Source organism: Puccinia triticina, chromosome 14A (assembly GCF_026914185.1).
Source record: "Puccinia triticina chromosome 14A, complete sequence".
NCBI classification, from domain to species: domain Eukaryota; kingdom Fungi; phylum Basidiomycota; class Pucciniomycetes; order Pucciniales; family Pucciniaceae; genus Puccinia; species Puccinia triticina.
In genome coordinates this window covers 3758554-3902732 of record NC_070571.1, presented here as the reverse complement: position 1 = coordinate 3902732, position 144179 = coordinate 3758554, and the positions used below count along the sequence as shown (strand labels likewise).

The window sequence follows — 144179 nt, the reverse complement described above, 5'->3', positions numbered from 1 at the left end:
TTTGTCCGATCTGTTGCGACTGCGTAACCCTTGAACGGCCTGCGGTGGCTCATCTTTTATCAGCTAAGGAAAGCAATCACCTCTAGCGCCAGCACCTGTAGCCGGGCCCAACGAGTGCGAGCTTACCAAAGCCTCCCAGTGAGACAGCCCCGGGGCCGCAGGGTCTCTGTCTCACAGAGCAGCTTACCTGCAAAAACCTGTAAAATCTGGCCTGAGGGCCCCACAAATATCAGCCTGTATCAGGCTCTTTTTCACTTCTTTTTTCATTTGTTGTAAATCAACTGTCAGCCCGCTGAGGTTACCCCTCTGGACTCAAGAAGTGCTTGTGAGTGCGCTTCTTTAGGCCTTGTAGCTGCCAATATAAGGCCTGATCCTTGCATTTGAAGTTTCCAAACACCAAGGCAACAAAACCAAATTGAGAGAAAAAAAAATCATAAATACATGTGGCTTTAAATCAAAATCTGCTTCAATACTAGCTTAACAAAGCCACTCAAACAGAGGTCTGGGGGACCCGCGCGGAGCGCTCTCTGTAGGAGAGGCTTATGTGTCATCTCTCAATTCAAGCATGAGCAGAAAGTATCTGCTACACTAAAAGGAAAAAAAGATGGAGTAAAAATGAATAGACAGAATTGTAAGTACTGTCCTTGTGAAGGTCAAGGATCTGAGCCACTCAGCTGTCTTGTAGCCAGAAAACTGTTTCCTGGAGTCCCAAACCAGTGGACCCTCATTTGCAAAACTTGTGCATTCTTCAATTTTCCAAAAGATCATTCAAGGTCAACAGATAGTGATAGAGAAAGTCTGAGTAGGCCAAATTGTGGGCACAGTAATGTAGCATAATGTACAATCAGGGAAGACCTATGGAGATGCTGGGTGAAGAGCTATAAAAAATTTCAAAACCTCCCAGCCAAATGGACTTTCTTCTCCCGCGTAAAATTTGCAATAATATGCAAGTCCTTCCCTGCGGGAGCTGCTTTGCCGCCAGCAACAGCGCCCACCAGGGGGGACTTGTGTTAAGTTAGGTTTCAATAGGCAGTGGAATACTGCATTCTTGCTTACATCAGCTGACCTGCATCAAAAAAAGAGACCTTTTTCTCACCTCTCTCCAGGCCATGAAACAAGAGCTATCCCGCAGTGACTGCCGCCATTTTGAAGAGGGGAAGCGCGCCTTTTGACTGTTGCGGGGATGGGAGGCATTTCCTGTGGGAAGTGGGTTCTTTGGGGGTACAAAGTTGGCCACCCGCAAAAAATTCAAACTGTATGTTGGGCTCTCATGCCAAAAAACAGGGATTGCATGTAAGTCCCTCCCTGACAGGAGGTTTCACTTCATGCAAGGCGCTTCGCGCCGCGTCCCCCGGCAGGCAAGGGACTTGTGCTAAGTTTGCAAAGGGAATACCCGTCACCTTCCCAACGGGTCTAGGCCAGGGGAAGCCTCCTCATGCCTATATGGCTACATCACCACTTGATTTATTTTGAATCAGCATGTTTTCTTGCACTGCAAGAAAACTCTAGAAACTGCCAGCAGTTGAAATGTGGCATACTCCAGGGTAACTGCCATTGTAACTCCACATATAGTACATCAAGCGCGTCTGGGCACATGCCCCAGTCCCGCGCGGCCAAGCGCCACCGGGGTTTTGGGGGGGTGCCCAAAGGGCATGATCAGGGAGGTCAGGCGGGTGGCGGATCTTGGCACATGCCCAAGTCCCGCTTGGCCAACCCCAAGCGCTGGGCAGATGGGATCATCGCGGTAACATATCTAGACTGATGTGTGTACTGCCCATCGGATGTGTCAATATTGAGGGCCAATACACTGCTAGTCTTGGGGAGGAGAGCCCCCATTGAGGAAAGAAATACCCCTTCTCAATGGTTGGTCTGCAAACCGGTCATTGAGAGGGAAAGACGACTCCCTTCTCAATGGTCAATATGTCCCTGTATTGTTCATTAAGAAGGGAAAGTCTTGATGACCGGTCTGTAGACCAACCATAAAGGAGTGGAACTTCTCTCCTCGATGGCGGGCATCTTTGGCAGGCGTGGCACCCTTGCTTGCCCTTGGCCCAGCGGGGCTTTGTGCCGAACCCCGCCAACTTGGCCAAGTGCCAAGCGGGGGTTTTGGGTGTGTCACGCATGCTTTGGGCTCGGCCAAGCGGGCTTGGGCTTTTCACCCCCAAAATTGTGCATGTGCCCAGACGGGCTTGATGCACTATAATTACATCATGCCCTTTCATGCACAGTCACTGTGCACATTGCAGTGCCTGTGCATTCACCCTTGGTTGAAATAAACTTTGAGGAAGGCTTGAGTATCACCTCAAGCTTCCTTTGAGCTTCTGCATCTCAACTGCTAGCAGTTTCCAGAGTTTTTCTTGTAGTTGTGAAGCCCCCGCGTACCGCAAGGTTTCACAAGGACAATCACAGGCGCATTTCCCGTTTGACTATATCATCCGGCCCCTCTTCCACCTTCCTAGCCGGTAGAGATCCCTGCGCCCATATCTCTCCCGGCTAGGTAAGCCGTTTCCTCCCTTTTGCCCTTTTCCTCATTCCCAGTTGTTTCTCCTCTTCCCCGATTGTTCATGTATTTACTGAGAGATCCCTGCGCCCATATCTCTCCCGGCTAGGTTTTTCCTTCCACCCTGAGCAATAAATAGCCCCGTGAACCAGACTTCCCTCAAGGTTCACCCTCTGCGCCCCTACTCGGACAGACAGTGAAGGACCCCAAATTGGAGTCCTTACAGTAGTGTTGGCTTAAAGGTCAGGAATAGGTCTGGATTGACCTGTCCACCCTGCATTTCACGGTGGAGACAGTTCAACACTGGCAATGGGTCAGAACTACGTTGGTCTGATCCACCCAACCCACATGTCAAGCAAGCACAGCTGAAAAATTGTGTTGGCATTAAAGCTGGGTCATTTAAGTGGCATGGATTGCCAAGCCAACCCCATTTGGCCCTGGTGAGCAGGCCAACAGTGTCATTGGGTTGGGAATTCCTGATTGACTCCGTTGGCTTGATTGCCTGTCAAAACCAAGTCCAACAGGACTCAGCAGCGGAAAAAGGCTTCATCAAATGAGAAAACCAACACCGCCAGCTGGTTGGAGCCACATTGATCCTCAGTCAAGATTGGTCCACCATACGGGTCAGCAAAACAATTGGCCAATCTGATCAGCACTTTTCTTTTACCAAACCAACTAGAAGTATCTCTTTTGCTGTATGAAAGAGCCTACACAGGATCAAAGTTTTAGAAAAAAAAAGTTGAAATGAGAGAACATCTCAAAAAATAGCATCATATTTGGCAAGGATACTAAAATGTGCAATATTTTGGTGGGTATATACATCAAACAGCGCTGACCCTATAAGGGAAATGAGCGCAGAGGCTCGCTGTTGGCCTTTGGGTTCATCTTTGTTTGGATAACTAGGTTCAAATACCATGGTAGCTGTGTTTTTGCCCCAGCAGTGGATGGCCAGCCAACAGCTGATCTTCCTTAGGCCCGCTGTTGCAAGATACAACAATGGCCGGCATTTTGCAGGGCGGCTGTCAGATGATACACCAACATCTGCCCTTCTGTAGGCCCGCTGTTGGAAGATACACAAACATCTGCCCTCCTGTAGGTCCACTGTTTGAAGATCCACCAACATCAGGCATTCTGTAGGTCTTCTTTCAGAAGGTACACCAACAAAAAACCCCAATACATCCTGCGATTGGCGTGAGGGACTTGCGGGCTATCACCCCCATTTGCAGAGACTAGAATCTACATTTGAGTGGGTGCCATTGCAGGAGAATTATCTGCTCTCCTTGAATGTGAAAAAAACACATACCAAAAAACAACAGACCAAAAAAGGACAGAAAACAACATAATTGCAACACAACCCCCAAAGGAAAAGAAAAAATAAAACAGCTGTTGGAGCAGAGAGGACTCAGAGCTGAAAAACTTCAGTGTTGAGCTTCTCTTCTTGAGGATCTTGCCGACTGGCAAACATCTGAATCTTTAGGCTGAGCCTTGAATATCCCTCTCTGCCTTTTTTATCTTGAGGAACCCAATATTCTTGATCCTGAATTACGCAATGGTGTGAACAACACACCGTGTAAGCTCTCAACAAGGAGAGCTTCTCTGTGCAAGACAAGGACAAGGAGCAAGGGCGAGGGAAGTTTCTAGAACCTCAGTCTGTTATTGCAGAAGGGGGCTAGTTTGGGGGAAGTCTCAGTACTTCCCTCCTATATACAACTTAGAAGAGCGGCCGGAGAAAGAGAAGAAGGAAAGGAGGGGGGCTGCTCTGTAAGCCCCCCCTCATAGGGTGTCACACAAGAGTCACAAGATACTGAGTGGGATCCATATAGTCACCACTCCCCCGCCTCCTACCTAGGTTGACAGAGATTCTTCTCTCCTTGCTAGGTATGTCTACACCCTTTTTCCTTCTCATCATTTATTCTTCCTTCTCTGTTATCCATTAAATTGATGTACTTACAGAGAGATTCTTCTCTCCTTGCTAGCTTGTCCCCTTAGAAATACAAGATACTTGGGCCTTGAACTCTAGAGACGAGTCTCTGTGCCCCCCTTCCAGCCCTTTAGTAAAGAGTTCCAGTTGGACTCTTACATGCTCACCTAGTTTGGGGGAAGTCTCAGTACTTCCCTGCTGAACTAGGGTGGGACTGAGTAGGTGGTTGGTGTCGGTCCGTGAAACCTGGGTGTAACACTCTGTGAGTTTGCGGGAGCCGCGGCTCACACACCGCTACAGATCATAAAATCAACAGAGCTTGACAGTTGTATTGTTGTTACAATGGATTCATATTTGATTGGTAGAGATCAGAATTGATTGGATGCATCCCAGTTTAGCTGGAATAGGCAAAAACAGGACAATCATGCTAGAAGTGACACAATACATCAGAAAGAAGACTTTTTGTACATGGATAGAAAAAATGCTTCAATAATAGAAGGGAATCTACACATGCATAGAGTGAACTTAAACAGGTCATGTGACTTCAATGCTCCTAATTTAGGTTGATTGAATTCAACTTCAGCTTTCAACCGCTAGTTTTTTCTTCTGGCATCAGTTAATGCTTTGGGTCTTGCTGCTGATTGAAATGGGAAAGCTGATGTTTCTATGAGCATCCTTGCATTTTTTTGATCTGTTGCTTGTACTACAACTGTCCTGCCAGGCTTTCAAGGTAATTGAATGTTACTTCCAATTCAATATACTAATGTAAACAAAATTAAATTTGGCTTACTGCTGTAACACATTGAGTTGTTAGTGCGGTAAGTATGCTCTGTAAATTGTTTGTATTTCTGTTCCATCAAGAGTGATCAAAAAAATCCAAATTCAGCACTAGAAATTTAGTTTATGATTAATTCTTAATATTTAAATCAAATACTGACAATTTAAAATTAGCTTGATTTGATGTTTTTATATGGACCTATATAATTGTGTAATCATTTAATGTGCAAATTGGATTCAGATATTTGCAATGAATATGTAAAATTTACATAAAGTGAGATATATTTTGGAGTTGGTCTTGATCAAGCTTTACTTACACCACATCCACCTGCACCACCTTTAATTTCGCCAGAGGCTTGTGTTGTTAGATCCAGATTAGCAAGGGCCCTAATTATCAAAAGGAATAATCAATGGGATTAAAATCAACCACAAAAAAATTGGATTATTAAGATCAACTAACTTTGTGCAATCTGCTGCATTAATCAAACAGCCTCCTGGTAATGGGGGTCCACACAGGGGAGTTTGAAGAATCACTTGCGAACCAAAGAAAATATCACTAGCTGAGGTTTGGCTAATACTGACTTGGAATGTTTGTACTATGGGTGCCACTTTGGGTGGTTGGCTGGGGCCTTTGATGATCCAAGGCTAAAAAAATACCAACTCTGATCAGATAAACAAATAACAAAACAACTAGGTATGGTAATAAGGAAATTGCACACAAGTGGTTTAGCACATATACCCAAATCAAAAATGTCATTGATGGCTTTTAAAACATCTTTCTTGGGGGCAGCACTGTTGGTGGTTAGGCGGTTTGGGTCTACATCACTACATATTGGCTGACTATTCATTTTCTGAAGTGGCCAACTTACCCTGTGCTTGGTATGGCGTCAATTTGTATCTGGCAAAGAATCATAACCATTCTTAGTTTGATTGTGAATCTCTGTTGATTGAATAGTGAACCTACCAGGCAAGTTCCAAAGCTAGAAGTAATTTTGGGCTCGTTTGTAGAAATTGTGTCATCAATAAAAAATAAAATTGTGCCACCGGCCCTATGTTAAATACATGTGTAAAATATGTGCAAAATCAGTTGAGAGTGAATAAAAGGATGATGCAACGGTTCATGTGAGCGGAGATGGCCATGATATTTCGAAACGGAGTTACCGGAAGGGCAAAATCCAAGAAACCTACTTGGTGCAATCCAGTTTGACCACATTGGGTGTGGAGCACGGAGCACCAGCACCGCTGGATAGAGAGATGTGGGCCGCTAAGCTGATCAAAAAGGAGAAGATCTTGAAACTATTCATGTTATTGATAATGCATTCGAATTTGGTGATGGTGAGATATCGCGAGACGGGGGGCATAAGGGCAGGCATTATATAATCGTCATCCCCTCCAGCACAAATACATAAGTATCAAAGGGGTGCTCTCTGCTGGTGTTCGTTGCCATCCTCCTCCGAAAGAGGCCTACGTCAGTTATCAGAGCGGGGGTAGTTGTCACGAATAAATCAATTAATTAATTATAGCTACCTCCACCCGATATGAAGTAAACAAAGCATCATTCTGATTGCACATCTCGGATGCCAGCAGCCGAACCAACGTCTGTCGACGCATACACAACCAATGCCATGACAATCCACGGCATTCTTCATTCTTTGCTATCGAAACCTACCTCCGGTTTGACGAGATGAAGGGTTACAAACAGCCTGATTCAAGGTAGCCATGGAGTTCGATGAAATGGCAGCGCTTTTCAGAGGCGCATACATAGCAGTGAAAACAAACAAATATTGTGATCGAGAGTCGATTTCGAACTCACGTAACCAATTAGTTCCCTCCTACCTCGGGCGTTGATACAGGCTGAGGCCAGGGTGGTTTCGCTCGCACGTGCGTGGCAGAGAATCAGCCGTGCTTGAACGATGGTCATCAGCCTAGCTTAACACAAGCCCCTCGTTTCAGAGGGAGGGGGGTGAAACACCGCCGGGCGCCTCTCGCGGAGCGACCCTCTGAAAGAGGGGCTTGTGGGGTATCCCTGACTTTTGGCGTGAGCGGTTTTCAAATTTGGGTGGGAGGAATTTGCCTCCGCTTGTTCCCTATCTTGCAGAGGGAATTTCCCGAGGCCTGTTACACCAATTGAAAGGCCTACATCCGGCCCTTCCCATGCCCAAGCATGGATAAAATCCAGCAAACCATCCGGTGGCCATGGCCCTTTGAAGTTTTACATTTTTGAGACGAGTGACCGGCAGATTGTTCAGGGCTTGCACTGTATGAAGCCCGCCAGTCGGATGCATTCCATCCTTGCATGAATTGCGGCCGTCAATGATCTGAAGAAAAAAACTGATGGGCTGTATCTTCTAGAGTACAGCTCCATGTGGATTCCCATTCCTTCCTGCTCCGAGCTGAGCTCCAGCTTTCAAGAGCTTTCAAGTCTCAGGAAAGTGATATTTTTCTAAAGAATGTTTAATAAAAAAAATACCAGCAGGAAGGCAAGATGCCCGCCTGCTGGGAAATGTGCATCTCATCCGAGGGGGAGCTCAGATGAAGACGCCATCCACGGTTGAAGTGAATATTACCCAAAATACAGCGAAAATGGGAAATCTCTCACCCCAGGACGGGCACTTAAGTTGCAAGCCCCTCTTCCAGAGGCTCGCTTCGCGAGGCGCCCCCGGCGCGCCGGTCCTTCGGCCCCTGGAACGAGGGGATTGTGTTAGGCTAGGTCATCAGTGGATGGCTGCTGTTCAGCCTTTGCCTGGCGTTCCTACAACCATGATTGTCCCGCTGCACCTTGGACAGCCGCGCCCGCCAAAAATGATGCCCCCTGACCACATCCCGGTGCATAATGCAGTCGGTCAACCTGAATCTGGAAACCGGCTGCGGTATGAAGGCGTAGGGACTCCTCCCAGCCGAAAAGGATGTAATCTTGTCGACAGGAAGGAATGCATCTCGCTTGACGCCGGCTGTACATTGTTCCCGGTCAGCAAGACTGTACAAGTCGCGTCGGCCAGGTTGTCCCGGTCGGCAAGGTTGTCCCGGTCGAAAAGGTTGTCCAGGTCAACAAGGTTGTTCCAGACAACAAGCTTGTACATCCATAACCTTCTACATAGTCGACCGAACGTACGTCATTCCTTTCGGTCAGCCACCTGCATCAATTACTCCAGTGGACGTTGTTTTTGCCTAATGTTAGGTACCAGTATGTAGCCATAATGTAAGCTGGAGGTTACTGCTGGGGCGAACTTAACTGAGCATCCGCATCCGTGACTAAGTTAGCCCGAGCTAAGGCACTTAGCCACGCCGGTCATCCGCATCGGGTCGGGATAAGACCCGGCTAACATATTGTGATTCCAGGAATGCTTGGACAGATGTTTGAGCTGTGAACTCAAAATCATGGAATCCTGACATTTGAGTTCAGGTTTTCAGCCTTCCTGCTGGGCAACAATAGGGGGCTGACATGCCAAGTTTGCAGCTGTGTTGGTTGCAAAACCAAAATTTTACCAGTGCTGTGGCTCAAAGACCATAACTTTAGCCCACTGAAAATCTTGAATTGTTCAAGCTTAAGCAGAATCACAAGATCAAAAAGCTAGAATCCTGGCTAGCTGGAGCTAAGGCCCCATTTGGCGCCGATATAATTGGTGAAATAATCACGGGTGAAATAATCCGTGGCATTTTGATTATTTCACCCAAAATAAAATGTAATTCAATATATCACTGGCGTTTGTCAGTACATCAAAATAAACCCAGCCAGCCAACCACCCACCTCTTGATCAACCAAGAAAGCAAATGGATGAACTTGCCCTCCACTTGATGACCACCCACCCGGTCATCGAGTGGCTATAGCCTATGACCCACCTCACCCACTCAAATGACCCAGTTGGCCATTGAGTGGATGTATTGTAGTCCACCCAATGAACAGGACGGTCATCAAGTGGACTTATATCCACTTGATGGCCCGGTTGGTCGTTGAGTGGAGTATGTTCCACTCAACAACCGCCCGGTGTAAGACTCAAAAGGTGTTGTGAGACCCTTTTGCTGAATGGCAAAAGGTATGGATGAGGTGCAAGCTCTGCCTTTCTGTATATCAGAAAACAAGACCACCAAGGTAAGCTTGGCAATTTATTTTGTGATAGGATATGTTTGGGGATGAGATATATAAGAGGATTGTTTGTTGATGTCCGAGGTTGATGGGGTTACTGATGTATGAGTTAGGTAACGGTGACTTGATGTCTCAAGTGGGGCTTGAACCTAGGTCCTTGGCCTGGAGATATATAAGTTCAGAAAGTGAGGAGTGCTGAGGGTGAGAGGGAGCTAAGCTCAACCAGGAGTGGAACCGGGGACTGGTTACTGGTGAAAGGTGTGTGACTGAGTGGTGATATAAATTCCAAAATAAAGTGTGAAAGATATGTGAAACTGAGTGGTGATATTAACTGATAACTGTGATATGGATAGAGGATAATATGAGTGGTGATAAGTGAGTAGGGAATATAGACTGCTGGATGGCATGAGGATCTGAGGGGAAATGTCCCTTGATGGGATGAGGAGAAAACAACTTGCAGGCAGAGGCCTCCTTATATAGACAATGATGAGGGAATTTAGCTCCAGGGGAGCAGCTTTGAGGGAATTTGGCTGGTGGGGAAGTACAACTGAGGGAATTTAGCTAGACTATCTACAATGTGTCCCTTTGATATGCAAACAAGATCATATATATTCATACAAGGATTTTCCAAGACCATAGGTATGCAAATGAGAAACAAACATATGCAAAGAGAAAATAGGAGGTGAGGACTGATAAAAGGAAGGAAGAAAAGTAATTCATGTGCCGTATGCATTATGCCAAGTATGGTAGCCAAGAGTTGAGTCTGTGTGTGAACCCACTCGGACTGGTGCGTGAAAGGGGTGATTTGTGTATCTTCTGATCCGGTAGAGATATGAGGGTGGTTTCAGTGGGTGACTAGGGGTTATTTTGGTCCTAGATTCCATTTCTGATGTCCATTTGGCTGTGTCTTGAGGTGTTTTGTGAGTACACATAAAAGTTTGAATTTTTCTCCTACAAACACAGGAATAATGACCACATTGGGTCACTGAGTGGATACCTACTCCACTTGATGACCAACCGGGCCATAAAGTGGAGTATTTATCCACTCAATGACCAACCGGGCTATTGAGTGGATAATTCCATTCAATGGCCCGGTTGGTCATCGAGCAAGTGGAGTGTTGTATCCACTCAATGACCAACCGGGCCATCAAGTGGATATATAAGTCCACTCAATCACCAACTGTTGGTCATTGAGTGGATACATTGAGCTAGTGGAGTTCTGTATCCACTCGATGAGGTGGGGAGTTGCTGTGAGCCCCACCTTTGGGGGTCTCACAGGATCCTCTCACAAGACCTTCACATAGCCTTTCACAAGATTACATAAGCCTATTGTACTTAGTCTCAGTTCCTCTCTTCCCTAGTCCAGTAGAGAACCTTGGATCCCTTCTCTCTACTGGCTAGGTAAGCCTTTTTCCTTCTCCTCTCTCATCAATCTAGTTGTACTTACAGAGAACCTTGGATCCCTTCTCTCTACTGGCTAGTCCCCAAAATCCAGTATATGTTGGCACTAGAATCACTTCCAGGCTCTTCAGCCTATCCCTCGTGCCTCCTTTTGACCCATCAGTGAAGACCCCTATTTAGGAGTCTTACGCAAGCGGTGGGTCTGATTTAGCTGCTGATATATCGGCATGTAGGAACTGTAATTACAAATTATTTCACATTTTGGATATATTGGTTTGCCAAAAGCCATCGGCATTTTACCAATATAATTGTGAAATATTTGTGAAATATGTCACTGATTATATTGGTGCCAAACGGGGCCTAAATCTAGCCGCGCAAGTCCCTGTCTTGCCTGAGGCTTTGCCGGAGGGACTTATGACTAATCTGCAATGTTTGCATGAGAGATACGGATAATTGACCACCCTGATTGTTATAATCCTCACTGCTTATTCAATTCTCAACCCCCACTCCCCATTTTTACTGAATGGCATCAATATCAGGATAATTAACATGTATTTTATATTTCTTGCATGTAGCTCAGGCCCCGTTTGGAGCCAATATAATTGCGTGATATAATGTGGAAACTTGTGATATCTGATCAAGTTTTGGCGGACCTGATCAGATATCACATAGGATGTCATGCAAAAAAACTCATATATTGCCTGGTTTATATTGGCTCCAAATGGGGCCTCAGCCATCTATAAAAAATTATTTCAAAAATCAGAATAAAAACAAAATAATTGTGATGTTCATTGCATCACTCCATCTCATCTTGATTTCATTTGTATTTGTGTAGCGCACAGACCCAACCATCTAGAAAATTGACCTTGAGATGGCTGCCCATAGGTGATTATTTTCTGATCCGGTGGGAGTTGTAGAGCCTGTAAAATGAAGATGTGTTTGTTCAGAGTTGAACTCACAACCTCAGCTATGTTGAGACACATACTAGAGTGCTGCCTTTACCAACTAGGCTACAGACCCTTCTGGCTGCCAGCTGGGTGGTTGGATGGTAGTGCTCATGGGTCAATCCAACAGTCCTCCATACTGTGGTGATACATCATGGTAGCAGACTAACAGACAACTCAACAGAAGTTGCAAGAATTTTGAGGAAATGGATGATTTAAAAAGAAAAAATAAGGATGAAGATGCATGCAAGGGAGTCTGAAATTATATCAAAAGGAGGGGCAGATGCAGGCGTACCATCCACCAGAAACTTAGAAGGTTTCAGATTTTCAAGGTTGAGTTCTGATGGCTCAAAGCAAAACACCACCAAATCAAAAATATCTCTCACGTGAACATTGCAGATTAGTCATAAGTCCCTCCAGCAAAGCCTCAGGGGGGAGGGGGACTTAGTTAAGTTTGCTGCTGGGGAGTGTTGCAGCGCAGCCCAAAGGAGTGAGAACTATTACTGGTTTCTTACAAGGACAAAGCTGCAAGGTGTTGAGGGTTGAGGAAGGTGAATGGTTGAGGATTTAAGGGTTATCTGGTTCCAGTGTCAAGTTTTCAATAAGGTAATCTGATCTGATTTCAATGATGGTGTCTGTCTCTGATGATATTTCTCAATGATAAAGGTGATGATTGATAGTACGTTTCACTTACTATTCTGATGCAAGCTTGAGGGAAAAAGGGAACAACAACTGATGAGTGTAATCTTTATAAATGATCTAGTACATTGGGGTAAATAATAATCAAGTGAAATAGTGGGGCAATGCCTTCTCTGTAAAACTGGTTGGGATCTGTGTCTGGGGTTATTCTGTACTCGGGAAGGACATTTAGTTGGGGTAATTCCACTACTACAACTAGCTGCGGTTTTACTAGAATATTCTTCAGGCTAGACTATGTACTCTTCATTTGGGGTGACTAGACTGGATGAGGTAATAGTAATCATTATGTTAGATGCTGATGAGTTTATTTATCTAGGAGTGATTTTAGCCTTCTTGATTATCTATTTATCTGTACTATGTATAAAGATGATCTTGTATAAGAAATAGAGAGAATATGTTGTGAAATGATGCGTTTGTGACTGTTTTTGTGATATGTAGTCATGATGTAACAGATGGTGAATAAAAGAGCAAAATAAGAGAAATATTTTAGCCAGGCATATGTAATAAAGATGGGACACAGGATACCTTTACCTGTAGATTCTGACTCTGATATAATAAGGAGTGATTTTCTACATATATGGGCTTGAAATCCTATGTATAGGTTGGACTGATCTCACCACACCAGTTGCCTGGAAGACCTGCCTGCCGCGGGTATTTTTGATGGGTATCTGGGCACCTGGTGCTTTTTTGTCCAAAATCCCGTACACAGCACCCACACGTGGGTACCCAACACTGCGTGGCGGGTCCACTTGGCAATCTCTAGGGTGTACTTGGCTTGATGGTTGTTCATCTGGAGTAAAAACCTCACTCAAGTCTCAATGGCTGGGTTGAGTTTGTCAGCCTTATGGTCATCACAGCTGGCCTGAATTCTCCCTTTATCAGTTTTTCTACTAAACTATCTTATATATTTTTATGTTTAAGTTTTAGCCTATTTTTTTAACTTCAGATTATGTTTTCTCACACAATTTTAGCCCTAGTACACCCTAGGCACCTTCCAATAGCTCAACTCCTTCATAGAGTTTGTTTTTCCTCAATGAACACGCATGCCCCCATAACATAGGCAAAAGAGAGCGCACCAACCACTTGCACATCTGTAATTATGTAAGCAAACTGGAAATTTTTGAATTCAGGTTTCCCCATGCAGCTGGAGGATACACAGAATTCAGACAACCTGAACCACACCCCCAGATAAACCAGGATCACCCATGAGAGGATACCATGCTCCCAGTATACCTACTGTCACAGGCACTTAGGATATTGACATTAAGTAAAATCTTTCTCTGAAACTTGCTTATCTCAGATTGAAACTCTGTGTCTCTTGGTTGTTTCTCTCTCAATCTATCTCTCAACCCCATTAAAGATCAAAGGTTACACTCTTGATCAACATAGACTTAGTCTAAAACTTAGGGCGGATTAGTTCTGCTAACTCTGTAGTCCCATCACCATTTCCTTGGTGTGAGTGAGGTTTGTTGTAATCTTTTGTCTTGCACAACTAGGCCTCAAACTTTTCCAGGTTGTTGAGTAGGTTCCTCACATAGCTGAGTTGATATTAAGACCACCTGCAGGTCATCTCTTTCTCTTTTTCCCCCAACTTCTATTTGTATTTTGTATCCCAGAAATACAAGATAGAATTACAACCCATTTTTTATTGTGTCATTTTTTCACTTTAGAGAAAAAGGCTCACAGAGTTACCCCCCTTGATTACTGGTGCAGACCATTCATTCAGAGGAGGTGTCATTCCCCTTGATGATTGGTCTAGAGTTTTTCCTCTCAATGACTGCAACAGGCACTGGTCATCAAGGAGATTGTTTCTTGAAGAACAGGTTTTGTCCCGGTGTAGTGGTAAATTTGGGTTGGGGACTCAAAATGTCCGCTTGGAGTTGCAGAGGTTGTAGACTATGGTTCCACAAGGCTGGCGCGGAGGATATTCTTTGAGGCGGAGCGTGGGTCAATTGCATGCAACGCTGTGACGGAGCTGGACTTGACTTAAGCAGGCCAGCGCGGACTGGCTAGTAGCGGCGGTGATTGGGGGAAGTTGTGGCAGCCAAAGCAGGCTACGTCAGCGGGAGTAGCTGAGACAGAGAAGGCGTGTGGGATCACAATATTGTAGGCTATACAGGGGCGGGGAAGCTATGGCAAGAGGAGTCCAACGGTGGGTGATGAGGTGTGGTGTAGCCAACAGAATATCTGTGTGAGAGCGGAGTGGACATACAAAATGCGTGAGTGTGGGAGTGTGGCTTGGTGGATTGCTTGCCTGAGAGGCATGCAGAGGATTAATTTTTTCTTTCTCTCATGTTTTGCCTTTTCTACAGAGGTGGAAGGGAGTTTTTCCATCCAGTACTTGTACGGACATCCTTTCTGATTATTATTATTTTATTTTTCCTACACGGATTCTTTAGGCGCGCAGCTCTTTATTTTACTTTTGGCGTTGTTTTCTTGACTTGCGGAGTAGTTTACTTTAATTTTCCAGTGGATGTTACTGCACTTATGTCCCGGTCATAAAGAGGGTTAATTCCTCCCAATGACCAGGATCTTTCCTGGTCTTCAAGAGGAGTCATTCCCCTTGATGAGCAGGATCTGTCCAGTCATTGAGAGGGTTGATTACTCCCGGTAATCAAGAGGGTTGATTCCTCCCAATGACCAGGATCTTTCCTTTTCATTGAGAGGGCTGATTGTGACCGCAAGAGCGGGTACCAAGGTGCTGGGAAGATCTGCCTGACCGCGGTATTTTTGGCTGGCATCCAGGTACCCTGTTGGAGTGCGCAGGTAACCGCTGGCGGGTGCGGGTGCAGGTGCAAGTGTCCAGTTTGAGGGGAAATTCATGCAGTTACCCACCACGGGTACTCGGGTGCGAAGTGCCAGCTCTAACTCAGAACATTTCTTAAAATATTCAGCCCACTATAACTCTAATTTATTTTTGATATTGGGACTGAAAAAATCAGGTAGTAAAGCAATATGACCACAAACTTGCAGAACAGGGTTGTGGCATGAAAAATTTCTAGGTTGCAATTCCTCAGCCCAAATGAAGGGCTACACCTTTCTTAGCTTGGATGCATCTTTTGTTGGTTAAGATTCATTATTTTTGGAAGTTTGAGTGAATCCATTCCCAGTCTACGTGGGATGGTCTCAACCCAGGCACCCAAGCAGGAAGTGGCATCATACATCAGAAAGAAAAAACCTATTTTTAAATATATAGAAAAGCCGTTTGAATAACAGAAGGGAATTGGTACATTCATAGAACAATTTGTCAGAGCTCGCTTGGAGCTTTTCACTGGACCGTTGGGCAGAGGCTCAAAAGGGGGCGGAGCTCAAGGCTTGGACAGTTCTAGTTCCAATGGTACTGCATTTCAGGAGCTAGCACAGTAGAGAGATGAAAGGGGTCCGGGATCTCTCTTGAGTAAGTACAACTAGAAGGGAAACATGAAGAGGAAGAGAGATGAGAAGGAGAAGACTTACCTAGCACAGTAGAGAGATGAAAGGGGTCCGGGATCTCTACTGGCTCGGAAGGGGCAAGGGGGAACTCAGACTAAGTACTGATGGTTGTGACAGGACTTGTGAAAGGCATTGTAAGACCCCCAAAAGAGGGGATTTTGTTCTAGACCTAGATCCTATTTTTGTTTGGCTGCTGTTTTGCTGTTGAAAGCTGATGTTTCTATGTACATCCTTGCATTTTTTTGATCTGTTGCTTGCAATACAACAATCCTGCCGGGCTTTTGGGACAATTGAGTGTTACTTCCTGTTTAATTGATCTATGCAGAATCAGATGGAACAAAATTTGACTCACTGTTCCACTACATGCAGTTGTTAGTGTGGCAAGTTTGCTCTGCAACTGGGTTACATCTCTGTTCCATCCAATGTGATAAAGATGTCCCAATCCAGAACTATAAAGTTAGCTTTGACACCAAAATGTATTTGATATATAAATCAAGCACTGACAAGTTAAAATCGAGTTGATTGGATGTTTTAATATGGACCTATGTAATTGTTTGATCATTTCATGGAGTAGTTTGATTGAGAAATCAATCATTAAAATGCAAAATTCCCTCACTGTGAGATAAATTTGGAATTTCTCTTGATTCAGAATACTTACATCACATCCACGGGCACCATTTCTAATTTCCCCGTTTTTTTGTTTTTTCAGATCCAGAAGCCGAAGGGCCCTATTTATTCAAAGGAAGGAATGATGAGATTTCAACCAACTGAAGACCTTTTTCATTCTTCTGAATAGTGAGATCAACCAACTCTGAGCAATCATTTGCATCAATTAACTTTGGTGACACTGAGGTCCCACAAATAGGAATTCCAATCCTTACTAGCGGACCAAAGAAATTATCTTTGGGATCTGTTTGAGTAATCTTTATCTTGAATGTTTGTACTGGTTGGGACACTGTTAACGGTGTACTGGGCGGATTGCTGGGTCCTGCGGTGAACCATGGCTAGAAAAATAAATATCAAATCTGATCAGATATTCAAGTAAAAATAATGAGCCAGTTTTAGTAATGAAAGGGCATACAAGCTTGCCGGCACATGTTGGGTTTTTCAAATCAAAAATCCCCATTACAGATTGAATAATGTCTTGCCTGGTGGCAGCACTGGCAGTGGTTGGTAGTTTTTAATCTATGTCATTATAAAATTACTACTTCCAATCTAAACTTGGCCAAGTGAGTTTTACTCACCCTGAACTTGGTATAGCTGTGATTTTTATCTGATTAAAAATCCAAAACATTCTAATTATTAGTCTTTTGAATTGATATTAATTGGGTAGTCATATTTTAGAAAGAAAAAGAAACCTTGCATCCTCCCTGGCTGACGACAATTGTTGGCTCATTTTGAGAGACTGTATCGTCAGTAAAAGTTAAAAAACTGGCAGCGGCTCTATTTTTTTCAGAAAGAAATGTTCAAGATCAACGGAGGGTAAGTAAAGAAACTGAAATGCTAATGAGACCTGGTGAGAAGGGAAAAATCTGAACAGCCTACAATGTACAATCCCTACGGGTCACTGCAGGTGTAGAGCACTGAGAAAATATGCCGCTGAAGAGAGAGAAATGGACCAATAAGCTGGTCAGATTGAAGAAGTTGTTGGAAGTGATCATTTTTGTTTTTATTCTGATGTACTGAAGTTTAATGGGGATGGCAGGATATTGTGAGATGTGGAATCAGTGTACTCGTCCTCAGATACCCTTGCTTATCAACTGAATCAAGAGGATTCTTACTGCGAGGGGAGCGTTACCATATTGTTCCTCTGGTAGATGCCAACAATATCGGAGAGGTTACATGAGTGAAACCAAGTGAGTACCCAACATCGAGTGGACAAAATAGCCTTTCAATTGCAGGTCTCGGATGCCAGCAGCCGAACAGCTATCTCCACTCCCATGAAAACCCACAGCCTCCTTCTTATAAAGAAACAGGACAAAAATCGGTTAATGTCCGCGACTGGTTGATGAGTGCAAGAGAGATATAAGATTGCATGTGAGAGAGAAAAGGAATACAAGAAGATAGATATGATAAAAAGAGATAAAGAGAAACAGACCTATAAAGAAACAGGACAAAAATCGGTTAATGTCCGCGACTGGTTGATGAGTGCAAGAGAGATGAGGAAATCATCAACCAGCCGCGGGTTAGACTATATATACACAAAGTTATGGACTACTGAGATATGATAAAAGATGAAACGTAGATGAGAAAAAATAGATGAGAAACAAAGTAGATGAGAAGATAGAAGTATAGATGTAGATCTAAACAAAGTTCGCTATGTTGTTAACCCATAAACTCTACAGCCCTCCCCAACATAAAGAACTTTAACTGGCCACAAAAATAATAAAGAAAAAATAAGAAAAAAAACAAAAAAATCGAGAGAGAAAAAAATAAAAAATGGCAGAGGGATAGAGAGAGAGGAAAAAAAACAGAAGGGAATCAGGCAGGGGAGTCCGTGAAGTCACAGATGTTGAGATCAGAACAGCTGGCTAGATGTTTTGCGGCGCCGAGTCGTTGTGGAACTACTCTTGGGATGAATAGAGCTGGAGAGGGAATGGTGCTTTAATGGGCTGCCTCTCTGGGAACAAGAAAAAGAATATAAGAGTGTGGACTCTTATGGAAAGGTGTGGCTATAGAGGATTCTTGAGGTTTGTCTAAGGGTTTACTTTCTACTAATCTAATAGCAAGTTAAAGGTAATGTAAAGTCTGTCCAACCTGATATATTTGGCATAGACTTATCAAGCTTGTCCACTCTGATTTAATGGCATAAGCTAGGCTAGTGAATGGTGACCAGTGATCTGAATTACTTTGACAGGATCTGATGGGGAATAAATGAAGAGGAAAACAACCCAGTTTATATACACAAGAAAGAGGAGCCATGAGGAAACAAGGATAACCTGCAGGGAAGCATAGAACATTCTACTTCTATAGGATGAAACAGCCATGTGGTCAGAGTAGTGGTTCAAGGAGTCACATGATGGTGTAATAGTGGGTGGGGATGATGCCATCTTCTGGGGGCTATGGTGCAATCTTCCTAGTTGGAGGAGGGGATATGTGAGACATAAAAGGGGTAGAATATTCTATGATCTAAGATAGGAGGAGTTATGAGTTTCAGGAAGTGTTTCAGGAAGAAGTAATCTAAGGATCTAAGATAGGAGGAGTCAGGTGTTTCATGAAGTGTTTCAGGAAGTAAAAATCTAGGTGGGGTTTGGGGCTATGTCTAGCATAATGTGTATCATGTTGGGTTTGGAGGGTGAAGGGTTTCAAGGGTGCTTATACATCTTTGAGCACATGGTTCTAAGGAAACACTAGAAGAAGGGGGTAACATGTGATCTGGGTAGATGTTTGAGACTAGGGAGAGGGTTTATCCAAGAGAGGGGGAGTGTGGGAAGAGGAAATACTATTATCCAGGTATGACCATTGAGTGGGGATGTTGAGGGGCTTGGGCTTTGCTGACAAGGGGGCCAGAGGTATGGGATTTATTCTGGGTCAGCCTAAATGCACTCCAAAAATTTACTTCATGCACTCCACATTTTTGGCTTTGGGAAATGGGTACTCCAAAAATATTGGAGTGCTGTGATTTTGCACTCCAAATTCATGGAGTCTCCATATGGGCACTCCATTTATGTTGGAGTACAGGCCAGGGTAAGCCAAAACTTACCAAAATAAGGGAGTGCAGCTAGATACACTCCAAAAAAAATGGAGTATACACCCAAGCACTCACTTTTTGAGCAAAAGGTTTTGGCTATGCACTCCAGTTGGCACAATTTCAACTGGAGTGCATTGGAGTACACTCCATTCCACTCTTTTGTGGAGTGCCCACCCGGCCCCAGACCGGCCATCAAGAGGAGTACAGACCCCACTTGATGACCAGTCATCAAGATGAAAGGTCAGCAAGCGGAGGACACATCCTGCTGGTTGACCGGTCATCGGGTGGGGTACGCATCCCTCGATGACCGGCCATCAAGTGCACATCCCACTTGATGACCGGTCAACCAGTGGGGTGTGTGCTCCGCTTGATGACCGGCCATCAAGTGCACATCCCACTCGATGAACGGTCAACCAGCGGGATGTTTAACCCACTCGATGACCGGCCATCGAGCGGAGTGCACGCCTCGCTTGATGACCGGCCATCGAGTGCACATCCCACTCGATGAACGGTCAACCAGTGGGATGTTTAACCCACTCAATGACCGGCCATCGAGCGGAGTGCACGCCTCGCTTGATGACCGGCCATCAAGTGCACATCCCACTCGATGAACGGTCAACCAGCGGGATGTTTAACCCACTCGATGACCGGCCATCGAGCGGAGTGCACGCCTCGCTTGATGACCGGCCATTGAGTGCACATCCCACTCGAATCCGATGACCGGTCAACCAGCGGGATGTGTACCCCACTCGATGGCCGGTCATTGAGCGAGGCGTGTACTCCTCTCGATGGCCCGCCATCGAGTGCACATCCCACTCAATGACCGGTCAAACCATCCCAGTCGATGACCGGTCAACCAGCGGGGTGTGTGCTCTGCTCAATGACCGGCCATCGAGTGGGGTACACATCCCGCTGGTTGACCGGTCATCAAGCGGAGCACACCCCGCTGGTTGACCGGCGAGTGTGATGTGCACTTGATTGGCGATCATCAAGTGAGGTAGGTGAGAGTGAGGTGTGTTCTCCGCTCAATGCCGGCGATTGGGCGGAATACACATCTCGCTCGATGACCGGCCATCGAGTGTGAACATCACACTCAATGGCTGGTCAGCAAACAAGGTGTGTACTCCGCTTGATGACCGGTCATTGGGGTACACATCCCACTCAATGACTGGTCATCAAGCGTGTGCTCTGCCCGATGACCGGCCATCGAGTGGAATGTGTCTGTCGATGGCCAGCCATTGAGCAGTATGGTCACTCTAGGAGTGCACATCCCACTCCACGACTAACCATAGAGTGGGGTGTGTACCTCACATGACGAGATGACTGGTCAATTGGAGGGGCGTGCTCCAATAGATGGTTGGTCATTGATTGGGGTGTGTACCTACACACTTGATGGCTGGCATCTAGTGTACTCCACTGGATGCTGGAGTGTGCAGGGGGCACTCCTTTTTCAGGGAGTAAAACATCAGAAAGGGAGTGCTGGGTCCATGCACTCCAATTGTATGGAGTGAACTATTGGGACACTCATTAAATTTGGTGGCAAATGGAGTGCATGGTGGCTTACTCCAATTTCTTTGGCTTGCTGGGGCCCACACTCCAACTTTCTTGGAGTGCATGCTCCATGAACTCACTTTTGGAGTGCATGAAGTAAATTTATGGAGTGCATTTAGGCTGACCCTTTATTCTTGAGGTATGACAGCCTTGTGATTGATGGTTGCTGGTTTTCTGGGTAGATCAGGATTGGCTTACCACATCGTTTGGTGAATATGTCGGCGAGTTGGAATTTGTTGGAGATCCAGACGAGTTTGACTTGATATTTCCTGACGAAGTCGTTGATGAAGTAAAATGCTCGTTGAAGGTATCCGGTTTTCTTGCGGGAGGCGTTATCCGTTGCGACCAACACGGCTGCTTGGTTGTCGCACAAAATCTCGTAGTTTCCTACGGGACAGGTGTCGTCCAGTATCAACTTGATGTTGGCCAGGGTTTGGGTAGTGATGGAGAGCGCCACGTATTCGGCAGCGCAGGTCGACATTGCCACGACCATCTGTCTCTTGGACCCCCAGGTGATGGGGTTACCGTAGTGCTGGAGAAAGTAACTGGTCGTGGATCGCTCATGTTCACCGCCCCAACCTGCATTGACAAACAGGCGGACGGCGTCGTGGCCGGGGGAAAACGTGATCGATCGTCGGGGATGTTTCCTGACATACCCTACAAGGTGGTCGAGAGCCTCCCAGTGTTCCCGAGATGGTCGGCTGCTGTACCGTGCCAGTAGATTGACTGCGTAGGCAATATCAGGGCGAGTCCCGCATGCTAAGTACATGAGTGACCCGAGCACAGATCGGAATGCAGTGGGATCTACTGGATCCTTGGTTGATGAAACGAGGGGTTTGTCTGGCAGCGTGGTGTTCTGATGGACCGTTCGTCGTTGATAGTCAGTCGCGATCTGCCGTGCTAAGAGGTGCTGTTCCAGGAGGATTGAGTCCGACAGGTGGCGGACGTTTATCCCAACAATTTGGTCTACGTCCGTCTTCCATTTTACTTCCAGGTGCTCAGTAAGTTGTTGTTGGAGTGTTTCCAGAGCGGTCGGGGAATTACTGGCCACCAAGCCGTCGTCGATGTGCATCCAAATGAATATCGAGACATTGTCCTTCCGGTAGACATACAAGGACGACTCAACCTGTGACGCCTCAAAACCAATCCGTCCAAGAATATTTTTGAAGTGCAACCACCAGCAGCGACCCGCCTGTTTTGTACCGTACAACGCTTTCTTTAGGCGAAGGACCTTTCCTTTCAGTTCTGGGCGCAGTTCCGTAGGTGGCTTGACGTATACCTCCTTGTCGATGGGGCTATAGAGATAAGCGGAACTAACGTCGAACGAGTGGACCGTGAAGTGGTGTTGGATCAAGATGGAGATGAGGAGGCGAAGTGTTGCTAGGGAAGCAGTCGGAGCAAAAGTGTCGCCGCAATCGATACCGGGTCGTTGGTTGAAACCGCGAGCTACATATCGGGCCTTGAATTTCACTATGGTTCCTCGCGTGTCACGTTTGAGCGCGAAAACCCAACGTGCTCCGATGACTCGAATTCCCTTTTGGGGTTCTGTTACTTCCCATACGGCCAATTTCTCGAGTTGGGACAATTCCTGCTCGGCAGCCGTGCGCCATGATGAAGACTGAGGGCTGGCTAGGGCGGTGTGGATGGAAGTAGGGATGTCGATATCGGATTGCATGGTGATGGAGTCAGCCGCTTCTTGCTGAACAGCTGCCTCAGTTTTGGTGTCTTCGTTTCCGAGGGTAAGATTGTTGATGATGAATTGAAGGTCGTTTTTTGAGGTGGGGATTGGGGGCAGTGGGAGTCGTTGAAAATCCGGGAATACCGCGTTGGCTGACTGGATGAAAGCGTTGAGAGCCTTGTTATAGAATATCCACCCTTTTTCAGAAGGTGGATATCCCACAAGGAAGCACTCGTCCGCCCTTGTATCAAATTTGCCGGACTGTTTTTCAGTAGGTTTGAACACGAGCGCCCAAGCTCTGAACGGATAGATGTAATCTGGGACTTGTGTTTTGCCGTAGAGGATTTCGATGGGGGTCTTGGGGGAAATGCGAGAATGTGGAAGGCGGTTGTGGATGTATACCGCGACTTGCTGAGCATAGCTCCAGAATTTCATAGGGAGAGTTCCCTGCTGGGGCATGACTCTCGACATGTTGTTGATCGTGCGGTTTACTCTTTCGGCTTCGCCGTTTTCTTCGGGGTGATAGGGGGACGAATGTGTCAGTGTGACACCACGATCTTCCAGGATTTGGGCAAGTTTCTTTGACAGGAATTCGCCGCCATTATCGCATCGGAGGAAACGAGGATACTTTCCAAGTCGAGTTTTGATAGCGTCAAGCCAGACTTTCAGCCGTTCCGTCACGTCGGATTTGTTCTTGAGCGGGGCCAGGAGTGTGTACATTGATGCGTGGTCTCGGAGAGTAAGAGAAAATTGGTTGCCGTGTATGTCGTCTTTGAATGGACCCATTACGTCTGAGACCAGTAAATCCAGGACCTCATTCTTTGGAATGGAAGATGGGGGTAAGAATCGTTTGCCGGTGGCCTTCAATGCAACGCACTTTTCGCAGAAAAATGATCGCCAGTCTTTGACAAACTCGGTTCCCAGGAATCGATCCAGGAAAATTTTTACCATTTTATTGCTTGCATGTCCGAGTCGTTCGTGCCATCGTACAGCTTCCATGCTCGGTTGATTTGTCATTGATGCAAGGGTGATTTCGTTTGGGGGATTTTTTGGGGTTGGGGATCTGGTGATGAGGTTCCAACATGGGTTTGAGAAAGTGGTTTGGAATACTCAATCGTTGTGTATGAGTGACATTGAGCAGTCTTTGTCGAAAACCGGACGGAAGCCATAAGTGACAAGGAAGCCGAGAGATAGAATTACATAAGGAATTGTCGGATTGTGGTAGACATTCTTTATCCAAATCGTTCCGTTAGGAGTGGGTATCTTCAGACTACCAATACCCGTAAGTGTCATGGCGGTTTTCCGAGAAGCCAGAAGTACAGGGAAGGGGTTGGTTAGTCTCCGTTCAAACGTGAAGAAAGGAGAGTTACTGCTTACGCATGCGGAAGCTCCAGAATCCACCAATACCGTGTCATTGTGTGGCGCCGTAGTATCGATGGCTTGCACTCTGACCGGTGCTGGTTTGGATGTGGCTTGGGCATTCGCAGCGGGAGTGGTGTTTGTTGAAAATTTTCCCACGTTCAATTTGCCATCCTGGATGTCGCGAGCCAGGGTCCGGCAATTCAAGGCCCAATGTCCTGAGCGACTACAGTAGTTGCATTCGGCACCTTTTTCCGCCATCTGAGTTGGAGTAGGGGCCGTATTCTTGAACGCTAAAGCGTTTGCGAGGGCCTTGGTGCCAAAGGTGTTTGTTCGTGGGGCCTGGGTCTGCCGTTGAGGTCGGCTAGTTTGTTGATTACTTGGTTGGCTGGCTTGCATATGATTTATAAGGATTGGGTTGTCAGAGGTTCCAGTGTGAAGCTCTCCCTCGACTTGGGTGATTTGTGCGCACACCGTGTCGAGTGTAGGGATTGTGGTTGATGTGTTGAGGCGGTGGTTGAGATTGTTCCTGAACGCGTTTTCATCGACGTCGACCGGAGGTCGAATGACTGACTGTAAGATTAGGCCAAAAAATTCTTTGGTCGTGATCTTCTTTTGTTGAAATTCCAAGTAGAATTCTTGGAATTGCGCGAGGAGTTTGTCGTTGGATGGTTGCCGTTCGGACAAATAGAAATCCCGCAGTTGGTTGATCAAGGCCAGTTTGTTCTGGCGGTCGTTTCGCTTGCACCGTGCTTCAAGCTTCTCAAAAATGGCCTTCGGCTGGCGGAGTGAGTTGACGATCCCCTGCAGCTTCTTCTCAACAGATCCTCGGAGCAATATCACCACTGCTGGTTCTTGTTCGTCATCGACCAGGATCCAATTTGTTGGTTTCGACAGAAAGTTTTCACGTCTGAACACAAAGTCGAGTGTCGTGTTGACTTGTCGTTCCCATGCCGAGTAGTTTTCGCCGGTGAATTTTAGGTATTCGACGTCCGAGTGTATCGAGCGGTGCAACGCCATGGGGTCCTTCATAAACTGCTTTTGATGCAGGGAGTATGTCGGTGCCGAAATGACGGTCGATGGTTCTTGCTTAAAGTGCGGTGGTTTTTCTCGATTCGTTTTGATATGGTCGGTGATTTTATTGACGGCGTCGATGATGCTGTCAATTTTCCCTTCAAGCTTAGTTTGTTTGAAGTCGAGTCCACCAATCAGATCGCGAGTCTTGTGATTGCTGAGCTGGAGTGCTCGGAAGTTTGAGTCGGCATTGCTGAATTGCTTAACAATGTGATCGTTTGTCAGGTCCTCGGCGTTGGTTTGGCTGATGGATGCTAGGTTTGCCAACGGGGAGCTGGATCTCTCTGGTGGTGCAGTCAATTTTCCTTTTGAGGTTGAGCCCTGGCGTTTGGACATGGTTAGCGGTGGCTTGAGCTGGCTTTTAACCTATAAAGAAACAGGACAAAAATCGGTTAATGTCCGCGACTGGTTGATGAGTGCAAGAGAGATATAAGATTGCATGTGAGAGAGAAAAGGAATACAAGAAGATAGATATGATAAAAAGAGATAAAGAGAAACAGACCTATAAAGAAACAGGACAAAAATCGGTTAATGTCCGCGACTGGTTGATGAGTGCAAGAGAGATGAGGAAATCATCAACCAGCCGCGGGTTAGACTATATATACACAAAGTTATGGACTACTGAGATATGATAAAAGATGAAACGTAGATGAGAAAAAATAGATGAGAAACAAAGTAGATGAGAAGATAGAAGTATAGATGTAGATCTAAACAAAGTTCGCTATGTTGTTAACCCATAAACTCTACACTTCTGTCCTGCCTCGGGCGTTGCTACAGGCGAGGGTGGTTTCGCTCGCACACGCGTGGCAGACAATCAGCCGTGCTGGACCGATGATCATCAGCGGATAGCTGCTGTTCAGCCTTCGCTTGGCGTTCCTGCAACGGGGTGGGGGATCCAAATGTAGATTGTCCCGTTGCAATTTGGACGGCCGCGCCCCCCAAAATCGAAGCACCCTGACCACATCCGGCTGCGGGGTGCAAAATACGGTCAGTCAATCTGATGGGAATTGATCCTAGCATGAAAGCGCATTTACTCCTCCTAGTTGATATGGTTGTATAATCTCATTGGCCGGGAGGGTGCATATAACCTTGCCGGTGGGTCACCGCGTAGTACAAAAGTTGTACCCGGTCAACTACGTGGGCTCTCCATACAACTCTAGCTGACCGGAAGGCTAAGAACTCGCCAGTAGGGTCAGGGGTGAGATTTCCGCCGTTCAACGATGCTCATGTACCGCCCTGTCGGTCGGGAGGAATTGCGGGTCAACGAGGTTGTAGTGTCACGCCGGCTGGGAGCAATTCATTCCGGTCAACGACAGTTGAGTACAGTCTCGTTGACCGAGATCAAATATGCATGATCTCGGTCGTTGTGCATTTCTCCCGGTCAACGAATGTATGCGCCAAACCGATGCGACTTTTCATTATGCATACGCAGCAAATGTGTCAATTCTCACTTGCACCAAAAACATACAAAACCTTGACCTAACCTCAGAATTCCCCCGGCAACAAAAACAACTCAACCCGCCCAAAGCATATTAATCTTTTCCTCACACATTTACATTATCATACTTGTGAGGAAGAGACTAATCATTAAACTCTTGTGCGCGTCCCTCAACCAAACCAATCAACCAAAACTCAAAAATAAAATCACTGCATGTATTCCAGGTGAGTGTGTGTTAAGAGATATTGTCTTTGTTGTCCAAACTGTCATCTCATTGTATCTTTCATCATTAAGGTGTGTGTGTGCTAAGAGCTATTGTCTTCCTTGTCCAAATTGTCATCTCATTGTATCTTTCATCATTAAGGTCTTTGCCTTTGAGTTCCCAATTGAACTCTGTCCAAAATTTACAAACCAGGTCATATGATCTGTGTTACGATCAGAATGCGCCTGGTATGGTCAAAAAACCAAAAGCCAATCAGAATGTGTCCAGTATGGTTGGAGGACCAAAAGCCAACCAGAATGCTTGCGGTATGGTTTAAGGACTGGGATCATTCCAATCACAATTTGGGTTAAACCCAAACCCAAAAGATAGGGTTTGCATCAGAATAAAGTCAAAATTGATGCAACTTCATTGCTGGAAATTCAGACCAGAATCTCATTCCGGTTTTTTTCCAGGATTTTTCCTGGAACACTTTTTTATATGACCGACCAATCAAGCCTCACAAATGCAGGCTCATATAAACAAATCACACCTTAAATTGTATGGCTTGTCTAGCATAGTTGTCAAGGAGCTCCAGTGGGGGTGGATCAGCAACATGGTGCTGGTGTGAGCCTGATTCTCTATAGTGACAGCAGGACACAAGAAAATGGGGGGCAATATTTGGATTTCTTTGGATAAAGAAAATACAAATATTAGAGAGAGAGAGAGAGAGAAAGAGAGAGAGAAACTGAGCAGATCCAAGATGAGCAGATATTCAAGATTATTCTGGTGGGTACTAACTTCCACTGGCAATGCTACCTCCTTAAGGGAGTGCTGCCAAGCTGTGCTAGAGAGTGCAACAGCCTCCTCTCACCAAAGAAACGTGGAGGGCTCCTGGATTAGACAAGTTTAATCCAGCCACAATTTTTTAGACTTCCCCCTGGATAGCCAAGGTTCTTTAAAGGGAAACCTATGTGGTTTTTTTCTTACAAAAACCACAGAAAAAGAAGGATGTGAAGCAGCAGAATCCTTAGGTTATGAGGTCAAGATTTAAGTGGACCTGTGATCAAAGATTGGGCAGAAGCAAGCAAAGAGAGAGCAATCAAGGAGACACAGAGTGGTACCTCTGAGATAAACAAGGTTCAGTGAAAGAGGTTACTTACTGTCAATATCCTAGGCGCCTGTGACGGTGGGTATACTGGGAGTGTTGTAAACTCTTTGGTGGTGATCTGGGTTGTGGTTCTGGTTGTCTGAAGTCTGTAGATCCTCCTCAGGCAAGGTGGATCCTGACTTCAAGAATTTTCACAGTTTGCTTACGTAATTACATATCTACATGTGGTTTGGTGTGCCTGGTAGCGCCTACATGTCACAACTGCGCATGCGCGCCACACCTCAAGAACTCAGGGAAGGAGTAGAGATACAAATAAATGGTAAGTTGTAACTAGAGTTAAAATTGCATGAGGAAACAGAATATGAAGTCAAAACAAGTTTATCTCTTAGATGAAAAATATATGAAGCAATTCATATTTAAAAAGGTAGAAAAGGAAGACTTTAGGTCAGCTGTGTTGACTCTAAGGCTGACAGCTGGTTTGAGCCCCCCTTTTGGCTTGATGATTTATTTGGCCCTCAATTTGAGCCAATCACCACCTGTGACAGCCTGGAACCATTCCAAATAGCATTTGAAAGAAATTTGGAAGGGTGTTGGCAATCCGCAATATTTTTGGATTGACCTGAATTAAAACTACAGGAAACTTCCAGTGGAAACCCTTTGTATTACGTTTGCCCCTTGCAGGCAGACACCTCAAAATGATATTGGTTGCCAATCAAAATCATTTCAGTGAACTTCACCCATGGTGTACTCACATGATGACCGGTGTATTGATTTATATTCACAAGCTTGATAGAATTTCCACTCAGTGATAGCGCGGGCAGGAATGCACAAGCGGCTGAGTTCAGAGTGCATTTGGTAACATAAGCACTGAGGATGATGGCAGAAAAGCACAACAGGAAAAGCTTACGGAATAGCATGGATTGGGGACCACAGAGTTTGGATTGGGTGGCAGACTGGAGCAGAAGGCCAGAGCTGGACTGCGACAGACCAAAAACGGGGACTGATAGAAGCAGTGTGTCAGCAGGTGAGCCAGGGTTGCTGAAGTGGGTTCCTACAGCGGGCAGAGGCGCTGGTTATAGACTGAATGACGGGGGCTAGACAGAGGATGTGGGGGGTCAAGCGTTGGAGAGGAGTGGAGCCTGTGGGTGTGATGTGCAGAAGTTGGGTGGACATGGCGGAATAGTGCGGGAAAGTTTCAAATTGCAGGATGGGGTGGGAACGGAGAGGGAAGTGCGTGGAGTGTTAAAATTTTCTCTTCTCTTTTCCTTTTCATCATCTTACTTACTACTCATCACATTGTACTTACATCAACGGAAGTACTAGAGTATTGGAAGAGTTTTACGTGACCCTTATTTTGCTTACTTGCTTCATTGCTACTGCGGACTTTGTTCTTGCGGATTGCGGGTTCTTAACCTGTAGATCAGGCTCATTGCGGAGCGCTGAAGGCTAGCAGAAAATAGCAGTGCGGAGCCAAGACATTGATAATCAATCAAGCCCAGAAACTGCCTTTTCAAAGTTTCATTATCTGATTTCTCCATTGTGTAATCAAAGCAACAAACCATCCAACTTCCTCCTGAGGGGGAGCAGTGCTGTAATTTCATAAAATGCCTGATATATTTTTGAACTTTTGATTTTAAACAGCCACCTGACATATCCTGTTCAGTTATCCTAGCCAATTTCAGCTTTGTAACTTGACCTGCATGTATATGTCAGTGCAGTGGGTGAGAATATGGTATTTTGGGGTTCAGAGCATTTTTTCACCACTCTTGCGCTTGAAGAACTTGGAAAACCAGGAATGGGATGATGAGGGAATGTGTTTAGTATGAAGCTGAAGCTGCATGACTCTCCTCTATCTTTTGGCATAAGACTCCATACAAAAAATATATGATTTGGAGGTGTAAAAACTGATGCAAAAATGAACACTGGCATTGAATCTGATTCTCTTTTCCTGCCACCCCAACTTTCACTCCTTAGGTGTAAGTCCCTAATGTGGAGTGCCTTTAAGGTTCCAAGGAGCTCTGACTGGTGTTGAAATGGAAGAGACTTGGCAAAAAGGGCCTGTAAGGTTTCAAGTAACTCTCACTAGTGTTGGCATGGAAGAGACTTCACATGACTTAGTTAGCTAAGTTTGAACTTTGGTCTATACCTGCTGTTGATCAGGGTTTTAGAATTGACCCTAGTTATAGGGAAGGTGCAATTTCCTGCGCTAGATACATATACCATTTGTCACAGTAAAGTACAGAAATTCATCATGGATATAAGTACATGGTAAAATTTTGCAAGCTAATCAAAAAAAAAAAAAAAAAAAAAAAAAAAGGATTACATGAGAAAATCCTGGCGTTTACAATTTTTTGCTTTGTCTCCAAAATATTTTATATACAAGAAAGATTGATATTGGGAATATGGAAGCAATCTTTTAAAAAAGAAAAGGGAATTTTCTTTCAATTTGTGTTTCAATTGATTGAGCTTACATAGATAGATTGAGATCAAGTATTTCAAAAAAGATTTTTCATGAATTTTGAGCAGGATTGAAAGCTGTTTCAATAATTGTTCTTGAATTTTTTCCAAGACTACCACCTTTAATTATCAACCTACCATTCTGACAAGATCATCAAATGTCAATCTCCCTTCATCTATGAATCTAGCATTAGGGTATCCCAGTTAACCTGGAATTAACTCAACCTATTGAAAATTAAATGAGCTGACTCAATAAATTTCAAATTCAAAGTGGCCCTTTGAGTTGAATTTGTTTGGTTCAACTCAAATAAAGTCAAATAGGTTGGGTAAATCCCAGATTAACTCAGAAAACCTCAACCTAGCCAGGTTTTCCAGAAATGCTTAAAATAAATGTTACTTACTGTTTTCTGGCAAGTGGATGACAATGTTCTCAAGTTGGCTATCAAATCCTGATTGTTTCTACTCCAGAGGAAAAAAGGGGCAGAAAATTTCACTGCTATTAGTATGAAATGAAATTAAAAATTGTGTGGAAAGACTTGGTCAAATACTGACAGATTTAAATCCAAGTTGTTATCTGATTTGAAAGCAAACTATTATATGAACAGGTTATCATTGCCAATTTTAAATCAATGGGCACAACACTAAATTTTCTTTGGTGAATTTATTTTTGGGAAAAATTGACTTACACGACATGTTGATCCAAGAACAAGTGAACTCTGAATAATTGATATTCCTGGTTGAGCAAGTGGGACAGAAATTGTACCACCTTGGCTTTTGATCATTCCCGCAAGTACACTGATTGTTTAACCAGAAAGAATAATCAGTTGCAAACCAACCACAGATGTAATTTTTCTGGAAAATGAAAAACAAACTCTAAACAATCACGTGGTTTAATCAAACCTTTTATTGTTGGAAGAATGCTGTTTTTTACATCACAGGTTGGAACTCCAAGTTTCACATTTTTACCAAGTGCAATTGCATCCTCAGGTGAAATAAGATCAACAGTAACTTTAAAGTTATCATTCTCATTGGATCCAGACTAAAAAGATCAAATTAAAAATCTGTTCAGATACTTAGCTATGTAAATTAAAAATGACAAGGAAGAAATGCCATACAAGTTTTTGAGGACACTTGCCAAAAGTTTGAAAAATGGCCTTTTCTATGTCGGTCCTCTTGGGGAGACTGGCAAGCAAGGAAAGGTGGAGCTCTATCAATGTGTGTAGTCAAAATCCTGATATATTATTTAGGAAGAGGCAAAGTTATTCACCTTGAGGCAAATGTTTGGATCTTGATCTGATGAAAAGAAAATTTTACTAATTGGATAATGCATAATTTCAAAAAAAGGAACCCAGAAGACTCATGAACTTACAAGGCAGTTTCCAGAACCAACTTTAATTAATATTTCACCTTTAGTTACCACATCCTTAGTATACTGAATGCTATTTAAAGCCCTGTTTTGGAAAAATATTTGATTCATTTAAAAGAATAAAGAATGTGTAAGCCAAGCTGCCTATGAGTACTTTGGTGATTTGGCATACTCGTTACACTCCTTGCGAACCACTTTATTTGAACCACATTTAGGCTCGCAGCGGTATCGGGAGCTATGTCCCAATAAGATCATAAGAATCAAGAAGAATTTAGGAGAAATCATTTTTGTGTTCCTAGGATGTATACGAATATATTTGCAAAGGCGAGATGTGAAAAAGAGACAAGGAAAAAAGTATTATCCTTGCAAGCGAGCGGCCCGGCTAAATAGTCTGCCTCTTCAACACGCGAGTCAAGCTGGGTGTGGAAGCTCGAAGCGGTGCTCCCAACATTTTGTTACCTTGGTTCTCCAGCGAAGGCCTTGCAGGGGAAAATGAATTAACTGAGTGATCCGATGGCCCACAATCTGCGGTGCAATCGAAGTCGACTTCCAAGTTTCCTTGCTGCCTCCCGAAATCGAATGAAAAAAGCCCCTTTTGATTACTTGCTCTCGGGCCCAATTCCTGTTCAACGGCATCTCTTTTATCCATGTCCTCCTGTGGCCACGACAACCGACGGCAGCTCCCAAGAGCTTTTGTCTTTGAACTTGACGCTCGACTCGCACTTAGACGGCTACAAGTTATGCCATCCCCTGACGACCCGCGGTGAAACTCTCTTGTCACCAGGGGATCTATGTGAAGACCCACCTACTCAGCTTATCTGAAATGGCAAGATAAACGGGAGAGTCGGGCCGGCATCGGAGAAATTCGCACATACCCGCCGCGACTTTGAGACAGCCGGGTCCGGGTCGGGTCAAGCCTAAGGCCAATTCGAGCATCTGTCGTTCTCGGGTTGGTGATCCGAGCCGTGAGTAGCGCAGGACCCGCCCATGGTTTTCTACGACGCCAGCACCCGCCCATGGTTTTCTACGACACCAGCTCCCGCACATGGCACACGTTGGTGGGTACCTGAAAACCTGTTGGGGCAAAGGGGCTAGGTACCCGCCGGCCGGCGCCCAGTGCCACCTTGAGAGCTCCGATGGGTGCGGTTACCCGATCCGCGGTTTGCCGTTCCGAACCAAGACTGCGCCGCGCTCGTGGGACACGATCGCATTGTACAACGTTGCACTACACCTTCGCGACGCCAATTTACAACGGCGAGGTGATCTACGTAGCCTTGTTAGGAGGGACGAGGAGTCGCACTTCTGAACATCAAGATGATCCACTCCCCGGCTGGGCGTTCGCTGGTTAGACAGGTGTGGTGACCGCCGGACCCCCTTCGGGGCGGCGTTCTCCTTCTGTGGGGCTTCCAGACTACCTCTGGTCAGTGTGTGGGTAGTCCCGAGAGCTACTCTGGTAGGTCCCCAAGGCTACCCCGTATGGGCTGAGGGTGAGGGGGGGTCTTTCCTTCTCCTCCTTCTCTCTGTACTCAGGAGTGGGGGGGGGGGGGGGGGGGGGGGGGGGGGGGAAGCTGTTTAGGGAAGTGGTGCTTTCCTCTTACAGTGAAACCTGCCTCTTTAGGCGGTTTATCTCACGCGTCAGCGTGGATCCTTCTTGAAAAGGCCGGAGCCCGCACCCATAACTCAGGGGGGGGGGGGGGGGGGAAATCCTGAGCCTGGCTCCGCGCCTATGCCTATCCCTCAGCAGTTGGACCCGCCTGTCCACGTTTTCTTACGCCAGTTAGACTGTATAGCTTTTCATTATGTTCTGCAATCATCAATTCATTGCTCCACTTGAACTATCAGGTCTTCTGGGTCACGTGGGACCTCTATGATAAGTTGGTCCTGCACCCTGTGACCGTCGCGTCATCCTCTGGAGAGCGTGTCTGCGCGGTTTTCTGCGGATACTACTTGTTTGGCCACTAAATTTATCTGGTATTTGATTAGTATCTTCTGAATTATTTTCCATTCTGAATCCACAAAGCAATCTCCAGACTTCCTTCCGGAGGATGACTGATTCTGTAGCCGGGCTACAGATGTTGGACGGGTTACCACCCGTTCCAGAGGCGAGAGGCAGGAGGCACAACCCGCCTCCCTTGCTTAGTTTGGACTAGGTCCGGAGATAGGCTAGCGCCTTGTTTCTTTTCATCTCGCTACAGCCGCAGGGTTCTGTCCTGTACAGCTGTAGATGTGGTTTGTGCCCCTGTATTCAGGGCAGTTGTTATTTTGTTTTGTTCTTGAGGCCACTATATAAAGTTTCCTCTCTTTGGTTGTAGGGTTTCTTTCCCCAGTTCCCTTTTCATTTCAGAATCCTAGGCTATCTGCCAGTATTTCCTCCTTCATCTTTGCGCACCTATTCCGCTGAGCCTCTGTCACCTGAAGAGCCCCGCTTCAATTCCGTGGTTGAGTTGTTGGTCCACACAATGAACATCTTGCTACCCTGAGCACCCAGCTTGATGAGCATCAGCAGACCTAGTCGTACGGTGTGGTAGACGGAGAAGTGGAAAAATAAAAAGTTTTTTTATGCCACATAATTACTCAACTAGGCCTCAAGATACAACCAAGTGGAGCCCAGAAATGGATTCTACGGCCAATCTCACCCCTAGTCACCACTGGAAGCACCCCTGGGCCCCCTCTAGTGTGGAAGTTACACCTCATGGACACCTATCACACGGCCAGCCCCAGTAACCCAGCTTTCACCTGCCTCAACCCAAGTTTCACAGTAGCACACTTATACATATCACAGGATACAAACATAAATTTCCCTGTCAGGCTACACTCATTACATATCAGCTAAATACACTCCTTTATATACATAGTATGACATCATTTACCCTGTTTCTGCAGCCTCAGACTTTGTGTATACACTAATTATCCCTGTATGACAGCTCATGCAGTCAACTGTCACCTTTTGCATGCTTTAGAATGTTCTGTTGTATGTTTTGAAATCATGTATGCACCCCTGGCATGTTTAGAATGTTCTGTTGTATATTCTGACACCATTCATGCGCCCCTGAGGGGTTATGACATCATTTGTATCTACTCCCACCAGCTAAAATCCCTCACACTGTTGTCTAGATTAGCTGAAACCCTAACCCACAAGCCCCCTCTGAGGCTCCCCTTTTGTCTGTAAAAGGAGCTCTCTCAACCCCCAGTGGTCTGCTCCCCAGTTCCTCACCCAGAACTCAAAAGGCACCCAACACTCATCCACACTCAAATCCTAAAAACCTTATAACAATAACTCAACCCTTATAACAATTCAACCCTTATAACAAAGTAATTAAAACACTTACACATTGCCAGTCAAACAGATTTCATCTGGAACAGACCAGACCTATCACTTAATAAAACTTGCCAAGCAGAGCTTGGTGGGTCTTGTTGACTGATAACAGAAGGGCAGAGCTTGCAACTCCATCATACCCTTCACCATTCAGCAAAAGGGTTTCATTACCACTTTTGAGTCTTACAACGGCTATAGTTTCTAGTCTTGCCATGAGTTCCTTTTTCTAGTCCAAGGTCAGGCCCTTTTCCAGCAGTTCTGTTGACCGCAATCTGAACTGTGCTCACTCACGGCCAATCAGAACCCCTATCCCAAATTTAGTAGACGCATCTCCTACCCAACTGACTTCTGTTGGGTCTGGGTTTGCAATGAGCCTGGTTGCTTAGAAGTCCTTCAGGGATGTTAGCCATTTGTTCAAGTCTTTGTTGAAATCTCCGGGTACAGGTCTGTGAAAACGTCTGTCCTGCCACTCAATCATCCATTTGTACCAGCTACAGATGTAACAGCGTAGTTGTGGTAGCACGTAAGCCACATGATTCAGCCAACCTGCTAATATCTTGACTTCCCTGTAGCCAAACTTTGTCCCCCGTTCAAGAAAGGCCTGAATCTGGTTGATCCTCTTGTTGAGCTTATCTGCCGGTAGTTGGACCGTCTTGTGCCAGCCGTTCCATATGAACCCAAGGTATTTCTGTTCCTCTAAGAACGGAGAGAATATTTCCTTGTTTGTTTTCATGCCTAGTTGGTCTGAGTGTTTCACAACGTCAACCATCTTCAGGTCCAAGGGTGTACTTTTGACAAACAAGTTGTACTCCACCCACCAAAAGATGTCGAGCACCTTGAATTCCTTCAGCATTAACGTCTTCCATGCATCAGCTGGCCGGCCAAATGACCCACATCCGGCGACCCCACCAAAGGTTATTCTTGTATCTAGCAGAATTTGTTGTCAAAGTTCCTTGTTGAAACTTGCCTTGACTTGTGACATGTGCTTTCTGTCCGCACTCTTAGTCTGCGCCGCATCAAGTACCGTCAACCATTGGCGTTACTCATTGCCTAAAACCTAATCTCAGAAGTCTATTTGTCTCCCGCTTCTCCAGAACAATCAAGATTATCGACATCAAATCCTCTCTTCAGGACCAATTTGCATCAGTCCAATATTACACTTGTTGATCCTCTTCAACCTGCGCTCTTTCTCCAAACAAGATCAAGACCTCAAGAATCCTCAAGACATCAACCACTGTCTCTCAACAAGTCTCCAAAAGCTTTGACTCAGACTGCCTTTGTAGCTTTCCACTTGGTGAGAAATGCAACTCTGCGTTTCCGGATTTGCTCTACGATCTCATCCAATTCTCCTTTGGCTTACTCCTTTCCTCTTACTCATTAGTTGACCGTCTTCAGATCTCAGCGCTCCTCTTCTTGTTTCTTATACTGTTGTCCCTAACTTCCGGCGTCTGCCTTTCCCGCTACCGCTCCACTCTCCTCATGTGTCCCCTCAATCTTTCCCTCTGTCCTTGCGATCTCTACTGCGGTCGCGACTCCTGTTGTTGTAGCCGCCATCCAAGTGGTTGCCTTCATAACCTTGAGTTTGGCTTTGCCTGCCTCTGCTTGGTCCTTGATCGCCTGGTTATTGCGCCCTGTTCAAGGATTCTTGCTGTCTTGCTTGGTTATTGTTTCCCTGCTTCTGGTTTATGCTGGGGTTCAGAATCAGATGGTTGGCGGCCTTGGCAGGGTCCTGGGCCGTAACTGGATCCCATGTCTTCCTCTTGCCGCCCTTTGCGTACGGGTTTTTGGTAAAGTCAATTTTTTCAAACTTCCTTGTTCGAGCAATGATTTTCTGGACTATCTACTTGTTGCTGATGGAGATCCGCCCGTTGGGCATGAAAACATGGTGGCAAAATGTTAATGTTGTATTGGAGCCCCGTCATGAACCCGTGTTGGGTGACGAGCTGATCGCAAATCTTCTGGTGGGCTTTGTTGGAATTTCACTTGTTCCCCTCTCCCTTCTTTACCTTATGTCACAATCCTGTCACTTCCTTTTCAAAAATCTGTCCGCTATGCATGTGTTTTTTTTATTCATAATGTGTCTCTCTAACTTGCACCCACAAGTCAAACACATTGTATCTAGTCTATTTAAAAAAAAACTCAGACTAGAAGAAAAGAAACCATCAGTCCTGACCATCTTGATCCCTTGTGCGCACTTGAGCCCGCACTCTGTCTCATCTGCGAAGGCACTTAAGCCCCTTCGAGTGAGTTATCTGGTCCTATTTTCAGACTTTGTCTGTTCTCAGCTAAGCCGACTTTTCCCCTTTCTGCTCTGCCTTGCTTCACCTCTGGTTAAAAATCCTTCACAATTAACAGTTGAAAGCAACTACCTTCCTTGCCCTCTCACAATTCAACATCTCTCTTCCCCAACTCACCATGACCTCCGAAACCATCATCCGTGATTCCAAAATCCTCCTCAACAATGAAAACTACACACTCTGACTCATACCAATTGAAGCCAAACTCCACAAGATGCAAGTTTTGAACATTTTCACTGGTCTCGTCAGCGCCCCAGATCTGGAGAAAGACAAGGACAACGCCAAGCTCTACATCAAGTTGAATGGCAATGCATATGCAGAAATTGTGTCCTATCTAAGTCAAGAAGTCCTTGCCTAAGTCAGCGCAGCACTTCCAATCACCAACAAATTCAATGGCCTCAAACTCTGGCAGCTTCTTAAAGCCAAGTTCACCAGCAACAACCTCACTGCAAAAACCACAGCCGTCAAAGAGTTCTTGGCTATTGAATGTGACTCATTCTTGTTGTTCTTGCCTCTTGTTTGGACGGCAAACCAGAAAATTATCCTCTTGTCTCTTGCTCTTGATGACCAAGTGAAGACCATACTGATGCTCGACAAACTCCCTCAAGACTTCCATTCCTTCAAGACCAACATCTTGATGAATTTTGAATCTAGTCCTTTCAATCAAGTCCTCAAAAAACTCTAGTACTTTACTCGAGGACTTTGCAGCTCAGAATCAGTTGAAAAATGTGAAGAAAACGACCCCACTTCACACTCTTTACACTCAGTCTTCCAATCCCAAAATCTCCTGTCCTCATTGCAAGAGAGGTTTTTGAGCCTGTTTGTTCTGTCTCAAGAGTGGCCATTCCAAATCAAACTGTTTCCAAAAGCATCCGGACAAGAAGCATCAAAAGACCCCCGCGCCCTCAAACAAATCTCACTCCGCACATCTCACCCAATACACAAAAGAAGGTGAAGAAAAATTTGAATACTTGCAACAGAAATACCCCCATCTACATCTCTGACTCATTGGTTGATTGTCATCAAGTTCAGGAGGCATGTTGGAATTTCACTTGTTCCCCTCTCCCTTCTTTCCCTTATGTCACAATCCTGTCACTTCCTTCTCAAAAATCTGTCCGCTATGCATGTGTTTTTCTTATTCATAATGTGTCTCTCTGACTCGCGCCCACAAGTCAAACACATTGTATCTAGTCTATTTAAAAAAAACCTTAGACTAGAAGAAAAGAAACCATCAGTCCTATCCCTTGTGCACACTTGAGCCCGCACTCTGTCTCATCTGCAAAGGCACTTAAGCCCCTTTGAGTGAGTTATCTGGTCCTATTTTCAGACTTTGTCTGTTCTCAGCTAAGCCAACTTTTCCCCTTTCCGCTCCGCCTTGCTTCGCCTCTGGTTAAAAATCCTTCAGGCTTGAACCCACCCTGCACATTTAACGTAGATGCAGACCTTTATCAAGGCGGCCTGGAAACCCTGATGGTTGATGGACCATTTGACATACCTCTGGGTATACTCGCATGGGTATGGGTACCCGGTGTACTGATATTTGTTGGTGTTGTTGTTGTCCGCCTTGGAGCGCTTTTCCGCGTAATGGATGATGGCTTTGTCTTGCCAGACTTCATTAAAGATCGTCAGGGGCAACGGGCTCCTCAGCTCCCGCAGGTTGCGTTCGAAAAATGGTGTGAAGCCGACGTCACCGCTTGTCGGTCTTGCTGCGTCATCGAAGACCACACCAGAAGGCATGGTGTCCACCGGGCCAATGGTTGGAATTGTGTCCCCGGTCTGGGCGTCCGTGGGATTCAATGTGGGGTTCACGGTGATCGGCCTATTAGGGGGGTTCACGTAAGGCTGATTTCAAAAATCAGCAACCAAAACCAGCAGATGCAGCTTTTGAAAATTGTGAGAAAGCAAAAAGGTTTGGCTGGGCAGCTCCCCTTGGGAAGCAATCTGCAAGTCATAAACCTTACTCACAGGTGCATGAGCAGACGAAATCAGCATTGCTTTTTTTGCAACGTGAACCCCCCTATTGCCGCTGGATAGCCTCCTGACGTTCTCTGACAAGCGCTTGACTGGGTCGGTCAGAGTTGTTGGTGGTCCACCGCGGGTTCGGTCCTCCCTAGATTCTCGCTGATCTTAAAGAACATCAACGCCAGGTCGGCGTTCCCTGCGGCTTCTGCTGCTAGCGCACGATCGACCATCAAGGACACCTTTGTCTGCACCCCGCGGCCTCTGGGGTTTGGGGTTGTTGTGGGTTCAACAATTCGATCTCGTCGTGGTCGACGAGAAGGGCAGCTAGGTTGTGGTAGCAACATGCACTCAGTTATTCCTCTAGGTCGGCGTATTCCTATCGGAAACTTACCAGCTTCCGCACCTTTTGCCTTTGGTCTCTGCGACTTATCCCCCAGCAAGTCTTGGTAGAGCGTTGCTATTGGGGGGGCGCCGCTGGTCAACGGACCTTCCTCAGGAATGGTGCGATCGTCCCGGGGCGTGTTTGATCCTGTTGGTGTCTTGGAGGTTGACCTTGTTGAGCGGTCCGTCGGGGGGATGGCCTTCTTAGGGGGTTTGTTCTTCCCCTTCTTGGTCTGGCTTGCTTCCTCGTCGCTTTGTTGGTGGGGTGGTTTCAGGGCCTCCTGGTCTTGTTGTTGGGTGAGCGGATCTTGCTGTGTTTTGTAAGAATATAGACAACTAAGATTTATTTTGGTGATTAGAAACTACTTTGACTCATGTGACAATATGTAAAAAGAAGATAAAAAGGTTGTGTAAACAATTTGATTTATGGAAGCAGTAATCACCTAAGAGCAGGCAAGTTTGCCGTGCTATCTTTTATGTCTGGGTTATGAGAGTGGACTGTGAAGTCTAAGGAAAAGGGATCGGCTAGATGAGATAGAGAACGAAATGACAAATGTCTATTGCAACATTTTAGCTTGTTGCCCATGATCATGCATATGACTATGCTAAGAGGAAGTACCTCTTCTATTCTGCACGCTGGTGATAACGTCCTGAAGCTATGGAGACAACAAGTCAATATCGTTGGATCTGGATAATGTGCAACACCTGGATTTAGCTACTATTTGTAGTACATGCTATTGCCAGTTAATTCTGACTGAATGACTTACTCGTAGTTCGGTGAACTTATGCAAGTGCTTAAGTTGTTTAGGATGCTTGATATTCTTTGAGCGAGAGAGCTATGAAGGCAAGTGGCGATTGATTAGCTGTCTTTGCCTTCCAGCTCTTCACTGTCTCTTAAATACTTACAGATTGGAAGATCCAGAATCTGTGTCTGCTCTGATGTTGCTGGGAGTCTTGTTCTTGTATTGCGCCCTAGGATTCTTGTTGCTTGCTTCACCTGTTGTAGAAGCAGTAAGACAACAGGGGTTAGCAACTAGTGCCTATTTCTAGGGAGATGAAACTCTGGGGCTTACGAGGCAGTGCATCAAAGCTAGAATCTTTCCTGCGCCTCTTTGCGCCTTGCGCTGCAGGTGCTGTAATCTGACAGGCTGGGTTGCCTTGAGCAGCTATGCTTGAGGCAGAGGAAGGTGCTTTGGTTACACCTATGGCTTGTAGAGATCTTCTTATCGTGCATCGTCCGACGGGTTTTGTGAGGAAGTCGGCGAAGTTGTTGATTGTGCGGATGTAATGAAGAACAATGAGATTGGATGTGACAAGTTCGCGGACAAAATGAAGTCGTATGTTCATGTGTTTGGTGCGGAATCCGTTTTGGGATATCTCACTTTTGGCGAGATCAATCGCTCCTTGATTGTCAACTCCCACGTAGAGCTGATGCGGATTGTAGCTGAGGTTGATTTCTTTGACGAGGCTGGCGATCCATGCAAGCTCTCTCCCAAGGTCAGAGAGTGGCTTGTACTCCGCTTCCGTGGATGAGAGGGAAACGGTCGATTGCCTGCATGCCTTCCAGGAGATGAGTTGAGATCTTGTGAGGACTGCATAGCCCGTTGCCAATTGTCTTGTGTCTGGGCAGTTGCCTCAGTCGGAGTCAACATGCGCCCGAATTTCTAGGCTGGGTGATTTAGTGAACACAAGGCCCACATGTTTCGTGCCGAGAAGGTAGCGAAACACTTGCTGCGCCGCGTGGAAATGGTGAATCCCAGGTTTTTCAAGGTGTTGGGATAGGACACTAACGGCATAGGAAATATTGGGACGCGTGAGGACGCTGAGATAGTTCAGGGAGCCGATGAGAGCTCGGTAGTTGACATTCAGCTTGGATAGTTCTTCGATTTCATCTGGAGTAGCTGCCTTGAGATGAGTCTTGGGATTCATTGGACAGGAAGCCGGTCTAGCTAAGTCGAGGCCAAATTCAATCAATTTTTGTTCAATGTATTGAGTTTGATGTATATGCAGATGATTGTTGGATTGTTCGATGTTCATGCCAAGGAGAAAAGAGGCTTGACCAAGATACTTGATCTCAAATTCTCGTTCCATCTTGGATTTGAAGACAGAAGGATCGCTGCTGATGATGACTATGTCATCTACACGGCAGTAAAGCCACGTCGCCGGGGATGCAAGCCAGTAGAAAACACACGGATCGGATATCGAGGCTGAGAAGCCGATCTTCAGAAGGTAGGCGCTCAGTCTTTTGTACCATACAAGAGATGCCTGTTTAAGCCCATAGATGGCTTTCTTGAGTTCAAAGATGGTCCCGGTGGGGCAATTGTAGCCCTGCGGAGGGATAAGAGTGACAGTGTCTTCGAGCGGGCAAGTGAGGAAAGCACTGCAAACGTCCAGTTGATGGATCTGAAGGTCACAGTTGACGGCGAAAGAAAGGAGGATACGAAGGGAAGCCGCTTTGCCAGTGGGGGCATACTTGAGCTCAAAATTCACGCCAAAGGTTTGTCTGAAGCCTTGAGCGCATATTCGCGCCTTATATTCAACGACTTGATTGTCGGGTCCGAGCTTCTTCCTGTAGGCCCAGGTCGAGGCAATTGGATTGTCCGAAGGTCTTCTTTTTTGTTCAATCCAGACTTGATATTTGCGCATGTTGTTTATTTCCTTTAACTCCGCTTCGATCCACTTCAGTTTTTCTTCACTCTTCATAGCTTGATGATGTGACTTAGGATCTGACAAGATGGCGACATAACAGACAGGTCTGCGGGTTTGCTTGCCTTGTACGATGTTGTCTTCCGTGATGTTGCTGACAATGTTTTCAGCCGGGGAGAAGTCTTGCACGTATACCCATCTTTTGCCGGTTTTGGGACTAACTGGGTGTGGATCAACTGGGTCTTCTTCGAATGAATCGTCTTGGCCCTTGGATTGCTCCGAGTCTTCATGACAGGGATCTGGCGACTCATCAAATGGTAGGATCGGATCAGACGTGAAAACTGGCATTGTCTGTTCTGCCTTGGATAACGTGTTGAGGCTTTGATTAAGAGCCGGGCAGGTTGGAAATACATTTTCTTCAAATTGAGCTTGTTGAGTGATCACGATGGTTTTGTCTTCATGCCGGAGGATTCGGTATGCAGAGAAATCATTGGCATAGCCAAGCAGAGTGCCTTCCCATGATATGGGGTCAAATTTGTGTTCCCGCTTGCTCTTGTCTTTGAGGATCCATGCTCGGCATCCAAACGGTTTGAAGAAGCATACATTCGGCCTAAGCTTGAGTAAGAGTGTTATTGGTGGGACTCGGGATTTGGATAGAGATGGAAGGGAGTTGGTTATTGACGCCGCTGTTGTTACGGCCTCCCCCCACCATTCGGCGGCGAGGTTAGATTGCAGAAGAATACATCTCGTCATCTCGATGACAGTTCGATTAGCACGTTCTGCTATTCCGTTATGTTGCGGAGTGTAGGGAGGCGATATGGTGTGTTGAATTCCTTCTTGACGCAAGATTTCTCCGAGTGAGTTGCTACAGAATTCACCACCGCCATCGGTGACTATCTTCTTGATGGCACTGCCGGTTTGCTTCTCAAATTTTATCTTGAAATCAAGAATCGCAGCTGCAGCATCAGACTTGGCTTTTAGAAGACTGATGTGTATATACCCCGTATGTTGATTGACAATCGTCAGGAAGTATCTACATCCGCTGTTGGTGGCTGGTCTGATTGGTCCCACGATGTCTCCATGGATGACTTCAAGCAAGGAGTCGGTGGGGGTGAATTTTCCCTTGAATGATAGCTTAACCATCTTGCCTTGCATACAGGCCAAGCACGCAACTCTTTCATTTGAAAGGTCTTGATTTTGCTGATTGAGGACTGCTTTGATGCAAGCCGCGCTGGCATGGCCAAGCCTTTGATGCCAAGCTGTGAAGGTGTCTGCTGGAGCTAGAACGGTCGTGCTGAGCGCAGTGTAGTTCAGTCGCTTCACTCCCTCAACTTGGAAAAGATTGTGATCGGCATTGATGTTGAGGCTGTGATTTCCGTTGAGAGTGACGCGCATCTTTCCATTCTTGCTGGTGATATCCGCTTTTTCACGAATGAGCTGGGCAAACGACATGAGGTTGGTTGACAGGTTGGGAACGAAGAGCGCTTCTCAAAGGATGATTGTTGAATTGTTTTTGAACTCCAATTTTACAGTTCCTTTCCTTGTTGCGACCAGACCCAAGGACTCCTTTCCTGCTCCGGTGACAATTGCAACAGTTGTGGCTGTTGAGTTGGTGAAAAAGTCGATGGAGTTGAACATATGTTGACTTGCTCCTGAGTCAAGGATGATGGCGTCCTTTTTTGGCCTGTTCTGATGAGGTCTGGTACGCGTAGCTTTGCGAGCTTTCCGCATTCGCACTGGACTGACTTGTGGTGGTATTCAAGTTGGTTGCCCTCTTTTTGGTCGGGCAAAGTTCGGGATGCAACGTCCAACACATGTTTTCATTGTGTGCTGCATCGGGGTTGTGTCTTCCTCCTTTGCACGCCACAAACGGCCTTTTTCTGGGGTTTGCTGTTGTGGTGAGAGCCGTTCCTGATGGCGGATCCGAGTTGGGCGCTCCAGCACTGGTCTTCATTCTGGTCACTTGCTTGTGATTAGCGATTAATCTGAGCTTGTCGAGAAGTAAAAAGGGGTTTGACAGAGTTTCCATTTCACCCAAGATTCTCTCCATCACGATTGGCCTCTTTTTGGTGATGGTTTCAATGATGCTGACAGAAATGAGTTTGTTCATTACGTTGAGACCGATAGTGCTGATTTCGGCGAGAGCTGCCTCTACTTTGATGATGTATCGAAGTAGATCGTTGTTGTAAGCGATGCGAAGGTACTGCGACCAGACTCGATAGATTCCGTAAATTGTGGCGGTGGCGTAATTGGTTTTTTAAGCAATTCCAAATCTTATGTGGGTCACGACCACAGTGCTCGTGAGGCTGGTGAGGATTTCCGGGACAATCTTTGAGTTTAGGATGAGCCAGGCTTCAAGCTTTTGTTCCTTGGTCTTCTCATCTGTCGAGTCCTTGGTGCTGTTCTCCACGACTGGCCAAAGCTTTTTGAACTCCAGATACGCGCTCATAGCATTCTGCCAGTTGGCATAGTTGCTGCCGTTGAAGGTCGGGATGACAATGATGTCTTTTTCTTCCTTCGTGGATTTTGTGGTGGTGGCGGCAGTGCCCGGAGTTGGGATAATGGCTGGTGGAAGAGATCCTTGGCGTGTGGCTGACAGCATTTTTCGATCCTGCTCTTTAGTTGCTGATGATGAGGTCGTTGAGCGTTCAAGACTGTAAATCTGTAAGAATATAGACAACTAAGATTTATTTTGGTGATTAGAAACTACTTTGACTCATGTGACAATATGTACAAAGAAGAGAAAAAGGTTGTGTAAACAATTTGATTTATGGAAGCAGTAATCACCTAAGAGCAGGCAAGTTTGCCGTGCTATCTTTTATGTCTGGGTTATGAGAGTGGACTGTGAAGTCTAAGGAAAAGGGATCGGCTAGATGAGATAGAGAACGAAATGACAAATGTCTATTGCAACATGTTAGCTTGTTGCCCATGATCATGCATATGACTATGCTAAGAGGAAGTACCTCTTCTATTCTGCACGCTGGTGATAACTTCCTGAAGCTATGGAGACAACGAGTCAATATTGTTGGATCTGGATAATGTGCAACATCTGGATTTAGCTACTATTCGTAGTACATGCTATTGCCAGTTAATTCTGACTGAATGACTTACTCGTAGTTCGGTGAACTTATGCAAGTGCTTAAGTCGTTTGGGATGCTTGATATTCTTTGAGCGAGAGAGCTATGAAGGCAAGTGGCAATTGATTAGCTGTCTTTGCCTTCCAGCTCTTCACTGTCTCTTAAATACTCACAGATTGGAAGATCCAGAATCTGTGTCTGCTCTGATGTTGCTGGGAGTCTTGTTCTTGTATTGCGCCCTAGGAGTCTTGTCGCTTGCTTCACCTGTTGTAGAAGCAGTAAGACAACGGGGGTTAGCAACTAGTGCCTATTTCTAGGGAGATGAAACTCTGGGGCTTACGAGGCAGTGCATCGAAGCTAGAATCTTCCCTGCGCCTCTTTGCGCCTTGCGCTGCAGGTGCTGTAATCTGACATGTTTGGGTCGGCTCCCCTTCCGGTTCTGGTTGTTGGCGACTTCCGGTCATCGACGATCTGGCGAGGCTTGCGAGGATAATCGGTTGGCCATTGCGCAAAATTTTCCTCTTTGCGGTTTGGCGACAGCGAAAGGTTGCTGGTCCTGCGATGAGTCCTTGGCGCTGGGTCCTAGAACTTCTAGGTTCAGCTGCCGGGACTTTGGGGCTGATAGCGGGCTCACTGGTCGCCGCTGAAGAGCTGAGATATCAGGATATGGCGAGAATGATGTGGAAAACTCCCCCGAGGGGAAATATATATTTCTAGAGGACTACTATTTATAGATGAATGTATGTACATAGTTGGGTTGGGGAGAAAACAAAACCCATAAATACATAATCTGTAGTAAAATAGCATGTGAAATATAATGCAAAAGTGATGTGTCACAACAGCCGCTCCATGGACCGGCCCACATCCGCTACGCTCCTGTAAGCTACCAAGGCTTCCAACTTGAAAAATCTCGGTTTGGGTACGCTCGAGTTCAACCAAAAGACTCCTCAGCGACTTGTGCCCCCCCCCCCCCCACACACACACACAGATCCGACTGATGATGAATAAGCCTAACAAGATGAAGACCCTGACTTGAAAACCTCCCAGACGGGCTCCCATCAGAACGAAGATATACCTGTAAGCTGTATTGAAACAACAATCACATTGTGGATGCAAAAGAGCAGCTGATAACATTGTACCTTCTCTTCTTATTGGGTAGCACCAATCACTACTAATTATCATAACTCTTGTTTCAGAAGCAGTCAAAGACGTCGACCAAGGTGGGCTACCCACCTTGGGGTGTACATGCATTTTGATCCACTTTTTTATAATTTTGCTACTTTGGAAACAAAAGTTATGGGAATTTGGTTGATGATAGTGACTTCCTCCAGCCCAATAGGACAGAAGTCTTTAGCCTACAGTGCTGAGATTCATTATATGCTACAAAACATGATTTCAGATATTGTGAGAGCCTATGCAGACATTTATGCTAGGGATGAATTAGAATATACAAGCAATCTTTGAATTAATGGAAAAGAAATTTTGTTGTATGTAATTAATGGTCCAATTGATTTAGTTTACATGAGATCATGATTCTTAAGGCAGGTGACTGATGGATTTTAAACTTAATTGAAAGCTGTTTCAAGGTAGATCCTTGAATTTTTTCCAAAACTTCCACCTGTCTTTACCACCCTACCGTTCTGTCAAGACCATTGGATGTCAATTTGTACTTATCTATGTGGATTAAATCATATCTTACTTACCTGTTGCTTGCAAGTGTTTGTTAATGTTGTCAGCATTCCTTGCAATTCTGCAATACCTCTACTCCACAGATGCACAAGGATAGATCGATTCAGTGCTCCTACCACAGGGAGAACCTGACAATTATGTAAAGAATTTCAATCAAATACTGACAGTGTAATAGGTAAACCATTGACTGCTTTCACAAAAACCTAGTTATGTGAACACATTGTCATTTTTTATAAGAATGAGAAATCAATTTGAAAATTGAGCATATGCTTCATATGGTATATTTTTTTGGAAAGTTAGACTTACATGACATGTTCCAGATCTGGAAGAAAGTAATCCTGGGTTTTCTGGGGTTCCTTGTTGAACCAATGGAATTCCAGAGCCTGGTGGGTTTGTCTTCATTCGATTAATAGCCCTAATAGTTTAACAAGAAGGAACAAGGAGATGTAAACCAAATGCTGTAGTTTTTTTTTTTTTTTCAAATAAAAAGCAACAAACGCTACACAATCCTTAGGAACAATCAATCTTTTTTCTATGCTACCATCTTTTCTTTTGACTCCGCAGGCTGCAGCTCCAAGTTTCACCTGGGTACCAAATGCAGGATCTTCAAGCGACATCTGCTGAACATAAAGTCTGAAGTGTGCCGGCTGAAAATTGTATCCACTGCCAGACTAAAAACATTGAATCTTAACTCTGGTCAGTACTTGGCTAAACAATTCAAAGATGCTGGGTAATGAAGGTCCATACCAAGGAGTTTCCACGACAAAAAGTGGAAAGGTCATCTAGGGCCTTTTGTATGTCTGCCTTGAAGCTTGCACTGGTAGGGAGGGAATTCGAAGCAACATCAATAAATCAATAAATTCTGATTGCTAAGGGTGCAAATTGGTTGGATGAGGGAGACAACTAACCCTGAACCAGTCGACTCAATATCAACCTGAAGGAAAGAGAAAATTGATCTCATGACATTAGTATGGCTGTTCATTGGATCACACAGTCATTTTTACAGATTTAAAAAATAACACAATGAAAAAATTCATTCACTCACAAGGCAGTTTCCAACACCAAAACTAACCTTTGTTTCGCCTGCAGTAATCCCAATACCACTATATTGAACTTGGTTGAGAGCCCTGTTCCAAACAAATATTTGGTTAAATCAACACGAAGGAAGTAAGCCAGAACACCAGTGGGTGAGCCAGAATGGTGAGGATTGATAAAATTGAGTCACAGGACGGATAAAATTGGCATGGGACTGAGCATACGTTTGACAATTGACGGGATTCACTGGCTCTGTATAGCAACCCATGGTGCTGCTGCGCGAAGGAGAGCTGAGGGCTAGCAAGCTGATCGCGATGAAGAAGATTTTACAGGAAGTCATTTTTGCTGTTCCTACAAAGTAGTAATTACTTGGGTAAATGGTTAGAATCAAGATGTGACGAAATAGGGTAAGGAAAAACGTATTATCAGGGCCAACTAGTCAGGCTAGCCTTCCGCTTGAGCTGAGTCAAGGTGATTGAAACTCGAACACTGGTGCTCACAGCAGTTTGTTGTCATGGTCCTCTAGCAAAGGCGTAGAAAGGGAGAATAGATCCACCGAGTGACCGAATTGCCTTCAAGCTGGCCTGCAATCGAGGTCGACTTCCAAGGTTCCAGACTGGTTGCTGCGGCCACCGGCCCAAAACTGATTGTGATTGAATAGTCTGAGACCCGGGCCCCAGCAGCCGACGGAACTTTCTTTCCCAACCTCCCCATACCGGAACAACCCATGGCAGCAACATCCGAGTTTTGTTATCGAAATCGACGCCCGAGTCCGGGCGACGAATTGTGGTGTAATCCGATGCGGTAGCACTTAGCCGGTCTTCCGGCGATTGAGATTGAGAGAAGAATCGAGCGATCAGAGGCAGTGTCGCGCAAACTTTGCGGAACCCGCTCCTGAAACCCCGTCAGGCAAAGAGAAACTTGACTTGATTGCTTGATATCGGCTCCCAGCAAGCCAGACGGCACTTATTTGTATCTTCCAATTCCGCAACACCCAGTGAAAAACCCTCTTGTCATTGGGGGATCCAACCATGAATCTTGGAAATCAAGCATGAGTTTAGATCAACTGATCTTAAGTTTCCTAATACTAAATAGCGGGGGACTTGGCTAAGTTTGCTGCAGGGTCCGGTGTAGGGTCCGGCATGCAAAAGAGGTAAGTCCATCGGGGCACTGCTCGCAGCAGAGACCGCTTGCTTTGAGAGTATCCACCGAGTAGCATAAAATGAGACCAGAAGTACAAGGAGCTAGGGATACTGTATAGATCTAGGTTAGGCGAGACAGAGGATCCTCCTCGTCCAAATTGCTCAATCCGTTTGCCACCTAGCATAAAAAATATACATTGCAGACGACAGGAAACAAACTAAAGTACGGGCGGAAAAGAGTATGCTGACACTTTCAATAAACAATCTGACAGGTTAACAACAAACGAGTACAAGAGGTCTCTAATGATACTGTAGATGAGCAACGGCAAATAATTCATGGGCAGGATAGGAAGTTTGTGAAACCCACAAGGACCGGATTTAAGATGAGGGAGCGAGTTAGGTGTTCACGTTTCCAGGGGGACACCACTTGCCCAAGAACCTGAAGATCTCGTGGTACCAACGAACCGAGTTCGGGGGACTGGTCACCCAGTGGTTTTCGTCCGGCTATGTATGACCCCACACCATGTTCAACTCTCATTGATCAGGACAGAAAAGCAGGCAGGGGATAGTGGGGACTCACAAAGTACAGGAATCGGCTCGGGATTCCGCGGCGTTGTAAAGCGTTGAAAACCTGTCCAGAGCGCCGAAACATCGCACGTTCGTGAGCCGCCATCCGAAACGTGGTTAATCCAGATATCCAAACGGGGTCTAGAATGCGCAGACTCAAGAACCCTCGGAGTGCAAAGACATGGGAAGGCTTACACTGAGTCCCTCCGATTCGCAGAGTCGATCTGTATGAAGTCCGAACGAAAGACATCAACCAACCATCATAGGCACGCAAGAAAATCAGAGAATGACGGGAAAGACGGCATACAATCCTTGCGACTGTGAATTACTAAGCAAGGGCTCTGCCATTGTGAGACGTGGTTCATTGGATTGCATGCCTCGTAATGCTCCCGCGCTTGGACGGGAGTGCCGCCTTGGTCGTGCTCGGGGAAGTAGAGTTCGTCGGTGGAGTAGGCGGTCTGGACGGTGTTGAAGATCCCGTCGTGGCTCACGAAAGCTTTGAAGCCGAGCGGCGCCTCGTTGTGGCCCATCAGCCAGTTCACCATGTATCCTCCATAACTCGCCCCTGTTTTTAACATTCCACACGAAGATCTGTGTGAATGCCCGAAAAACCAGGTCGGGGATCCGATGAGCTCATTGGAAATTGGCATACCTAAGGCGGCTGTACGCGATCCATCGATCTCCGGGTAGGTCTTGAGTAGATACTCATATCCTGCAACCAGATCCTGCAGACACCAAATCTATCACTAGTGATTCTCCCACTTCGACAAGGACCAAATTTAACGTTACCTTGTAGGGTTTTCCGCCCCAGTCCTGCTTGATCGAGTCTGTAAATTTCTAGATACAACGGAGCAAGACAGGGTGTCAGTACTATGATACTAAAAACGAGTACATTTAGATTTACCTGTCCATATCCAGTGCTACCCGTCGGATTGATCATTGCGGTTATGTACCCAGCAGCGGCGAACTTGAAAAAGTGGAGAATTTTGATGATGAATATGTCCGACAAACATAGTGTCAGGAGTACAGCAATAACCAGGCTACTAGATTTAAGAAGGGGCGTATGTACACAATTGGGGTTCCAGCGTAAGGACCAGGCTTTATCCCAGGCACCTTGAGGGCCACCATGACTGATAGATGTCAGAACGAATGCACGACTGTGCTGTCAAGACCAGCACACAAGTGACTAAACACTAAATATGTGCAGAGATAGAGACGTACATGAGGAACATCATGGGCCATTTCTGGCCCTGGTCGGCCACGAATCCAGGCGGTCTGATCAAGATCCCGTGGACCGGCCGATCCTCGGCCCCTTTGAACCAAAAGTCTTCGCCTTCGTCGAGCTTCATGGGGCCGAGATTGTGTGCGGAGGCGATCTTTGTGGATGTTGCGGAGTGGTCGGGAAGGTGGTGGGTGAGGATGTGGGGCGTCGGACCATAGGCTAGCGAGGACATCGTCAGCAGCAGCCGGGCCGTCGGCTGGTCTGCTTCGGGCCCCATCGACGCCTTCCCGAGATATGCTGCGTGTGATACGCTGTCCTCGCCGGTGAGTGACGCGGGATCTTTGCTAGATTTGAGAGAAAGATAGAAGACCTTGACCCGTCCATGCTCCTAAAGACAAATTCTCATCGGCGACATTATAGCATTTTGAGTTGTTGTTTTTTTTCCCCACTCACTTCTGCTAGCAAATAAAGCTCGTGATCGTCCTTACCCCAGACGATTTTGGAGGGAGATCTGTCCCAGCCTTCGGCGAAGTAGGAGCGCGTGCGAGACTCGAGATCGTAGACGACCACCTGATTCTGGTCTGATTCGTAGCCATCACAGTGCATCTCCAGCCAGGCCACTTTGCCCTTGTCAGACCCATTGGCCTCTTTGGCTGAAGGCGAGAAGACGGGCTGATCGTAGATAAATCGAGGATTTAGATCTGTGGCTGTATGTTTATCTGGTTTATGTGTGGTGCTTGTGAAGACCTTACATTAGATGTCGCTCCTTGGTCACCAGTGGTTAGCTGTAGCGGTTGCGGAAGAATTTTGGAACGCGGATAGAGGGGCATGATGTATATATTTTGGCGGGTGTGCCAAGCTAACAAAAAAAAAAAACAAGTTTAACACAATCTTCGAGATCGGTAAACTCTATGAGCCTTACCAGGGTTAACATGAGGGTCTTTTGCCGTGACGACTACTGAAGAGGATGACAGATCGAAATCAGAATTCGACCCAAATGGACCCACAGGAACACTCTGGAGGAAGCCAGAGTAATTAGTGGAGTGAGTTGTATGACATAAGCTGCGGGGGAGTAAGATTACTCACCAAGGTTGGAAACAAAGATCTTGGCTGCTGAGAATCCGGAATAGACCAGAGATGATCCTCGGTTTGTTCGAGGTCGATGACAAACAGGCGTTTCTCTTTGCCGTGCTGGTCGATCCATTCGTCCCAATGGCGGACGTAGAGTGAATCGTAGGTCTGTCCGGTCGAGCCGTCAGCGGCCTCCTCGAACGAGCGTTCTAGCTTGTGCAAGTTATTGAAAGCTTCGGTGTCGTACGGCGGATAGACTGAGGCAGAGAAGCCCAGGACACCAGCGGTGGATGAGAGGTGCTGGAACTTGAGGTCTCCGATCGGGACGGGCAGCGCGCCGATCCGATAGCTTTTCTTATCATCACTTCCTACGATCCGAATCGCCCACAGCTCGATACCTTTTCCGGTGTGATCTGGAAGTTCCACGAGTCTTTTTTCGAGTTGTTTTCGGGCGAGCTTGGTGCTGACAAGTGGGTCCAGATCGGGAGCAGCTTGTTCAGCGCCGGGCGGACGAAGGTACAGGATCGAGCTGGAGTCCAACCATACTGCTTCCGCGTAAGCTAGGTCGGTGAGGACGGTGGTGTGCGGTACTAATTCTGAATGGTCCTGATGGGTTAGGTCGATGGTGGCAAGTGAGGTGACTGTGCATTGTCTGGCATGGTTGTAGGTCTTGATGATCGAGAACGCGGATTGTCCTGATGGGTTTGGGATGTAAGGGCCTGGCCGGGGTAGTTCGACCAGTGAGACTGGCTCTAGTGCTTGGGTTGAGTGGCTGTTGACCATAATGTTCTGGTTGGGAGATGGTGGGATTGTAGGGGATGGTCAAGAGGGGAGTCGGTGGGAAGTTGGCAGCGATTATCGAGCTTAACTAAGCCTCTCCGAGGAGGCGCGAAGCGTCTCCGAAGGAGAGGCTTAGGACTAAAGTCCCATGCTTGGCCTGAGGCTGACGGGGTTTTACAGAGAAAATCATGTTTTTTGAAATTACATCTCTTTTTACTCCCCTCTTTCGGCTTCAATTTCCATGCCTCATGTGCCAGTTTGTAGGCCTTGATCTTAGCTATCTTGTACAAGTTTTTTCAAGTAAATACATTCATCACTGACCGCTCAGCGGCCATTCTTGCGAGGGCTCTTCTTGAGCAATGTGAACAAGCCATCGGATCATCCGAAGGTCGCCGTTGGACATGCTCTCACGGGTTCGTTTGGTATTAACTTAAAAATGACTGGTCTCTCAAAGAGTGCCATCCCATGCGGGCAGCTTGCGGTAGAGATGTCCAACCTTATTTTCATGTGTTTAGGCCGGACGCGCTATCCGGTCTACACCAGGCCGGATAGGCTCTAAAGTGGGGTTTTTTACATCAATTTCTCTTTGAGGGGATGGGGGTATGTATTGTGCTGAATACATGATATTATGTAGAAATGAAAGCTGATTCTAATGGTACTCGAGGCTGTGAAGAAATCAGAAGGGTATACGGTGATAGGTGGGTTTGAAGGGAATTTTGGACAAATGGCTGGGCAGCCTCAAGCCAAATTTGGGACATTAGGCACAAGTCCCTCCCGCAAGCGGGAGGGTGCTCGCGCCCCGCGAGCACAGGGAGGGACTTGTGTTAAGTTCGAGCGATTATGACGTCATCAGAGTCAATCCACCACACTCGCACACAACAGCATACAGCGATCTTCCGCGGCGCAGCAGAGGGGTCAAAGGTTGGGCATCTCCAACGGACTCGCTAAAGCGGGACTCGCGACCCCAAGAGACTCCTACAATCAACCTGCACTGTGTCATAACTTCATGAATTCACATTTTTTAAGGGAAAGTGCCAGAAACCAAAATGTAAATTGTGCACTATGGGATTTGAGCCCATTGCCTCAAACTTCATGAGCAATGCCTTTCATCAACTAAGCTAAGTGCTCTTTTGCTTTTTTGGGTGCTAAATTCACTGTACAGCTACCAAAGTTTGCCCTTGACATGTATCCTGTGTTTACATTGCTTGTCATGTTACCAGGGTCAAGTTCAGTTTTCTTTGGGTGAGCAGATTCTTAATTATAACAGAAAGTGCTCACAGCTTGTCACATGACACACAATGATTTTTTGAAACTTGATTGTTACACACCAAACAGGCCCTTATCCAAATCCTGAAGTAAACACATTTTCAAATCCAATTTATCGTAGAAATGCTATGAAGATTCATTCACATATAAAATATTAGATATATTCATATCTACAATTTTTGATTCTGTAATAAAAAAAAACAATTCAGATATCTCAGGATAATGGAAAACCAGGGTGTAGAAACAATCCATGATGTAAAATTGAGCTGTGCCAATGGAGATGCTCCAAGGTTATGTTATGTGCATGGTTGAGGCATGGGCAGAGGAGAAATTGGAGTTTCAGCAGCTCAGATGGCCTATGCTCTGTTTTTGATTAATGGCAAGAATGAATGAGCAGCTGAAAGTATATTTTTCCTTTCCTTTTGGCATTTAATTTTGCCTTGTTTTTATCTTCCGTTGAATTTTTTGTTGAAAGATGTTTGTATCAGTACCTGTTCATTTGGTCTTGATACCCCTACATTCATCACCATGTAAGCAGGCTAAGTATCAAGATAATCACATTTCAATTCCTATCTACATATCTTATACATGTAATTATCCTTCACCAACCTTATCATTGCATTTGTCTATCAGAGTTTGAGTCGGACTACCTTTCCCATGTTTTCTAACTTGATCCACCAAAAATTGCTTGTCCCTGACAGGCGAAATAGAGGAAGATTAGTTCAAGATATTGTAATAATTGTGAATCACATCAAGAACTACCAACAAAGTAATGGTCATACCACTCTTGCTGCGAACTTGTATCTAGATTTGAAAATTGGTTTCATCAAATCAGCATCAAGAATACATTGGAATCACTGAGCACATTAAATTTTAAATGGGTTTTGTGACTATATTGACTCACACTACATGATCTAAAGTCACTCTGAATTCCCTTGTCAAATGACTGAATTAATGAGCTCCCCGGTAACCCTGGGTCTATAGGTGTGGACAGAAAAGCCCTAATTATACAATAAGAAGTTATATCTAATCAGATCCAAACCAACTATGCATACACATTTTTCACCTTCAAAAGATGGAAAATTACTGAAGACAATCTGCCGGAACATAAGATTTTTCCTTGGTGCAGAAAATCTTGCCAGGCAGTGGCGCCTTGGGGCCGAGTAACAGGTCATCACGTGGAGCCTCAAGAACAAGGATCTGGAAGGGGACCGCAACAAAGGTTCCGCCCTGAAAATGTAGGAATGTCTTTTCAGATATGTAGTGGGCCAACAAAAATGAACCAGTTGAGTGATGAAGACGCATACCCGAGGACATGCATCCATACCCAACTTGAACACAGTGTTAATATCATTCTTGAAGGAAGCGCTGATCCAAGTGGGGAAATTTCAATTTGAATCAATCACACCCGCTGACTATTCCGATTCGTAGTTGGAAAAGTGAGATTTCCTCACCCTGCGCCGGTAGAGATGACTTTCACCTGGTGAAAAAACAAAGCAACGGTCGTGAGTATCATCATGATAATTTTTTTTTGAGGAATACTATTAGACACTCAAGTTGATTGATTGAAGTAAAGGAGAAGGATTTACCAAGCATCCTCCAGAAGTGACAGTGATTCTGCCTTCACCTGGAGTCACTGAATTATCCTGTGGAAAGTACTTAATTGAGCCGATAGCCCTGTTTTAAAAAAAACAAAGGAAATCCCAGTGAGCCGAAATAAACAGGTTTAGTTACATGGAGTTTTTAGGTGAAGGAACTGGCTGGAAAGAAATCAGCCTACTTTTCACACTCGACTCGTGTGACTTTGACTGGGTGACAGTAATAGGGGCTGACGGCTCCTTGAGCTACACAACGGCTGTATGCTAGCAAGCTGATCAGAAAGAATAAAAAGCTACGAGGGGACATTAATGTTGTTATTTATGTTACTCCGAAAATTTGTTGTTGGATGTGGCGATATTAAGTTATGACGAGATAAGTGAAGGGAAGAAAAAATTCAGGTCAACCTCGCCCGGCAATAAAATGGGCGGAGTGAAGGTGTTGAAATTAAGAGCACGGTTCAGCAAAGGCATATCATAGCAGCGGAATATGCAGTTTGAAATGACGGTGGTTGATAGCACCCGACCTCAAGCAAACTTAATAATTGTTTGATTGCATGAAGTGGGCGCCACTAGTAGGCTGGAGTCAACGACCGAGTCGATGGAAGCAACTGAATTTTGATCCTCGAAACCTATAGGGCTGGCCCCCGTTCCCGGCCTCTCCGGGTATATACACCCGCGGTCTGCCCCGCGGGTATAGGAATCCGGGGACCGGGACGCCTCTTCGCCTGGACCGTACCCGGCCTACCGCGGGTATATCGGGTATTAGGAAAGTCATGTTCAGGTGGGGCTACCAATCTGGGCCCGCTTGGAGGAAGTAAGGAAAAAAATTGCACATAGCACAAGTACAAACAAACTTAACACAAGTCTGCGGCTGCGGGGGACAGCCACGTGAAGCGTGGCTGGTTGGTTTTCAAAGCAAACTCCCCGCGGGGGAGACTTGGGCCATAGGTCGGCAAATGAGTTTCCCACTTTTGGTAGGAGAAAACTTCAAGCTGCACTCACCCAGTATCCTCAAAACTTTGAGGATTTTTTTGTCAGGGTTTCTGGAAGAGCTGCATCTTCCTGTTCATCCAACCCAAACTCAGAAGGAATTATGGTGTTCAAAGTTGGTTTGCATAATTTTATGCATGCATAAATCATAAATTCATAAAATCTTTTTTGCAGGGGATATGACTGTCTGATTATGTAATGCAAAATTTCCTCACCAAAATATTTTTATGATTTTACAATTTATGCATGCATAAAATTATGCAAACCAACTTTGAACAACATAAATACATAAACTTGTGATTTTATACTGATTTTCTAAAATCCAAGTTTGAACTTTTTTTACGCTCAAAAGAGCAGTTCAAGCAACCCACGCGCGCCAAACAAAGTCCCCAAACATTGAAAAGTCATACTTTTCAAAAATCATTATAAGCATAGTGAAGAGTGATAAAAAAAGCTACATAACACCAAAAGAAATACAAGAAGCAGGCCTTTATGGCCTGAGAAAGGAATTCAGTCAAGACAAGGAAGCAAGCGGCTATATGAGGAAAAGGCAAAAAATAGGGTTTTCAGGCCAAATTGGAAAACTCATCACGCGGGATTTCCGACTTAAGGCATAGGCCTCCACTGGCGTGGACAGCTCCGCTGCTTGCTCCCGCTCCCGCCCAAAGGCCTAGTTAAGCTTGAAGTACAAAGGTCCCTCAGCCTAGACTGGGGCCCATAGTGGATGCAGTAGCTCTGGGTATTTATGGGCCTTACCTGCGGGCATCAGGAATGGGTTGTGGGTATACCCGTTGTGGTGATTTATATAGGCAAGCGCGGTAGAATGTCCACGCGGGTATAGCGTGGGCGGGAATGCACAATGCCTCTCAGGCAGAATGCATTCCGGTGACATAAGCACTGAGGATGAGGTCAGGAAAGCACGCTAAGAAAGCTTACAGAAAGTCACGCGCGGACTGGAATGCACGGATCACGGATTGCGGATCGGGTATTTGGATCGGAGCAGAAAAGACAGGGCTGGACTGCGGCGGAACTACACACGTGGACTGGTAGCAGCGGCGCCTCAGCGGGTGAACCACGACAGCCAAAGCGGGTTCCACCGGCGGGTGGAACCAGGGTGGAGGCGGTGGCAAGAGAACGACTGACGGGGGCTAGACAGAGGACGGTGGGAGGACAAGCGTTGGAGAGGAGCGGAGTCTGGGAAAGTGACAAGCGGGATAGCGGGCGGAGCTGGAGGACTAGTGCGGGAAAGTGTCAGACGTGCGGGATCGGGTGGGAACGGTAATGTGCGTGAAGGGAAGGAGGGGAGGGATTTCTTGCTCTCTCATCATTCTTATGGATTACCATCATCATTGTACTTACAACTACGGATGTACTAGAGTTATTGGAGACTTATTTGGGATCTGATCTTTACTTTGAGAGTTACTTGCGGATTTTGTGCTTACAAAGTGCGGAGCTTCATTCACTTGCGGATTATTACGCTATAGATCAGGCTCAGTAGAGGAGTGCTGAAGGCTAGCAGAAAGTAGCAGTGCGGAGCCAAGTTGCCAATAATCACACAACCCGGAAACTAATATTCTTGAAGGAGGCGGTCAGCGGACATTTCCACCAACTAACCAGCTTTCATTCTCACACCGTAGCCTGGCAGCCCTGCAGGTATCCGGTCCCTGTTCCCAATTCCCACGGGTAGCCATCACAGCTGGCCTCAAAATGCCTTCATCTTTATATTGAGGCCCTGTTTGGCTGCCGCATTATACGACATAAATGGTCAAATTTATGACGCGCAATCCCTGGGGGTTTCAAAGTTTTGGTGGCAACGGGGGGTGAACTTTGGGTCACGGTGTCATAAATTCAAACATTCATGACGTATAACGTGGCAGCCAAACGGGGCCTTATATCTAAATCTTGTTATATCTTCTTAAGATGTAGATTTAAACTTGTTTTGAATCCAAATTCTGTTTTCCCATGCATTTAAACCCTATTCTACACTGGGAACTTCTCAACAGCTCCTCTCCTTCATAGAGTTTCACATTTTTGAAGCACGGGCGCGGCACCGCAGCTCAGGTGAAACAGAGCGCTCCTACCACATGTACATATGTGATTATGTCAGCCAGCTGTTAAAATTTTTGAAGTTAGGATCCTCCATGCAGCTAGAGGATAAACAGACTTCAGACCACCAGAAAAACACCCTCAGGGGCCAGATAACCCAGGATCACCCACCAGAGGATACCACACTTCCAGTATACCTACCATCACAGGCGCTTAGGATATTGATAGTAATGAAAAATTTTCACTGAAAATTGCTTATCTCAGAGTGAAACTCTGTGTCTCTTGATTTTTTCTCTCAAAATCTCTCTCTCAAACCAAATCAAAAGATCAAAGGTTACCCTCTTCAACCTAGACTTAGTCTGGCAGTGGAAACTAGGGAAGATTAGCTCTACTAATTCTGTTGTCCTCCAACCTTTTCTTTGATGTGCAGAGAGTATCTGAAGTCAAAAAAGGTGAAACATTAAGGTTAAAAAGACATAATAAAATGAGATAGAAGTAAAATGGAAAAAAGGCACACTTTTGGCCAGCTGTGCTGGCTCTAAGGATGACATAAGAGCACACAGCAATTAATCAAGCCTGGGGCCTTTGCTCCTCAAGGATAATACAGCATCTTAGCATCTGTAATACAGGTGTTACAGCATGGGTAGCAACAATGAGAAGTTACATATGTCACAATATCCAGAGGGATTTTTGTAACATAACTTCCCACTGTTACCAGATAATGTGTTACTGATATCTGGCAACATTTCTCTTTGGGAAAATTGGTAATGTAACAGAGGGTGTTTTTCCCTCAACACCAGGAGAAATAATGGAGATAATGCTCTGCGTTATCAGAGGTAAAAATACCATAAAAGGAGGCAAAATCCTTTTTTTGCGCAGGTTATCCTCCTATAACTGGAAGGGATAAGGTAACAAGGCTTGGAAGAGAGGGAGAAAATTTAAATAAAACATAACAGAAGCTTTGCCAGTGTTATTGAAACAATAAGGGTACAGATTCCATTACGTTTTCATTACACTACCGTTAATGGTAGTGTAACCTCCCATTGTGGTGTGTACCTGGGAAAGGACTTGCAAAGGACAAAGGATGAAGCTTCAAGGAAATATTTTGGATTATCATAAACCCCACTCACTAAAATTATAACTAGTAAGACCATCTGCACCGGGTGCTATGTTAGCCCGGATTAGGGCACTTAGTTCAAACCCGCACCCGCATCGGGTTGGATCAACCGGGGATCAACTTAACCCAGAGCTCTGTTTGGAGCTAGTGGGGTCTAAATGTGGACCCCACTAATCCTGGGACTAATCCCAAAATGAATATGCATCATGCTTTTCAGCATGAACTTTATGTGTTTAGGTGCCAAACACATAACATATAGGCACCTAAACACATAACCTCCGACAGCCTTAGACCCACTAATCTGCACCCATGTGGATGGCCGATTGGATGAGCTTATTCCAATCGTAATCCAAGCTAGTTAGCCCAGGCTAATCTAGCCACGGATGCGGATGCTATAAGGATAGTGGGTTTTTATGGTAATAATCTGAGGGGTAAAAATCCCTTCTTTAAATTATTACAGGATCATGAGCCCTTCAGTTCAAGGCTCTGATAAGATAATTACCTCCAAGGGGATCAAAATGATGATGGAATTATGAAATTCAAATTCAGTAAGAATATGATGTCATCTATCTACATATCGAAAATCCATAGAGAGATAAGACTCAAGTTGCACTTAAATAATATAAATTAAGATAAATACATAGAGAGATTCTAAATTATTAGCTTATCTCTCTCTGTATGCAAAAGGCATACCAAGTGTGAAATCATTTAGTTAGTACATCTAAAGTAGTGATTGGAAAAATTAATAATATAAGACAACAAGAGGACTTGAACTCAAGATTTTACACAAGATCAAGTTCAGCTGTTAGTCAACGGTGTATCAGCTGTGCTGCGTTTAGCCGCTATGCGCTTTTTGATTTTCCCAAAAACAAAAACAAAAAATAGAGCGCTAAAGAAGCAATCACATAGCAGCCAGCGCCGCTTTTTGCTATTTGATTTGGGAGCCAAAAAAACAAGAGAGAAAGGTTTTAAAACACATAAAAACATGTTTTGAACATAAAACTGTTCTGCTATCCGCTAATTTAGCGGGTGGCGTAGCAAGTTTTCACTTTTTCTGCGCTTTTGCTAATGGCCTTGGGAGGGTAGCGGAAAATCGCTGCGCGTAGCGAGTAGCGCAGCAAGAACACCGCTGCGCTATCGCTTTTTGGTCTGGCCACGTAGCTGCAACTGCTGCGCTACGCTAAAAGGCCGCTTTTTTTGGCGTAGCGCAGCGGATACACCGTTGTGTGAGTCTTTGGCCATTGGGTTCAATGACTTGTAATTCTCCTTGTAGAAACATGGTCAATTTTCTTGGTGACTGAAAGCAGTCTCCATGGCTGGGGAGATAATTATGAGTGGTACTGGGGTACCCCCCATCCAGCACCACTGCACAAGCCGTTGGCAGGTGCAAATGTTACCCATCAAGTGGTGGGTGGCACCCCCCAACAGGTACAAATCAAAATTCTCTATCCTCAATGAAATCCATTTTGAGAACAACTTTATCATTGAAAGGACTAATTGGTTTGATATCACAAATACAGGTTTATGCAGATAGATATATACAGTTGTTAAATTTGGAATTAAAAAATAAATTCATACATAATGTAAAATTCAGCTGTGCCAATGGAGGTGGTCCAGGTCTTTTTATGTCAATGTCTGTGATTGAGGCATAGGCAGAGGAGGAGTTCCAGCAGCTCAAACGGCTTATACTCTATTTTTCATTAAGGGAAAAACAGAATGAGAAGATAAAACTTTCTTTTTCCTTTCCTTCCCTTTGAATTTTACTTTCATTCTTTTTATCTTCCCTTGAATTTACTATTGTAGGATGTTTGTATCAGTACCTGTTCATTTGGTCCAGATGTTGGTACATCCAACACCACATAAGCGGGCTAAGTGTCAAGATAGTTTTATGTCAATTCCTATCTACATATCTATTTGTATATATTCTTCACCAACCTTATTGCTGCATGTTTCTATCAGAGATTTAGGATCCGTATCTTTTAACCTTCTTACAATGCGTTGCTGCAAAAATGGCTTGTCCCTGTTTTATAGAAAAATAAGCACTTTATGAATAATTAAAGATCATGTAGGAGAAATACTTACAGGGTAACAAGCATACCACTCTTGCTGCAAACTTGTATCCAATTTTGAAAATTTTGAAAATTGAAATCAGTGTCAAGAATGCATTGAAATCACTGAAAGCAGTACATTTTGAATGAGTTCTTTGGAGTAGATTGACTGACACTACATGTTCTATAGTCATTCTGAATTCCAATATCAGGTGACTGAATTAGCATACCTCCAGGTAACTTTGGATCTAGAGGTGCAGTGAGAACAGCCCTAATTGTTCAATAAGAAGGTATATCAGGCCCAGACCAATCTTTCACCTTCAAAAGATGGGCAACTTACTGAACACAATCTTGCGGAACGTAAGATTTTTCATTTGTGCACATAATCCTACCAGGCAGGGGTGCCTTGGGGCTGAATAAACGGTCATCACGTGGAACCTCAAGAACTTGGACCTGGAAGAAGGGCGCAGTAAAGGTTCCTCCCTGAAAATGATGATCATATCCTGTCAGATGTGTATGTCGCTAACAAAAATGTACCAGTTTGAGTGATGAGATTGCATACCTGAGGACATTTGTACATACCCCACACCAATGCATTTTGTATATCATACTTGATGGCAGCACTGGTAAAAGTGGGGAAATTCTAATCAGCATCAATCACACCTGCTTATTATTCAAAGTTTGAGAAGTAGGAAAAGTGAGATCTACTCACCCTCCACCAGTAGCAATGACTTTTACCTGGTCAAAGAAAAATGCATACAAAGCAACGGTCATGACTTGATATCCTGATTAGTTTCTTTGAGGTTGAAGGAAAAGCAAAGGATTTACCAAGCATCCTCCAAAGCTGACAGCAATTCTGTTTTCACCAAAAGTTACTGAATTATCCCGTGCAAAATATTTAATTGAGCCAACAGCCCTGTTTTTTTTAAAAAAAAAAAGAAGAAAAGAAAACAGGGAAATGACCAACATCAATACAAGACGCTTGTGAGTGAACCAAGATGAATCAGAATTGGTTGAATGGAGTCAGAGGAAGGGGGCTGAAAGCAAATCAGCCTACTTTTGACAATCAGCCAGTTTGACTTTGACTGGGAGACATTTAAAGGAGCCGGCGGGGACAGTTTGAGCTACACAACGGCTGTATGCTAGCAAGCTGATCAAAAAGAAGAAGAAAGCACGAGCAGTCATTGTTGTTATATATACTTCGACTAGTTATCGTTAGATGTGGTGATATGGTGAGAGATGGCAGAATAAGTGAAGGGAAGATAGGATCCTCGTCAAGCTCGCCAGGCAATAAATAGCATCACATGGGTGAAACTGGAGCACGGATCGGCGCACCCCTATCAAAGCGGGGGTGCGCAAACAAGCTAAGGTTTCTATGTAGCGAATATTTAAAATAGTGGCGGTTGATAGCACCCGACATGCAGCAATCTTCACAATCGTTGCGTTGTATGAACCTGGGTGCGAACTGGCAGGGGCTCATCAACGACCGACGGAAGCAACTCATTTCTGATTCTCAAAACATACTCCGAGTCCGAGCCCGAGACACGAATTCCATTTCAATTTGCACTGCACCCTGGATCAAGGGAAATGGAAACCAGCCCGGTGCTGATTTGTAGGGGTAATCTGTTGTCATGGGCCTCGGTCGAATGCCTGGCGGGCAGAGAAAACAAGTTGAAGCGATCTGAAGGCTCCTTTGGTTGCACCTTTTCAGCTGCCAGCAGACAATTAACAGCCCTTTAATTCTGACATCGGACAATCGGAAGTTGAGGCTTCATCGGCAACAGTACATACTCAAGCCTGAGCAAAACCATGATTTCAGACTTCAGAAACAAGAAGTCGAGAGAGATCAGAAACCTAATGGAGAGTAAGGGATGCCAGCAAACTCCCAGTTGAACTCCTTCTCACTGCCACTAGTCGCGATGAGCACTCATTGCGGGAGGAAAATGCAGTTTAGAATGTTCAAAGATCGATTAAATGCAAGCGCTTTCATCAGACTCACCAACGTTTTCTCTTTTCTCAATCTTTTGTGACTGACGCAGAGCGCCATCAGAACTCAATTCCAGATCAATCCTACACACCCCCTGTGTTAGTACTCCATGAAGAGTTTGGAGTCTACGTCTGAAGAAGGGGTAGAAAATGTGATATTTGACATCCACGGGATATAAACACACATATATTTACATCCAATTGAACACAGCAAGCAATAGATAGAATAGAGAACATAGAGTACGATAAGGAAGCATCACCATGGGCAGACTGCTGTAGATATCTCAGTTAGCACCGATGGCCCATGGCCTTTTTGCAACTTGCTTTTTATTGAGAGATGGAAGCGACGGCCATGCATGGAGCGCCAAGCCAAAGGGATCGAAAGCGTCCGGATCGGATAGGGGTTTGTAGAGGTGTCAAGTAGAACCAGATGAACTCGAGGCGAATGGTTGGCTGCAAGCCGATCGATGTGATTTTTTTTGGAACTTTTTGGAGTCAATCTGGGTGGAGCGATGGATGAAGTGCGCCAAATAACGAGGCAGTGATTGAAGAAGCACAAAAGAGATGCGAATGCTCGCCAGGCCAGAGTCAAAAACGTGCGTGCGTGCACCGGTGCGGTTTACTTTGAAGAGTATGTAGGGCTGAGCTGAGCAGGATGGATGTCGGTGGGGAGGGGGTATTAACAATTGGAGCCAGGAATATGTACTGGGATTGCCCGGGAGAGAGTCAGTTTCTATGCTACGACTCATCGCAGGCGTTCTCGGGGTGGAGTTGGTCACATTGAGCTGCGGAATGACGGGTGTCTGGGTTACGAACGTCATGTTAACAAGATGCAGGCTTAGACCGTCTTCTGTTCTGATTTGAGTTAGGACTGAGGGGCAGTTTTGCGGATGCATTGGACAGCTGGGGCAAGGCCAAGCTGATGGCCACGCTCTTGTCTCCTCACTTCACCTTCGAGCTCAAGTAGAAAGTTGTCGAGGGATATATCGGCGAGCTGATTTCGTTTTATCATGCTTGATCCCACATCACTGAGACAGACCGGTAATCTCATTCGAATGAAGACGATCCAATGGACTTCCAGAGTTTTTGGGTCAAAAAAGGAGCGCGAAACTTGGCGGAGGAGGCTGAAGGTGTCCCGAAATTCGGTGATCGATTCTTGGATGCTGCCTTCAACGAATCGGATTGCGTCGAGACGCCTTATGAGATCGAAGGCGTTCGCACGAGTCGGAGAAGCGTAGTAAGCGCAGATATCAGCCCACAGCTCCTTGGGTTCAAATCTGCCGAGTTCCTCAACGAATCGGGAGCCGTTTTCTCGGTCAAGATGGACCATGATGAAAAGGGCGGCGCGCTTCTTCTTGAGCTTGAAATCTTCATCATGAGGCATGGCAGAGTTGGCCGACAGGACGAGGTCATCAAGACCCAGGCGAGCAAGCCCCTTGAGGATACCGTTCCGCCATCTCCAGAAATTAGGACCAGTAAGCTTCTCTATCGTGAAGTCTAAGCCGAATAATTCTCGCAGGTTCTCTTCTTCTGGGGTCATGGTGTGTTTGATCGAGAACTGCAAGGAATGGCAGCCGAGACGGACGGAGCTGGTTGACCGACTCGGCACTTGAGACCGACCAAGTCGCAAGCCATCTTAAGGCAGATGTACCCCGGGGCCCCCGCGTGACGCTCTCCTTAAGAACCGTCCCGCGGCGACGCCCGAGCTCAGCTCGCCGAGCCGAGCCGAACGTGTAGCCCAGCCGGTGTATCACCGTCGGGCTGTGAACGTTGCAGCTGCCGGAGCTCATGAGATATGGCGGACTCGGATCACTCAACCATGTTCTGGTCTTGCTTCCAGGTGAGTTTTCACTGACCTGGCCATAAACAATTTTGTTTGTAGCACATCCGTTCAGGCTCAGGCTCTCAGCCCCCGTCGCCTGTGGCATCGTGTTCGGCCAACCAACTGGGCACAAAATTGGATACATACACTGCAATATTACTGCTGGGCTACGCGACTAGTCGCAACAACGAAAAACGGCTTTGGTGTTACATCCACCCGGAGTCATGACGGCGGGGAACGGGCGGCTCCATAAACGCCCAAAAGGCACGTGGCTGCAGGCCGACCACTGTCCATGTATTTGTGTACATGCGACGGCCTTTCGCGTGTTTATGAGCTACGCATTACATCTGGATTCTGAACGGGTCTGCCAAGGGTTGACAAAGGATTCTAAGAAAGCCTTGCAGTTACATGCAAGCCTCGCGTTGCCATGGATAGGATATGTGGCTGGGCTCTTCAGCACACGGCCGGGGTTGCACGCAGGCCAGCATCCAAGGTGCTGGCATAAAACCTCAAGCGTTGTTGCCCCTCCTTCCTTGCCACCGTCCTCTTTCCAGCTTTGCTTTTCCCATCAAATTAATTCTTAGATAGATTTCTTTCAGTTGCGGGTCATCTTTTATCAGTTCTCCTTAGATCTTTCTCGTCTCATCAACTCAAACCCTTTCAACGATGTTAGCAGGAAATATGCAACGGGCCATCCTAATGGCCATCTTCCTCTTCGCGACTTTTTCGCTTGCTGCTCCAGCAGATGAGTCGAAGGCCGAAGGAACAGAGCTAGGCCAACTGAGCAACGAGGCCAACCCCGCAGGCTCCGGCTCTGGTGCTCCCCAACGAGTCTTCGATTTCAAGATCACTCCCGACATGAAAACTGAAGATTTGGATAACCCCAAGTCGGCTCTGAGCAAACTCATTTCATTCATCGTCAAAGGTGCCTCGAAGGCCTCCAGATATGTTGCAATCGTGGGTCCAAAAACGCCGACGCCTGAAATCAAGTTGAGGATCCTCGACAACTCGATCTTCGTCCCCGGCGGCGGCCCTCCCCAATTAGGTTTCAGGTAATGAAGCCTCCACTCGGCCGATTGTTTTTATTTACTTATTTATTCTACCTTGCCTCCGCAGACGAACGGATGTTAACCCAGCTATTGACAAAACCACCACGCTCTCTGGGATCACAACCTGGTATCAGGTGCGTGATGCCTTTTGCCAGAGCGCTATTCGCAATGTAGACTCAGCAGCTGAACCAAAACATCCTCATCCGTAGACGATCCGATTGGCCTCAGATGCCCCGCTTTCACTTGAACATGGATACCTTTTGGCTAGCATTGAAGGTCCCGTAAGTTCTCAATCCTGATACCCGCTCTTGACAGCGTGCTGACTTGCCTCCTTGCTTTCTTTCATCGTTTTAGACGGGTAAGACTACTCATCAATCCGCAAGTGATACATTTCATGACGCTAATCTTTATCCAAACCAGGTGATCATGTCTTCGACATTTTCTGCGGGTCCGACTTTGACGCCAAAAATTACGAACACAAGCCCAGCAGCAACAGCAAAACCATCAGAGTGCGAGACTGGAGCACCAAGACGCTCCTCGAGCTCCCCCTGGTATATGACCAAAACTACAACTTTGCCATCACCGTTGACTGGGATAAAAAGTAAGTTTTGAGAGATCCGCTGCATGAAAGGTTTTTTGGGGCAAAGATTATTGACAATCGCTCCTATCTGATTCTCTGCTATCAGCACCCTCACAGTTTATTCTTCGACCGGTACCGATCCTCTGAAGATGGCTTCAGGCCCCATGGCCAACGACCCCAAAGCAATGTCGCCAGACGTCAGGCAAAAGGGAGAATACCACATTCAATTGATTAAATTGTGCGCTTGACATTCATTGCTCCGCTTCCTCATTGTGTATCCCAAAGGAGGGCATCAGCTTTTGCGGCAAAAACTTACTGATTGTGCTCTTCTGCAACACTTTTTGCCGATGTCAGCCCTCTCGCTGACAAAAAGACCCCAGCTGACAAAGTCGGCGACGTTCCCCACTTCGGTTTCCAAGTAAGCTCAAAGCCCCTGCCTCCAAGTCTCTATTTTTAGTCTGACACAAATACACGTGCTCTGACCACTTGAATGTGCTGCTGTCTTCCTTAGCCACCTATCAAGAGAGAACACGTCTTCTTCTCAAACGTCTTCGTCACCTCGGGCAAAGAGATCGAACAGCCCAAATTCACTGCCCCGAAGACCAAGAAAGTCAAGGCCTGCAAGCGGACTTGATCGGTGATTTCTCGCCAGTTTTCATTTTGATTTTGTTAGTTGTGTCTTCCTCATATGCAGGATAGCACAGTTGCGCGAAAGAGTAATCTTGCCAGTAATTGACGCAACCTTTCCGGTTAAAAGCTAGTATGTATCAACGCGAAGCTGTATATGAGCCTCAGTTATATTTCCATCTAGTTTTTGTACCTTAGCCATCGCCTTTGGCGTGCCCGAGCTTCCTTTGAAAGTCCGCCGCTGAGGTCTGAAGCCTTTTGGTAATACCACCATCCATTTCATTTTGCACCTGGCCCCCATGTAATTGTAATGTTCATCACAGGTTGCTCGATCTGCTTCCTTCATCCGGGTGCAATTTAAACACTGTGTTATCACTCTGTACAAGGGAGGTATTGGTACTGATAAGTCAGGTCTGGGCACATGTTCCAGTTTATACTTAGCAAGTCAGTTCCTCTTCTGGAGCCTCCGGAGGCCGAAGGAGGGACTTGTCAGCGGTCAATGTTGGTGTAGAAGCTGAGGACTGCCTCAACCCATTTGTGTGGTGTAAACGTTTGATAGGGTTGTGTGCCCTCTCCGTGACCGGTCTGCGCCGGTCATCAAGGGGATACATATGCTTCCAATGACCGGTCGACGCCAGTCATCGAGGGGGTAGAGAGTGTCAAGATTTGGGCCCAGGCCTCAACCAAAGGAAGCGCAAGGAACTGAGCCCTAACCCTGCAAGGGGGATACACCACCGGGCAACTGGCACATTGGCCGAACGCATGCTTAGATGGTTGGGCTAACCAGATAGTCTGGCTTGGTGACCAACGTGGCTCCACCGAAACCATGACATCCCCTAACGGGAAAGGTGGACAATTGTTGGCACAACGGAGTCCCCCTGTCAACCCTGGAGACATTAGCACTGTTCACGTAAGAAAGCTATGACCATGTGAGAGATATACATCAGCATACTTTCCCAGCCAAATTGGCTGGCACAATGGGATAAACTTTATTTCAATCTTGCTGATGTTTAGCTTATGTGAACAGTGCTATTCATATGTTCAATAGGGTTTCAAACCTCAAACTTCATATAATAATAAATTACTATATAAAGAGGACACTGGAGGACTTCCCGTCAATCTGCAGCCAGAAAACCTTAATTTTTGCGGGGAAATGCTGTCACAGGGGCTGCAGATCTGGCTCTGCAGGGTCTGTAGATCTTGACGGGAAGTCCTCCACTAGTGCTACAAGTAAGAGTATTAATCAAGAGTGCAGGCGCATTACTTGAATGGCGCAGTGCAAGCGCTAGACTAACGCAGCAGCGCCATAATAGCACAGCGTGGGCGCTAGAATAGATTATGAATTACATAAAAATAAGGCCCTTTTTTGCAGCGTCATATTACGCAGTGTAATGTTCAAAATGCAATACCATTACATATTGTAAAAAACATTTTTTTTAGGATAGGCTTTTGAAAGTACGCTGTTATAAAGCTTGATAGTTTACTTCCAAAAGATCAGGCCCAAAAATGATGTTTTACATAATGTAAAGGGGCATGCCCTGATTATTTATTGTGTAATAATGATGCTGCCAAACAGGGCCTAAAATTGAATATGCACATGGAGGACTTCTCTTTGATTTGTGTAAAGTCAGATATGGCACTTGTAAAGCCAGATTTTTACACCCTGGTTTTACACCAAACTTGTGGAAGTCCCTCTGCTGCAGGGGGGCGGGCAGCCCTAGTGGTCGCGGAGCAACCCCTTCAAAGGAGGGACTTGAGTCTAAAACTGACTTACCACCACGTCACACTTGGCCAGTTTTGGTGTAGCCAACTTTTGGACGGCTGCACCTCCTGTACATCCATCTCACCTAGAGCTGGTCAATTTGAACCCAGGTATGTACCTGTTTGTATCTGGGTACCCGCAGCATTTTTTGCCTAATATGAGACACCCACACCCGCGGAGCTGGTATTGGCGTTACCCATTGCGGGTACCCGCCGCTTAAAATGCAGTAAGGTGGGCAGATTGTGATTTCTGACTATCTTAATCTATATGTACTAGAGAATAATGATTTGGACAGATTTGGACCCAGGTGGCGGGTACGTTTTTATTCCAAAAGCAGGGACCAAGTACCACACCCAGCACCGCCTGGTGGGTACTGGCGGTACTTTGTGCCTTTTTCTCATGTACTTGGTGTACGGGACTGGGTACACCAATTCCCCAAAGTCCATCTGGCCACGAGGTATGTCTCTTGGCGATCTGGTCAAAGTCCAGCTCGCCTCTAACTTAACACAAGTCCCCCCTGGTGGGAGGCTCGCTGTGGCTGGCCGCGAAGCGGCCCCTCCCGCAGGGAGGGACTTGCGCGTAATGTCAAAATTTTGGCTGGGAAAGAAATCACAAGTGGCTGGAGGGAAAATATTAAGCCTCAGCCAGCCTCCCCCTCAGGTCCTGTGGACCTGCCCCAGAGCCAAAAGATACTTCTGGACCTCAGCTTTCATTTGGCACAGGTCTCATGTCCTGAATCCAAACCATTTGCACTGTACTAATGGTTTAAAAATAAAAAAACATGAAGAAATGTAAACTAAGGATGCGCAACCATCATGCCTGGTGGATCCTGGATCCGCAAACCCGCAGATCCTACACATTTAGTGTTGCATTTTGTTGCATATAGGAAACTCAATTGTGCATATTATCAGAAAATCCAAAAATGGATCTTCAGAGCAATGTAATATCCTTCAGGGTTCCTTTGACCTTCAAAACGGATTCCTTCAATCAGTTTTGGAGCTTTTTGCTCAAAATTTTGGGTGAGGGTGCGCATCAGCACTGCCAATGAAACTGTCTATTCAGTTTTTTTGTACATATTTTGCTGATTTTTAAATAAATATTTAGTGGTTTTGGGGTTGAATATCCTTCCTTTCCCTGCCAGACTTCAGACATTAGGCGTAAGCCTCTCCTGCGGAGAGCCCTCCGGGCGGGGTCCCCCGGACCCTCCGTTCGAGAGGCTTAGTTAAGCTAGAGCTCGCCTAGATGAATACACACCTCTCGGAGGACTGGGCTTTGACCAGCTCACCGGGAAGAACACCCTCGGCGAGCTGATGTAAAAATTCAGCTCGCCAGGAGGTGTGTATTCCTCTCGGCGAGCTGGAATTTGGCCAGCTTGCCAAGAGGTGTAGATTTCTCTTGGTGAGCTGGTCAAAGTCTAGATCACCGGGAGGGATGCATTCCTCTTGGCGAGCTTGTACAAATCCATCTCGTCGAGAGGTGTGGATTTCTCTAGGCAAGATGGTCAAAGTCCGGCTCGCCGGGTGCAATGTATTAGGCACGGGCTCCAGCCCCAGCCAGGTTGGGGGGCACTTGAGCGGGTACCCCCCCACTTTCCACAGAAAAACAGGCACCCAGCACCGCACCCGGCACCGCCTGGCGGGTGCGTGGCGGGTGCTGGTGGTACCCACCAGGCGGTGCCGGGTACCTAGCAATGGGTCCAAAACATTATTCTCTAATATGTACAAAATTTTTTGGGTTTACTTTGCGCACGGAGGGAAACTCGTTGCGCACGGGAATTTCCGTTGAGTCGACGTCACGTGACGTCGGGACCCCCTCCGTGCGCGCCACCAGCTCCCATCAAAAAAGCTATCCGCACACGGGGGTGCCGTGCGGTGACAGGTGGCCGGGTTGAGACACTCCGGCCATCCGGAGGAAACAAAACCCTCGATGACCGGCACAGACCGGTCATCGAGAGACTACATCCCTCTCGATGACCGGAATAGACCGGTCATTGGGAGGCTACAATCCTCTCGATGACCGGTACAGACCGGTCATTGAGAGGCTACATCCCTCTCGATGACCGGAATAGACCGGTCATCGGGAGGGTAGATCACATCTCTCTCAATGACCGGTACAGACCGGTCATCGGGAGGCTACATCCCTCTTGATGACCGGAATAGACCGGTCATTGGGAGGCTACATCCCTCTCAATGACCGGCATAGACCGGTCATCGGGAGGCTACATCCCTCTCGATGACCGGAATAGACCGGTCATCAGGAGGTTACATCCCTCCCGATGACCGGAGTAGACCGGTCACCGAGAGGATACATCTCTCTCAATGACCGGCATTCCGGTCATCGAGAGAACACATCTTTCTCAATGACCGGCATTCCGGTCATTGAGAGAACACATCTCTCTCAATGACCGGCATTCCGGTCATTGAGAGAACACATCCCTCTCGATGACTGGCATAGACCGGTCATCGAGAGGGATGTGACCTCTCACTAGACCGGTCATCAAGAGGGATGTGTCCCCTCGATGACCGGTCTACTCCGGTCATCCATCGGGAGGGATGTAACCTCCCGATGACCGGTCTATTCCGGTCATCAAGAGGGATGTAGCCTCTCGATGACCGGTCTATTCCGGTCATCGAGAAGGATGTAGCCTCCCGATGACCGGTCTATTCCGGTCATCGAGAGGATTGTAGCCTCCCAATGACCGGTTTGTACCGGTGGATGTGTCCTCTAGATGACCATGCCGGTCATCAAGAGAGATGTGATATGCCCTCTCAATGACCGGTCTGTGCCGGTCATCGAGGGCATTGTTTCCTCCGGATGGCCGGAGTGCTTCACCCCGGCCACCTGTCAGTGTCACCGCACGGCACCCCCGTGTGCGGATAGTTTTTTGAGGGGAGCTGGTGGCGCGCACGGAGGGGGGCCCGACGTCACGTGACGTCGACTCAACGGAAATTCCCGTGCGCAACGAGTTTCCCTCCGTGCGCGAAGTAAACCTGAAATTTTTTGAGCCTTCTGCCCTGGTCTTGACACCTGTTTTGGCCTTGTTTTTATGTTTGGCCATGTACTTGTGGAGGGCCAGGGGTCTTATCTTGTTGTTCTTTGAATATAACAACAAGGTCATCCCTCTACTTAATGACTTTGTGCTGAGGCTGTGTCTCCTGGCGGACACATAATCTTGGCCAAAGTTGAAGGTACACTCTACATCTACAGTTGTTGCTTTATAGAAACCCGGAGTAATCAGCATTGATAACTCTTCCAAAACTTATATGTAATAAAATATGAAACTCCCCAGGCAGCTTGATATATCAAGGGCCATATGTAAAAGGCCGTGGTGGGTATTTCCCAAACGTTTCTGCTCAACCCACCACTTCAGATCATTAATTGGTGCCCCATCTTCCAGAACCAGCACGCCTGAGAGCCATATGTCCACAGGGTCGGATAAAACGTCAACCAATCTTGCTACAGCGGCAGCACTTAGCCCTGCCGGGACACCAGTTTGAGGCTGGAGAGTGATTCAGTTCAGATTAACTTTGATTAGATAAAAAGAAGAAATAATGTTAACTTTGCTGGTAAATTTTTTGGTGGTATGACATTTGAATCTGATTAAAAACATGGATGAATTTGGGAAGGCATCAATTGATCAAATTATATTGTTTTTTTTTTTTTGAATTAATCTTTGTTGTTTTTGATTCCTCCAATGTATCATCAACCTTCTATCATCTCTCTGTCTATTGCTTTGCACCTATCTCAGGTTTCAACCACAGGAAAAGCTTCATTTTCTTACCTGATCAAATCAGTCATTTTTACAACCTCAAATGAATTCTGCCTCAGCAAACTTGTCAAGGATGTTTAGTAAGCCAGGGGTGGGGGGGGATGGGGGAGCTATGACAAAAATTCTTCTCAATTCAACCTTCCATGTTATATATTGGAATGGAAGTGTCCAAATTTACTTTTCATAAAAAAAAAAGAAAAAAGAAGATCAGTTTGAATATATAACTCTGCACCATTTTTTTTTTCAAATGTGCTGGATTTTGTGTATAACTCATCATACCTATAATTAAGGTGTTCAAAGTTGAAATCATAAAATTTTCAATACACAAAATCATAAAATCATGATGATTTTATATGTACCATTTTAAAGACATTGCTCTAACTTGAGTGTTTGGGTGGTACATATTTTTTTCAGCTTAGATTTTATGATTTTATTGTGTTATGATTTTATGCAAGTCAACTTTGAACACCCTAAATGCTACATGTATACTAGGTCTGGGATTTATTTTGTTGTGGATTTTGAACCAGTTTGGTGACAGCTTTCTTTTGTTAGAAATCAAAGAGTACTGGGAGGTGTTTCCCCAATATGATCCATGGATCAACTGATATTATCTCAGAATATAAGTTTTAACACCAGGAAAATAAAATAGTCAGTTGATAACAAGTGACATCACATCAGCTCCAGCTAGCTATCCACCATCTATCCAAGATCTATCCACTATCTACCCCAATCTCCCAGCCATCTCCTCAACTTCTGAAATTTACCAAGGAGGTCCTGTTCAGTCTTTGATGAGCCCAACCGATCCTCAGTTCTGTCCAGCTGATACTCAGCTTTGGTACCAAGCTCATACTCAGCTTTTTTGCTCAGCTCATACTCAGCTTTTTCACACAGCTTACTCTCAAAATTAGAATAAAGTTTTTTGACCGCTTGTTGCCCAGGTAATGCTCAGCTTTGTACTAGTCCTGGCGCAGCTGATGCTCAGCTTTGTACCAGTCCTTGCTCAGCCTTTTCCCAGTCCTATCCCAGCTGATGCTCAGCTTTGACCCAGTCCTGGGCCAGCTGGCCAGCTGATGCTCAGCTTGCTGAGTATCAGGTGATCCATGCCAGGGAAAAAGATGGGAACCAGCTTGGACAGGACCAGAGCTGAAAATCAGCTAGGCTAGGGCCAAAGCTGCGCATCAGCTAGGCTAGGGCCAAAGCTGCGCATCAGCTAGGCTAGGGCCAAAGCTGAGCATCAGCTGAGCCACGGCCAAGGCTGAGCATCAGCTGAGCCATGGCCAAGGCTGAGCATTAAAGAACCTGATTTTTATTTCTATAAACCAAAAACCAGAAACTGGAACAAAGAATTGTAAGAACAAAGTGAAAAATGATAAAGAGTTTAGAAAAGAAGAAACCAACCCTGTGACAATAGCGGATATAGTGAGGAGGACAATGAAAGACAGTGGACGATATAGAATGGGATAGACTGTGAAGAAATGATGAAGAAATTAATCAACGAGTGGTTTGAGGAGAGTTGAGATGGAAAATAAACAAACCCTAAAACAATAGGTAATAATCTTAATATAGGATGAAAAGGGTAAAGTAAGGACTAGATCTAGGAAAGAACTGGAGAAGGAACAGGTGTTAGCCTTTGAGGATCAGAGTAGCCTAGCTGACAAGAGATCCGGAAATGCAGGGGTGCATTTCTCCCCAAGTTGGAAGCCAATACGGCTGTCCAAGTTAAGGCTTTGTCGGAGCTTGAGTTCGCGAGCAAGGAGAGAGTTGATGTTGATATTGAGGAAAGACTAGATCTGGTTGAGAAGACTGGAGCGGAATATCAATTGAGTAGAGATGAGAATCCGTGGGAAGGAAGATTTAGGTTAAAGATTGATGATTGACAAAGACAGCCTTGGGGACTGTGTGGAGATGATTCAGAGTGATTAGGTTAGGATTAGTGATACCATTGATGGACAGCTGCGAGTAGTGCATGGGGCGCTCAAAGCTGTGAGATGCGCCACAGAGCGGGCTCGAGTTTCAACACCCCCCTCAACTTGGTGAGTAATGAACTATGTAGCATTTTTCACAGAGTCTCTTGAGTGATTCAGCATTACTCGCCTTTGTAAGCGTATCAGCAATCATATTTTCGGACGGAATAAGCGTGACAGTGATTTCATTCTTGTTTTCAGATCCCTCAGCCACTTCATTTTGATATCCAAATGTTTTGTTTTTGAGTCCGAGCCGAAGTTCTTGAGTTTCTCAGCTAGGCCTTGATTATCTATGTGGAAAGTAGTTGGTTCTAGATTTTTGTTCCAAATTTTTTTGACCAGGTATTTGATCCATTGGTTTTCTTGCACGCCGTCGGCCAAGGCATTAAGTTCTGCTTCTGTCGAAGAAAGAGTAATGTTGCGTTGCTTTTTGCTGTTCCATGCGATGGGACAATTTTTCCAGAAACATATTGAGCCGCTTCTGGATAGTCAAGTTTCCAAGTCATCAGCCCACGTGGCGTTGGTAAAATGTTGTAAGGAGTTCAATTCAATTGGATCAGGTCTCAAGGTAAGGTGAAGTCCTCTTGTCCCATTTACGTATTTCCAGCAATGCACAACTTCCTTCCAGTGGGAGATGCCAGGATCATTATTGAAGCTGGACAACATTGAAACTGCTGGTGCTAGATCTGGTTGAGTCCGGCAAGACAGATAATTGAGAATCCCGGTGAATGTTTGGCAATTGACCCCCAATTTGGAGAATTCTTCTTTTTCTTGTTGTGAAGCCGGTTTCAATTGTACTGCTACCAACAAGGGAGTATTAACTGGTTTACAGTCAGAAAGTCCCAGCATTTTCAAGCCCTCATCAATCAGCTTTTCCTGAGACAGCAAGATGGAGTTGCTTGTGATCTCCACGTCCATTCCTAGCAGTGTATCTGGATCATGTGCCGAGGAGTTTGGAAAGCGCTTCAGAAAGAGTTCTTCAAACACTTTGATGTTCCCAACAACTATTAAGGCATCGACATGAAAAAAGATAAATGAGATTTTGTTGTTGTGTATGAACAGACAGGGATCTGAGGACGATTGCGAATAATCATTTTCACTGAACCACGATGTTAGAGTTTTGTACCAATTTGCTGGTGCTTCCTTCAATCCATAGAGTGATTTTTTTAACTTAAGATACGGAGCTTTGCGTGTTGAACCTTCTGGTGTTTTGATATACAGCTCCTCTTTTAGTGGAGCATAGAGGAAAGCGCTTTTGACATTGAATTGTCTGATTGGCACACCTTTGTTGATTGCAAACATAAGCACCACCAGTAACGTGGTGAATTTTCCCGTGGGAGCAAAGGTTTCGCCGTAATCTTTGCCCTCCTTTTGAAGAAACCCTTGAATGCATAATCTTGCCTTCTTGCGTTCATTTGACGATTGTCAGCCACAGAGTACATGTCACAGTACCTTACACGTACCAAGTACCTGCAATTTTTCACATTACATATAGTACATTCCTTTTTACACCTTTATTACACATGTATATCATTTGATACAAGCTTAAGAATGTACTCCTGTTATACATTACATTACAGATAACCATAGTTAAATACAGTTACCATAATGTACTATTGTTATGAGAGTTAAGTTACGTGCAACAGTAAGATTACAATACATTGTAATATTACTGTACACGTGAAATACCCCAAGACAGGTATCACTCATTTATCCCCTGTTACGCCTCAGTCCCCATTTACATAATATATTGGTTATGATATAATTACATAAACAATACATGATGTAATCCAATTCAAAGAGCACTGAATGGAATCAATGATTGGTTATGATCAGCTAGTATGCACAGCTACTGATCCAGGATCAGTACTGATCATTACACTGCCCTGATCATTTCCAATGTTGATCCTCATGAGGATCTGCTTCCCTTGAGCGCTTCCAGTTCCCCCCTGGTCCTGAAGCGCCTCCAAGCGCCTCATATTCCCTCCTGCTCTTTCCCTTCTATATAAACACGCCCCTCAGGACTGTTTATCCCTCAGAATATTATTATAGCAAGGTTTAACACATACATAGTTAAACAGTGCCTTCATTCTCAACCATCTTTTAATTCAGGAATAACATCAACTCTTGATTACCCTTAACTTTCTGTAAGTAAAACCACGAACCCAAGTTGAGTTATTCCTTGGATGCCTATTAACACCCTGTGTTGATCTGGATGCGCCTTAATTGAGCAAGCCTCTCAGTCAAGATTACTGATAGAGTGAAACCTTTTACAGGTCTTACCACGAACCCATTGGACCATCCTTGGCATATTACACTATCATCTTGCTAGTAACAACCCTCTCAGACACGGTTAGTTACCCACAGGCTGACAACGATAGGGTAGCAGGCTTGGTCTTGAAGATCCAGAGAGTCCGCAAAAATGAATTAGGAGTGTCAAACATGTCTTCCCAGACTTCATGATGTTCAATGTTTGACAGCTCTTAATTGGTTGCTTTGGACCACTTCTCTATTTCATTTGATTTAATTTCATTCTTGAATGAGCTGGGGTCATTGGCTAGACACAAACACTTCAACGGTTTGACATGGGAGGTATGGTCTTGAAGATTGCAAGTGAGCACAAGGGTAGGATTGAGGCCCAATGCTACAGTTTCATCATCTGTCTCGGAGCTTGTCTCTTTGATGGTTTCATCTTCAGGTTCTTCAATTGACGGAGTCTGTTCACAATTAACTTCATCCCCCACATCAATGTCCCAGTCCAAATTTTTTGTTGCAGGGGATTTGTAGTCGAGAAACTGAACACTCTTTGTGTCGATTAGTTTGCCCTTGTCCATCAGAATCTGGTATGACCTTAGTTCATCGACATATCCTATAAGTCTTCCTAATTTGCCTTTTGGCTTAAGTTTTGAGTACGGCTGTTTGGGTTCAATAAGATAGGATACTCGATTTCCTATTGGATGGAAGTAGTTGATAGGAAGCGACCGATCTTTGAAGAGTTCGAAAGGGCTTTTCTTAGAGCAATGAGTTGGTATTTGATTGAGAGTCAGACAGCTGACTTTTGCAATCTCACTACAAAATTTTTGAGGAATGCCTGAATCTTCTAATATCGTCCTCAGGGATTCAAGAACCGTTCTGTTGAATCGTTCAGCAGGACCGTTTTGTTGAGGAGTGTTCGCGTCAGACGTTTGCTGCTTGATGAGATAAGTCTTGCAATAATCTGACATGATTTCATTTAGGAATTCAGAGCCTCAATCTGAGTGAAGGATTGAGGGATGAAAACCAAATCTTTTTGCTTCAAAGTCAAGAAGAAAGGACAAGGTGGTTGGAGTGTTGCTCTTATGCTTCATGGGAATTGCTGCACAAAAGCGGGTACAGCTATCAACAACAGTGAGAATTTACTTGTGCCCTTCAAATGACGGTAGCCAGATAGGTCCGATCAAGTCAAGATGAATTTCTTCAAACGGTCTCGAAGCAGGCTTGTGATTTGATTTGAATGAAGGTTTAGTTATCTTTGAGACCGCACAGGATTCGCATGTCTTAAGAATTTTCAGAGGGATTACAAGTTTCTTCCTCAAGCGGTGATAGCTCACTTGACCAAGAGACTTGTGGAGGAACTCAGCAGACAACAAGTGGCTCAAGTGCTCAAGATTCTCAAATTGTAGGCAAGGCAAGTTGCCAATGTAATTACCGGACATTTTAATCTCATTTTTTTTTTAGAATTTCAAATGAGTTTTTATTTAATTGAATAGTGAAGTCTTTGAGAATGAGACATCTAGCGGATAAGAGATTTACAACTATGTCAGGAATATACAGTACTTGATTGAGAATAATTTCACCGTACTGATTCTTGAGCCGAATTGAACCGATCCCCTTAATTTCTAGCAGGACCCTGGAAACCCCTGATGTAGGTGGGTAACCTAAATGTATGAATTTTTACATTTTTTTGCAAAATGTTAGGCACAAAATTGGTATGAATGGGGTTTGGATCCCAAAAGGGTACGCACCAAAGATGGCATTTATGTATGGATTTCTGCTGATACTCAGTTAAATCCCCTAAAACCCGCAGAACCCCGCTTACCTTCAGGGACTTTGGGCTCCCCGGGGCGATTTTGCCCCAGGCATAGGCACGAAAATGTATGAATCAGCCAAAAAAAGCCATTCCCCGGTGCCCCCCAATGTATGAATTTTGCCAAAATCTTTGATTTTTGGTTACCCACATCTATAGGGGGTTTCCAGGGTCCTTTTCTAGCCGATCATGCAAGGAACTTGTTTGTACACAACCTAGATCTTTGAGTTCTAGAGTGTGAAAAAATTGCAAATTTGAGGTCATGTGAGTAGAGGATCCAGAATCTAGGATGAATTGATTTGAGGATCTTGAGATTGATGAGAGAAAGGAACTGACCGAGGATTCTGATTTCTGAGCTGAAGCAGCGGCCTTCTTTTCAAAATATTTGGTTCGCTTTTTCGGGTATAAATACCGACAGTTCTCTTTGAGGTGGTCGGCGGCCATGTTATGAAAATTCTTTTGACATTTCTTAGATTCATCGGTGAACAGAGTGATTGGATTGGAGTGACTGCCTGCATTCAACGTTTCTTGAGATTCAAGATTGTTTTGATGTATTCTAAGATGATTGATGACGACTTCAAGAGTTGGCTCCTTGTCCAAATGCGTGATTTGATTCACAATGTCCTTCATGTTGATTGGGAACTTGTGTAAGACCATGTAACCAACACCCCAACTATTACACTACATTTAGCGCATATAGCAAATTTTTTAGCGTAGTGGTCTGCCAGCTACACTGCAATTTAGCGCAGTTGTCTTTCAGCTACAGTTACAATTGCAACCTGAGTTGGGAGAATAACAGACAAATTTAATTGCTAATGTTTAGCGTTTGTAGCGCAAAAAAACTAAGCTACATTTCTTTTAGCGCCCTATTCGCTAATGCAGCAATTAATTAGCTAAGTTAGATCGCTAATTAGCGACGGGAGTAGGTAAGCAACTCAGATATAGTTTCATTGAATTAATTAGTAATAAGAGTGAATTATTGCGCACTCCGCGGTAATATTTGCCTACTCAGCGCTTGCAGAGCTCATAGTACGACTGTGCTACTGTTGAGTTTTACTGTCGGATTTCACAAAATCCTGCAGTGCACACTCCGCTGGAATATTTGCCTACTCAGCGCTCGCAGAGCTTGCACTGTTGGATTACGCGTAATCCGACAGTACGACTGTGCTACTGTTGAGTTGTACTATTGGATTTTGTGAAATCCAACAGCACAATTGTGCTACTGTTGAGCTGTACTGTTGGATTTCGTGCAACAGTAGCTGTACGAGCGCTGGGGGCGCTCGGGAGTGCTCGCAGAACTCTTGCTGTCGGATTACGCGAAATCCGACAGTATGATCATTTTTAGCGGTGCTGGTGTGTTCCAACCAGGTCAAAGCCCCGCTAAAGTACCCCTACACTGCTAATTACTCAATGTAGCGGTGTAGCGGGTACTTCAGCGATTGAAAGCCGCTGCACCGCTAAATTACATGTAAACTTAGTGTTAGCACCCTCATTGTAGCTACGCTACATGGGAGGCGTAAAAAGATTAGCGGCACCTTTGCTACGCTACCCCTAAAAAGTGTATTTTTGCGCTACTGCTAACGCTAACCGCCATTTTACTTAGCAATGGTTCGCTACGCTACGGAATTAGCGCCGCTAATGTAATTTAGCGTAATAGTTGGGGTGTTGATGTGACCTATTGCATTGTTGGTGAAAGCCCAGCCGACTTGAATTAATCGAGATTGAAAGATCTTCATAGACGTGATGAAGCCCGTGATATTGTCAGGAGTGTAGGGAGCGCAAAGAAAGGATTGGAAGACGTGTGCTTTGTTTGAGGTTTTAGTGGAAGCAAAGAAATTGACTATTGAATTCCAGGTCAGTTTAGCACTATCTTCATTTGAGGAGTCGACAACATTAGCTTGTACAGTGGATTCAACTTTCGCCACTATGATTGCTTTTTGGAAGTTGTTCTCATCACTGTTCAGCTTGTCTTCATCCGTAGTGAGAGCCTTTCGAAGTTTACAGAGGTCCAAGAAGTTGATGACACAAGTCTTCCAGAGTGTGTAGTTGTCCAACGAGAGTAACGGGATTCCCTCAATGACGGTTTTCAAAAACAAGGGTGATACTTTGTCCATTCGATTGACCGTGGACATTGCAGCAGGTGACTGGTTCTTGATTGGTGGGTTATTTGAAGTCAAGGCAGGAGGATTGACCAATACTTTTTTGTTGGAGGACATATATTGATCCCGTGATTTCGACTGTTAATTGTAAAGAACCTTACTTTTATTTCTATAAACCAAAAACCAGAAACTGGAACAAAGAATTGTAAGAACAAAGTGAACAATGATAAAGAGTTTAGAAAAGAAGAAACCAACCCTGTGACAATAGTGGATATAGTGAGGAGGACAATGAAAGACAGTGAGGGTTAGGGAAACATTTTCACTTCTACCAAAAATTAAGAGTATGACTATGAGTGTGTAAATTTAGATCTGGGAGGCTTCCAGACTCGGCGGGAAGTCCTCAATTGGTCTGTGAGACCCCCCTTGAGGCCTCACAAGCAGGGATTACATAATCCACTCGTCAGACTCTTAGACTCGGAATCCCCGCGCCCTCCTAGCTCAGCAGAGAGAAGCTAACCTCTCTCCTGGGCTAGGTGAGCATTTTTCCTTCTTCCTTATCTTCAGTTGTATTAGAGAGAGAAGCTAACCTCTCTCCTGGGCTAGCTCTTGCAATATAAGTGGTTCCTAGAAAAGTCTCTCCTTGGCTTCGAGCCAACGTGCCAACCCTGATAAGCGCCCAGTGAAGAGTCCCAGAGCGGACTCTTACATGGTCATGGAGAGCCCTCTTGATGACTGGCTGTGCCGGTGTGGAACTCCTACCGTGCCAGGCGGTAGGCAGAGCGTCGAGGGGAAAGGTGCTGTTGAGGCTGCCCTCGTGGTGGTCCGGATGAAGAGCAATGAGGATCAGAAAGTGATAGCGTTGGGGGGGGGATTTTTGAGAGACGACGGGGATGGAATACCGTCGGCGGTGGTTGGTTTGTTAAGGATCAGATGATGATAAGGGATCAGGATCAGAGATAAAGGATCAAGAATAGTGCTGGGGATACTGCCAGCGGATCAGAAAAGGGTGATGGAATTTCTCTTGGATCAGAGCAAGTCCCATGCCTCCCCATCCTCCAAGTTCAAACTCGAACTTGGACTCTGGGGAGTGACATGTCACAGAACATGTCATCACATCCCTAACTACAAACATCCAACAGGAAAAGAGGAAAAAAGAAGAAAGAGAAGAAAACACCACAACAATCAAAGATAAAGCAACACCAATGAGAATAAGGAAGAAAAGAAACACACAATCAAATAATAAAGAATCTAAAAAGACAACAAAACAAAACAAAACAAGACAAAAGAAACAAAACAAAACCCACATGACACATGTGTTAGGACCAAGAAAAGAAAAGAAAGAATCTGGGAGGGATGTAGAATCTTGAGGAAGTGAGAAAGTGAGGGAGGGGATCATCTTGAGGGATCTTGAGGCTGAAGGGTCTTGAGAGGCTGGATAATTATTCTCTTGAGGATTTTCTGATGAGTGATCTAAAATCTTGAAATCTTGATCTTGAGGCCCTGTACCAGTTTGACCACCACACCGGTCATTGAGAGAGCTCTTGATGACTTGCTATACCAGTCTGGTCATCAGAGCCCTCTTGATGACTGGCTGTAGTCTCTCAATGATTGGCCACATATACCAATCATCAAGAGCTCTGTTGATGACCAGTTGTATATTTGATGACTTGGTTGCTTCTGGGTGCATATGTATTATAGCACCCATGGGTGTGTGCCAGAGCCACGAGGGTTGCTATATGCCAAAATTGAGTTGCCATCCCGGGGTATTAGAGCATCTCCACCGCGGGAGTTAAATCGAGGGACTAAACCAAATTTAGCTCCCCAGATCTGATTTAGCTCCTCCACCGGAGGCACTAAAGGCTACCCTAAAGTAGGAAAACCCATCCGGGGAGCTAAACCAAGACCAGATTTAGGACACTATAGCTCCCCATATAGCTCCTCTGACACACATATCACACAGCCAGAGGCCTGTGATACTCTGCTCCTTCCTGCACACAACCCCTGATATCCCCAACCCCAGACATCCACGTATCAACGGCCGTCCCGGCCAAACCAACTATTGTACACAAAAAACATATATGAATGGCCGGTACCGGACATTGAGGGGACTCATCAGTACAGTACCCTCCTTCAATGACTGGTCTGTGCCAGTCATCGAGGGGACTCACCACCTCTTGATGACCAGTCTATACCGGTCATCTAGGGGAGTCACCACCTCTCGATGACCGGCACAGGCCAGTCCTTGGGAGGACGCACAACTCTTGATGACCGGGCTGTACCAGTCATCAAGAGGACACACATCTCCTCTCAATGACCGGATTGACCGGTCATTGAGTGACTCACACAGCCATCTCAATGGCCGGTACTGAGCGGCCATTGAGAGGACTGCATCTTGATGGCCGGTACTGACCGGCCATCGAAAGGACTGCACGTCAATGGCCGGTACTGACCGGCCATCGAGAGGACTACATCTTGATGGCCGGTGCTGACCGGCCATTGAGAGGACTGCATCTCGATGGCCGGTACTGGCCGGCCACAGTACCGGCCATTGAAAGGACTGCACGTCGATGGCCGGTCAGTACCGGCCATTGAGAGGACTGTATATTGCTGCCATGTTGACCGGACATCGGTATTGCACCTCTCGTGCTGACCGGCCATTGGGGAGTCGGGGGTAGCCCGGTTTCACAACCTGGAGGTGCTACTTTGGGAACCTTGCGGTGTGAAAGAGACCTCGGTCGGGAAGCTAAAACTGCGCCGCAGTCGCGCGAGCCTGGGATTTAGTCCCTCAGATAGTCCCCCGCGGTGGAGATGCTCCAACCCAGTTTTACCTCCCCGGGTGGAGATGTTCTTACTGGGGAAAATTCTGGAAGTGGATTTGAGCTCGCGACTGAGCATGTGACATGTAATAGAGATTTCATCCAACAGTCTCAAGTCTGGGAGGTTTCCAGTAGGGTTCTCAAGGTTGAAAAAAATGGAAACTTCAAGCCATATGAATGCAAGTTCACTGCTGAAAAACTGATATGGACTAATTTGCAGGGGGTACTAGAGGGATGAGAGTAGATCACATTACACAAGATTCCATATCAACTTTTTGACATTCAGTCAAAGAGTAAATGTCAGGATTTTAAGGGAGGTGCTTTTTTGGGAGAGATGACAGGTGTTTCATTGAGTTTTTGAGGCAATTGGGTCAGATTGGATCGGACAGAAAGTCTTGTCACATCAAACACTGGGGAAATTCTTTCTTCCTGCAGCAGCCTGCAGCAAATTCATAGTCTGGAAAGTGAGACGAATATATTTATACCGTTTGAGATTTCTTCAAGGGTTCTGATCTGTTCTCATCTCGTGAAGTTTGGCTCTGGGTGGTTGGTGTCACAGCACCTGATTCCACCGTCTCCAAAATGTTTCCCCTTCGGCGTCCTGGTCGCCATCGCTTCGTATGCCTTATCCTCTTGTGGTCGAACTCAGCTGCAGTCTTGGCCACATCTCCAGAAAATCCGAACAGCTTCCGATTGGAGATCCCGATCGAGAGTCAGTATACGACTGATGACTTGTTCGCCGCCTTGTCGCCGAATTGTGTTGCAGGCAGCGCGACTCTCGACAAATTCACGAGGGAAGAACAACGAGTAGGAAATAAACGTCCCACACAGGGATTTCCTATTCCAGAATCCCAGTTCATTCCAAGTTCAGTCTTACAGGACATCACTGCTCGACCAGATCTGGCTGTCTCTTTCCTCCCTTCATGACATCCATACCCAGCCAGCAGTCAAGTGGGACGGAAAGGTCGTAAGCTGACCAAAAATCATTCCGCCTTTCGTAGCTTCGAGCCAAGCAAGGGTCTTGGCACCGGATTTAAACGGGGCCTTGCGCGGGACTCCACGACGTCGGAGTCAGTTCGCATGAATGATATTGGTAATTTGTTTATCAACCAAGAAAGTGTTACTGATGTGTTTGAATGGCTATGTATCATTATTTCTCAACGACAGTCGACAAGCAGGTCGACACCGAAAAAAACAGTAAACGTGCTGAGGCCAGGACGCAAGAATTAGTCAAAGTGGCAGAGCTCCTTCAAAAGCACCCGTCCCATAGAAGTTATTTTTCAGGTTGCGGTGCAATATTGATACCTTTTCTCAAAATCGCAAGATTAAGTTTCAATGCAAGACTGGCCACGATAGATGAAACTTTCGGTAACCTCGATTATTGGGCGGTCACTCGTTTAGACAGGCTCACTCACCCCAGTTTGCCATACGGCTGGTATATGCGTGACACTCGGATTGGAATGCTAAAAGTCTTAAAACGCAACCTCCATCCACAGTCAAATGAAGTGCTAAGTGTGCATTACAGGAACTTGATCCTCTTTATGCACAAGCTTTATGAAGAAGCGTTGGAGAATTTGGGAATTCCTATAACTGCCCAAGTAGAGCACCAAGTGAAAATGCTAAAATGGCTCGATGGAGAAATCTTTGATACTACTAGAGGTTATCCAATTTTAGGAATCATCACAGCGCCATTCCCTCTTTGGAAGGAAGATCTTGCCGAAAAATCAATCCGTCCATCTCAAATAAACCTGCTGAAATTCTTCTCCCAAGCTGGAAATGCCCTTGGCCTCCTACCCGACACAGCTTCCAAGCTAATCACAGAATTCCGACGCGAAAGTGAGTAATTGGAAAGCAGACTATCATATTGTGTCTGAAAATTCTTGCTGATATTTTGGATCCTCTTCCTTGGTGCTTGATCTGACATTGCCTTCTATTGGCAATCAAAGCACCGGATCCGAAACGATCCCAGGAGTTAGCTCCATTTCGATTTAACATTTTTGAACCACCCCAAGAAATCTTATCACTTATTTCGGAGCAATTCCTACCCCAACCTTACCATAAAAGGTATGCTGATTTGAATTCTCCGAATTATGAGATAGTTAAATCTATCCTCTCGGATTTTAAACAACAAATTGATAGATTTGAACCTCCGATTGAGGGGGTTAAATACATTCATCCGAAATTACCAATCGCTATATACGAGTCCACACACCTGCAAAGTGCCCAACAGTCTCAGCCACTCAGAATTCTGAATAAAATTGATTCATTGCCCCTTCAAAAAAAAGAACTATTGACACGTGTGTATCACTTGTTGATAGATTTGGATAGCTTTCACCAAATCATCATCCCGTACTTGCCAAATATGCTCAACACAAAGGAAAAAAAGGAGACCAGAAGGAAAGATTTGTTGGAATGGTTGGTTCAGAGGATGATCAAACCAATTGACAGTTTACCAGTTCATGGACTGATTCAAACAAAACCAAATCACTTACCTTGGGACGGCATTTCCACCAAAGACTCTGCCCACCTCTTTGGACCAGTTCAACAGAATTTGATCAAACACTTCTCAAAGGAGGAAAAGAAAGTTTATGCTGATTCAGAGAGCCTTGTTTTCTTTTTAACTACTTATTATTCCCACCATCATCCAGTTGAATTGGAATATTTGGTTGAAATTGCCAAGAAACAATCTCACCCTTGAATTATTGATAAAGTCATTGTTGAATTTTCATCCTCAGGTCTCTTCATTTCTATGCCTTCTGCCTCATTCATCCTCTCCCACTTCTTATTCTATCTCACATCTTATCGTCTGTTTCTAGTAGTGGTCATTTTTGGTATCCGTACTTGCCTTGTTGACCTTGTCCCTGCTGAGATTAGATCATTGAACTTTCCCTGTGCTTCTTATCCTCTGATGTGCGCGCGCTCTGCTTGTGACAGAGCTGAATCATTTGTGATATCTCTGTTTGAGACTTCTAGTTCTTTCTATTCATTATCTCTAGAGAATCTGCCGTTGGACCCGGGTGCCAGCGGCACCCGGGTGCCGCACCCGTTTTACCTGAAAAATAGGCACCCGCACCCGTACCCGGCACCTGCCGGCGGGTGCCGCGAGTGTACCGGCGGTGTACCGGCGGGTGCCGCCGGAAAGGATCCCTTCCGGGAGACGAGGCTGTTGTAGTCTTGTCGTCCGCAAGGGATCCGGACGACGAGGCTACAACAGCCTCGTCTCACTGAAGGGATCCCTCCCGGACGACGAGGCTACAACAGCCTCGTCTCACTGAAGGGATCCCTCCCGGACGACGAGGCTACAACAGCCTTGTCTCCCGGAAGGGATTCCTCCCGGACGACGAGGCTACAACAGCCTTGTCTCCCGGAAGGGATTCCTCCCGGACGACGAGGCTACAACAGCCTCGTCTCCCGGAATGGATTCCTCCCGGACGACGAGGCTATGCTGTAGCCTCTCCGTCTGGACGACCCAAACTCCGCCGCATCCGGGGGAGCTAGGGCGGTACCTGGGCAGGTACCCGGGTGCCGCACCCGTTTTACCCAAAAAACAGGCACCCGTACCCGCACCCGGCACCCGCGCGCGGGTGCGGGGCGGGTGCCGGAGGTACCTGCCAACGGGTGCCGGGTACCTGCCGCGGGTCCAACGGCAGATTCTCTAATTATCTCATATTCAGTTTCATTCACACCCACAAGTTGATGCATTGAACTTAGCCTATAAACACTTAGACTAGCACACAGCAATCAAACCATTGGTTCTTCCTTCTTTTATCCGCGCCTCCAATCTGAGCCGATCCAGTGAGCACTCAACCCTCACTGTCCTCTCTCAAGCCCACAGGCTCATATATCTCTGTGTTTCATTGTGCTGCAGTCTTCAGTGAAAATCCTAACAGTTATTTCCTTTGAATCATCCAATTAATAGAGATTGTTTTTATTATTTGTAAACAAAAAATTCAGATGTAGTAAATTTCAGACGCTGTGAAATTCATGCCCTACAATCATATGCAATTTTTCCTTGAACAAATTTTTCATTTTGTTTGGTGTTGGGGAAAATGTCAATTTTGTTGAACAAACTGGAATACTAATACAAATTGGGCTAAAAATGTGCTAGCCTGAGCATGCTTAGCAGGTGGCTAAAAACCACTGAATGTGTCTTCAAACCAAACAATCTCACATATTAATGTTATATGGTCTTGCAAGCCAGTTTGGGAACATGGCAAAGTTCCGCCAAAAAAGGCCCAGCATGTGTGGCAAATCCCAAAGCCAATTTGGCGCCTGGCACATTCCCATTTGGCGCCTGGCACATTCCCATTCCCCGCTTGGCACATTGAAAAGCTGGCAGGGCTCAGGAAAAAGCCCCGCTGGGCTGATTTCAAGCAAGAGTGCCACACTGCCAAAAGCTGGGCCAGCCATGATGGCCAGTCTACAAAACGTTCATCAAGAAGGTAAGACTCCCTTCTTGATGTTTGATACAACTATTTCCCGCTGAGAAGGGAGTCTTTCCTCCCTGATGACCAGCCTACAGAAAACAAATTGATAAGAAAAAGCTCCCTTGTTGATTTCCAATGTGCAATTTCAAGAAGGGAGTACATCTCCCCTACTTGAGGGCACGTTTTTCTTGTGGTTTGTGGCAGAGACAAGGGCTAGATTCTGATGACCGGCGTGTGCAGTGTAAATTCCAAGTCACAGATCCAATTGGCCCAGAGCTTGATCTTGGCCAAGTGGGACTTGGCTGTGTTCCAAGTCCTACCTCACGTCTCAGGGTTTAAACGGGTCGGGTTTGGGTTGAAAAACATTGCCTGAACCCAACCTGACATTTAGGCAGGAGTTAGGTATGTGACCAGACACAATTTCAAGACCATATTACTTTTGCATCTGCGCTTCTTTATGAATCAGGGAACTTTGATCTGGTGGGTGCAGGACCATACACCCCAAAATTTGAGCTTTCCATGAAATTTAAACCCTCCACCCCAAATATTTTGGGGTACTGGATAGGGTACCCCTTTTTGTTGGTATACACATAGTAAAAGCTTGGGGTGCATTTAGCATGCCCCTTTATTATCTCAAAGGATTTATATCCTTATCCATAGCATTCATTGTGTCAACAAACACGTCAGATTGCATCGGTTGCTTTTCAAGTTGTGTACCTAGAAGACAAAAAATCAAAGTATAAAGTAAGAAAAACAGTAGTGCATCCTTCTCATGATGGCGCGCAGATGCGCAGCAATGTAAAAAACTTGAATAAAAAGAACTTGACATCAACTGAAACACATGCGTATGCCCAGCACTAACACTGCGCGCTTATGCGCTGAATGTGTACCTAAGAAATATGTATTAAAATTAAAAAGAAAACCGCATACATGCAGCTATGACCATGACTAAGAAATAAGTGCTCATGATTGACCAGAGCTGAGTACTCATCATTGACAAGAATGCTCATCCTTGATAGGAGAAATTGTAATTAATCCAAAGAGCTCCTCGCACTGTCAAATTCCTGGATGAGCTCCTCCAGAGCAGACTTACCAGAGTAACAAGACACTATGCTGAATGAGTAGACTTGAGGGCTAGACAAGTCCTCTATAAATAAGAGCCTCCTTGTGAATCCCTCTGGCTTGGCATCTTCACACAACCCAACACCCAAAGCAGTGCATTCCTTCTTGATACATTGATTGACAAGCCTCTTACCTTTCCAGTTCCAGATTCAGACTGAGGTTCAAACTTCTACTTCTTGAATCTCTTCCAACACGTCTTCTCTCAAACAGAACAAACAAGGAAACTAGATCATACATAGTGAGTTCCTTTCTCTTCTGTTATCATCCAGAATCTTCCTAGATTTCTTAAGGGTTTACCCCAGCAAACTACACCTGTATTCCAGGCCCTTGCTGTTTCAGGCATGTTATACACCCCTGCTCTGCAGGCCCCGAATTTTAAAGGAGGGCACTTAAATACCCTTGACTCTCAGATTTAATTCCCTCCGTAAAAACTTACAAAAATATCTTTTGAATCTTTTCCATTATTCTCAACAAACCGTGCTTTACATATCCTAGCTACCTCCTTAGCTACAGTTTGCAGCTGGTGTTAGCAATTTGGGTAGCCCTTGATTTTTTACTGTGGGATCTACATGTTAGATAGCATCCGCAGTGGAGTTGCTGTACGTTCTACTACTACTAAATTTGTCTTACTTGTGGTTGACGTTGTGATGGTTTATATGGGCACAGGTCAATAGAATGTCCACGTGGTGGTAGCGCAGGTGGGAATGCATTCACGCCTGAGATCACTGCGCGTTTGGTGATGGAAAATCAGAAAGCTTGGGCAAAATGCATATGGAAAGCTGGAGAAAGAAGGCGCAGGAAAAATCACAGATAATGGGGAGGTTGGATCCAGAGCTGGACTGGATAGCAGAGCAGAGAAGATTGTATCCTTTGGGGTTCACAAGGTGATACAACCCCTGTCACACCCTTGTACATACCCCGGTCTCATTCCTTCTCTGGCTCAATAGAGAGCTGACACCCTTCTCTCTGAGCAAGGTAAGCTCTTTCCTCTTTTTGCTTCTTCCTTTCTCTCTGAGCCAGGAATCAAACCCCCCCCCCCCCCATATTTGGTCCTAGAAGCGCTTTAGGCTCTCTGCCTTTTCCCTTGTGCCCGTTCCAGCTCACTCTTGGTGAAGGACTAACAGAGTCCTTAGAATAGGGCTAGAACTGGACTCTGGCAGAGCAAAGGCATGCACTGGATAGCAGGGATATGGTGGCAGGTGAGCTGGGGTGGCTGAAGCAGGTTCAACTTTCACCAACAGGTGGGACTAGGGCAGAGGTGCTGGTTTCTGGTGAGAGACTGACTGCTGGGGGCTAGATAGAGGACATGCAAGGTCAAGTTTCCAAGAGGAGTGGATCCTGTGAGTGTGGCATGTGGGTTTTGGGTGGAGATGGTGGACTAGTGTGGGATTGTGACACAGCAGGGATTTGGGTGGGAACAGAACTTGACAAGTGTGGCAGGTAGGAAGGCGAAGGGGGAAAGTAGTTTTTCTCTCTCTCTTCTGTCATCATCTTATTTTACTTGAACTGATGAAAATTACTGAGAGTATTGAATAGAGTTTTATGAGTTACCCTTATTCTTACTTGCTATGTCCTCACAGGTGCAAAGCTTATCACCTGCAAACTATTACACCAAACATCAGAATCATTGCCAAGTGTTGAAGATTGGTGGGACATAGCAGTAAAGATTGGATTTCATTGGTGATCTGTGAGCCTGAGTCTCTATAGTGACAGCAGGACACAAGAAATGGCGGGGAAATAGTTGGATTTCTTGGGATAAAGAAAATACAACTATAAGAGAAAAAGAGAAAGAGGAAGAGAAACTGAGAAGGATCAGGATAAAGAGAAGTACTAGGTTATTCTAGTGGGAATGCACGTCCACTGGCAATGCTACTCTTCAGAAGAGTGCTGCTAATCTGTGCTAAGAAGTGCTACAGCTTCCTCTCAGGAGGGTATCTGGATTAGATAAGTTTAATCCAGCCACAATTTTTTAGCTTCCTTCTGGATAGTCAAGGTTCTTAAAGAGAAACCTGAGGGACAGCCCTGTAACCTAGATTTGAGGCAAAGGCCAAATGATAATAAGGGACAGCCCTGTGATCAAGAGTGAGGCAAAGGCCAGTAGATTTGGAGGGACAGCCCTATGATCAAGAAGAAGACAAAACCAGCAGAAAGAGCAGATCAAGCAAGACACAAAGTTGTACCTCTGAGATAAACAAGGTTCAGTGAAAGAGGTTACTTACTGTCAATATCCTAGGCGCCTGTGACGGTAGGTATACTGGGAGTGTTGTAAGCTCTTTGGTGGTGATCCTGGGGTTATCTGGGTGGTGGTTCTGGTGTGCTGAAGTCTGTAGATCCGCCTCAGGCAAGGGGGATCCTGACTACGAAAATTTTCACAGTTTGCTTATGTAATTTACATATGTACATGTGGTTTGGCGCGCCTGGTAGCGCTGACACGTCACAACTGCGCATGCGCGTCACAACTCAATAACTCAGGGAAGGAGTATAGTTACAAGGAATTGATGAGTTGTAACTAGGGTTAAAATTGCATGAGGAAACAGAATATGAAGTCAAAACAATGTTTTCTCTTAAGATAAAAAAGATATAAATTAATTCATATGTAAAAAGTAGAAAAAGGCAGACTTTAGGTCAGCTGAGTTGACTCTAAGGCTGACATGATCACTCAGCCCGCAAAGGTGGACTTGGGCATTTCTTACCAGGACCAACCTTTATTCCTACAATATACTCACTTAACATTTGGTCTGCAAGTCAAGAAAGAATCACCCCAAGCAACCTCATGACAGTGCTTGCAAGCATTCTTGTGTTAGCTTTAGGTATTAGCTGACATAAAGTTGTTGATCTCAAATTCTTAAAAGGTGTGTCCTGCCCCATGCCAGAGCTAAACTTGCAATGTAGACTCAGCAGATGATCTAAAGTGTCCTCATCAGCCAGTCAGCCTGAAGCTAAACCAAGTTACACACAAATGTGTTTGCCCACTCAAGATAGCTTTGGTCAGCTAACCTGCCCACAAAAATGGTTTAATTGACCTGAAAATCTAGTGAAAAAATTTGAATGCTCTTATGACTTATCAGGAATGTTTGCAGGAGAGAAATTTGGGTTTTGGTGGTGCTTTTCTGTGAATCACCACAACTCAACCTTGACAATACCAAACCCTTATAAGTTGTGCTTAGACAGTAGGCCTACATCTCCTCCTCCTTCTGATATAATTTGAGACCACCTCCCCTCTATCTCCACATTTGTTTTATTTTTCTAAAACTCTGATTTCTGAAGAAATCAACCGGAGAACATAGGACAGGTCCGACGGCGCTCAGCCAAAGCACTGCTTTTTTCTTGTTATTTGATTTTCTGAATCAAATGTCTGTAAATTTTTCCTTTAAGAAACATACAATCTAGAAAATATATAAGCTAGGTGAGGAAGCATGCAATCTGGAAAAATTTGGTCTTGTGGATGAGACTTTGAAATTTACTTAGGGGTGATTTAACAAAAGGAGCGGTCAAGTATCCGGTTCTCTCACGCAAACATCCCTGATAACTTGACAAGTCTTAAGTCCCCCGGGCGAAGCCTCAGGCCAGGAGGGATTAGGTTAACTTTTGAAATTCTCCCTGCATGAACATTCCCTACTGCCAATTTCGTTACATACCATACAAGTTGCGGTTAATTTCCAAGATATTCCTGGAAAATTCTTACCGCGCAAAGCACCATAGCTTAAGGCACTCAAACAGGACTTCTGGTATTAATTGATTCTGGAGGGGCGCTTTGTGGTAGGCGTCTCAAAGCGAGGGAATCGAGTTAAGCTGGACGAATCATGGGATTGGGTGGCCAAAACCAAGTGCATAATCCCGATAAGATTTGTCAGATTGCTTGATTGATTAATGGAAAATGTTGATACTATAGACAATGGCAAACTGCAAAAAGAGGAGATAGCCAAGAGATACGGCGCCAGTGAAACGATTCTCAAGAAAGAGAAGATACACAACATAGATTTGGGGTAATTATTTTGGGGAGGTTTTTATGATAGGTAGAATAGGGAGCCGAGTCGTTTGCGGATCTCCTTGCCAATGAGCTTGCGTTCAAGACTTAGGACGGATTCTCCGTCTTGGACCTAACCAAGTAAGAGAAGGGGGGATAAGAATCTCTGAGACAGACTAGGTGTTGGAAGCTGGAAGGAGAGAACGCTTACCTCGAGGATTGCCGAGTTTTCCTCCGCCCGACGCGCGAGATAGGGCAACACCTTGTCCACGGGACCGAACGGAAGATACTTGAACACAAATGGCTGCGGGTGTCTTTGTCCAGCGTCGCTCGGGGCCAGGATTTGAGTCAAGGTTGAAGTGAAGTTGTCAGCCATGCCTGCAACAAACACACAAATAAACATGTTAATCCCAATCACTTCAATCAAGATAGGAGACCATGTCAAAGATCACCATAGAGTTGCGCAAACATCAGTCTGCCTCTCAAGCTATCCGATAGACGGATACTCTGGCTATCGACATTCTTAGCGAGACCCTCTTCGTCTCTGAGCTGTTTGAGAACCTTAGCTGCCGAATGCGAGTTGTGCCCGGCAATCATCATGGCGACCTCGATGGAGCTGGGAGGGGATGTTTTTTTGGGGTGGGAGGAGATTCCCTCGGCACGACGGGCGTTGCTTGCCAGCTGTTGGACCAGGCTGGCGGCGATGTCGTCGAAGCAGCGGTCAGTTTCGGCCTTGGAGGCCCAGACGGGCGGGTGGTCGGGCACACCGGGCCGGCCGGCGGCATGCGCCTCCCGCCACCGCGCCGTCTCCGAGACTAGGTAGGCTCCCCGGACCAACTTCACGCCCACTGAGAAGTCCCGTTGGTGTGCCTCGTCGATATACTCGGCCAGCCGTTCGGGGGTCGACCGTAGCAGCGCCTGGAAGGTGTTGAAGACCGTCGGCGAGTAGCCCTCCGATCCGGACCGCCTGGATTCTACTTTGTTGAATTCGGCGGAGAGGAAGGTAGCTATTCTGTCCAGCGCAGGCTGGTGTGGATCAACGGAGTGTCAGAGTGGCGCATCAATCTAAGATAGTACATAACAAAAGAGGCGAGAGACACATACCTGAAACCAGCTGTATTCGGCATCAATCATGAGGACAATGTCGGCCGCTTTAGCCTTCTGACAGATGTCCCTGAGGCTAGCCATCAATCCGTCAAGGGTGATATGATCAGCGGGGGAGAGGGGATCGGGCGTGCCGGACTGGACGTTGGGGAAGGGCGAGCCGTGGATGCGGAAGGGCGAGAGGCCGTTAGCCTGGAGGTTCTCGGAAGCCTAAACCATACAAAGGCAAGCAAAATACTCAAGTCTTCAGAGCTAGGATGATACTTTGACTGCTAAAGAATGTGTCATTGTTTTTTACCCGCTTGAAGAGATAGGGGTCTCCGACGAGCCCGGAAACCTTGATGGCCACCGCACTCGGCTTCATCCGTGCCGAGCCCGCCGCATACTCGTTATGCCTCAACTCGTACTCCGCTAATGACTCGACCGTGCGCGAGATCGCCTCTATACTCTCCTTGCTCAACCCGCTACCTTGCTCCGCTTTCCCCACCCGCTCCAATGCCTCGACTGAGTAGTTCAACAGGGAGCCGACATTCCCACCATACAAGGCCTCCATCACCGGCTGACACTCTTCGGCTGACTCTCCACCTGTGTACTGTTCCCCCGTGCAATACAGAAGAAAGCAGCAATCAGAGATGTATTTTTTTTGGCGAGAGGTCTAATCATGTGGAGAGGCTTGCTCACGTGTGAAAAAAATGTGTGGTACACGAACTGATTTAGGGATACCGGTTGTAATGATCATTTAGTTTTTATGAAAGAGGGGCCAGTGAATGAATGTAGAGACAACGCGAGATTGGAAAAAGAAAATTAGTTGAGAGTGAGTTTAACGAGTGAGAGGAACGCACCCATTCGACGATTGACCAAGCGGCGGGGCCAATGAGAGGTACATTATCTCTGAGGGAGATGAACTGGTTGAGTACAACGGGGCCGTAAGTAGCCACGCCGGGGATCTCACACAGGAGCAGTGTGAGATAGCTGCGGATGAGGTCGGGGGAATGTTTCTGTGCGACATGGGCGGCCCTGAGCCTGAGGGCATCCGGGGCGAGGGCCGCGAGAGGGTCGCTGGAGAGCTCGGCGGTCTCGAGTGCATAGACGGTTGCGCCGGAAGCCAGGGCGCCCATGCCGAGGGCGGCGGCCAGGAGGGCGTGACCGCGGCCCGGGAAGGGGCCGGCGGAGGACGAGCCGCCCATAGGCCCAGTGCCGCGCTGGCGAGCGGAACCATAAAAGGTCCGCGAGCCGAAGCCCAGCGTCGATCCGCTCAGATTGAACGATTGGATAGACTTCGAGGGCGTCGTGAGAGATGGGCTTGGCCGAAAGCTTCGGAGCCCCGCTTGGAGTGGCCCCAGACGGACGAGAGACATGGCTTTTCTGCAGGGTGGAGTGCCGGGCTTGATGCGAGGGCCGATTGCTTGCTTGGGATATACTGGCAGGAGTAACTAGCCTGTCAGGCGTTCTGGCGAGGCCGGCGGAGGAGAGATATCGGATGGCTTGGAGTGTGTGGACTCGGGGTCAGCTGGGCTGGCTGAGGATGGGCGGTCTGATGCTCAGGATTGGTTCGAGTGGGAAGGTCCGACGGATCGGCCTGAGATACAAAGTATAAGGGTCTGGTTGTTTCTGTGTCAGAGAACTCGGCAGGAAGGAAGGATATCCAACCGAGCTGAGACCCTGGAGAGGTAAAACGCCGCCGGAACCTGCATCGTTTCACGGACATTGCGGCTCGTTGCGGAAGGCCTGCAGGGCACAACGTGCAAGTGCAAAGCGCATTTGTACATATGAAACACCAGTATGTGTAATATGTCTCATCCTCTTTCCTTCAGACCATCCAGGGGATGAGGTGCCACTTTCGATGTCCGGAACGGACTGGCGCCCGATCAACCGGAGTTTCTCGATGGCCGGTCGGTGCCGGCCATCGAAGGAGCTGTGAATTGTTCTTGGATGTCGGTACTCATGAAGGACCCTGGCAACCCCCTATAAATGGGCAGCATGAAAATGTATGAATTATTTGGCAAAATCACAAAATGGTAAACATGAAAATGGTATGAATGCCTTTTTTTCCATTAAGGGTAGGCACCTCAAATGTATGAGATTTTCCTCAGGGAAGGGAGGGTAGTAATGATGTATGAGACCAGCTGGCAGCCACCAAGCACTCCCTCTCAACCCCCCCCCCCCCCCCTTGGCAGCACCTGGCACCTGTCAGGATGGTCGGAAAATGTATGAGACCAGCCGGGGGTCACCAAGTGCTCCCTCTCAACCCCCCCTTGGCAGGACCTGTCAGGATGGTCAACAGTCAAATTTGTTCATTGATGCCAATTTAGCGCAAAGTGCGCGCCCAGCCATTTGTTGATGACATTTCCGGTTGATGAATTTTTTTTATCTTGCCATGTCTCAAGTTACTCAACCTTCATTCTTGGAACACTGGGAAAAAGAGTTCTTACATATGAAAGCCCTTGCAAAGAAAAAAAATAAAGCTTGATTGAATTTTCAGTTGATTGTATTCATTCAACATTAGTACAGTAATTCAAGACATTTTGTTTCTTAGTTGATGTTTTTTCATGTGCACTGGCGCCCTTGAAGCTAGAAAAAATGGATAGCTTCAAAAAAACAGGCTTGCACCCCCTCCCGCAAAAAAAAAATGGTAGGCATGAAATATGTATGAAATTTTTTGAAATCCTCTGAGGGTACACATGAAACGTGTATGAATGGGCTGTGAAAATGTATGAATTTTGGAAAAATTGGGAAATTTACATGCCGCCCATTTGTAGGGGGTTGCCAGGGTCCTACTCATGACCAGTCATTGATGGCCCAACGAAGAGCATCTCCAACGGAGCCGCTGTTGCGCGGCTTGAGTCCAACTTTGGCGGGCCGGAGGTCGTTTTTGGCCTCCAGCTGTTAAAGTCGGCCTCCAGCTGTTAAAGTAGCGAATCCTGTTTAGTAGTCTTTGTATGCTTGTATGTAGATATGCTTCTACCAAGCAGCCCATCACTACTGTCTACCAGCTTCTCACTGAGTCTTCCTTCCCTCACTGAATCTAAGCAATATCTTCACTGTCAAGCCCTCTGCCCGTGAGCACCAGTAGCCCCTAAGTTTCAGTCCCTGGTGTCCCTCAACACCAGCGGAGCTCGAACTTAACACAAGTCCCTCCCTGTTAAGGCTGTGACCCAAAAGCGTGGTTTGGGGCATGACCCGGGGTCCGGGGCATTGGGATTGGCTTTGAAAATGCCCCGAACCCCGGGGCACATGTTTTTTTTTGCAAAGGGGGGATTACCTGGGGGGATGTGATGTCTTTTTTGGGATTTTATGTTTTTTTTGTCATTCCAGTGGCCATGATATGTATGTAAAAGTTGGTTTTAGTTAGAGCTTGAGGGAAAAAATGAGCTGCCAAGCAAGAGAAACAAGTTGAGCACAAGCAAGAACCCCAATCAAATGGGTGGACTGAGAGAAAAATAGAGCTGAGACGCGCAAGCTAGAACCCCCAGGAAATGGGTGTAGAAGTTAACAACAAAGGAAAGGGGATTGGAAGGGGCCATCAAAAGCTTGGTACACTACCACCCCTTGAGAAACAAGAGATGCTAAACGCTTTTTGGTTTGAGCATGGATTACTGCCAGGAGAGAATTTGTTGGCCTTTTGAGAATACATACACGCTTGGAAGCAGCGACCAAGAGGAATTTGCGTGTCATTTGCAACAGGATGGGATAACTCTTCTGTCGGGGATGATGCCCACATCATTTTACTGGCAAGAAAAAAAATTTGCCATGACCCAGGGCTTCAGGGTCCCCCGGGGCATATCTGGGGTCTGGGGTTCAGGATGACCCTCATGCCCCATCCCAAACCCCGGGTCACAGCCTTACTCCCTGTGCTTGTGGCAATGGTGAAAGCGCTGCGCTGCAGATAGCGCAGCGTAGCGCATAGCGCATAGCGCAGCGCTTTTTGACCCGGATGCGCTGCGCTATTTCATAGCGTTTTTGGGCTACGCTTGCGCTTTTTGGTGCAAGCTTGTAGCTTTTCTTTTTTTTAGCCGCTATTTGTAGCCATAAAAAAGTGCAAAAGCGCTGCGCTGCCGCTATAAATAGCGCTTTTATAGCGCTCCTTTGCGCTTTTTTTGGGGGAGGGGAGGAAGTAGTTTTTAAACAGCACGCTACACTATTTTATAGCACTTTTTTGCGCTTCTTTTTTGGGGGAAGGGAGGAAGCAGCTTTTTTATTTGTTTTTAATGGTTGATCTGGTAGTATCGAGAAAAAGGAAGAAATTTGTAGTGGGGGAGATATTAAGGCCCTGTTTGGCTGCTGTGTTATACGTCATAAATGGTTGAATTTATGACGCCGTGACCCAAAGTTTGCCCCACGTTACCACCAAAATGTTGAAACCCCCGGGGGTCGCGCGTCATAAATTCGACCATTTATGACTTATAACGCAGCAGCCAAACGGGGCCTAAACAAGCTAGTCATCCCAATAATCTATTTTGATGTTCCTTGATTTGCCTTTGCGGCCTCACCAAATTTGGGGTTATTACACCGGTGCAACTAGCCACCTGCTTGAGTCCAGGTGTGCCCTAAAATGATGTAAAAAAAGTGTCAAAAAAAAAAACCAGCCGGTCAAAGCAGGAAATTCAGGTGAAGTTATAACCTGCCAGAAAATTAAGGAAAAAATGAAAAAGCTTACATTTTCAACTTCCCCTGCTCTTTTGCGCGGGGCCTTTTTTGGTGAACTGGCTTGGTTGGGAACATCCTCAATATCTGAGGTTCTTTCATTACCCTCTTCGACGGCTGGAGGTTGAAAAGTTTGCTTGGGGTTGGCTGCATGAGGGACAAGGGCTCGGAAAGAGTTGCTTTGTGTGCGTATAAAGCCAGGGTGAGTAATTAGGGTGCGCATACGGGAAGATTCTCTGCGGTTTGATTGATGTTGATCACTGGCAAGGTCGGGATTGTTTGGAGGGGTTGATTGTCTGGGGTCATTGTCTTTGGCAGCCATAACTAAAACAATTGAGAAGCAAAAAATTTAAAACACAGATGATGGGGGTGATAGACTGAGGAAGGGGAGGGAAGTAGAACTTGAGGGACCAAACCACAGCGGGGTATTTGCAGCAGCAAAGCCAGCGGCCACCCTCTCTGGAGTCTCTCGCAGCGCACAGCAGAGGTCTTGGGATCCATCACATCCAAGACCTCGACTGTGGGCTATGCTGCCCACAGCAAAACAAATCAGAGCTGCTGCGCTATTGCGCTTTCATAGCAGAAAAGCGCATGTAGCGCAACTTTAGCGCCAAGAAGCTTTTTTCAGCTGCGCTGCGCTATATTAGCTCAAAAGCGCAGCTTTTCCCGCTGCACTTGCGCTTTTTCACCTGGGAAAATAGCGCAAGTGAGCTACATTTAGCCGTAGCGCAGCGGTTTATCGCTACACTACAGCTTTTAGGGGCGGGCATGTAGCGGGCACCTGCTGCGCTGCGCTAAAACGGGCGCTTTTTGTAGCGCAGCGCAGCCTTTCACCATTGCTCGCAGTGCGCGAGCACCCTCCCGCTTGCGGGAGGGACTTGTGCCTAATGTCCAACATTTGGCCTGAGGCTGCCCAGCCAAATGGCCAAAAAATCCTTCTAATCCACATATCACCGCATACCCCTCGGATTTCTTCACAGCCTCCAGTACCATTAGAATCAGCTTCTTGTTGTACATGTTACCATGTATCCCATCAAAGTTGTATCCTCATCCCTTGGAAGTAATTGTGATGTAAAAAAGCTGCCTTGGGAGGTCTGGTGAGCCCAAATTGTGAGAACCTGTCCAATCTTGACCAGCAAGTGGCCCGATGGGTCCATCACATTGCTCAGAAATAGTCCTGGCAAGAATGGCTGCTGAGCAGCCAATTTTTGTTATGAATAATTGAAAAAATATGTACAAGATAGCTGAGATCAAGGGCTACAACATGGTCAGCTGGGATTTGGAGTAAAACCGTAGAGCTAATCATAAAATAAATGTAAATACAAAATTGCTCATTTTCTTCAAAAAGCCTTGTCAGCCTCAGGCCAAGAATCTGACTTTAGTCCTAAGCCTCTCCTTTGGAGACGCTTTGCGCCTCCTCGGAGAGGCTTAGTTAAGCTCGCTGCTGAGAGAGCTGCCAAAATGAGAGGCTGTCAATCAAAGCCGCCCTTGGCTGCTTTCTTTGGCAGCTTGGGTCTGCATTGGCAGCGTGGCACCCCCGCCCAAATCAACAGTCCGTAATACGGACTGCTGTAACACATTAGTGACAGCTTGGGACATCCGCTTGCAGGCTGCTAAAGGCAAACAAATCCACCCGTTGGAGATGCTCAAAAGGGCCCGCTGGTTGCAAGGCTGAGCTGGTCCAGACAAAGATGGCGCGTTGTCTGAGGAGTTGGGCAAAGTTTCAGAATGGCTCATTACGTTATTGCCTGTTGTTCTGTGATCTGAGACTCCAAGGTGTTGTAGTCTGCTACGTAATGTACCAGTACGTTACATCTTACATCCTACATGTCCAGGGTAAGTCATTCTATCATGAATTACCGTAGACATGGGACTTTCCCATGTTTCTTTTTTTTTTCCTTGACTTGACAGCGCTATCCTATTACATACATACTACATAATAGCATGTATATATAGAGCTTGTGTTTCCTCACTTGCTGTATTTTCTCATTCATTCTTGTTGTTCATTTCTCTTGAAATACAGCACTTTTGGAAAAGGATGTCGCTGGCTCCCAAAAACCAAAAATGAGAGCCTGCAGCCTGCAGGTTGTGCATGCGCCTGCATCTGAACTGTGAGGCTGCAGATATTGGACACTGTTTGCAATCCTGAAAATCCAGCTCCGGCAGGCTCCCATACGCAAATGAGCCTGGCTGCCTACTGGCTTTGCTTTCTGCCAGGAACCCCCCCATTCCCCCCACCCGCTGCCACCAACCAACCAAATCCAAATTCTCGACCGATTCCTGTTGCCAACTCAAATCAGATACCCAATCCAAACCTTGCTGTCGCCATGGACCCAAGCCGGCAATATCTCTAGATGATAGTTTTCTAAGCTTTATTATTGGGTTCAATCATCTGGACTTTGAGTTTTACCTTGTCGTGGTTTGTTTCATGATTGATTCTTAATTCTGTACCTGACTTATGGAACATTACTTATGTTGCACATGGCTTTTTTTCCAACTACATAATCATTTGTTCAGATATCAGCCATGTTGAAGTTCTTGTTTTGTTTTCTTTTGAATGTATTATTGAATGTGATCAGGGTAATTGATACATGTGTTACAAGCAACAATCTCGGATCGGAATGATGAGACAAATGATGGATGAGACAATCATCCACTTGGTAGCCTCAAAAGCAGGTGTTAATCATATTGGCCAGACATGAATTTCAAAGTCTCTGCCATCGCTTGTCGGAACTTTCAGCCCGACCTGACCAGCCATCAATAGCAATGTTGTCTCAATTCCGCACCCGTTCTCCAATTTTGGAAACTGGGCCGGGTGTCCCTTGACTATAGCCTCTCAACTAGTGGCACTTCCCAGCATTTGAAAGCGTATGTAAAACAATTGAGGAGATTCAGCCAGCTTACGCTTGCTACTCCTCCCAGAAAGACTCAACCATGAACACAATAGTGTACTGAGCACCATTGATGCTTGAATGAAGGCATCCTTGTGCATACATTAATAATTCGAGGGCTTAGAGCAAAGGCTTATGGAAATCATACAACTGTGATGGTGGAGGCAAAGAACTACAAACTTATGTGAGGAGCTTTAAGGAAGAAAGTTGGGGAAACAAGTGTTTAAGCTCCAAATACATAGAGTGTTTGAGCCTGTTGTTTGAGGACGTAAACAAAGTTGAGCGAAGTGACTGTTTTCCGCTTGGCATGCTCAGTGCAAGTGACAAAGTCCCTGATGACATTCTCCAGGAAGATCTGCGTAGTGGTGTAAAGATCAGCTAGCCTGTTCTGCATGAAGAACCATGGAATTGCCGCTGTGAGTTCAAGAAATAGGGGGATCCACTGACTTCAAGAACTCCTCAAGTCTCCTCGTAGATCAGACCGGAGATCCGTTTGAAACCTCCTCTTTGAGCAAGCCTGCAATTATTGAAAAGGGTGATGACCAGTCAGGAGGATTTGGTGATTGCAAGGAAGGAGTGCGGATAACTCACGTTTGGCACCACCCTTTCCCAGTCCTTTGCTGCCGCTTGTACCATGTCCGGACATTTTGGGAGGGTTGAAGGGTTTCATGGTGTGTTACGGTTTTTGGAATTGGGTAGGCTTCAGGAATTGGTTGAGGATGATTATTTGGATGGTTAGTGGCAGCGCGTGGGGGGAATGGGGGGGGGTACCTGCCATAAAGCAAAGCCAGTAGGCAGCCAGGCTCATTTGCGTATGGGAGCTGGCCGGAGCTGGATTTTCAGGATTGCAAACAGTGTCCAATATCTGCAGCCTCACAGTTCAGATGCAGGCGCATGCGCAACCTGCAGGCTGTCAGCCTTAGAGTCAACACAGCTGACCTAAAACTGCCTTTTATCTCCATTTTGTACCTAAATGTGTTTATATTGTTTTAAACTTAAGACATAATGTTGTTTTGACTTCAGATTCTGATTTCTCATGCAATTTTGACCGTAGTGTTCACTGATCACTTTCCAATATCTCTACCCCTTCATAGAGTTTGTGGTTTGTGACACACATGCGCAGTGGCGCCGTGTAGTCGTGCCTGAGAGCTCCAAACCACATATACATGTGTGATTATGTCATCCAACTTTGAAAATTTTCGAAGTCAGGATCCCCCATGCAGCAGGAGGATCCACAGACTTCAGCAGACCAGAACCATACCTCCAGCCAACCCAGGATCACCAGAACAAGGCCACTACACTCCCAGTATTACCCAAAGGAATATTGACAGTTAGTACCCTTTTCATTGACCCTTGCTTATCTCAGAGGAGTTCCTCTCTGTCTTTTTGACTGCTTTCTTTCCTCTCTTTTTTTGCTTCTCTCCTCTTTGATCACAGGTACATATACCTCTAGACATCTACTCTCAAGGATCAAACCTCTTCATATCCTTCTTTTTTTGTGGTTTTTGTCAGTAAAAAACTAGATAGGTTTACCTTTAAAGAACTTTGACTATCCAGAGAGAAGTCTAAAAAATTGTGGCTGATTAGACTTGTCTAATTCAGGTACCTTCCACGTTTCCATTGTGAGAAGAGGCTGTTGCAATCTCAGGCACAGCTTGGCAGCACTCCCTTAAGGAGTAGCATTGCTAGTGGAACCTACAGGTCAAAAGAACCTTGATTATCATAACTCAGATCATCTTTTTCCTTCTATCTCTCTCTCTCTTACTGTTTGTTATTGCTTTATTCCAAGAAATCCAAGCAGTGCCCACCCATTTTTCTTGTGTCCTGCTGTCACATAAGAGACACAGGCTCACACAGGCTCTCATTTTTGGTTTTTGGGAGCCAGCAACATCCTTTTCCAAAAGTGCTGTACATTCTCTCATTGTCAGGCTCTATTACACCACAAGAGTGATTTTGGCTCCCTTGGACTGACAACCCGACGCCAAAGGGGCACACGTTGGGCTACCGTGTGAATACAGGGCAGCCCGTTGTCAGGCTCTCGCAAGGGTCAGTCCGCAAATCTTCTTTTGGTCAAGATGTACGGCGGACTGACCTATGTAGGTCAAGCCACCGCCGGTCTGCCAGCAGGACACTCAGTGGCTTTACCTGGGTCAATCCGTCCCCCGTCTGCCGGTCTGATGCTGGCTTGACCCAAGCCGGGCTGACTGTCAGCCTGACTGTTAGCCGCCCACTCCCCCACCCGTCAGACTGCCAACAAGTATTTCCCTGCCGTTTGACGGTTACCCGCCAGGGAACCAACACCTCAGATTGTCCGCAGCCCAAAATCCTCACAGGCTGTTGGTCAGCTTCCCAGCATGTGAACTAGCAGTACGCAGCAGACCACATTTTTCTGAGTTTGATGGGAGTGATGTTGGCAAGGGTCTCACCTGGAAATCTCACAATATTGAAGGTCAGTGAGTTATGCACTCCACAGCACAGCTTCCACAATGAAAATGGCATTGGCCGTGGAAATATGTATGTACATACCCAATTTGCAATGTGCTGGTGAAGGCTGGTGAGATATGACTCATCAGGCACCAAAAAATGATATGAGATATTTAAATACTTGATTATTTGTCCTGTTCCGTCTCCAACTGCACAGGAAATTACAGACCAACTCCTTCAGTGGTCCATCTTCCATCTGGCCAGTCAAACCTTCAACCACCTCATAACATCAATCAATTGAAATGCGCTCTATCTTGCCTTTTTTGGCTGTCTTCCTTGGTGTTACCCTACACTTATACGTTGCTTCACCTGTCCTTCGCGGCGCCGTCGACCAGAAATCAGGGGGCAACTCTTCCAATGGGCGAGACGATCCTCCTGCCGGGCAAAATAATCCATGTGGCAATGGGCGACAGCCTGGTGAGTGGAAATTGGAATCCTTATCCATCTGACACCAGACATTCTTTCGAGTGCAAAAGGGGGTTTCAAAGTAGACCCGCGCGTGCATGCAGGTCACTTTGCATAACCCAGTTTTGCGGGGAGACTGCAAGTTGACGTTCAACATTTGAGTTGAACGCCGGCTTGCCTTGCCTTGCAACTGGCATGCACGGGTCTACTTTGAATCCCGCTAAAATCTGACATTTTCAATCAACACATACAGGATGTTGCTAGACCGTCATTCCGAGCACAGCAATTGTCCAATGAAATAGGTCATGTTCCCCATTGGAAGCACCTTGTTCACACATGCTCATCAGAAATGTAAACCCTTCTGTTATGAGAGCCGTCCATCCACAATTTACAATGAGAGGCGCAACAGTATTTTCATGAAGCAACCCTCCAGTTTGCTTGCATCCAGTTTTGGACTGGATGACTTCCCGTCAATTGTGGGAGCCCTCCAGAAACTAATTTAGACTTCCAAATTTATTGGCCCGCCCGGCCGCGCGGGGGCCAAAATCTCAATCTTGCAAGATCAGAATGTGCCCATGGGCAGATTCTGATCTTGCCCAATGACAGCCAGGCAGCCAAAAATTCCCGGAATCTGGATCTGTGACACTGAGATCCAGATTCTACTGATCAAGGGTGCTCGGCTGCACAACTAGATATGCATGTACACCGGCCCCCTCTCACCCTTTCGATGGCCGGCCAAACAGGTCATTGAGAAGAATACACATCCTCTTGATGGCTGATTGAACCGGCCATTGAGAAGACCCTCTTGATGGCAGAGGAGGACATACCCTCTTGATGGCCGGTTGAACTGGTCATTGAGAGGAATACACCTCTTGATAGCCAATTGAACCGGCGATTGAGAGGAGTGCACACCCTCTTGATGGCCGGTTGAACCGGTCATTGAGAGGAATACACATCCTCTCAATGGCCAATGGTTCTCAATCAGCCATCAAGAGGAGGTGGTGACATGATACATAGTTGCCCGTTCCAAAGTGCTTGTCAAGGGCCTGCTTGCAGTGAATTGAGTTAGGCTGGGAGGTGTGTTGACTGAGGATCATCCGGACCAGCCGTTGGCCATCGAGGTGAGAGTGGTTGTTCATATTGTGGTCAGTGTTTTTGAAGTCCCTTGTGAGTGTCAAGAGAGAGTGAGCAAGCGTTGAGATTCTGTTTCAGGTCTTGAGATTCAGCAAAATAGCTGCATCTCCGCGCAATATCTCTTTGGTGGCTGGCAAGATCGCCAATCAGAGATTTTTCCCAGATATTGTGTTTTGAATAATGGAGGACTTCCCATTGACTTTGAATAAATCTGGAATTCCAGATTTCACAGGGGAATCTGGAATCTGCAACTCTGGATCCCTTTGGGGAGCTTTGGGGACAGAGATTTCCCTGCAATGGAGGACTTCCTGTCAATCTGGAAATCCAGATCTGAGCCAACAGATTTCAGATTTCACAGTGAAATCTTGGTCCCCAAAGCTCCCCGAAGGGGTCCAGAGTTCCAGATTCCAGATTCCCCTGCAAAATCTGGAATTCCAGATTTATTTGAAGTCAACTGGAAGTCCTCCAATGCTTGGATCTTTCCTCAAATTTTCTGGTTTTGTTATGTAGTAACTTTATTTTAAACTTGACACCAAACTGTAAAAGCCAGACCCAACTTTAAACAAAACCTTGAAATTGACATACCCCGGGATGTCTTTTTGTCACGACCCAGCGCTTGGTTGGCCTCTCCCTGCCCGGCCCATACTGGCAGAGGGCAACGGCCGATGATCATGGCCTGTAGTTGGTAGGGTAAAGAAGATGCTCTGGTTCTGAAAATGAACTGGGTATTTCTCTAACCCGACTCCTTCACCCCCTACTGGAGGACTTCCTGTTGATCTGGAATTTCAGATCTGACCCCCCAGATTTCAGATGTTTGGTAGGTCCACGGGGGAACCCGTGCTCCAGAAATATTTGAAGGTCTTTAAGCATCCCAGATCTTCTGCCATCCATTTCGGCATCAAGAGAACCAATGGTGCAAAATAGCACAGCAAGAACTCCAACTCGAGTGAACCCACCCAAAGTTCAAGCAACTAACCCACCCCCAAGCCAAAGTCAAAGCCAGACCCAGAGAAGCTCGAATCCAAGCGGCCAAAAGCGTACCGGTGGACGTACCCCAGGATCTCAGGGCTATAGCAATGCTGACCAGATTGCACTGGTTGATGCAGTCCGACAAGTTCTGCCCTTGGGGGCTAACGAGTGGGCAAAGGTCCAGGAAATATATAACTCGTATGCATCTCAAAACAGACGATCATTATGAGAGGTTGATTCTTTGAAAACCAAGTTCAAAGGCTTGCACAAGCAGCGGAAACCAACCGGCAAGACTAACCCCCGGATTGGGTGTGTGACGCTAAGGCCGTCTACCTTGATATCCAGGCACGTGCACATAATATTACCGTTGTCGACAGGCTAAACCGAGGTGATGAGGGTGAAGAGGAGAGTGATGATGAGAGGTTAGCCTCCTTCAATAACCTTTTTTTTAACTTTGTGAGTTAGTGAAACTGATGCACTATGACTGATCTGCATTCAGGAACAGAGTGGGTGCGCCTATACCCAATGATGACAATGATTGTGACAATGACCATCAATTCCAAGACCCTGAGAAATCTTTTGAGAGTCTGATTCCGGGCTTGGAAGAATCTCAAACTTCCAGCAATCTGTCACCGAATGCGTCTTTTCAACCAATGGACACTCAGAGGACTGCCAAGACTAATCCAAGACATTCAACACCTGGAAATACCGGCGTCCATCAAGTCCAATCTCAAACACAAGGGCAGAATAATTCTCCAATTTCAACTGCCAACCTCCCCTCAAGAAATTCCCGTGGACAGCAGCTCAGAGATCACTTGTGTAGTTTCTTCAACAGTGACGCTAGAGACAAGCAAGAACGCAAGCAAAACATGACCAATCTGTATGCCATCCAGTTGCAAGATGTGCACACAATGATCCACCAACTGGAACAGGATATTGCTTGCTTATGAGATGGTGTCAATATCCAGCTTATCCGACTGCAAGACGAGCACACTCAAGTGCAAGCCGAACTTCAGAAGGAAAGGACAAGCTAGATCAGGCCCAGAGGGACCTTTACCAGCAAACATCTGAGAACACAAATCTGCGCAGCAAGCTGGAAATCATGCAGCTCCAAATGGAGGTGCAAGGCGGTACAATGATACACCATCAGCAACCTCAAGGTGGTTTTTACCACTCAGGCTTTAGTGGCCCATCAAGAATGGGAACCAGTGCATTTCTGAGTCAATCAACCAAGCCCCGTTATATGGGCAGCAAAGCAGCGTTGCCATCTGAGGCAAATGAAGCTATGGGGCAAGATGTTTTTACCTCAAGTATGCCCAACCCACAAAGTGGTACTTCTTGGGCCGCCAAATCGCTCCAAACCCATCACCTTACACAATAGTCAATCACTCCGATCTTGAATGGTTTTCTTTTCCCTATTCTCACTCACTAAAATAGCATTTTTTTAGTCAATCACTCCAATCTTGAATGGTTTTCTTTTCCCTATTCTCACTCACCAAAATAGCATTTTTTTCTTATATTGGACCAACTTGTTTCATGTCACAGTCCACAAAAGCAATTTAAAATTACTTAGTGCCTGTTTGACTTGTTTTCTCACTGAGAAGATTCATTGAGTCAATTACTAGGTCTTTGTTTCACTTAGCTCTGGTTGAGCAGATAGATTGAGTTGATGTTTGTGCACATGACTGACAACAAGATAGATATTGATTTGAAACAAACAAGAGATTGAATTGAAACAAACAAGAAAATTGAGCTCAGAGATAGACATTTGACATCATAACCAGTCACCATAATAACGGCTGATGTGGCATTCCTTTTCAATGTCTTTAAAAAGCATTTTATGGAATTCCCTGGAAACAACATGCAATTCATCCCATACCGAGTTGTAAACCGTTTGGGTTTGATTGATTTTAACCATACAACAACGGAGCTGATGCAAACGACACAAAACCTGCAGGACATCCGCGTGGAACTGGTGATCAGATGCGGGCAGAGGCAGTTTGAGTCGGGCAAATGAGCCTTGGAGGGAATGCATTCCCCACTCTGCGGCCTGGCGGGCTTTAACAATCTGTTCGTTCAGAACTTTTAGTCGTGCGTATGAACCAGGCGATGAAGGAAGTCGATGGCCTCTTTTTGCTGGGGCCAGTATTCGGCTTTGCAGTTGTTCGGACTTGCGGGGGAATGCGGTATCACTCAAGATTTGAAAGCCCTTTGGGGTATTGTCAAGGAGCTTGTTGTACAGTGGTCCTGCTATTGCCGAATCATGCCATGATCCCGGGGCGTTGAGAATTGCGTACAGTATCGTCCCATCCGGTGCAAATGCCAGAATGCAGCTACAATAGTGTGCACATGTCCATCCATTGTAGTACGCATTCTGAACACTTTGTGCAAGAAAAATAAATGAGTGATACAATCAGTTAAAAATTCCTGAATGAAAAACTGAAACAACAGCTTTCACTTACTCTTCATTATCAGACACTAGCACAGGCAAGTTCAAGCCATCCACAAATCCAAAGCAGCGTGTGAGGAGCAGGAATTTTTTCTTGATTGCTTCTGCATAAGGTTGAATGGCATCCTCAGTTGATGGCGAGACAATTCGTGCCTTTCGGAGACTCTTGAGGACCTCGAGGAGAATTTGAAGACCACAAGAGAGATACCAAGAACAGACCGCCGGGGTTAGTGAAAAAATTTGCTGGAGAGAGTACGCTGCCATTGTTGAGCTCAACCAATGCAAAACTAAACCCAAACACCCAGCAGCATTGAGTACACGCCTGCCCACCTGGGGTTCGCTATTTTGATCCACATCCGCTCTCGGAATTGTCTCTGAATTCCAGCGCATCAAAAAAGGGCCAAGAATCTTGTTGAAAGTTTTGACATCAATGCCCATCGTAGTAATGAAAGCTCAATCGTTTTGGCGTCTATACATCCAACCCCACGCGCTATCCACCAGTGGGTCCCCCGGCAGATCGCCACGAGTCAGGTATGTCCTCAAGCGTCGCATTGGACCACCCCCAACGCCCAAGGCCATGCAGAGGAGTGCTGCTTCCTCTGCTTCTCGGTTTCGACGAGCTCGTAGCTGCTGTAAATGACGCCGAATGAGACGCTGTTGGTGCTGTCGATGATGTAATAAGGATGAGTGTTGATCGGAATCGGAGTCGTCCATTGATCCGACAAGCACACATTGATTGTGGAGTCTGTGGAGCTGAGATGTGGGGGTGAGTGGATCGGAGTGAGGGTTTGGCCTCTGGTGATGCGCCAAGGCTAGATATATTGCAGTGGCTTGTAATCTGAGGTGTGCGAGTGACGGAACAAACAATCTGGCAATATCTGGAACTCTGGAATCTGGAAATCCAGATCTGACTCTGGAAGGCCTTCCAGATTGCCGGGAAGTCCTCCACTGGAGGAAATTGGCTCCAGGGGTGGATTTAGCCTTGGGCCTCATCTGACATCTGTCAAGATGCACCATGAGCAACGATGCAACTATTACGCTAATTGTAATTAGCGCCGCTAAAAAAGTAGCGTAGCGCTGGCCGCTAATAATCTGGCCAGTTAGCGATAGCGGTAGCGCTCCAGCGCTACATATAGCGCGTAGCGTAGCGAAAACCCCGCTACATGATTTCCCCCCCCCCATGTAGTTTAACGTTTTCAAACCGCTAACGCTAAAAATAACTGTAGTTTAGCGCCAAAGCCGCTACATCCGCTAAAAGCAGCGCTACATGCAAGTTTAGCGGGATGAACGCTAAATATTAAATCTAGCGCAGTAACTAGCCCAAGAATAGCGGACTACATAATGATTAGCGGACCTAGCGCACAGCCCGCTACATATTTACTGTAGCGCAGCAAATCAAATGAGACTCCGGTCTTGGGTATTCACAGCACAGTAAAGTTTAACCTAGTTGATTGTGGTATGATACCACTGTGGTTTTTCCCTCCGCTTTGATCAATCACTCCTTTCCCCTCAGGCTCCGGCCATGACTTCCAACCGCCAGTCAACCCCACCAAACCAGGGAGAACCCCCAACAGGCCCCCGCCAATCTTCCCGGCTTCGAACTCCTCTGGCCCGCCCTGGATTTGTCCCAACTCACACTGATTCACGAAGGACCCTTGTAGTCGATTCAGTGCCAACCACTGGAAGCGAACCCATTGTCAGTCATCCTAAAAACCTGCGCAAGGACAAAAATCAGCCTGAATCTCAGGCTGCAGGAGCCACATCATTGACATCAGGCACTGTGAGTTTTTTCTTAGTCCGTTTGTTCTCTTGTATGGTTCAAACATCTATGATCTAATTACTATTTGAATCTCTCTCAATTAGGCTGGACCCGATGAATTCAACATTATCCAAGATTCCGATGACGAGAACAAAAAGGCGAACAAGCGCGGAAAGAACATCAAAGGTGGATTTGATCACCCAAAGAAATTTTTCTTTGAAGGTTCCACTGCCAAAGGACAGGTGAGCAGAGTCCGAGATTTCAATATCTTTGTTATTGTTCTTCACTGATCCATCCTCACCTACTCTTCAGGAAAATGGTCTTACCTATAAATGTTGATGGTGTCCGAAGTCAGTCCGAACACCACTTTCCACCAGTTCAAACCTCAAGACCCATCGTGATGGCTCGATAAATGCGTCCGGAACTCGCAAGGGTTGTCCTGGACGAGCGAAGGCAATAGCCGATGGCGCCAAACTACCACCAAGTGCTGAGGAATCCGTTGCCCAAACTAAAAAGGAAAAAGATTCTGGTACTCTGACGGCTTACATTCAGAAAGGACGATTTGACATCAAGACCTTGAATAAAATCGTCTTGTTCTGGATGATTCGTCAGTCACTCCCTTGGACTCGCATTGATGATTTTTTCCTTGGAGTAGCGTTTGATTACAGCAATGCAACTGCCGAGCTCTATTCTCGGACTTGGGCTGCTGTCTCTGCTTGGAAGCTTTACCTGAACCTACAGTCAACAATGCTAAAGGATATCAAGGTGAGTTTAATCTATTGGAATTTTTGGCAACAATTCAACTGTGACTAATGGATCTATTTCAGGACTCTGGTTCAAAGATCAGCCTGGTAGCCGATGTGTGGACCACAAAAGGTAACCACAAAGCTTTCATAGGCATTTCAGTTTGCTATATAAACAGGGACTGGCAGTACGTCTTGCAACATTTGTCAATGAAATACATATCGTGGCACCATAATGGAAAGTATTTAGCTCTGCCTTTCGCAAATATCCTGATCAAAAACGGGCTACATGACAAGATAAGTTTTATTGCTTCTTATTATTTTTTATGCTCGCTTATTTGGGCTAATCTTTTTCTTATCTTATCTACATCCATTCCTTGACCACAGATTCAGGAAGCAATAATTTTACCATGGTCAAGGAAATGGCTCAGATTATACGTGGAAAAAATGGCGATTTCGAGCACTATCTAGACTATCACCCTTGATGCTTCTGTCATGTACTCGCCTTGATCTTAGGAGCCGGGCTCAAGAGTATCAAACTCCAGAAGCAATTTCAAGACCCATCATTGACAACAAAACCCGACTTTTTCCCTATGCTTGATACTATTGAAGAACTCGACGAAGATGCTGCTGAAGACGAGCAATCAGTTGAAGGCACCAATGAGATACAGGAGGTCGACAAATGTGATGATTGCGGCGAAGTGGATCCTGATGATGCGTCAATCGGCTCCGATTGCGATCTTTCCGATGTCGATCAAGGCCAAGCTCGCATGGAAGGATCTATCGTGGATGGTTTTGGTCATACATTGGTCAAAGTGTGTTAATTTCAGCGGAATATTCTGTTCTTTTACACTTGCTGATCAAAAAAATCCAGGTGGATTATATCAGTCGCCGAATCTGCTCGTCAGCAGCCAAACGGGCCGAATTCAATCATCTTGCTCAGAAGATGCGCTACAAAGGTCCACAATTGATCCCTGGATATGGAATACGCTGGAATGTGGCATACAACAGTTGGACACGAGCTTACTCCGCCCGAAAGGTTATCGTCCAACTCAGTGACGAGTCCGACAAGTACGCCGGAAAGTCAGCTGCAGGCCATTACTTCAAAGGTTACGAAGTCACAAACAAGGAATGGGAAGACTTGAACTCCCTCAACCAAATTCTAGAGGTATGCGAGCTCTCTCATTTTATTTCCGGTCCAAAATGATCTCTCAGCTAAACAACAGTTAATCTGATAGGAGTTTCTGGTGATAACATTGCGTATGGAAGGGGATGGTCCTTCCTCCTCAATGGTGTTGTACGAATACACCAGACTCATTGGCTTGTTGGAGGCAAGGAAGAAGTCACCCGAATTTGCTGCCTTCGGCAACATGTTTGATCCGATGATCAAAGTTGCAAACAAGTATCTCGAACTCGCCTTGCGTTGCGATGCAATTCTACTTGCAACAATGCTTCACCCTGCCTGGAGGCTGTCTCTGATCAAAGACAAGTTTCCCGAATATTCCGAAATCGCCGAAGGACTTCTTGATGATGCGTTCCAAGCTAAACTCAAAGCTCATCAAAAACTTCACCCACCAGTAGCAGCTGACGAAATAAATGACGAGGAATCAGAAAATGACGAATTCAATTACTACCCAACAAAGTCCGGTGCTTCACAGGAGGATGGCGAGCTTAAAAAGTACAAAGAAGGAGTCTGGCCACTCGGTAGGAAGTCTGATCCACTCTTGTGGTGGAAGGTACGTGACAATAGCAACCTTTCATAATTCTCCAACCAAGTTTGCTGATACAACACATTGGTTCAGGCTCATGCATCCGAATTCCCCCAACTCTCGCTGGTTGCCCGTGACGTTTTGGCCTGCGCAGGAAGCTCGGCCAGTGTAGAACGAACATTCTCAGCAGCAGCCGACATATGTTCGCCTGTTCGTAATAGGTTGGCCGCTACAACCATCGAGCGGTGTGTCAGTAGCCATCTGTGGTTGCGATCCGGAATCAAAGCCGGTGGTGAGTTTGCCGATGCACAGGCTGTGATTGATACAGCCAGATCAAACAAGAAATTTGCCTCTCACGTCGCCAAGTTAGAGGACGACCTGAAGGGCCTCAAGATCAGAAATGTGGGATCCAAGAATAAGTGACCCGAGCTTCCAATCTATAGTATTGAACTTCACACTCTGCTTATCATGCTCAATATAAGAATCCATGCGCTAGACTACTATTTCTTTTTTATCCTACTATTTCTTCAAGACCACAAATACTATCATACACGAGTTGCAAATATTATCATGCACGAGTCACCAATACTATCATACACGAGTCGGAGTCACAAATACTATCATACAAGAGTCTGTTTCTGTTTTATGCTTGAAATTTAAAGTCTAGATCTCAAATACTGCTACATTTACCGCTAACATAGCGACATGAGCCCGCTAATATAGCGGCTAATTAGCGATACTGAGCCCGCTAATATAGCAACTAATTAGCAATAATGGGCGCTAAACAATTGCTAAATTAGCGGATATGCGCTAAAAGTAGCTGAAGCGTAGCGATCAGCCGCTACAAACCGCTACTTTCTAGTGATTAAAATCTTCAGATTTTTCTTGAGATAGCAGTTAGCGTTAAATGTAATACGCCGGCGCTACATTTTAGTTTAGCGTAGCGGCGCTAAAAAACCCGCTAAATTAGCGTATTACACGCTATCCGTAGCGTAATAGTTGCATCGTTGCCATGAGGAAGGGATATCAAAAATATGGAGTTGACCTTGGTCAACAAAACCAGAAAATTTGACAAATCATCAAAGCTTTATTCAAAACACAATAAATATTTGGGCAGCCAAACGGTTTTTTGGAATCTCACAAAAATCTCATTTGACAAGATTCTGAATCTCATCAGAATCTCACTTTTGCGGGGGACCGCAAGTTCAGATTGAGATTCTGCCGCGCGGCCAAACAGGCCCTAAAAAGTGAAGTATATGCTTCCGTAGTCCGGGTTCTGTAGATTTTAAGACCTGAGACTCTAAAAAGCCAGGCCAGGCCCTGATGAACGGTGCAGATGGTAGATTAGACACCAAGATGTTATTAACACCACGGTGGCTCAAAAGTGACTTGAAGTCAAATTGGGAAGCGGCTGGCCACTGGCTCATTCATTAAAATGGGGATGTTGTGGTACGCGGGAAGCGGCTGGCCACTGGCTCATTCATTAAAATGGGGATGTTGTGGTACGCCGGAATTATCTGCTGGTGGGCCATTGACTTGGATTTTGGCTGGAAATCAATTCACCACCCACCTTCACACCGGCTTACACAGCGACTTAAGTCCCTCCTCCTTGGGGGAGCAAAGCAACCTCTGAAGGAGAGATTTGCGTAGGACCCTGGAAATCTGTGAACTTAACACAGTCCCTTGCTGCTGCGGGTTTCTGGTCTTGCATAGCAAGCCTCCAATAGCCCTTGGCAGGAGGGACTTTGTCAGCCACTGAGACAATTTTCCATGTGTCTACAATGATAATTACAAGTCATGTAACCCAATGGCTAAAGGCTACCTTAAGGTTGATCTTGATCTTGTGTAAGATCCTGTGTTCAACCCCTCCTGTTGTCTTATAATATTACTTTTGTTGCAATCATTGATTTATATGTACTAAACTATATGATTTCACACTTATTATGTATTTACCTTGATTTAGAATAATAATGTACTAATGGAGTATATCTCTCTATGGATTTACCATACATAGAGAGATTACATAATTATTCATGTAATTCCTCCTCTGAATTCCGTGGACCTTGGCTTCCCCTCCTTAAAGTTAAGGATCCCTCTGGGGCCTTGACTCAAAGGAGGATCAGGTCCCTGTAATATAAAAGGGGGGGATCTTTCCTCTGGAGAGATCTTTCCCCCAATATTATTACCATACAAACCCGTGCACCTTACTAGAATTATAGTGAGTGGGGTTTTCCAATAGTCTACTAACCTTTTCCCTTACAGCTTTTTCAACTTCAACTCGTGTATTTCTAGGTACAGGTGATTGTTATCACACCTGTAACCTAGAAGATAACCTTTCCTTGTTCAAAGCTACGGCGCCTGGCTTGAGTCATCGCCGCGTCCTCTTACTTTTGTAAGGGAGCTAGCCCCTCCGCTATTCAGCGTTGAGGTGTGGTTTATTCCCATTGGCCTGAAAAGGTTATAGTGTGGCCCTAATTCCGCTGGCCGCTATCCTAGCCGCTACAGCGCGAACTCAAAACCCTATCAACTCCGTGTCACCAAAGAGACCAGAGCTGACAGACTTATACTGTACCTCCCCATTCTGGTGCACGGAGAATGCGTTTTTCATGCCTCTTTTCACATTCCTCATTGTAAATCTCTCATACCACAACTTTTTTTTAGTTTTGTTTTTTGCTCCAGATCAGCCCAACATGCTACGGCTGAGACTTGTATTTTTTCTTGTTTATCTACAGACTCACGTATGTTGTGAGAAATGATATGAGACAAAATAACCTTGCAAGTTTTACCAACTCGTCAAGCCAAATTGCAGAGATTCATAATGAAATGTGAGCACGTACCCTCTTGGTAATACATACAGAGGTGATGAATTGCTCGTCCAAGTTGTGACTCACCCCTTGATTACAAAATGGACATCAAAGGAAGTGCAACCTCCAATAACTGGCCAGCACAACCTGGAAATTGTTCAGGTACACTCTGATGACCCGCACAGACCAGTCATCTGGACAGTATACATACATACACTCTGTTCAATTACTTGTCCAACTAAGTATTTTGCTTTCTGACCCAAGATTTGAAGAGCAGGTCACCACGTCTGAGATAGCAAATCCGGGCGTTTGACAAATAGGTTATTGTCTACCCAGCGGAAAACTTTGACCGCATCAAATTCCGCTTCCATCAACCTTTTCCAAGTGTTGGCTGGATTCCTGGAAGACCCACATCCAGCGACTCTGCCAAATGTGATGCGGGTGTCCAGGAACAGGTCTCCTTTCAAGTCTTTAACCATAAGGGATGGCCATTGAGCCAGTGTGGTGACCAATATTATGGTGGTCAAGCTCAATTCTCAGTTTCCGCTCTCACTGGCATCAGACTTCAAGTTTCAGTTTCACGACCCTCAAGCTCCATTCCTCAAGACTTCAACTTCTTATTCCCAGCCTTCTTTCCTTCCCTTTTTCTGATCCTCATCTTTTCCATTTCTTGGTCCTAACACAGAACTTTCTGTGGGTTTATTCCTAGTTGTTGTTTCTTTCTGATTTTTGTTTCTTCCTTGTCTTTCTCAGTCAATTTTATTCCCATACTTCCTGGTTCCCTTCTCATCTTCTCAAGTTGTGGTCCTCTTTGGTTTCATGTTTTCAGCTCTTGGTTTTATTTCTCTTCCTTTTTCTCCTTTGTGTTGTCTTTTTCTTTTCTTTCTCTCTGGTGTCTGTGGTGTGTGCGCGCGCATGGCGCGCAAGGAGATGATGACATGTTTGTGACAGGCGAGTCCCAGGAGTCCCCTTCCCAGAATCCATTCACCCTTCAAGAATCTTATCAACAAACCCAACCGCCGCCGAGGATCCAAACCCCGGCGAAACAATTCTCAAAGCCACTTCCCCAAACGCTATCAACTCGAATCCCTACGGCTCCTTTCCGGACCATCCAAGAGGGAAGCCAACAGGCACTTTTTTTCCCCTCCCAGCGCTGCCGCCGGCCTAGCACCAAGCGGAGCTCCATACCAGGTCTGTCAGGATTTGTCAGTAAGCCTTTTCCCAGTCAAAGATGGCTAGGTAGAAAGGGCCTTTGTGCGTCCTGAAGAAGCTTGCAGCTACCTTTAATTCATCCCAGGTTGTCTTGAACATTTCCTTGTTGACAAAGGAGTTAACGGACAGAGTTTCTGTGTCGTTTTGCGGGAAGGATAAATCATTTATTGGTCTCATTTTCTGGTCCTCGTTGATCACCAATCCCAGAGGGCTTGTCCTGAAGAAGGGAAATATAATTGATACCTCTTCGTGAGAGAAAGGACCAAACATTTGACTTGCTGCCACTTCTTTGGCAATTGATTTTTGAATCTTATCTTCCGCTTCCTTAGCGGAACTATGTTTGTTGGGGGTGAACCAATGCAAGTTGCCAATTTTGTGAGATGGTATGCCTTGGTCAAAATCTGATTTGAAACTATTTATCATGACTTCCAACTCTTGAAACAGTCCCGCATTATCTAAAGCAGCTTTCCACTCAGGTACATTCATTTTGCAAGAAACTGTTAATGGCCAGTGTATGCTTGTCAGCTGGCTACTATGTCAGAGCCACCATGACATAATATCAAAAGCAAACATAAAATATCATTACATAAGAAAGAGGCATTATTACTGCCATTAGTTATAATTACACATATAAAACCTGGAATATTATTCCATATCCTGAATCTAAGCCTAATTTAACCTAGGGTACCTCACTTCAAGGTACCCTTAATTTTTATTCCTTCCTTGTGTAAATTGACTTCAAAGTTTAACAGGTGCACCACGTCCCATGTGAATGCACCTGTATGCTTATATACATATGTGCATATGCTTATAACACTTCAATAACCATGAAACTGAAGTATTATGTTTAGTTTAGAAGATAGCCCAACTTAGGTTGAGTTAAATCTAAACCCACTTGCTGCGCACTACACCAAAAGACAGTACAGAGCTCTAAACATGAATGAAACCCCAAAAGGGCTACCTGTACATTACAGCAAGCCCACCAGGGAAGTAATGACATCAAGTCTACCCCTCCACGTGAAACACTACACACATTGCATAAGCTGTACATATGTAATGATGTCACAGGGATGTAAACAGAATATTCCTGACACATTAAAACAATTCAATACATAATGCATACACAGTACAGACCAATTGGGAAGCACTGTGGCCCATTTGAATAAATGTGAGACACGTAACAGCTCATCTGCCTGGATGATGCAATCCTAGCTATTATGGCACCATCAGCTCCGCCAGAATCCTGAATTGTAGGCGCCCACAAATGGCTAGTACATATTCCCAAAGAAGACTAGTTTCTATGGCGCCATCTTCCAGGCTGGAAATCCGCCTGAAGGCGCCCCAATTAGGCTAGTACATCTTCCCAAAGAAGAATTAGCCCTTGTAGTGTTCACAGCATGGCCCAAAAGCGCCCACAAGTTGACCAGTGGCTCTGTAGCTCCCCCAGGCGCCACATAGAGCTGCCACGGGTATTTAAAGGGCCCTCTGGCCGCCCCAAAAGTCTTTTCCTCACGATTTTACACACGTACTATAATTTACCCACCTTCAAAATGTGCTCAATAGCCTTTTTCTAGTCTTCTAAGTCCCTTAGTAGTTGTTCTTAGCCCTATTTTATCCGCCAGAAACTGCCCAGTGTCCACCCAGCATTCAGAATCAACCTCTTCAAGCGCTTCCAACTGCCCAGTTTCTACCCTGAAGAGCCTCAAGACTTAGGGATTTTTACTAGTAAGTTCAAACCCCTTTTCTTGGGATTCTCCGCCATTCCTTGCTTGGATTTAAACCACCCCTTTTTACAGGCCCCAGTGTGTACTTTTGAGGGATCAAACAACCCTGATTTTACCAGGCCCCTCTTTATTTAATTATATTAATTTTATTAACATATTTACACCATTTTCTCATATTTTTTACGCCATAATACCCAATATATCCATTGGTATTATCCCTTATACTTTTGTCTTAAAGTTTTATACTCTTTCATCTTATCTTGCACCATGTGTAGCTAGAAGGATTTGTCCTTGGCATCACGTAGGCTGACAACGCTTTACATTGGCAGTGCAAGTGGAAACAAAAAACAAAAACAAAGAATGAAAACAACACACGTAAGCACCAGACACCAAATAATATTTGAGTTACAACTGGGAGAACAGAGCAGTGAAAAATGGAACCCTGCAAAGGGATACAAAGCTTTAGCTTTCATGTTAAGATCTAAGTGGTGTTTGTATGGATACAAGATCACACATGATCCACCAAAAAACTGAAGGACAACCTACTTCTTCAAACCTCCAACCTAGCTGCTAAGAACCCCATACCGTATATGTCTTGTAAATTTAAATAGAAATTCTGATGATTGTTGGTCCAATCACAGTGCGTTTGTGTCCACTCGGATGGGTGAACCAAGCCCTTGTAAGCTTTTTCTGATTCAGCAGACCTGGAAGATTTCATATTTATGTGCGCATAAATTGCTCTCTTCTTCCACTCATTGTTGAATATAGTAAAGGGAAAAGGAGCCCTTAAAGCTTTAATGTTTTTGTCAAAAAAACGGCGTGAAGCCCACCTTGTGATCACTAGATACCGCCCCAATTGCGTGAACTAGCACCATGGGAGTTCGCTTGGCACTTGTGTGCAAGTGCCATCACACAATATTGTTTAAGAACCCTGTTAGATATATCCTGGAACTTGAGCCTCAATGTATGCTGAATTCATGATGAATTTATGTTTAACTTATGCTCAATTGAGCTGAAGAGACTTTGGAAATGACTTGAATTCAATTGAAAACCAGCTCCAACTTGACTCTAGTTATTACTGGAACTATTTTAGAACACATTTTCAACTACCTTACAAAGCAATATCAAATACTTGGCAGAAGCAAGGTATTTACCACGGGAATCATATATTTCTAGAGATGGCCCCTATCATCTGTTGGCGGGTACTTGGCACCCGCGGATGGGTACCTGTGGAAGTGCACAGGTATACACCGGGTGCGGGTGCAGGTGTCTAGTCTGGTTCCAAATTCAGGCAGGTACCTGCGCACAAATTGCCATTCTGCACAGCTCTGCTTGCCCCTAGTGCCCATTGGCGGGTACTAGGTACCCATGGAAGTATGCAGGTAACAGCCAGCAGGTGCGGGTGTCCATTCTGGGTCAAAATTCAGGAAGGTCACTGCACATGCTGTGTGTACCTGGGTACAAAGTGCCAGCTCTATATATTTTATTCTATCATGTGTTTATCATAAATCCCAAAAAGCTCACAATATATTAGTGGTACATAAAAAGTACATGTGTAAGTTTGTGTGACACATTCTTTAGTTGCTGAATTTTTTTCACAAAATGTCTGAAGTTCTGGGAAAATTTCAGTGGAAAAAACCTAATATTAATCAGGAGTTGTGTATGACTTCATAAAATATCCCCAAAATCATTTGTGTACATATGGCTGAATGTTATAAACAATTTTTGAAGGGTCCACCCAAGCTGCTGGTTCTGCATGAGCACTCAGGTTGGCATCACTTGGCTCAGTGATGAAAAATGTGACACACCAGCACACATGTGTAAATGAGAGATGGCCCTGACAAACCCGTTGCGGGTACCTGCTATCCGCTGGCGGGTACCCGCCAGCGTGTGCGTGTTTGGGTGTGGATTCTGGATTTCTGGTAGAAATTGAGCGGGTAACCGGGTATTCTAGCAGGTACCCACTCTTTTTTGGGCAGGTGGTGGCTACCACAACAACCGGAAGGACTGGGAAGGCCTTCCTTCCGGTTGAAGAGGTTCTGTAACCCCTTCAACCAGAAGGCCTTCCAGTTAAAGAGGTTACAAAACCTCTTTGACCGGAGGGATTCCTTCCAGTTGAAGAGGTTACAAAACCTCTTTGACCGGAAGGAAGGCCTTCCGGTTGAAGAGGTTACAACCTCTTCGACCGGAAGGATTCCTGAGTGCGAATTTGGGGCGCCAGAGGTCGTTTTTGGCCTCCAGCGGGGCTGCTGAGAGAGCTGCCAAAATGAGCGGCTGTTGATCAAAGCCACCCTTGGCTGATTTCTTTGGCAGCTTGGGCCTGCATTGGCAGCATGGCACCCCCGCCCGAATTGACAGTCCGTAATACAAATTGCTGTGACACATTAGTGACAGCTTGGGACATTTGCTTGCAGGATGCTAAAGGCAAAACAATCCACCCCTGGACCGTTGGAGATGCTCTTAGAGAATTTCCAACGGTGTGGTGGTCCCACCGGTACAGGCGGCGGAGTTCAGTAATCATAAGCAGAGCTAGTGGAGTCAGTGGAAGATGTTTCAGGATCAAGATTTGCCATGGCGGAGTAGGATATTCATGGTTCAGCTTTCCCTTCCGCTTTCCCTCCACCTCCACTTCCGACAAAGGTCTCTCAAGCAGCTGTTGGATTTTGGAGCTATGGCATACATTCTTTTTTTCTCTCTTTCCTTCTTGTTTCTCTTACTCTCATTGTTGATTGTACTGCAGCTTTCTTTTCTCTACTATCATTTCCCACCATTTTGTTCTTTTTTGTGTTGTTGATCTCTTTAGTTGTTGTTGTGGATTGTCTAGCATGTTGTTGTTGTTGTGCGGTTGTGGACGTGTATTGGACACAAGGGTTTGGCGCATAGCAAGCTCTGCTGGAGTCAAAGTCAGGTTTGTTCCCCATGGAATTCCATCCTGATCCAAGGGGAAGACCATCACTTTCTGAGCATTCTTGATCCCTCTCCAGAGTTTTTCCAAGAATTCTTCCCCAATCCTGATCCCATCTCTGCACTGATTTTCCTTTACTCCGCGCACATTCTCTGATCCTCAAAAAATTGTTTATCCCGCTCCGCTCTTTGTTGCGGACTCTACTCCGCATTTCTGATTCTTCCTCTCTCTCAAAACAAACACCAAGGGTATCCATCCCCCTTGCTTTTCTCACAAAAATCCCCCCCCAACTCCGCTATCATCTTTTGATCCCTTATTTCCGCTTGATTCAACGGACCGCCACAAGTGCAGCTACACAGCGCTTTCCTCTCACAGTGCTGCCTATGGTCTGACACCGTAGGGGCTCCATAACGGAGCCGCTGTTGCACAACCTGCCAACTTTGGCAGCCCAGAAGGGATTTTTGGCCTCCAGCAGAGCCACCAAAAGGGCTTCCCAAGATCGCAGGGTTTGGCACAAACTTAACCAAGTCCCTCAAGACTTTGGGCCCCCAGGGGGTATGCTGAACTCGCAAAGAGAGCCTCCGTCAGGAGGGACTTAGAGCATCTCCACCGCGGGCCCTAAGTTGGGGGACTATACCAAATTTAGTCCCCCAAACCCAGTTTAGTCCCTCCACCGGAGGCCCTAAAGGAGGTCCTAAACTAGGAAAAACCCATCCGGGCCCTATACCAGTCCCAGATCTAGGACCGTATAGCTCCCCACATAGTCCCTCTGGCTCAGATATCACACAGCCATAGGCTTGTGATACTCCGCTCATCACCGCACACAACCCCTGAACCCAACTCCATGAATCGGCGAACTCATCTGATACAACCCTACATAATCCTGATTGCCAGTAGTCCCGGCCATCGGGAGCACTACATATCTATGACAATTGATACACCTCGCTACCTTGATGGCTCATACATACCAGCCATCAAAATGGATATATGTCAATGGCCGGTCAGAGTTGGCCATCAAGAGGACAACATATCAATGGCCAGTCAGTGCCGGCCTTCAAGAGGAAAACATTTCAATGGCTGGTCAATGTCGGCCATCCAGACAACAGCATATCAATGGCCAATCAGTGTTGGCCATTGAGAGGACTATGTATCAACACATCCCGATGACCAATCAGTAACGGCCATTGAGAGGAGTGTGTATGAATGTCTGGGGTGCATGTCCTCCCCTCAATAACCACATGGAGAGGACTACACATTGATGGCCAGTCATACCGGCCATCAAAAGTACAATACATTGAATCAATGGCCAGACAGTACCACGCACTGAGAGAACTGCAAATCAATGGTTGGTTGGTACCAGCCATTGAGAGGACAACGTATTGATGGCCGGACAGTACCGGCCATTGAGAGGAGTGCATACCAATATGTATTGGTTCAGTATTGGTCATCAAGATCAAGGGGTGTCCGCCTCTTTGACTTGATGGGGCAGGGTAATTGGGGGGCATTCCCTTTCACAACCTGGAGGTCCTATCTTAGGGAATCTGTGGTGTGAAAAAGTCTTTGGGCAGGGGACTAAAGCTGTGCCGCAGTTGCGAGAGCTGGGGATTTAGTCCCTCAGATAGTCCCGCGTGGTGGGGATGCTCTTACACCGTACCTCCCCAAATTGGCACAGCAAGAATGCCACGTTGATTCCAGTTATGTTCACAGCTGGTGAAAAATTGTGGTCTTGTAGGGCTGATAGCATCCTCTGAGAGAAAGCTACAAAAAAAAAAAACCCATTGTGCACCCAAGCTGCAAGGTGCAGCGGTCAAGTTGCGCACTGCTTGTAATTCCAGCTGTTTGGGGATTTTTGTGGAATTTCTGCGGGTGGCATGATTTCATGTGCCAAGCACCTGAAATCATGTAGGTTGGATACAAAAATTCAGGCCTACAACCTAAGCTATTTTATTCCAAAAAAATTTCAAGGGGGAAAGGAATTATAAAGCTTCAAAAATTCCACCCAGCCAAACTCATATTCTTGGCACGCCAAGAAGGAGCAATAGCACACAAGTCCCTCCTGCCAAGGGCTGTCGGAGGCTTGCTTTGCAAGACACACGCCTACAGCAGAGGGACTTTGTTTGTGAGCCTGAGTCTCTATAGTGACAGCAGGACACAAGAAAATGGGGGGCAATATTTGGATTTCTTTGGATAAAGAAAATACAAATATAAGAGAGAGAGAAATAGAGAGAGAAACTGAGCAGATTCAAGATAAGCAGATATTCAAGGTTATTCTGGTGGGAATGCACATCCACTGGCAATTCTATCTCTTCAGAAGAGTGCTGCCAAGCTGTGCTAGAGAGTGCTACAGCCTCCTCTCACCAACAAAACGTGGAGGGATCCTGGATTAGATAAGTTTAATCCAGCCTCAATTTTTTAGCTTCCTTCTGGATAGTCAAGGTTCTTTAAAGGGAAACCTATGTGGTTTGTTTCTTGGAAAAACCCCAGAAAAAGAATGCAGATATGAAGGGACAGCCCTGTGATCAAGTAGAGGCAAAGGCCAGCAGATATGGAGGGACGGCCCTGTGATCAAGAATAGGCAAAGGCCAGCAGAAAAGAACAGATCAAGCAAGACACAGAGTTGTACCTCTGAGATAAACAAGGTTCAGTGAAAGAGGTTACTTACTGTCAATATCTTAGGCGCCTGTGACGGTAGGTATACTGGGAGTGTTGTAAACTCTTTGGTGGTGATCCTGGGGTTATCTGGGGTGTGGTTCTGGTGTGCTGAAGTCTGTGTATCCGCCTCAGGCAAGGGGGATCCAGACTACAAAAATTTTCACAGTTTGCTTATGTAATTTACATATGTACATGTGGTTTGGCGCACCTGGTAGCGCTGACACGTCACAACTGCGCATGCGCGCCACAACTCAATAACTCAGGGAAGGAGTGTAGTTACAAAGAATTGGTAAGTTGCAACTAGGGTTAAAATTGCATGAGGAAACAGAATATGAAGTCAAAACAAGGCTATCTCATAAGATGAAAAAGATATGAAGTAATTCATATGTAAAAAGTATAAAAAGGCAGACTTTAGGTCAGCTGAGTTGACTCTAAGGCTGACATTGTTAAGTTCGGGTTTGGCAGCTCTGGCCTGGGCAAGCCGCAATTGAATCATCTTTGCCTATCTCAAAATCCTGCTCTTCATTTTGCTTCACATCAACTCCACAAATCACAACACGGTCGACACCACCAATGACTCAACTTTTCAAACTACTCAACTTGCAAGTCTCAATCATCAAAGAAAATCCAACAACTGAGGGTACCCAAACCAGGAATCCTTGCTGGACCATCAAATAATGTCCATTGGGCTGCATGTATCAATGTCACCCGGGATGCTATGGTGCGCAACAAGAATACAACTCAACACTGAAAAAAAACAAGGTGCCAAAGGAATCTAACTCAAGACCAGCTAGATGCAAGCTTGGTCTTGGCTGCTGACAAAACCAATGCAACTCCTTCTGCTTCTGCTCCGGATGACCTTGCCAAAGAAGATAAAGAACTTGGTGATTGATGTGTTTTTGGAGATGTGGATCCCTTGGAAAAACAGATGAAGTTTGTTCCGTTCCAACTCCCCTTTAAAGAAAAAGAAATGATCCTTGTGTGATTTTCCTCAAACAAGAAATGAATAAAACACTTGTCTTTGTTTCCTCAAACAATAAATGAGAAAAGAAACTTGTTTTTGTTTCCTCAAACAAGAAATGAGCAAACAAAAAAATCAATGTTCAGAAACAATTTGTAGCTAGCTGAGAGAGAAATAAAAGTAAAAAACAAAAAAAGAAGACAACTATATTGAGCTTTAGATCCCTTTTTCTTTCAGAGGTTCTCAATCAAATTGTTCATGAGGTGGTCAATGAGTGTTTGTTGCTGGTTTCACTAATTGGTATGCCAACTCACCCCGGCTTGGTTTGGACAGTCCATTTGCCAGCATAATTGGCTGGGTTGAGGTTATCCCAGTTAAACTGGGATGAACTCAAACAATTGAAACTTGGTTGATCTCAACTGATGAAATATAAATGCAAGGTACCCCCTTGGGTTTATATTTCATTGGATGATATCAACCTATTTTAAATTGTTTGAGTGCATCCCAGTTAAACTGAGATGACTTCATCCCAGCCAAATATGCTGGCAGTGTTTGACTGTTGTGATAGATGTGTGAAAGTCCGGGACATCTGGTTGCAGGCTGCTAAAGGCAACCCAATCCACCCCCAGATTGTTGGAGATGCTCTTAGGAGGAAAAAAGGTGTAGGAGGTAGGCATGGCTATCAGGCGGGCCCGGGCCAACCGCGGGCCAGCCCAAGTTGGGCCAGTTGGGCCGGGCAAATTTTCCTCACATAGTCGCCCGGCCCAAACCCATTTAGCTTCTGGGCTTCCCGCAGGCCGCCCACGGGCTCCAGCAAAAAAATTGAAACAATAGTTTTTTGGATAATTAAGCATGTCATGTAGTTTTTTGAGCCTATCAAATACTCCTTCCACTATTATGGAGGGAGTGGCCAAGTCCGAACCCCTGTATTATTGGTGACAGACCTGGTTGTAGTATCTTGCAAATCATGGTGATATCATTTTGCTTGGCATCAGAGGCTGCCATGTTGACCAAAGGGTGGCCGGCCACCAAACAATGTTTGTGAATCGGGAATCCAGGATTGTTGACTTTTGCGGTGACCAGTTCTGCCCAGCTGGTTGGTAGTTACTAACTACGTATGGGCACTGCCACGGCACTGGTCACCAGCGGGGGGCCTCCCGGGGGAGACCGGGGAAGCCCACCGAGCGCCCATCAGGCAGCCTGCGCCTGCCCAACTTATGCTGCGAGTCTGACGGGCCAATTTCCCCAAAAAGGTGGCCCGGTGTGGTGCTCCATTCCAAACAATAAGTAGTATTTTATTATCTTCTTTTACATATATTCATCATTACACTGCCCATTACCCCATAAACCTTCAAAAATACCTCATTATTATTGCATATTCAGATTCTACGCCTCATTTCACCTATAGTCACTCATAAATAGTACCCCTTTATCTTCAATGGTTCAATAGTTATAGAGGATATAAGACTTACAGAAAACCTACAGTCTTCATTAGTTACAGTACTCATTACATTAGTAACTTAATTGAATCATTACATCACATTCTTTTCACAGATATTCTCTCACATACTAAACCCTTTACATACATTACTCATTATGTACTATGCCTATTGTACACATTACATCATTGGATCTGTGCTTGCCTCTTTCAGTAGTGCTCATCATTACAAGTTTTTACTATGTTCACGTCATCTTCCCCATTTGTACAACCTTCATTCCCATAGCCAGAACTCCATATTTTCTGTGCTCATCCTTCCATCATATAAGAACTGTCCTTCCCCCCTCATTTGTACCTCATGCAGAATTCTAGATACAGAAATTATAGTAGAAATTACTCATCACCCATTACTCATTGATATCAGTGATGTTGCTCCTGAACCCATTGCTATTGAACCTTTGCCATTGCATTTCCCTCTCTCATCACTGCTCCAACCCTCTCACCCTCAGTAGTCAGTAGTCAGCTCATAGTACTAGCTCCTAAGATCAAGTAGAAATCAGCCACACATTTTCTTCTTTTTCTTAGTGTTACTCTCATCCCCTCAGCATTAGTCAGGAAGGCAGCCTCATCAGCACCCTTGCATAGCTTACATTAGTACTAGTGTTGCTATCCATTTCCCTTCCAAGCTCTATTCTCCCCTTTGAGTAGTTCCACACCGGGCGGGCTAGGGTTTCCTGTTGGCAAGCCTTCCTGATAGCCATGCCTAGTAGGAGGGTTGAGAAGGGGTTTTAATTAATTGGAGGAGCCAATGCCTAGATGGCTTGATTTATGGGGGTCTGCTAAACCTTGTTTGTGGTAAAAACTGCACTAGCCAGTAAATTTTAGCCTGTCCCTCTAGATTAAGGCCCCGTTTGGAGCCGATATAATTGTGCAATATAGTCTGGAATTTTGTGACATCTGATCAAGTTTTGGCGGACTTGATCAGATGTCACATAGGATGTCACGCAAAAAAACTCATATATTGCCCAGATTATATCAGCTCCAAACGGGGACTAAGAAATTTAGTCATCAGGAATGTGAGCCGCAGCTCCTGCAAACTCACAGATTGTTTCACCCAGGTGTCAGGGACCGACACCAACCACCTACTTAGTCCCACCGGCCCTGCCCCTCCTAGCTTGGCAGGCAAGTACTGAGACTTCCCCTGAGCTAGGTGAGCAGCCCCCCCTCTTTTCCTTCCTCTCTTGCTCCTCCCTTTCCCTTTCTCCGGCCCCTCTTCTAAGTTGTATATAGGAGGGAAGTACTGAGACTTCCCCCAAGCTAGCCCCCCTTCTGAAATAATAGACTGAGGTTCTAGAAACTGCCCTTGCCCTTGCTCCTTGTCCTTGTCTTGCAAAGTGAAGCTCTGCTTATCAAGAGCTTACAAGGAAGTCCTCTTCATCCATTGCTTAATTGAGTTTCTAACTAAGCTAAGTCCCTCCTTTTTGAGGGTGTCCCCCCTCCAGTTTCCCTGCAAACAATACCAGTCATCACCTGGAATAAATGCCTCCATCAGACGGGTCATTGGTTTGAGTAAAAACTGAACTCAATGACCTGGTCATTGGTTGGAGTACACACTCCACTTGATGACCCCACCTGTTCATCAATTTGTTACCCTCCATTCCATGACCAGTCAACACTGGCCATCAATTGGACATACTCTACATACACCCCACTCAATGATCAACCCAGTCATTGAATGGATACACACTCCACTGAGCACTCACTCAATTACCCAACTGGTCATTGAGTGGACAACCAACACCCCACCACTCAATGACCAACACTGTCATTGAGAGGATACCCACTCCACTCAATGGTCCGGTTATTTGGTCATCAAGTGGATACACACTCCACTTGATGGCCGGACCCGGTCATAGAGTGAATACACTCTCCAATAGGCTTGGCCATCAAGTGAAGTGTGTATCCACTTGATGACCAAACCCGGGGGACATCAAGTGAAGTGTGTACCCATTTGATGACCAAACCCGGGGGACATCAAGTGAATTGAATATTCTCTTGATTACCCAACCAGGACATTAAGTGGTGTGTTTATCTCCACTCAATGACTGAGTGACTGGACCATCAAGTGCACTCAATGACTGGGTGACCCAACCATCAAGTGGAGTGTGTATCCTCTTGATGACTGGGTTGGTCATTGAGTGGTGGGGTGTTGGTTATCCACTGGATGACCGGTTGGGTCATCAAGTGAATGGAGTGTGTATCCACTTGATGACCGGGTTGGTCATTGAGTGGGGTGTATATATGTAGAGTGTGTCAAATTAATGGCCAGTGTTGACTGTCCATGGAATGGAATTGATCAACTCTATGAGGGGGGGGGGGGTACAATAAAAAAATTCTGGGGTTCACGATTGAATTTTACTAAACTTTGGAGCTAAATTTAAGACCTTTATGAACAAAATTTCAAAATTTTGGTAATTAATTCCACAGACACAGCAAGCCATGTTGATCAACTTGTCCAATTCATCAATTATTTCTAAGAAATGTTCATACACACCTTAAAATGTGTCCTAAGGTCTTGTAAATCTCAATGAACCCCCCAACAGCACATCTTGATAGGCTGGCAGTGTCTGATGGCTGTTTAATGTTCTCATCAAATAACTGTTTTGATGTTTCATAATAAACTCAGATCTTCCATCTTGTCTCTAGACTTAGTTCTGCGCCCTGCCCTTTCCTCCTCATCTTGTTTCTCTCTCTGTGACAAATTTGCTAATGAACTAAGGCCCCGTTTGGCAGCAATCATGTTATGTGATATTGCACACTTACCTAATGTGATGCACATCACTCTTGAATTTCATATATTTCAATATAACACGAGTGTTTGGCTGCCACTCGTGTCATACAGTTTGCCTACATAACAAGCTCCATGGCCGGTAAATACCGGCCATCGAGCGTACATACCAGCAAGGCTAATCAAGTGTTTAACTCCTCTCGACGATGGCCGGTACATGGTCATCAAAGGGAACACAGAGTCCCTTTTGGGGAACACATAGTCCCATCGATGACCATCGGTCATCGAAGGGAATACATGGTCCCTTGGATGACCAATGGTCATCGGTCACCGAGCGGAGTACACACTCCAATTGATGGGCCAACACAACCGGTCATCAAGATTGATGACCGATCCAACACAATTGGCCATCAATGACCAATGGTCATCAAAGGAACATTCCCCTCAATGACCATTGGTCATTGAAGGGCCCATGTATCCCCCCGATGACCATTGGTCATCAAGCATTGGTCATCGAGGAGAATATGTACACAGTCCCTTTGATGACCAATGGTCATTGAGGAGAATACATAGTCCCTTCAATGACCGATGGTCATCGGGGAGATTCCCCTTGATGGCCGATGGTCATTGAAGGGACTGTGTACATATTCTCCTTGATGACCAATGCTCGATGACCAATGGTCATCGGGGGGATACATGGGCCCTTCAATGACCAATGGTCATTGAGGGGAATGTTCCTTTGATGACCATTGGTCATTGATGGCCAATTGTGTTGGATCGGTCATCAATCTTGATGACCGGTTGTGTTGGCCCATTGATTGGAGTGTGTACTCCGCTCGGTGACCGGTACAAAGTCTGGACCGGCCCTTGAGGTGAGTAACAGAGGTAGAGTTGGGGGTGTGTCGTGTAAGGGTGCCGATATCACCCCAAATACACCCCCAGGGGTACTATATTGGAAATGGCGGGGATGATGCGGAGTGATGAGGAAACTGGTGATGACCCTCATAACTTCTCAAATCTGCCAAACATGCGAGTGATACGATATGGGCCTCGGTGAGGCCCGGTTATAGAAAAGCAGTGGTTATTACATAACATCACTGCTGCCAAACGGGGCCTAATTAAATACATAATTACATGTCCGCTCAGGTAAGGAAGTTGAATGTGTCCGGTGTGTGTAAGTCGCCGCTCCCCGGGGGAGGCCGGGGAGTGCTTGACGTCATCCTGTTGACCGGTGTTCCTGTTGACCATCTCTCCCTCTTTCCAACTCCAACCACTCCAGCAACACCCATGGACCTCGACGGCGCCCCACTCTGCAGGGTCTGCCGCTCCGACGACCCCGCCCTCGGCCCGCTCTTCCATCCCTGCCGATGCACGGGCTCGATCGCCCATGTCCACCAGGACTGCCTCTCCACCTGGCTGAGCCACTCCAAGAAGTCCTCCTGCGAGCTGTGCGGCCACCTCTTCAGCTTCGAGAAGGTCTACAAGCCCGGCTCGCCTGCCCGGCCCCCGCTCACCACCATCACCATCCAGGCCCTCATGGAAATCACACGCTTCGTACTCCTCCTCGCCCGCGCTCTCCTCGTCGGCCTCTGCTGGCTCGCCGTCGTTCCCTGGACCGTCGTCTGGGTCTCATCCGCTTACTGGAAGGCCGCCGATTGGTTTGCGTTCGGCCTAACATCTAACATCGATCAATGTGTGTATGTTTTTTTTTTTTTTTTTTTTAAAAATATATAAATTAAGCCACACTTTGCTGATATCTACCACAGTATCCAGCTCCTCCAACAGCTCGTCCAAACCCTCATCATCCATCAACAACTCATCTTCCTCACCAACTACCCCCCATCTCAAGCCATCAAGCCCTAATTCCACCTGGATAACCCACCTCGTCCCGTCGCTAGAGCTAGACCCGAACTCGATCGCCCTGGACATCTTCCAAGGCCAACTGATCACCTGCGCGATCATCCTCAGCTTTGTCGTCATCTTCCTCCTCCGAGAATGGATCCTCCAAAACACCCCTCCGCCCGACCTGGTCCGACTCGCTGAAGACGAAGAACTCATCCACCACGGCCAACCGCTACTCGATCCGCCTGCTGCTGCACCTGCGCCCGCGGAACCACCAGTCGAGCAGCCCGGAGAGACCGCTGATCAGCAGCTTCCTCTAGACGAAAGCCTCGACCAGCCCACTAGCACTGATCATCTTCCTCCAGACGAAAGCCCCGAGCCGAGCAAAACGCCCGACTTAGACCAGTCCGTCAACCTGACTCCCCTACCTCCGCCCAGTCAGGCCGCGTATCCGGCCAGCAAACCTCTCGCTCCGGAACACTTTTGGGGCCAAGCCGATCAGAAGACCGCTTTCCACGAAGAGCAGCAGCTGGCGGCCACCCCAGGGCTGCTCGAGCTAGCCGACCCGGGGCTAGGCATGCCCTTCTACAAGCCGCACGACCCGATCGACTCGGACATCTTCTGCCACCGCATCCTCGTTACCTCTGCCTACCTGCTCCTGCTCGCCGATCCCGATGACGCTCCTTCCCTGGCCACGCCCTCCACGTCTTCGCCCCCCTTCGGCGCCCCTGATCCTAGCCAAAAGCGGCTCATAAACGCCTGGACCAGACTTGCCGCGGCCACCATCCTGCATCCCTCGACCCACATCCCCGAGCCGATTCTGCAGCTCCGAGCGCACCTCTCATGCGACGACCATCCCGAGCCCGCGCCCACCCACCTCCAAGAGATCGAATTCAACTGGACCCGCGCTCTGCTCAACGACCCCAAGATCTGCAGACACATCCAGCACCTCTTCAACCCCCGCTGCACCCCCAACACCCGGCCCGAGCGCTCGCAGGACGAAGTCCGGACCGCCGGGCTGGTCTACAGCCTGCTCTCGATCTACTCCGCCATCGACAGTCTCAGCATGATCCACGAGAGCACAGACGAGGAGGAAGAAGAGGAAGAGGACGAGGGGTCAGAGACCGGATACCGACGTATCGCCGACCTCATCCGCCTCTTCGTCCTCCCCTTACTAGACGTCCCTCATCCCGAACGACAAAGTGTCCGACTGGGCCGTCTCGAGGCTCACATCCACCGTCTCATCCGCTCCCACGACCCCAGTGACCCTGCGGGACATCCTTCCATCGCCGAGCTCAAACACGATGTCCTTGAGGTCCTCGTCGACCAGCACGTGCTTGCTGCGCTATGTAATAGTGCTACGTTTCGTAGATATAGTCGCGGAATGGTCAGTACAGTTTTCCAACTCTTCCCACGGAAGAGTAACGAGTTGATTTGTGTGTTGGATGGTTGGGAGCAGGCGGCGGACGACAACCTGTTCACAAACTGGCGACTGAAATCCACCCGCCCGTTTTCGCAGCGGGTTCTGGACTCACAGCGGGTGCTGAATCCGGAGAACGACCTGAGCGCAATCACGCTCCAACTGATCAATTGCAAAGCGCCCATCATGCCCCGGTTGGAGTCCAGCACGCCGGATGAAGGTGTGGCGTGGATCGACCGGGCGACGCTCGATCACAAGATGTTGGTCACCTCTGCGTACTTGCTCCTGTCTGCCAACGTCGCCGCCGATACGGCTTACCCGGCCCTGCAAAGCCCGGCGCTGCTCGATGCACTGGCATCTCCAAGCGTGAACCCGCCTGGGGAGATCGCCCTCTTACAGGCCTGGCTCAAGCTGGCCAAAAGCTGCACCACAGCGCCCCCGGAAGACCTGCTCCAGCGGTTCAAGACTTTCACGCTGCGGTCCGCGCCAGCAGCGGGCGACGACCGGGTGCACAGCTTCCAACGGTTGGAGACGGAGTGGCTGGCACGGCTGCTCATCGACCCCACGCTTGCCCGGTTCGTCGTCCTGGTCCTCGCCCAGCCCACCATCGAGGACGAACGGGAGACGGGCCGACAGGACTTCCATACGGCCCGCTTCTTCCTCCTCAAACTGCTCTACGTCCACACCGCTCTCGACACCCTGGTCCCCCGCGCCGAGAGCACACAGGCAGGCACGATATACAAACTTGCGTCCGACGTCCTGGCCCAGCATCTCGACCGTTTAAATAGCGAGCCGCCAGAAACAGTGATGCCGGTCCAAGAGATCGTCCGCCAGACCCGCTTCCTCTTGGACGCCTGTCCCCCCGCTCTGCCCACCCCCTCCTCCTCCGACGCTGGCTCCGGCAGCGGCGACAAAACAGACCACAACACGGTCTGGGCCGAGATCCTGGTTGCGCGGATGAAGCGAGGCATTGTTGCCATCCTTGCGCGCCAGAACGTTTTGGGCATGGTCGTCACCGACCGCCGGTTTGGGACGTATGCCCGTGCCATGGTCTGTCCCATGCTTCCCTATTTGTTTTTTTCGCCGTTCGCTGATGAGACATGGGGTTTGTGCAGCTGTCTGAGCCCGATCTCTTCGCCCGAGTCTCCACGCTTCCGGGTCTTGACCAGCCCGACGACGAGGAGCTGGAGGTGCTCGGCTGCGACCGGGCCGACAAGGGCAAAGAGAAGGCCCCAGACCTGCCCGCTGAACCCGCCCCGGAAGAGTCCCTGGTGAAGTCCGAGCTCTCCTCCCATGTCGATCCCTTCGAGTGGCTCGAAGATAAGCCATTGTCTTCTAGTCGGGCCTCCAGCACTCATCCTGATGGCAACAAAGATCTCGTCGCTGGTGATCCGGAGGACGACGTTGGCCCTTCTTTAACCGCCCACCTCGCCTCGACTCGATCAGTGTCTCCTGTGGAAAACATCGCATTGGCCGGCGACGGGCCATCATCATCGAATCAGGTAAGGATCGGGACTCCGGCTCCTGGAAGGCAGCCGCTCATCGCCCATCCGCCCGCGCCCGTGGGGGAAGAAAATGGCGAGATGGACCGGGGGCGACTACAAGTAGCAGAACGTGCCGTTGCGGGTCGGTTGCCAGGGCTTGGACCGGGCCCCGGGCTGGCGGACGGGTTTGTGTTCGACGGCGCCGGCGCCGGCGGCGCGAACGCTGCCGACGACGAGCTCTTGGCCGAAGACATCGACGGCATCCTCGAGCTCATCGGGATGAAAGGCAGTCTCCTCATGCTTGCCCAGAACGTCGGCCTCATGACTATGCTCCTCTCCCTCTCCCTCCTCGCTTTCGTCCATCTCCCACATATGATTGGAAAGATCGCTGTCTTGGTCCGTCCCACTCTTCTATTTCTTGGTCTGCGCGCGTCACTGACCTCGCTATCTCTCCCCTCTTCCACTCAGTCCAAAGCGCATCGGTTGCTGGCTCCGCCCTTCAAAGGATTGTTGATCCTCCAGCGCTATGTCCATCGGTTGTTGGACTATTTGTCGGATTATGTCAAGCTCCACTTGCTCCGAAATTACGAACCCCCTGCACAGCTCCAGCAACTTTGGACCTTCGCCGGCTCGCCAAAAAAGTCGTTTTCAGGGCTCTCCCAATTACTTAATCGATGGCCCTTCACCGAACTCGTCGGGTTAAGCAAGACGTTGGCTGATCAGGCGCGGCCGTTTCTCCCAGATTCCTCCTCGTTGAATGCCGTCTGGCATGTGATTGTCGAGCGGGTTGAGGAGCGACTGAATGGGATCGCGTATGGCTCGAAGCCAGTCGACCGGGCGCTTGCCGTCTTACTTGGCTACTTCGAGCTGGCCTTGATGAGCTTGTTCTACCTCTCCTCCGGCCTCGACCAACAGCGGGCGCGGTTTGTGAGCGAGACGATCGTGAACGGGATGCAGCAACAACTGCTGATTGCCAAAGTGGGCATCTTCATCTTTGTCGAGCTCGTCATCTTCCCCTTCCTCTGCGGCCTCCTCCTCAACTTCACCACCATCCCCATCTTCGCCAATGCCACGCTCACCACCCGGCTCGAGCTCTACAGCTCCTCGCCTTACTCGGCTATCCTCATCACCTGGCTCGTCGGCACTTGCTTCATGTTCAGCTTCGCCATCCTCGTCAGCACCTGTCGCGAATCTCTCCGTGCCGGCGTCTGTTGGTGGATTCGAGACCCGTCGGATGATCGGTTCAATCCGATCAGGGAAATCCTCGAGCGCTCGGCTTGGAGCCAAGTCAAGAAGATCACCGCCTCAGCCATCATGTATGGTGCCGTGGTCGTCTTCGGACTGGGCTCAATCGTCTTCAATCTCGTCTTCTTCACCGGCACCCTTCCCTTGCGCATCCATGCCGATCGACCCATCTCTAGCTCGGCCTTGGATCTCGTGATCTACCAGACTTTTCTGCCCTTCTTCTTGGAATGCTTCCAGCCTCGTACACGGCTGAAGGAGTGTCTGCAAGCCGTCAGTCGCTACATGGCCCGCCAACTCCGGCTGACTTGTTTTCTGTATGGCGAGCGACGGATCGCCGAGGAGACGACGCTCGAGGTGGTTGAGTTTGGCGCCGATGGCCAGATCCGGCCGGTTGAACGGCGGGCGCGATTATCGCGGCTGCTGTTCTTCAAATCGGGCGCCTGCCGCCCATCAGGGAAGAACAACGAATATCGGGGGCAGTCTCGGCGGCTGTCGAAGAGCACCTTGAGTCGCCGACGGAAGTGGGCGGGGGGCTCGTTTGCGCGGGTGCCAGCGTCGGACGCGGTGAAAGTAGTCCCGGGCCGGAAGATGCACATCCCGGTGCATGTGGACGGGACGCCGATCGACCCGGCAGACCAGGCGATCATCGAGCAGCAGCAAGCCGAGGCGCGCGAGGATGGCGGGGTGGCGGGCGGAGAGCAGTACACGATCGTATATCTGCCCCCGCACTTCCAGGCCCGGATGGTCGTGTACGTGGTCTTCATGTGGGCTGCCGCCGTCCATCTGGGCTGGCTCGCCATCGGCCTCCCTCTGCTCTTCGGCCGCCTCCTCCTCGACCGCGTCTTTCTCGCCGACCAGCCGGAGCCGCACGACGTCTACGCCTATGCCCTCGGCGTCCTCTGCTCGGCCCTCGTCCTGCTACTCGGCGCCAAGGGCTGGGCGGCCTATGCGAGTCTCTTCTCGCCGCCTATTGGCGGCGGGGAGTCGGATGAATGGGGCGCGATGAAGCCGGGGGATCTTTCGGACGACGAGGACTCCGAGGATGAGGCGGGCTCTGAGTCCGGGGCCTCGGACACGGGGCCCGCAAGAAGATCGGTGTGGACGCGGCTGGGCCCGCTGCTGGCCACGGCCGGCCACAGCCTGCTGCTGCTCGGGGCCGGCGGGCTCGGGCTGCCGGTGCTGGCCGCCGTGGTGGTCGACCTGTACGTGCTCGGCTCTTTCAAGCGTTTCTCGCCCGGCCTGCCCGTGCTCGTCCTGCTCGAGGCGTGGACGTACGGCTGCATCTACCTGGCCATCGCCGCCCGGCTGCTTCATCTGGTCGCACCCACCCATCCGCTCGCCCTAGCTCTGGACCAGGTATGTCCCTTGCCGCCCCTTCTCCCTACTCTCCCCGCTGATGTGTGTGTGTGTGTGTGTGCAGGTCCTCATTCGGTGGCGCGCCGGCGACCTTGCTCGCACCGTCCGCGAGATCAACACCGGCCTGGTGGTGCCCGTCGGCTGCCGACTCATACTATCGCTCCTGTTGCCCTTCCTTCTAATCCACCCCCTCGTCCACTTCCTCCTGCGCGAAGGAGAGATACTCAGAGCAGTCCAACTAGCCCTCCCTCAACCCGGCCCGGACATCGTCGATCTCTGTGCCCGCTTACATGCACGCATCTATCCCCTCATCCTCTTCGCCGCCTCGCTCTTCTTCCTCGCTAGGGCCACCGGACGGGCGCTGAGGACCTGGATCGAGAAGGTTAGGGACGACAGGTTCCTCGAGAACCGCAGACTCAAAAAGTCCGTCTTCTTTCTCCTCCTTTTTGTCCTTCTCTCTAAGGATCTTGTTGTTGATCGTTCTTGTTCGGTGTGGTTAGTTATGATCCCCCCGATGGTCTTGCCGGACGCGCGGATGCAACGAGCGATGGGGCTGAAGCGCTGGGTAAATAAACTAGGAACCTCGCGTACATACACGAAATTCTTATCTCTCCCTCTCTCCTCATACTTTCTATATGCTTTTCAATTTTTTGAGTATTATATCATCACGACTTTTGATGTACACACATATCAGTCCTTTTTGAACGAAATCTGTGCAATGTGTTTATACGACGGAGCCCCATACACGATCCCCGGCACCTTCTCGATCCCCATCCCCATCCCCATCCCCCTCAGTTTTTGTTGTGCACTTTGCATAGAAGGTTCCCCGCCGGCCTTACATCGGCACGCGTCGGCGCCCGATCGTCGTTTCCCGCTCTCCATCACTTGTTTCTCTCGTTCTCAATGCTTGTAATGTATGGCGTATGTTGTATGCATATAAACCAAATTGGGTTCGGAAGGATGTGGGGTAGAGAGAGAGGGGGATCTAATTGTTGTAACCTGACATGTCAGGTTACAGTCTGTGACACTCGCCAGCCCTCGAAGACCATATTTGAGCCGGGAACAAGCTGAAGAGCTTGTTCCTCATCGAATATATTAGTTTATCCGGGTTCATCCACATCAGGTTATGAGCCTGTAAATCTCGCTCTACCGTTTTTTTTTCTCTCTTCTTCATCAAAAGGTAGTTTTGAATAAAACGTAATCGACCTGAATCATATCTCTTCATCATCCTACATCACTATTGGTATCCCAGCGAAGGGTATAATTGTCCGATACATATATATACTCTTTCTCTTCATCCGTCCTGCTCTGCCGTTTTTGGGTTCCTTGACTTTGTTTGTCTGTTAGTCTGAGTTCATCCATCCAATCCCCATACTTCATCTGATTAGGCTATACAAGCACATAACGATAAAGCTAGCAGCACGCCAAAACTGTGATAGGCTGCCCCCTGGCACGGAGCAGTGGCTTAGACGTTATCTTGTTGATCCGACATCTTCTCATCTTCAAACTTTCCGGAGAACTCAGGCGATCAGATAAGTGATCTCAGGTTACTTGTCTATTTCAGTTCTAGGCTCCGGAATTTTTTTTCTTTTTATAACTTTGCCAGTTTTTTTTCTTTTTCTCTTCTTTACTTGTTTATGTCCGACCCCCGACCTCCTCCTCAACCTTCAGCATCTCAACGACAAACATCTTCTTCATCTGCGTGGTCCGGAAGATCAATCACCAAACTCGAGGGACAAGACCTCATCGACGCGGTCACAGCATCTATTGAGAATACTCCCAACCGACTAGCTCAAATTTTTGGGGCACACGACGACATCCCCAAGTCTGTTACCCAGCAAAACCCCCTTGCTACATCGTCTCTTCACCCATACTCTCCCGGTGACGTTACTGTCATCAACCAACGCATCCCGGGCGCCTGGCAACAAGCGCGACCGGCAACACCTGGATATCGTTACTACCCAGCACTTCCTAATCTCCCAATCACCAACAACAATCCGGAGAATATTCCCCTCAGCGATTGACACTACGCTCCTCTCCCCAGATCCACTTTTCGAAATCCGCTTTTTCCTCCTCCGGCTCCCCCCCCTCCTCCCCCTCCCCCTTCTTTTGCTTCACCTATCGAATCCTCCAACTCCGATCCCTCCTCTCGCAACATTACTGTTCCTCCTTCACCACCTTCCCCCCATCATCCGCCTCCTACTTCGTTCGTCATGGATCAACCACCACACCTCTCCGCGGCCCGCAGAGCAGCTGATCTTGCAGAAGCAAAAGCGCAACTCAAAGAATCAAAAATTGTCGGACAGGCTATCCAGGCGGCGACCAGCAAGATACCCGATGAAGTCGTTCTGGCGGTGGACGGTGCCAATTTCGAAGCTTGGAGCCGCGAACTTGGCGAAAAAGGAGGCATTCATCTGAACAACAAAGAGTTTTTTGTCAAAGCTAACGCGAACTCTGTTCTCGAGAAGATTGGTTGAGAAATCTTCTTGGCCATGATCCACGATTCTCTTTGGTCCGATGTACATGACTCTCCCACCTGTCATGGCATGTAAGAAATGGTTTTCAAGAAGTTCAAGTCTGTCAGTCGAGCGGCACAACTGGACGTTTTCTATTGATTCATCAAATTCAAGAGCTCTGTGAATCCGACTTCCGCCGGGATTGCCTCAAAACTTAAAGATCTAGCGAAGGAGTGGAAGAATCTCAAAATAGAGTTGACGACCGACGTCTTCATGGGCTTTATTCTACAAAGCAGCATCGGGCGGGACTTGGCTCTTGGACAAGATTTCGACAGACGTGTGGAGCTTGAACTTCAATCCACGGCCGACAATGCAACGCCGACGTTTGATAAACTGGTTCAACTGCTGGCGGCCTGCAAGCTTCAGGACGATCACACGAGACCATCATCAAAGCTGGTTCCGTCCGACAGACACTCCCCAGCACTTCTGCAGGCCTCTTCTGTCTTGCCTCCTTTTGATCAAGCGGCTTTCTTGGCGGATATTCCGGAGGCTGAATGGACGGAAGCACTCAAGTTCTACCACGTGACAGCAAACCGCTGCTGGAGCTGTGGGGACAGTTCGCACTACTTAAGAGACTGTCCGACCAGAGCAAGGTCGACACCGGTTTTTCGACGTCAAAGAGGACCTGGTGCTTTGTCATATCGCCCTGTGGTTGCGCCTCGACAGCAATTCCAGCAGGCACCGTTCTTGCCGATGATCGGCGCAGTGTACCCACCACCGGGGATTCCCTTTGGCCAGCAATCTTTTCCCGCGGTTCCCCAGCAATTCCAGTCTCGTCCTGTCTTCAACCCGAATCAGTACTTTCATCAAGGTCAACAATCCTACCCCCCCGTTCCCCCACAGTACCAACCACCGGCTCAACTGCAACCTCAAAGACAGACCTATCGACCAGCTGACAGCTATCGACCCCAACCACAACAAACTAACCGTCAATCCCAGTTCCAACCAAGATCAAGATCGGAACAACAACGGGGGGGTGGGGCTTCAGCGAAGGAGGCGGAAGTGGCAGTTTTTCCTGATAGCCTCGCTGAGGGAGATTTTGCGGCATTGACCGCGGAGATTGACGTAAGTACTCCCGCCATTCTTGACTCTGGGGCGACCCACAATCTCACAGGAGATTTAAGCCTCCTGCACAACTTTCGCAAACTCAAAGTTCCAATTGCGCTGAATGTAGCAACTGCAGGAGCTGGAGCCACTATATCAGGCGCAGGAGACCTCTTTTTCAGAGGACCCGGTGGCGCGACAATAGTCGTGAAAAGGGTGTTGTATTGTGAGCGAGCGTCGTCCACTCTCATATCACTGGCTGCACTCAGAAAGGCTGACTGGTCTTTCGCGTATGACCGGGTGACGGACTGTTTCAATATATTTGATGTTACAGGTCAACACGTCTTCTGCTGCACGTTCGATCGTGAACGAAACCGGTGGTGTATCCCGTTTCCTATGGTTCGGTCGACTCCCTCGACCAAATCGGACTTCATCGTTTCGGCGGCTGTTCCAATTCCACCTTCCTCTGTCCAAATGTTTTCCTCTTCTTCTTCTACGAATCATGTCCCCAATTCCTTTCCTCAATCACTGTCCCCAGTTTCTCATCTTCCTGATGCGAGTGGCAATAAATCTCAGTTATGCTTGAACTCAACTGCCGATATCACTTCCCTAGTGACTGCTCCTAACGATCCGTTCATCACTCCTTTTGAGAGGATCTATCCCTCGTCATGGAGACCGGAATCTCTTACGGAGTCTGAGAAGGTGTTATTATTCTGGCACCGCATATTTGGGCACGTGAGCCTCAGGAAAATACGCTCTCTGATAAAACAACGTTTAGGTTTTGGTCTTCCTTCCGACCTGCCGGCTGGCAAGATTCATTGTCCTATCTGCGCGATCACAAAGAGCACCAGCCTGAATCCGCTGACAAGCACAATGCGCAGTCCAGCTCGACTGGAGATACTCTGCACTGACTTAATGGGCCCATTTCCCGAGGAAGCTATTGATGGGTCAAAATATCTGCTCACTTTGAGGGATGTTGCATCGGGCTACTTGTATGTGAAGGGCCTAAAGGCCAAATCAGATGCCAATGGGGTCCTCATGGAGATTATCAGGAAACTCGAAAAGCAAACAGGCGACGTTGTTAAGATACTTTGTAGTGACAATGGTGGTGAATTCGCGAACAAAGCATTCAACACTTTTGAAAGAAAAAGGCATCATTGCTGAGCGATCCCTACCCTACCATCACTATCAGAACGGGGTAGTGGAAAGATTTAACCGGACCGTTGCGGATATGGGGCGCACTGTCCTTAGTGATAGCCAATTGCCACGCAATTTCTGGGTATACGCCTTTTTGTGGGCAAACCACGTATTGAATCGTATACCAAACAAGTCTAGCAAAGGAAAGACGCCGTACGAGGCGCTGTTTAATCGACCACCGAGCTTTGACACCTTCAGGATTTTTGGTTCAAAAGCTTTTATCCATATACCTGTTGAGAAGCGCAACAAACTTGATGATCGGGCGGTGGAAGCCTACGTTGTTGCGCATTTGGAAGCCAGTAAAGGATGGCTGTTCTATCTGCCGTCGACAAACACATTTGTCTCTTCGGCAATGGTGCGGTTTGTAGACAGCATTCCACGTGTCACAATTCAGAAGAAGGCAGCTCCAGCTCCGGCTAATCCGGACACTTTGGCTAGCTTGATAGCTAAAGAGTTTATTGCGCGCCAAATTAGTCTTGGAAACTTTGTCAATGAGATTGAATTTGACAACCAGGAGTTCTTGGTCGACGCTGTCCTTCAGACATGCTCCTTTTATGGTGTAGATATTCCGAAGACCTTCAAACAGGCGATGAAGTCGTCAGAGAAAGCAGATTGGTCTAACGCTATCTTGGAGGAACTATCCAATCTGTTGCAGATGGATGTCTGGGTGTCGCAACTCATGCCGGAAGGAAAAAAGGCGCTAGATGGGAGATGGGTATTTGCCAAAAAGTCTGGGGCAGATGGAGGTACAACGCGATATAAAGCACGATATGTTGCGAAAGGTTTCCGCCAGGTTGCTGGGCGGGACTTCAATGAAACCTTTGCTCCGACGGCTACTTTTGTGGCACTACGGCTCCTCCTGACCATTGCGGCGCGTTTCAATTGGCGTGTGCACAGTTTTGACTTTGTTGCGGCCTATTTGAACTCCCCCATAGATGAAGAGGTCTGGGTCAAGCCTCCAGAGGGAGTTGATCTACCGGCAGGGCATGCTTTCAAACTTAAGAAAGCATTGTATGGGACGCGACAGGCAGCCCGGTGCTGGTGGCTTCACTTACGCGGTATTCTGGACAAACTAGGGTACTCTCCGTCTCAGTATGATAACAGCCTCTATATCTTGCGTCATAAAACGGAGACTGGAGTAATATGGGTGCATGTAGATGATGGAGTTGTGACGGCTTCCAACAAGGACCTTCTGCGAAAATTGGAGTTAGATCTTAAGGACGTCCTGAAGATTAAGTGGTCCAATCAGCTAGACTCAATTGTAGGTGTCAATATTCAGCGTACGCCGGAAGGTTTCGTCCTCTCACAGCCG

At 46.6% G+C, this 144179-nt stretch overlaps 10 protein-coding genes across 10 annotated transcripts; 5 read left to right on the top strand and 5 right to left on the bottom strand.

The window, feature by feature from the left end:
• Positions 1–25882: 25882 nt before the first annotated feature.
• PtA15_14A356 (uncharacterized protein) lies at positions 25883–26131 on the bottom strand (the record flags this gene model as incomplete). The annotated part of the gene is made up of 1 exon (XM_053163063.1): positions 25883–26131. One exon carries the CDS (start codon positions 26129–26131, stop codon positions 25883–25885), a length of 249 nt encoding a protein of 82 aa, XP_053027027.1.
• Positions 26132–32818: 6687 nt separating this feature from the next.
• Positions 32819–33031, top strand: PtA15_14A355 (uncharacterized protein; the record flags this gene model as incomplete). The annotated part of the gene is made up of 1 exon (XM_053163062.1): positions 32819–33031. The coding sequence occupies one exon, from the start codon at positions 32819–32821 to the stop codon at positions 33029–33031; it is 213 nt and encodes a 70-aa protein (XP_053027026.1).
• A 16592-nt stretch (positions 33032–49623) lies between these two features.
• On the bottom strand, positions 49624–52870 carry PtA15_14A354 (uncharacterized protein; the record flags this gene model as incomplete). The annotated part of the gene is made up of 13 exons (XM_053163061.1): positions 49624–49731; positions 49808–49858; positions 49990–50018; positions 50102–50359; positions 50447–50519; positions 50584–50631; positions 50699–50761; positions 50864–50924; positions 51016–51404; positions 51470–51688; positions 51769–51875; positions 51939–52032; positions 52103–52870. The coding sequence occupies 13 exons, from the start codon at positions 52868–52870 to the stop codon at positions 49624–49626; spliced, it is 2268 nt and encodes a 755-aa protein (XP_053027025.1).
• Positions 52871–64783: 11913 nt separating this feature from the next.
• Positions 64784–65458, bottom strand: PtA15_14A353 (uncharacterized protein; the record flags this gene model as incomplete). The annotated part of the gene is made up of 1 exon (XM_053163060.1): positions 64784–65458. The coding sequence occupies one exon, from the start codon at positions 65456–65458 to the stop codon at positions 64784–64786; it is 675 nt and encodes a 224-aa protein (XP_053027024.1).
• Positions 65459–66406: 948 nt separating this feature from the next.
• Positions 66407–68003, top strand: PtA15_14A352 (uncharacterized protein; the record flags this gene model as incomplete). The annotated part of the gene is made up of 7 exons (XM_053163059.1): positions 66407–66792; positions 66857–66923; positions 66999–67070; positions 67144–67171; positions 67487–67607; positions 67724–67787; positions 67881–68003. The coding sequence occupies 7 exons, from the start codon at positions 66407–66409 to the stop codon at positions 68001–68003; spliced, it is 861 nt and encodes a 286-aa protein (XP_053027023.1).
• A 17051-nt stretch (positions 68004–85054) lies between these two features.
• Positions 85055–86316, top strand: PtA15_14A351 (uncharacterized protein; the record flags this gene model as incomplete). Its single annotated transcript, XM_053163058.1, has 4 exons — positions 85055–85337; positions 85474–85542; positions 85640–85733; positions 85797–86316. 4 exons carry the CDS (start codon positions 85055–85057, stop codon positions 86314–86316), a joined length of 966 nt encoding a protein of 321 aa, XP_053027022.1.
• A 7712-nt stretch (positions 86317–94028) lies between these two features.
• On the bottom strand, positions 94029–96450 carry PtA15_14A350 (uncharacterized protein; the record flags this gene model as incomplete). The annotated part of the gene is made up of 6 exons (XM_053163057.1): positions 94029–94121; positions 94200–94366; positions 94441–95014; positions 95093–95302; positions 95391–95684; positions 95935–96450. 6 exons carry the CDS (start codon positions 96448–96450, stop codon positions 94029–94031), a joined length of 1854 nt encoding a protein of 617 aa, XP_053027021.1.
• A 6400-nt stretch (positions 96451–102850) lies between these two features.
• Positions 102851–103273, bottom strand: PtA15_14A349 (uncharacterized protein; the record flags this gene model as incomplete). The annotated part of the gene is made up of 2 exons (XM_053163055.1): positions 102851–103041; positions 103219–103273. The coding sequence occupies 2 exons, from the start codon at positions 103271–103273 to the stop codon at positions 102851–102853; spliced, it is 246 nt and encodes an 81-aa protein (XP_053027020.1).
• An 8317-nt stretch (positions 103274–111590) lies between these two features.
• PtA15_14A348 (uncharacterized protein) lies at positions 111591–113394 on the top strand (the record flags this gene model as incomplete). Its single annotated transcript, XM_053163054.1, has 3 exons — positions 111591–111848; positions 111932–112069; positions 113116–113394. 3 exons carry the CDS (start codon positions 111591–111593, stop codon positions 113392–113394), a joined length of 675 nt encoding a protein of 224 aa, XP_053027019.1.
• An 18656-nt stretch (positions 113395–132050) lies between these two features.
• PtA15_14A347 (uncharacterized protein) lies at positions 132051–138683 on the top strand (the record flags this gene model as incomplete). Its single annotated transcript, XM_053163053.1, has 7 exons — positions 132051–132456; positions 132530–133992; positions 134065–135075; positions 135141–135905; positions 135978–138110; positions 138175–138533; positions 138611–138683. 7 exons carry the CDS (start codon positions 132051–132053, stop codon positions 138681–138683), a joined length of 6210 nt encoding a protein of 2069 aa, XP_053027018.1.
• Between the last annotated feature and the right edge of the window lie 5496 nt (positions 138684–144179).